We start from the raw sequence: 130,303 nt of genomic DNA, 5'->3' as shown, positions 1-130,303 counted from the left end.
GTGCGAGCTTTATAAATCGCCCCCACTGTGTGTTATGTTTAAAGGGAAACTGGCACCAGAATTGTTTTTTACATCTATCATAACATTGTATTTGCATGCTATTTATAATTTTGCCATAAAAGTATCATGCCGATGCTTTTACATTACCTATCTGATTCCCCTCTATGAGGGGCTGCCATATTTGTGCAGCAGTAGTCCATTAGAATTAGAAATTCTAACTTAGAGGTTGAGAAGGGACAGCCAGGTTTGCAGGTTTAAGAACATCAAGTAACAATTATTTACAGACCTATAAGTAACTTAATACCTTTGAATTTTGAAGAGTAGTCTTTTAAGTGTCAGTATCACTTTAAGATTGTGTTAAGACATATGGCAAAATTCAAATATTTAAAGGGCCCATGCTCACTAACTCATTGCCGAACGTAGGTCTATTCATATAGTTCCTGGGTGTGATTTCTATTTAGTTCTTGACCCTGCCTGACACTGACCAAGCCTGTCTGCTGCCCATCCTGACTTTTGCCTGTACCTTGACCATTCTTTCAGATCATTTCTATTTCTGCGTTATTGTGTACTTTGTACTGCACTTCCTGATACCTAATGTCCCACTCTCATGTGATTTTGTATTAAAAATTAAATAACAAACATTAAAATTGTAATTTATTTTGATTAATGACTGTTTTATATTGAGACACTATAAGAAAAACTGCAAATCAATAGGCAAAATCAATGGAAAGCCAGACCCAAAACATAACAGACTTTAGGACAGATTCAGTTCAATGAAAGAAATATCTAATTCACTTCCAGAATTTCCTCATAGAATTCTATGGAATTTTTATGCCATAAACCACAATATTTTTTGGACCAAACTGAAACTGGGCCCTTATGGGAAATGATATACAAACAATAAAACGTACCTTCATATAACAGAATAAATACAGAGAAGCTGAAAATACTTTGTGGATTCCCTTAGTGTAGCAGCCACAGAAATTGATGTCCTCACGTATTGCTCTGCAGTGATGCATGCTCACACAGTCGCACATATACCTTCAATCAAACTTTATCTTTTCCAAATGCAGAAACAAACCGATCCAGCCCATCAGACTCACACTAAGAAAAACCTTTCCTAACACTTGGTTTCTCACACACACTGCTGGGCTGTGGCTTAGTCTCAGATGAAAGTGAAACAAAGAAACATGTATCAGGCTGCAGCAGCAAGAGCAGTGTTTCTACCACTATCAACCATTGTCCTACCCAAAACTTTTTTAACATCCTGCGCTGTCCCTTGTCAGGACCAACCCCTAAACAGCAGATACAACAAGGCCTGTCTGCTGTTTGGGATGCACCATTCAGCCCCCTGTATCCATCCACTCCATTCCTGCTGGAAAGACTCTGTGATCACCCAGGGCTGGATTTGCTCTGAGGTTGCCCAGCGGCATGTGTTTCTCCTTCGCCCATCCATTGCCCCCTCCTTCCCAAAGGATAGCATGCATGCGCATCCTTACTTCTTACCAGAGCACTAGCACCTAGTGGTTAGTGCTCTGGAATCAAATAATTGACTGTGCAGCTGGGTGGCATGCTGCCCCTTAATTTATGCTGACCTAGGCCTGGGCCTTTTGCTGCCAAGCCGCAAATCTGAGCCTGGACTCACCATGGTTGACATCAGCTCTCCACAGAACTTTGCTATAGCTTTTTAGTTATTAAAACTTGTGTAATGCCATTCCTTGTCCACAAATGAATAGCCTTTTGTATTTGCAACTGGAGTTGACTCTCTTAAAGCATTAACTTTTCATTTTGGAGCAAAACAATGGGGATTATCAGTAGTGTAAATTGTATATCCACAAAGCCATGAGCAGATTTATTGTGCTTTGTATATTTTTGTAACTACTGTCATCCAAGTCATATTTACCAATTTTCTTTGGCCTAAAAGATATTAAGAATTCAGAGAAATGCAGGAGAAACAGTTGACTGAGCAGATTTGTACCTATCTCTAAGAACGATTTATAAAGCATCTACTACACTGTAGTTTTTTTTTCAAATGGTGACAGGTACTAAGGGGGTAAAGTTATAAATTGTCAGGTTTTGCTATTTGTCTACTAACCTATAGTAGCCAATCAGCTGGCAGCATTTATTGGGGAGGTGTTATATCATATATATAACAAATATCTAAACAGTTGATATTGGTTGCTAGATGTAGGCCAATGCAAGACTTGACAGTGTACATTGTATTTGTCAGAATGCTGTAACCTGTTTACCATTAGCACAGTTATTGCAGTAAATTAAAAGGAAATCCTTGAAAGGGAACGCAAAATAAAAATTTAATATACATTTAAAAATTCTGCACTGTTTCATAACTAAGAAAGTTATCCTTCACTATCTCTCTGTGGAGCATCTGTCTCAATTCATTCTCTCTTCATGCAGGAGTTGAGAGTCTGATTTTTAATACAGTTTTTTAGGGAGGCTCCCTAAGTTGTTATGTCCCTTATGTCCCTTGCTTCCTGACATTAAATAGAGGTTCCTGGCAGTTTTGTGGAAGTTCAGGAAATAACATTGTTCACATTTAGGAAGTTATAAAAAGCTCTACTCTGAATTGCTTTTTCATTGTGGGTAAAATTTCTTTCTAACCACACCTAATAAGAATAACAAAAAAAGAACCTCAGAGAAGCTAAAGACATTCTTATTAAATAAATAAATATGTATATAGAAATATGTATGACACTACTTGTATTATGCTGTACTCTTTTACAATATTAGAAAACAAACATAGGAAGACTAAATTATTCTAAATGAATGTTGCCACATTGTAGGAGACAAAGGAAGAAGGAGGACCCCACATTAGCTAAAAGGAACAAAAAGTTGTGGCCAACAAAACATAAAAACATGACACTATATTATTGGAAAATATTTAATTAAAAATATATAAATCACACAGAACATATATGCAGAGTGCCATGTCAGTCACTGTCATACATATGTATGTGCCTGGTTTTATTTGTTCATGGGTGCATTTACATGTTTTGCAGCTGAATTCTAGATTAAACAGGGGAAGGAAAGCACTTAACAGATTCAGCATGAGTGAAGCCCAGCTACTATTACAATTGGAGGTGGCTTCATATCATAAGTAGGTCCAGTTGTTATGGTTGACTTCAATTATCCAGTCACTGAGGTAATGGGGTTCCGAAGTCTGAAAAAGCTAGCAGGTTTGTAAATATGCTAAATAACAACTTTTTATTTCAGGTATTCAATCACCTACTTTAAATGATTCTTTTTATAGACCTGATAATAACTAATGCCAAACTAATCTCTAGCGTTTGCATCAGTGAGCATTTAGGGAATTGCATCATAACATGATCTCCTTTGAGTTTATGTTGCAGAGACAACTCTATAAGGGAGTAACTAAAAAACTAAATTTGAGACGTGCAAACTGTGTCACTGGAAGAGTATATCTGCAATATATTAACTGGGAAAGGCTTTTAGTGGGTTTAAATGTCTTTAAAATATTGCTTAATAAATATTCAATTCCGTATATTCCCATTGTAAGCAGGGAACATCATCACAAAGCATATCCTTTATGGTTTAATAGAAGTGTTGGTGGATAGAAAGAAAAATGTACTTTTAAGGCATTGAAGTTAGCTGGGTAAGATGAAACTTTTATCAGGTACAAAAAGGCCAAAAAAAAGCTAAAATAGAGATGAAAATGGTATTGCAGCAAGCAGTCAACAAAATCCAGAATTATTTTTTAAATATGTAAATAGTAAAAAAAAATAAAGCAGGAAATGGTGGGACGCTTATCATCAGAGAGAGGTTGGGTGGTCAGTGAGAACAGGGAAGAGATTCTGCACTGATATTTTTCATCTGTCTACACAAATGAGAAATCAGTTAAAGAAGGTTTAATTTTTAAATATAAAATGAGGTTCAAAGTTCATAAATACAAGGTTATGCACTTTGGTAAAAATAATATGTGAGGTATGCACTAAATGGCAGTGTGTTGGGGTATCCTTAATTGAGAGGGATCTGTGGATTTTTGTAGATAACAAATTGTCTAATTTCAGGCAATATCTTGACAAGGGGACTCCGTTCACCTTGAGCCATACCACTGAACGCCAGGGTTACATAACTTAAACAGATTGTAAGACACGCCAGGAGATTTTGGCAGTCTTACCTCCCGGGGCATCTCGTCTAGGAAGTTTGTGCGCAGGCGCCACTTCCTGGTCTTGCGTCTGCTTTGAAGCCGAGCGTCATGACACAAGCGTTACAGCGCCAAGCATCGTGACATCACGAATAGGTGCCGGATTCTAATTTGGTGCCAAAACAGCTTTAAAGGTCCAGTCTTCCATTTTGTGAGTGCCCAAGCTAGGCTTCAGTTTACTGTTCCTGCTCAAGCGTATTATCTTCTCTGATTATCGGGTTTTTTTACTCCTGCCTGACTCTCGTTTACGATTGCTGCCGCCAGCTTCCCCTGTTTGACTACGTCTTTTCTAAATCCATGACGGTACCTCGTTTACGGACTTATTTTTCAACCCTGCACTTCCTTGTTGGTTTTCTGCAGCAGAAAGCCCGGGGACCGTAGACCGCCGGGTTAAACTGTGCAACCGAGTGTACCTTTCACTGCAAGGTTCTGATAGATCATTACACAGATACTGACAGCAGAAATTAAACCCTTTTTACATCTATCATAACATTGTCATAACATGCTATTTATAAGTTTGCCATAAAAGTATTACCCAATGCTTTTACATTACCTGTCTGATCCCCCATGTTTCTCTATGAGGGGGCTGCCATTTTTGTGTGGCAGTAGTCTATTAATATTCGAATCTCTAACTGACAGGTAAAAGGAAAACTTTATCCCCAAATTGAATATTTAAGCAACAGATGGTTTATATCATATTAAGTGGCATATTAAAGAATTTTACCAAACTGGTATATATATTTAAGTGAATATTGCTCTTTTCCATCTCTTGCCTTGAACCATTTTGTGATGGTCTCTGTGTTGCCTCAGAGATCACCTGACCGGAAATACTGCAGCTCTAACTATAACCGGAAGAAGTGTGGAAGCAAAAGACATAACGCTATCTTTTAATTAGCTTATGTTACCTAACATGAAGGGTTTGTTTTGTTTGTTTGTGTGTACTGTGAATCCTAAGATCCCAGATTGTTTTTTAAAATGGTAATTTTCTATTTATGATTACCCAATGGCACATACTACTAAAAATGTATATTATTATGAAAATGGTTTATTTACATGAATCAGGGCTTTACATATGAGCTGTTGTATGCAATATCTTTTTACCTACATTGTTCGGGAGGTATAGTTATATATATTAATTTTAATTAAAAAAAACATGACTAAATTTCCATACACGATTTTACCTTGTTTATTATTTAAAAAGCTCAAATTAATCGGTTGAGGGAAAAGTCTTACAAAAAATTGTATTGTACGATTTTTTTGGGATTTTTTTCTGAAAAGTAAGATTTGTTTTTGATTTTTGCATGAAAAGCCCAAAATGATAACATTTTCATGATAAACCCATTGCAGACCACAATAATTTCCAATTAGGATAGGGACATCTGCCGTTGACTTATACACAACCTCAGCAGGTCTGAGATGGTGGGTTTCAGATTCAGGCTTTTTGCAGCATCTGGATTTATTGATCTTGAAAAATTCAAGTTTTTTAAAAAAATAAAAATCAAAATTTAGAGTTTTGTCTCAGATAAATTTTAGGCTTAGTAATTAACCCCCTCAATGTACATTAGTATATTTAAAAGTCACCAGGAGACAGAAATGGGATAAAATGGCCACAGCATTTCTTCACACTTTATCAAATAAATAGAAACTTTCCAGCCTAATCCAAGGCAATATTCTAAAGGCAGAATTCCATAGGAGATCGCTACTGTGCTCAGCTGTTCCAAATATAAACTTTTAGTTGGGCTTGTCCCCACCATATCTTTATAACTATTGCTTATTAGTTAATAAAACATAAATATTCACAAAATATACAAAACATTTTCTTTGCATCACACACTATACCACAGCCTTATAATGTTTTTAACATTTTTGGGCAGATTTAATATTATGTGAATTTTCGAGTTCTGTGAAATGTGTTTAAACTTTTGTCTGTGGGTAAAAAAACTCAACAATGACCATATTTATGAAAAATCTCTAATTGGGTAAACTGAAATGATAACTACAGTATTTCCCGAGAATTGCTCAAATACTTGAATGGATCAAGTTTTTGGCCACAAAGCTTATCGGGTGTTTTCGAATTTCCTGATGCCTCACTTTAACTCGAATAGATTGAATCGAGTTTTAACAATGAACTTCCTTTTCCAGCCATATTTTCACACAGGAAGTCCTCTAGTGGCCATTTTTGGTGCATTGTCACACTGATTCATCACTTGCTATTTGAATAGGCTAGGTGGTTGCAATGGCCAAGCACAGGAGTAAAGAGGAGGAGGAAGTAGGAGAGTGCCTCCCTAGTCTCAAAGAGGTGGTGGGAGAAAGGGACAGTTGGTTCCGCAGCATCTGGGATCTCAGTGCCTGCAAGAGTGGGACAGAGAGGGAGTTGGAGGGAAGTTGGGAAATCAGAAGCAGGGGGGAATGAGGGGAGGAGGCAGCAAGGAGGGCCCACAGGAGGGATGAGGAGGAGGGCAGCGCAGCAAGGGTGGCTGACAGGAGGGAGGAGGAGAGCAGGGCAGCAAGGGGCCTGCAGGAGGGATGAGGAGGAGAAGGAAGTCAGGGCAACTTGGGGGCATGCAGGAGGAGGATAGAGGCTCTGGGGGCCCAAAGAGAAGAGGAGGAGAATAATGGGGATGAGGGCCCCAGCTCTAAACTGGGCCCCCAATTTATCAATGATAAAATTCAGCACTGGTGCATGAAGTGCTGGTGTGATGGGACGTGTCTTTGGGGGCTCAGTCTCATCACAGTAATACTGCCAGGCAAAAACAACTCTGGCAGCAGGTAGCAGACAAAGTGAACTTTGTAAGTGAAATATACAGGGCATACCTCCCAACATTTTGAAAATAGAAAGAAGGACAAAAACATGTGGTGAATGGCGAAATATTTTGACCCTGTCCATTTTTGTGGCCACACCCCCTAATTACTATCTCCATTTTACAACATTTGGCAGGTTATGAAAGTTTGAACACATTTCTGGGGTTTTATGTGCTAATGAAGGTGAATTGCCCTTTAAGATGCAAGTCACAGTTTCCCAAAGAGACCTGCTTATCTTAAATTGTTACAACTGCTTCTTTGTTTATCTTAAACTGTTACAAAAGTATCTAAGTATCTATTCTGGGCTCTCTGCCAAAAGCCAGAGATGTTAGAAACATTATATCTTTTCTGGCTGTTCAGTGCTGGAAATCAAAGAGAAAGTTGGGACATTTCAGTAACAATCAGGGACTGCAGAAAGAGCTGTCAAAATCAGGACTGTCCCATGGGACAGTTGAGAGGTATGGAGAAGGCCCAACTGCATATAAACGCTTTAGTGACATGAAGCGTTCTATTAGGGCCAATTTTTGTGGCAAATAGGACAAAAGCCCATAAGTGTGAAGGAGGACCTCTTCCTCCACTCAATTTCAAGCCCTATGGGCACAATGTCTAAAGAGGTGTGTCAAGTGTTGGAAGTTGAATACCACAACACAGATTAGAAAACTAAGTACACTTTGTAAAAACTCCCGATCATTTGGCCAAATCTGAAATTTTGCTCTTTTTAAAAACTTACTACTGTGTTGCACTTGGGGAGTTCCTCTCCCTTTTTTATTCAAAATTGCTGTTTCTTTATCTACTAGTTTTTAACATGCAGCTGTAACATTTAATGATGAATGAATCTGTCCTGTTTCGATTTGCCGAAAAATTTGCAAAATGGTGAAAAACACATGAAAGTCAAAGGGTGTAAATTTTTTTGCGAGTGACAATTTTTTTCGCTCCAAATGCATTAAAGACAATGGCCGTTTTTTTCTTATTAGTTAAGTTTTCCATTTAACTAAAAACCTATTCCTTTCTTTATGTCTGTGACCAAGAGGACAAAGATGAAACCACATTTACTTACTGGCTTATGCAGGCTTATCTTTTATTGGGAGGGTGGTATGTATTCAATATTAATCAGAAGCTGTGGCTTTTGAAAGACTTCTTAGAATTGTTCCTTATTTTAATTTCATTTATGCCCTTAAAACAATGAACAGTCCATGTTTCTTTCTAAATAGACCAGATTTTTGCAAGCTACAAATTCAGTGTCGGACTGGGACACCAGGGGCCCACCCAAAATTCTTAGACCAGGGGCCCACCAAGAAAATTTAGGCAAGGGGCCCAGTACTGTTATTCATCCTCTCCTCACTCAACCTCTATTCTCCAAGTCTCTTAGTTGTACATCCTATAACCTATTATTCCATCTATTAAGCCTCTTTGCTCTCATGGAAATAGGGAATGACGCCAAATGTTTAGCAGCATGAGGGCCACGGACACCTGGGCCCACCAGGAGTTTTCCTGGTATCCCGGTGGGCCAGTCTGACACTGTACAAATTGATGGTAATTTTCCACTCTGGTGTGGTCATGTTATCGGCTACCCCGATAAACACACACACCCCAATCTAACTTTCAATCTTAGCTTTCACATATCATTCACAACCATTTGTTTATTATAGGTTATACATATCTCTAAAGAGCTACATCTATATCTAGTTGTTTTTTTCTAGGTTGTGTTGCTGCACCCGCTGCTGCAGTTCCTGCTATTAGGGGAGAGGCACAGGATCCAGGATGTAGACAATATCGCCACCAGGATCTTTGAATGAGACGATGGATGGCTCAAATGGATGCTCACTTGCATGACATCAATTTGATGTGGATTCCAAAACCTGGTGGTGGCAGTGTTGGCAGGCCAGCCTCACTAACCAGGAGATAAGGGCTCTGCTGAGGGTGGCCTTTGGGTGCCCCTCCTCCACCCCCTGATGTTGCTCAACAGTGTAGGGGAAGGGGGTATGGAAGGGAACAAGGTTCTGTCCGGGGGGACAAGCAAAAGGGCCACTAGCTCCAGTCTGTGTCCCTGTTGTCACATTCCAACCCCTCTTTGCTTATTTTTTTCCTGGACACAAACTTTGCCCTAATCAGTGCTTCAGGAACTATTTTATCTGCTACCCAGCAATGGGACTGAGCCCCAAACAACATGTCCCGTTTTTTCTTTTCATCTATCATGCTGCATTTTCATCACTGAGGGGTGCCATTATTATTATATCCATTGGCACCCTTTCTAATAACACCTGGAAAAGCACTTAAAAATATATAAAATTTGCATTTGCTCTAACGTATATACTGTACTTATGCTGTAGTCTTGCCTAAATCTATGACCTAGCATTGAGACTACTGACACCCTAACATGTCCCATTGTTTGGCTTCATCTAATAAACTGATTTTTCAGCACCCAGATGTGCATATCTAACATCCATTGGGACCCTTCTCAATAACAACTGGAAAAGCCCTTACGAGCATCTAAAAGTTTCTCTAATATATTTTTATGGTCATGCTGCAGTGTTTGCCAACTCTCACATGCACTTGGCAAAGAATTTTTACTTATACAGGTAAACAAATTCTTATTATTGTAATCATATGAATAACATTTTCACTGTGTATTTATCATTAGTACAGTATTACTTCAAAGCAAACATGCTAATCCAGCTCGGTTTGTATGTGTTCATGTAACAATAGCCTATGTTCATCCAACTGTCAACACTTTCAAGTGAAAAACTATACCTTGTGCTTTCACTATAACAAATGTTGGCTGTCCATGGCCTACATTGCCGGCCCAGCACTGATAATATGGGCAACTCTCTTCATCCTCCTCCACCAGCCTGAACTATTAAAGAGCAAGTCAGGCTTCTATGTTTTGCTTTAAAGGTACACTTGCATTAGAACTATTGTTAGCTGTCAAACACTTAATCTGGCCACTACTAACCTGTAGGAATGGGCGAATTTTTTCCCTTGTTTCACTGCGGAAATGACGCCCATAGACTTGTATGGCCAAATTTTTGGCAAATTGAAATGGGTCAAATCGCCCATCCCCACTAACCTTATATCTGTTGATATTTGCAAACAGGCCAGATTGTCTTACATTGACAAGTGGCATTTTTTTGTCATATTGATTGTTTGATGCTTATTTTGTATACAACGCTTCTCCTTGCCAAGCATTTTTGTGCCCTTTAATTTAGCTTAATTTGCCCAGCATGGCCATAGGAGTGCATTAGGATTATGATACAAGAAGTACTTTCCAGCAACCTAATAAATCCTTTGTAAAGGTCTGCCCTTTAGGGTACAGCTACATGAGCGTCTTCAATGCGATTCCAGTGCGTCCGACATGACAGTTGTGTCATGTCAGATTAACGCGGCGACAAAATCCAACATTTGTATTTCTTACCTTATTTTTCGTCACATGCGACTTGATGCCTGCATTTGGTGCACCACGCTGGATCCGTCGGAATCTCGTTGAAGAAGCTCATGTAGTTGTTCCTTTAGTGGTCAATGGGGGCTACTACATATTGAAAAGCATGTTGAGACAGCATTCCTCCTGTGTCTTACGTCTAAGGTACATATTTATATTGGTTGTACAAATGTTTACGTGGAGTTCAACAAACAAACACACTTTTGTCATGAATACATCTTTTTTTTATTGTTACCAAATGTGTGATATTTTGCCAAACATTCTTTTAGTAAACCCACAAAAACTAAAAATGTTTCTATTTTTTGCCAAGGTGCTTTACAAAAAGTCAATAAACATGGGTAATGTTATTTGAAACATACAGTGCAGATACATCATTTTTCAGGGTATATACAAAACCCCCATTTTAGCAGAGTTACCACTCCAGTTCCAAGTTGGGACAAGAGAAGAAGGGAATCTTGTTTATCCTACAAGGAAAAAGAGAACACAAATATTACTTTTGAACTAGCTATGAAAAAGCCTGTTATTGCTAAACAAGTAAGACCTTTACACACGTCAAGGCTGCAGAGTAATAAAAAGTTTATTGTATTTTCAACATTTTTTTTTTATTAGCAGAGTAAGTGGTAAATACCTGAATGTTTGAGTGGAAGCTGTAATGGCATGGGCAAAAAGTGTCACTGTTCATGTCCATGTCTGTATCCTCTGTGGGTGAGCACCAATATTACAAAGTAGCATCTGATGTTTGTGTTACAGGAGCATAACACAGTAAAATCACAAGCAGGGATAACAGTTTTGTTTTAATATATTTAACATATGTTAAATGTGTTATTATTCTTTCTAACAATGTATCTGCTTACATTATAAAGAAAAACTAAAGAAGTAGCTAAAAACGTTGTATATTATGTTTTGCTTCTGTACCAGCCCAAGGCAACCACAGCCCTTTAGCAGTAGAGATCTGTGTCTCCAAAGATACCCCAGTAGCTCTCCATAAGCTCTGTCCTGCACAAAGTTTACTATTCTCAATGCTTTATTTAAAATACCATGCTATTAGTCAAAAACGAGACGCCGGCGCCGTTTCGCGAATTTTTCGCCGTTTAGCGAATTTCGCGCGAAATCCGGAATTTTTCGGCGAAGCGAAACGGCGCAAATTCACCCATCACTACATGCTATAACTCTACTAAATAAGGCAACGGGGTGACAGTCACTCAATCAATCATGTGGTACTCTCCTCCTAGACTGGACTCTGCTCAAACCGCAAGTCAATTGTTACAGCTAGCTGTATGGAGGATTTTTCAGTTGCCCTATTTCCTGCATCGGATTGATTTATCTCTAAGTACACAGGTCAGCATGGCCTTTACTGGTCTTAGAAAATTACCAAAGGAGAAAGACTGCCCACATGCACCCACATGCACCCTCTCCAAGTATCTAAATTGAATGAAGATGGAGATATATAAGGCAGCTGAAAAAAGACTCAGTACAGCAGTAACTATGAACTTCCGGTTTTGGCATAAGTCAGCTAGGTGGGGGATGTTGAGTGCCGCATGTTGGATCTTGCAGTGGGAATGTTGCCCCATCGCCTTATGTCAGTAGACCGGAAGCTCAGTTATAATGAGGTATTTTTAATAAAGCATTATAAATAGTGAACTTTGTGCAGGTGACAGCCTTTATTAGTGCAGGGTAGAATTGATTTTTACTTAATATTTTTTAGTATTACAGTTCCTTTAAGATGTTCCAGGCAAATATTTACTGCTAGGGGCAAGCCAGCACATCACCATCAGCAATCTCTTTATATGCAAGATAACAAAAAGTGTGTTATTTTTTCATATATACATTACCAACAATGTCATTTCACATCAATCATCTAACACATGTTAATGGTGAAGGATAACAGTATATATGAGCAAAAACCTCATTAACACGTATAACCCCAATGACTATCCCTACATATTAAGGTCAAACAACACACCTAAGTATTAGAATTTTACATTCATTGTTGAGTTCATATAGATGAAGGCTCCTACAAAGACACCTTATATACTTGGATTATGACAAAGTATTATAGGAATGGGGACTAATTGCTTTAAAGGGTGAGTGGCAACAGTCCCAGCAGAGTAACATGCTTTCAAGAACTGAAAAGATTGTGAAGCTTCACAAATATAACATTTTGACTTAGCAACAGGGTTCTTGAAAATATGTGACATTTTTTTAGTTGGCCTCACAAACCCTTCAAGATAGAAATTTACAATGTGTGTGCTTTGTTAAACTTACAAATACAGTGCGCATTGATGAGCCTCTCACATACTCTTCTTGTTATCCTTGTGTCTCCCAACATAACCAGTGTATAACGCAGCACAGTTTCAAGGAATATTTAAATAAAAAGCCTTTATTGCAGCATTTGGCTTCTGATCCGGTACATGCAATGTTTCTGGCCAAACCTTGGCCCTTTATCAAGCATACTGTTTAAAACACATTGTTACAATTTATAAGGTTCTTACACAGTGCCATCTAGTGGCTGTCTTTTAACATTGTATCAACAGATCCTCAATAAAAACATACATTGTTACAAAACAAATTGTCACTTATCTATTTCTTGCATAACTATTCTTCTTCTCATGTGTCTAACTGGATCAGTTTTTTTCACAAAAAACGGTCTTGACCAATTCTCTAGACTCATCCATAATCTGCAAGAAATAATGTAACATTATAATTAAAAATGAAATTTACAAGGGTCGTAAACCAAGGCAGAACCCCATATCCTGCATCTCCTATAAAGTTACAAGAAAAACATATTTATTAGTTATGTGTAAAGGTTGTTTGTTTTGACAACTACATAAAAACCTATGCCACCAAAAACTGAACATCTCAGACCATTTCAGAACAATGACATGGAGAGAAATAGGCTGCCAATGAACTGTCTGTAATACTAAAGCAGGGATACCTAACCATATTTACCCAAGAGCCACATTAAATTGTAAAAATAGTCCAGGAGCCAAATAAGCATGAAAAGTTGAAAACAGGTTTTGGGGGGGAGGACAGGCAGTCTAAAGGAGAACCTGTATGGCAGTACATCTAGTTTAATGCAAACAACACATGCGTCCAAGTCAGCAATTCAGAGCAGAATGGCTGCTTTAACAGCCACTGGAGCATTAGCCAAGGGATTGCTGAACAACATGTTGGTCAGGAGCCACTGGTTGGGGATCAATGCACTAAACTAAAGAAGATATCTCGCCATTTGAAAAAAAGAATAAGGAAGAAAATTAATCAACACCAAACAATTTGTGGTTATGAAGATAAAACTGTCCAAAAGGAAACAAGTGGAGCAAAGGAGCTTATATTCTAAAGAACAAACAGCAGGATGTGTGCAGCAAATCAGCAGAAAACACATGGCATTTTGGAGGTATGCTAAAGTACTTGCCAGCATTCATGAATATTACTTGCTATAAATTATGAGCTAGTACTCCTTAATTGCTTCCAGTTACCGAATGTGTTCATTTTACAGTGTCCATAAAATCCAAGTGTAACAAATCCTAAAAGGAAACAAAAGACAAAAAACTAAACAGTAACTATTTCTAAAAATCTTAATGAATACACTGTAACAACTACTGAGGTAAAACGGAACAAATTGTCTGCTAAATCTAATCTGCTTAGATCCGAATAGGATGAAAAATAGAAGTAAAACTGTTGGGAAACAGGATATAGCTCAGCAGCCGTTGGCTAAGCATTGGGCCGAGGCCAAACATGATGCCTCTTCTTTCAAATGTATGTCCATTGAGCATGTTAGAGCTCACCCAAGGGGTGGCAACATAGAAAAAATGCTATTGAAGAGGGAGGCGTTTTGGGTTTATGAGTTGAATTGTATGATGCCTTATGGTATGAATGGACAAGGTAACTTAAGTTGCTTTTTAAATTGAATGTCTCCTGGAAGCAGATTAAAGTTCGCAGACAATTTGTTCCATTTTACAGTTTTTCCGTAGTTGTTACAGTGTATTAATTAAGATTTTTAGTAATAGTTACTGTTTCGTTTTTTGTCTTTTGTTTCCTTTTAGGATTTGTTACACTTGGATTTTATGGACGCTGTAACGTGAACCTTTTTGAAACACACTGGTGACATCTTGTGGATGTTTTTAAGTATTATAAGTTGATATTTTAAATTATAACACAGACACGGTTGTATTCAAGAATATTAAATATTTATTCACGTATTTATATTTTTTATGAAAATACATAGATGTATATCTATGCACTGTTGATATGTACATGATGGACACAAAATTGTTAATTTTAACATATATGGATATTCGATATATGTGATAGGCACTTAATTGAAACACTTGATTCACACTGAAATGCTAATTGAATGAGGGCACTGATTGGTCTGAGATGAAGCACTTTATTTAATGTGAGTTTTTTGAGTTTTGTATCATCCTTGAAAAAGGTCCAAATGTGGACCGAAACGTTGGGTATTTGATACTATGCAACAATAAAATTACCAAGTATTTTAAAGGGAGTGCTGGTCTGAAGATAATTGTGATATATATATATATATATATAAGCACGTATTGACAAAAAGTGATTAATGGTCATACCTATAGCCATTAACGTAATTTGTAGCTGGAGCTTTACAAGTCAGCCTGCAGCCATCCAACATCGCACTACATTCAGCACATAACTCCTTCCAAATCCAGCCTGCTGCAACTGCAGAAATATGGAAATATTTGTTATAATATTCAAAACTATATAGGGACATAACTAGTTTGTTGTTTATAGTTATGAATACACACAGTTCTATTTAAAATGTTTTACACCAGGGTGCTTCATAATCTTAAACACACAAATATGAATTTTCTTATGTAGGTTTCTACTGCCCTAAAATGTGTACACAATGTTTCTTCTATTTTTTTGGGTTGTGCGCACAATAATTATCTTTTGTGAGCACATTTTAAAACCATGTGCAAACTGTGTATTGGGGAGCATGGCCTGACTGGGAGCTGGATGGATGCATAATCCATGAGCTCCGTGCATACTGACCCGAACCAGCCTGTTAGCAAGATTAAAAGATGGGGAAACGCACAAAAGTAAAGTGGACAGAGAGAGAACGTCACATGCAGTAGCTAGTGACATAGTGCCACTATTTTTAAAGAAAAAAATGAGCCACATGGAACCCAAGATGACACCTGTGCAAGAGGCGAGAAAGGAGGAGGCAGGCCTTCTCCAGTTTCCACCACCCAACAAAAACAAAATAAAACAAAACACCACACTTTCTTTTAAATTCAGCCCTGAATTGATTCTCCCAGGCTACAGAAAGCTGCACCTCCAGCCTAGACCAGGAGAATAGGAGTAGGAGAAATAATATTATAATGAGGGGAATTTCATAGACTGTTCAATCTGAAGAAATACATACAGTACTGCTGCAGAAACCAAAGGCAGCCCCCTAAATGCACATAGGGACATTCTGTGCTGTTTACACAGCTTTTCCCTAAAATAAGAGATCTTCATTAAGGTCAAAGAGGTTAGTCACCGGTCATATGAAGACAGCAACATCAAACTCTTTCAAAACGTATCAAGGACAACTCGCATTAAGCAAAAACTGTAGAAACCACTGGCTGATAAACTAAGATAACAAAATATCCAATATAGATGGGGGTATCCCTTCTCTCCATCTGCCAAAAAGAAGGCATTGCCACTACTATACCGCTACTTTACAAGTGCTATTCCTACAGATATGGAGAACTTTTTGAAAAAAAAATACTTACCTGAGATAAACCTACCAGGATGGATCCCGGAATTGGGAAAGATCCCAGAACTGTTCTTTGATCTGCAAGGGGAATGGGCACAAACAGAACACTGAACACTGTTCCAAAAGAACACTGAGGACCCCAAGGACCCCAAGAGAGAGGATGAGAACCACTCAGATCTGACCTCACATTCCAAACATAAAGTAAAGTGTTGTACCTAGACAATGAGTTTCAATACAACAAAACAACCAAAAGACTTAGAGGTAAAGCACCAGATGACCTCAAAGGACTACGGTATTTTCTCTGACTTGATGGAATAAAACTGACATGAACATTCCATACCACTGAACTGGTATGTAAAAGTCAGGTAAAAGATTGCAGAACTACTATAAGTTTGAAGAATTGATAGTACAACCCTAAGGGGCAGATTTATCAAGGGTCGAAGTGAATTAGAGGGAATTTTCGAAGTAAAAAAATTCAAAATTCAAAGTAATTTTTTGGATACTTCGACCATTGAATAGGATACTGCGACTTCGATTTCGATTTTTTTATGTAAAATAGTTTTAAATATTTGACCATTCGATAATTAAAGTACTGTCTCTTTAAAAAAAACCTTCGATTTCAATACTTCGCCAAAATAAACCTGCCAAAGTGCTATGTTAGCCTATGGGGACCTTCTAGAGTATTTTTCTAAGTTTTTGGAAGTCGAAGCAAAATCATTCGATCGATCGCTGAAATCCTTTGAATCATTAGATCGAACGATTTTACTTCGACCGCAGGATACCCAAATTCGATGAAAAAAACTTCGATATCGAAGTCGAAGTATTCCAATTCGATGGTCGAATTTCGAAGTATTTTTAACTTTGAAATTCGACCCTTGATAAATCTGCCCCTAAATGTTTGGTCACTTTATGTTACAATTTAACACTGTTTGTGTGCTTGGTAATCAATGGTTCATATGGTAGTTAATGGTAGTTCTAAGATTAATATGGTTATTCTAACTTGCCCCATCTTAACGTTTACAGTTTAATGATTTATATATGGCACAGGTTAGCTGGTTGGAGTCAGTGGAGGTTTAACCATCATAAATCATGCCAATGTATCCCCTACTCTCCACTCAACCACCCCCTATTACATACAGATAGTAGGAAACAGCAAAAACAATTTTGGATAGAATTCATAGTACAAACAAATAACTCGCTGACGTAACAGCGGCAACACTCTAGGAAACCTCAAAATGTGTCCTGAGAAGTAGACTGATCACCCTGGATAGTAACCTAAAAAAATAAAAGGATAAATAAATATAGCAATAAAGGAGATAACAGTTCTACAGCAATCTCACAAACAGAACTGAGCCCAAAAAATACTGGTAACTCTGGAGAGTAAGAGGATACAATTAAGAGCTTTGCTTAATCAAAAGGTGCAAAAAGCATACATGAGAGTCAAGCAAAGATATTACAAGCTAAGTGATACGTGTAACAAGCACTTTGCCAGAATCATTTAAAAAATCCATACCCCAAACACAAATTATGTCAATTAAAGACAGGTGAAACAAAACAAATCATGATACAAAAGGTACTGCAGGAGCATTCTAGGAATACTACCAAACACTTTACAAACTAAAAAACACCCCCCAATGCTGAAACAATAACAAAATAGAGAATTTTATTCTAGAAGCAGGCATAAACAAATTGACTGCTGACATGACATTCAGACCAAGCAGGACTTGTGCCTAAAAGAGAGGGAAAAGATACCTCCAAAGTTATATCATTAATAAAACTTGCACAAAACAAGATATACCTTCTATCATAGTTACCACAGATGCCGAGAATGCATTTAACAGTGTATCCTAGGTCTTTCTGGAAAAGACACCGGGTGGCTTTGGATTTGGCCCTGAATACGAAAAAGCACACCGGCACACAGGATTTGAAGCTGCAGGGCAAGCCCTTGCAATTTTTTAATGCAGTGCAGGTGCAACGTTTCGGGGTCACGCCCCTTTGTCAAGCATGACAAAGGGGCGTGACCCCGAAACGTTGCACCTGCACTGCATTAAAAAATTGCAAGGGCTTGCCCTGCAGCTTCAAATCCTGTGTGCCGGTGTGCTTTTTCGTATCCATTTGAGAGGTTTGCCGATTCCTTTATCACCGGGCACCAGGTACCACTATATTGGACGTCTGTCGTGGGTGTGCGATTTTCTCTACAGCTACCATTTGGATTTGGCCCTGTAATAATTCAAAGAATAATGGCCCTATATGAAAAACCCACAGCAAGAATGAGATAATGATATACTATTGTCAAAAGTAAAAAAGCTGATGGGACAAGACTGGGATGCCCCCTCTCACCAATTCTCTTTGTTCTAGTTATTATGGAGACACTGTTGGCACAAATCAGGCAAGACCCTGACATATCAGGTATTATAGCAGTGGGTCAAGAATTTAAATGTGTACCCTTTGCAGACGATGTACTTATGTGTATAACAAAGCCTACAATTTCCCTCCCATAAGTAATTTCTCTTTGGAGCTCTCCAACTTTAAGGTCAACTACTCTAAATCTGAGATTCTAAACATTAACAGAATCAAGAGACAAAGCATTAAGACAAAACTTCATATTTAAATGGGCAAACCCGAATATCAAATATCTAGGCATCAAAATATGGGCTGACCTATGGAAATTATTCCAAGACAATTAATTACCTCTTTTAACATTTTTCCAGAAACTAATAGTTAACTGGGTGAAATAACAACTATCATGGCTTGGGAGAATACAAACTATTAAGATGGTCCTTATACTGAAACTCCTATACCTTTTACAAGTTCTCCCAATAATGGTACCCCACACGTTTGCTATGATATGTAGATTTGTATGGGGTGGGAAAAATCCCAGATTAAAACACAACCTTCTAATTTTACCAAAAGATAAAGGAGGTTCAGGTCTACCCAACTCCCACCTTTACTACATCTCAACACATCTAGTCCGTATTTTTGATTGGGCTCTGGAAATAAAAAAGCCTGGTGTACATTAGAACAATTATCAGCAGAATATCTGCTGGTCAACAACATGTGGTTTGAGAAGGAACACCGCTCTAAAGAAATATTACAGCACCCTCTGGTAGAGGTGACATGGAAGGTGTGGCACAAAAATAAAAGAGAGTACAAGCTAACTGATACCCCTTATATATTACAACCTTTAATGTAGAATCCAGAGTTTCAACCAAGTATGGAGAAAGGGTCTTACACCAGATAGGAGAAATAGGGAAGCAGAGAAACCAAACTGAGAGACTTTATAAGAAACAACAAAGTGATTTTGCTTGCAGAAATAGGAAAAGATGGGGTCACCATCCTACAGATTCTTGGGGCTATAACCAACTTCATTCTTACATACAATCAAGGGGCACCAATGACTGGAACAGAAACACAATAGGAAAAATTAATATCTACACAAATCTACTACTTGAAGAAATTCCCTAAAATTTATCTGCTGAAACTGGGAACGAAGTTAAAGATAGTTACAGTTAGGCCCATAAATCTTTAGACAGAGACAACTTTTTTTAATTTTGGTTCTGTACATTACCACAATGAATTTTAAATGAAACTACTCAGATGCACTTGAACTGCAGACTTTCAGCTTTCATTCAGTGAGTTGAACAAAAAGATTGCATAATTTTTTTTTAACACAATCACTTCATTTCAGGGAATCAAAAGTAATTAGAAAAATTAAAAAACTGAAAATAAAATGTTAATTTTTAATACTTGGTTGAAACCCCTTTGCTGGCAATGACAGCCTGAAGAACTCATGGACATCACCAGATTCTGGGTTTCCTCATTTTTAATTCCCTGCCAGGCCTTTACTATAGTGGCTTTCAGTTGCTGTTTGTTTGTGGGTCTTTCTGTCCGAAGTTAAGTCTTCAACAAGTGAAATACATGCTCAATTAGGTTCAGATCAGGTGACTGACTTGGCCATTCAAGAATATTTTTTCTTTAATTAACTCCTGGGTTGCTTTGGATGTATGTTTTGGGTCATTATGAAATGCTTTCCAATCAATTTGACTGCATTTAGCTGGATTTGAGCAGACAGTATGTCTCTGAACATCTCAGAATTCATTTGGCTGCTTCCGTCGTGTGTCACATCATGGATAAACACTAGTGTCCCAGTGCCACTGGCAGCCATGCACGCCCAAGCCATCACACTGCCTCCACCATGTTTTATAGATGATGTGGTATGCTTTGGATCATGAGCTGTACAACGCCTTCTCCATTCTTTTTTCTTGCCATCATTCTGGTAGAGGTTGATCTTGGTTTCATCTGTCCAAATAATGTTTTTCCAGAACTGTGCTGGCTTTTTTAGATGTTTTTTTTTTTTTAAGCAAAGTACGATCTAGCCTTTCTATTCTTGATGCTTATGAGTGGCTTGTACCTTGCAGTGCACCCTCTGTTTACTTTCATGCAGTCTTCTCTTTATGGTAGACTTGAATATTGATATGCCTACGTCCTGGGGAGTGTTGTTCACTCACTGTTGCCTACCATGGACGTCCAGGTCTTTTTGCATTGCTGAGTTCACCAGTGCTTTCTTTCTGTCTCAGGATGTACCAAACTGTAGATTTTGCCACCTTGTTTCACCTGCATGGAGAGCTCCTTTGACCGCATGTTGTCTGTTCACACCAAAATCTTCCACATACAAGCACCCCCCCCCCTCAAATATACTACAGGGTTTTTATCTGCTTAATTGATAATGAGGAAGGAATTGCCTACACCTGCCCATGAAATAGCCTTTGAGTCAATTGTCCAATTACTTTTGAGCGTTAAAAAAAGGCTTTAATTCCTGACATTTTTATGCAATCTTTTCGTTCAACCCACTGAATTAAAGCCGAAAGTCTGCAGTTGAAATGCATCTGAGTTGTTTCATTTAAAATTCATTGTGGTAATGTACAGAACCAAAATTAGAAAAAGTTGTCTGTCCAAAGATTTATGGGCCTAACTGTATAACAGACAATATGTGGAAAAAATCAATACACAGGACATCTAGAGTGGCTAAAACAAGAGAGGCAGTATATAAATTGTATAAACTACATACCTATACCTCTTTTCACTTAGGACTGATGCATGGACACTGCCTTGGCGGGGCGCATCAGCTTATGCATACTTTGTACAAACCATGTACAAAGTATGTTTTTCCTAAAAGCTATATAATAGGAGTGCTGGGTTAATTTGTTTTGTTCAATATATGATATAAGCTACACACCCATGCACCCAACTGGTTTTATTTGCAACATGGGGATGAGCTGCCTTTGATTTTGTATATTTTATAGGGGAAAGTGGCTTTCCCTTTAATGCATGCTCTCCCATCCCTGCCCCACTAAATACAGTCCTGCAGTTAAGAAGTTGTTCACAAAAGCTCATAAAGCTGAATGGTTTCTTTGGAAGAGGTCATGCCAAATAAAGAGAGAAGCTGGTATGGTCTTTCTCCTCCCAAAAAAACTACTCTTTTCACTTAGGACTGATGCATGGACACTGCCTTGGTGGGGAGCATCAGCTTATGCATATTTTGTACAAAGTTGTGGAGATACTCTTTTTATATATTATTAGATTGTTGCTCAGTTTACTAATAGAATTTTGAATAAAAGTGTCTCTTTTGACTAAATTCAGACATTTTCCTTTCAATCTGTTTTTTCCTAAAAGCTATATAATAGGAGTGCTGGGTTAATTTGTTTTGTTCAATATACTACATACCTATAAAACTGAAAAGAATGTACCCCGTTAGTCCAGGTAAATGCTGGTTTTGTAATAGCCCAGAAGGGACACATACCCATATATGGCTAACATGCCCAAACCTCCAGCAGTATTGGAGAGAAATACTAGAGGCAGCGCCGATTCGTACCCAAGGGCGCCTGAGGCGGCTGCTGCAATGCCGCCCCCCCCCGACGACTTACCTGTCGCTAGGGGAGGCAGGAACACTAATGTGGAGAGCGCAATTGCGCGCTCTCGCATTAGTAAAGCCGAATTTCCAGTTTAAAAACTGGAAATTCGGCTCTTAAAGGTGCAGGAGCGGCTTTTTGCCGCCCCTGGAAACCTCTCCCGCGTTGCTGCCTGAGGCGAGCGGCTCAGCTCACCTCATTGGCGGCGCGCCCCTGACTAGAGGTCATAAATAAAGTGACACAAAACAACTTAAGGGCGGATAACTATGTGACAATCATGCTAAATGTTTCACAGGATACACAGGAAAGGATAAGAGACCCACTTACCTACACCTACTACAGTCAGCAAAAGCATTTATCCCAAGGAATTGGAAAATGGTAGAGGTACTCTGGTTCAAAAAAAATGGCTGGTTAAAACTGTTGAAATTAGACAGTTGGAAGAAATTACTTATTTATTTCATAGCAGAGTGCTATATATTAGAAAATATGGTCTCCTTGGTTAAATGTTCTTAAAACTACACTTTGATTAAAGAGGCAGCTACTATTCCAACTGAGTCTCAAGACAGACTCAATGGTAATACAATCTCTATTCACACCCGTGGAAACTTAGTAAATTAAATTAACAGTATTATTATATACAGATGAAGCCAGATATCCCACTTATTCCATTTAACACAGAAAATTGCATCGCAGCATCCCACCTAATTAAAGCATTCACTGTTGTGAACAATGGTGCTTTGGTATGCTAATGAAAAGTTTAAATGCATTCAATGAGTTAAGATGACTTTAGTTAAGTTTCCTCAATTAACCCTGAGTCATGAAACATTTTACTCATGAATCCAAGTGCATATTTTTTCGCAGATGGTTGTATTGCATGTTTGCATGTTTTTTCCTGAACGCTAAAAAATTGCACTGCTGTGCCCGTCTTGCCATTCTTTGCGAATTCGCATTGTGAATAAATTCTCGCAAATTGCGCACTAATGAGAGTTTCGCGAGCGCACCCAATGTGCGCGGTTGTTGTGCGCGAAAATAGCGTTGACAGTAACTTAAATTCACACTTTGCGAAACTGTTTTGCAAATATTTTCTCCGCCACCAAAGTTGTGGCGTGATTCAGTCGCAGAGTGTGCAAATAAATATTCGCAATTTGCAAATTTTGTACATATTTAAAAAGCTCTTTGACATTCGCATTGTGAAAAAAATTTGTTTGCACCACACTTATTCAGCTATATAAATATAACCATGCACAGGGCAAATATAATCACTGTGCGAACCAATCTGCCTTGCGCAAAGTTTATAAATGACCCCCAGTTTCTTCAATTAATCCCGAGTCATGACGCATTTAGCACACATATCCAAGTGGCTTCATCTGTATGTCTTACACTGAGGAATGACTTTTTGTCAACTTGCCTGAATATTGCAAATTGTATTAATATGTATATGGAAACTTATTTTATGCCCCCCTCCTTTTTTGTCTTCTGTACCCCTCCCAGTTTATAAAATGATAAAAATAAAGATTTTAAAAAAAAAAACTGTGAAGAAGTGAGTGGGTCAGAAAAAATACAGAATTATAGGAGTCATAAACATGCATCAGATGCAAACCAGCGCTTGTCCTTATCACCTGCCATAGTGGCTGTATGACATGCAAGTTAGACAAAGGGTCACTTATGTATTTCTCCCTTGCCACTCCTAATGAATACAGTGATGTTAAATGCAGACAGAGGTGTATCCAGGGTCAGACATTGCCGGCGGGGCACCGGGAAAAAACCCGGTGGGCCCCCGGCTCTTGTGGGCCTGTTGGGCCCAGGTCCGCACCCACATGTGGCTCTTGATGCCGTGACCCCCTTTGTCTGAGGTCGCGGAAAAAAATGTGTGTGTGTGCATGCACATAACTATGGTGCCATGCGCATGTGCACAGACGCAGCGCTGCACCACACACAGCGGCACTGCAGGGGGGGTCCAGGGGGGCCCTGGGGCAGCAGTCCCGGTGGGCCCCGGGCCCCCCAGTCCGACACTGGGTGTATCCATGAAGGTGACTGCACTTCATTTCAAAGCAATTCAAGGGAGAAAGACAGCTTGCAAAATGCAAAACAAATGTAATGTGCATGCAGCATAAAGGAAACTTTGCTTGTGACGCAACTTACAGGTATATGAACTGAAAGCAGACAAGGAAGACCTGTCCCCCATCAATTCAGTTGCTGTAGATTAGTATGTGTTCCTAAAATTGTCTTTTAGTATGATGCAGGGAGTGATATTCTGAGACAATTTGCAATTAGTTTTTATTATTGGTAGTTTTTGATGTATAGAGCTTTTCATTCAGCAGCTCTTCAGTTTGCAATTTCAGCAATCTGGGTCCAAATTACCCTTGCAACCATACATTGATTTGAATAAGAGACTGGAATATGAATAAGAGAGCGCCTGAATAGAAAGATGAGTGATAAAATGTAGCAATGCCAATACATTTGTAGCCTTACAGAGCATTTGTTTTTAGATAGGGTCAGTGACTCCCATTTGAAAGCTGGGAAAAGTCAGCTGAAAAGAGCAAATAATTCAGAAACTGTGGCCACAAGTAGAGATACCTGGACTAAACATTGGTTTGGCACTAAAAGGTGATCACGTTGTTGTGGAGCATTTTGAAACACTGTAGCCATTAGGAGAAGCACCTGACTAACCGGGAAAGAACAGTGACTGCCACCAGAGGCTCCCAATTTGCTCTACATTAGAGGGAGGATCCCCCTAAGTGAAATCCCTGGGGCTGTGGGCACCCAGGCCCACCATAGCAACTGTGAGCTATCTCATAAATGTAGTTTATGGTTAAAAAGTCTTAAAAGTTCCAATATGAATGGTATTGGGGTCCCCCATAAAGTTCAAACTCCTCGAGTGAACGTTTCACTGCCTCAATCTCGGCCTCATGGGGAATACATGTGTATAGGCTGACCACATCCAGACTGGCCAACCAACATCTCTGTCCCTTAGGAATCACAAGAGATTTTAAACACTCGAGCAAGTGTGGGGTATCCATTAAGTAAGTAGGGGTGTTTTGTACCACCGGCTGTAGAATAGTATCCAGATAAATACATATAGGGTGTAATAAAGACCCCCTGCTCGATACTATAGGGCGTCCAGGAGGACGATAACAGGATGATCATATTGATTATACATTGCTTCGCAAAAAGACCGATAACAATGTCCTTCTCCACTATAACAGTTGTCACCCTGGGCCGATGAAAAAATCACTGCCTATCTCACAGTTCTGTCGAGTGTTACGGAACAATTCAAATTTGACATTGGCAGAGCAACAGGTAAAGGAGATGTGGACTAGATTTAGAGAACAGGGGTATCCTGATATGGTGTTACAGCAAGCACTAGAAACAGCTAGAAGCCGTTTACCGCTTTTCGTGATGGCCATCCAAATAAACTAGTTGCTAATCATTTCTTTAGAGTAGGCCATAGATTACCCACACTACGCTACATTGCGATTGATCATATACCACCTCTATACCAGCTCCATGTTGTAGCTGCCACCCTTTCCAGCTATAGTCAGGTGATCCCACTGGTGTCTAATAAAAGGGCAGCCAAGTTTGGGAGTTTTACTTTGAAAGCAGCAAGTGAGTTGCAGGTAAAACTTAGTACCTTTGTAATATGTAAAATGAAGCAATAGAATTCTTAATGAATCAGATGAAAATTGAGCATAGGACTGGCCAGATATGGGATGACTTTGACGTAGTTGGCCAGCTTAAATATATTGCAATATATGGACAAACAATCCCTGTTTTGTTTAAAGGGTAAGGCATTTTTTAGTAGCTGTATGCACAAAATGTCTCTGTCTTAAATATATTGATAATGGGTTGAGTGCAGAGGACTCTTGTATTTGTATATATATATATATATATGTATATATATATATATACATACACAAGTATTGAGTAAGGGTTTATCTTTTTCTCCTAGTACAAATTTGTGGCGAATTTCCACGTTTTGCCACAAAAAAAAAAAAATCCAGTGAAACAAAAAAAAAAGAATGCCAAGAATAGTCACGCACATAAAACTGTCATGCGTCAACATTATTCAGATGCCCATTGCCTTTAATGCATTTCGACAAAATAATTGTGCGTATAAAAAATGTTGTTCTCGACAAAATTGTTCCGTGGCAAAATTATTGCATTTTGCTAATTTTTTTGTGCAATGATAATGAGAGAAATGATAACTTGTAGGGCCTGAATGGAGATAAGATAGTGATTCCTAAAGGTATGATATTCACTGTTAAATAGAGATCCTACAAAATGTCCTTGGTGAACTGGTGACATTGGTTGATGTAGCTTCAGAAAAAGGTCTGGTCAGTGACTTAGAAAGAGATTTTGTTTTACTCAAGTTTCTGGTATTCCTACTTTCTACCATTTGCCCAAGGTGCATAAAGAACAGAAACCACCTATAGGGAGACCTATTCTATCTGGTATAGGCTCACTTAATGAAAATCTTTCTGAATGGGTTGATGCCCATTTACAACCTTTGGTATTAAGAATGAGTATTTATGTGAGAGAGACTACAGATGCAATTTTGAAACTTAGGGATTTTGACTGGCAAAGGGAGTACAGCTGGGCCACATTAGATGTGACCTCACTTTATTCAATACCACATCAAAAAGACCATCTCAATAAATAGTAAAGTATTTCTCCTGTTGACCATAGGGTATTTATTGGAACATAACTACTTTATATTTACATTCTATGATATATTGTAAACCATGTAGCAGAAATAAATTGCTACATGCCCATTCATGCCATGCTAAGAATTTGATGGGTGGAATGCTGGTGGGCCAGTTCCTTGGGTTGAGGAGGAACTGTTATACTGATGAGGGATTCCATAACTTAGCAGTAGATATGAGTACCCGTTTTAAGGAGAAAAGCTACGATAAAATGAACATCAAAAGAGCTTTTTATAAAACAGACAATATGTATAGGGACACCCTGCTAGTTTCGAAACATAAGAAACAAATACACAGTTTAATAATAATAATAAGGTATCTTTTATTAAGAGATATAGCAGACAGTATAATAAAAATAGTTTCTGTGGTTAATACGTTCTTACCTATTCTGTATACAGATGAGGACTTCTTTGGAACACTAAACCAGGGGGTGATGAATGCAGCTAGGCGGGTACACACCTTGGGAGACTTAGGGCACATTTACTATGGGTCAAATATCGAGGATTAATTAACCCTCGATATTCAAAGTTAAATCCTTCGACTTTGAATATCGAAGTCGAAGGATTTACCGCAATTCGTTTGAACGTTCAAAGGAAAAATCGTTCGATCGGACAATTAAATCCTTCGAATGGAACGAAGGATTTAATCCTTTAGGTGGACGAAGAGACAGTACTTCGACTATCGAATGGTCGAATAGTTGAACGATTTTTAGTTCGAATCGTTCGAATCGTAGTCAAAGTCATAGTTGAAGGTCGAAGTAGCCAATTCGATGGACGAAGTAGCCAAAAAAAATACTTCGAAATTCGAAGTATTTTTCATTCTAATCCTTCACTTGAGCTAAGTAAATGTGCCCCCTATTGTTACCTATCCTCTACACAAGTAAGACAACTAAACAGACACATTTCTTGAAATTTAAAGGCTGTTACAGATGTGGGAATAGCCAATGTATCACATGTAAATTTCTTCAGATTCCTCAGGAATCTGAATCTACAGTTGAGAAAAAAAAAACATATAGTATTAAACAATTTGTAAATTGCAAATGTACAGGAGTCATTTATCTGATCACTTTCAGAAAATGCAATAAACATTATGTAGGTACCATAGGGTCCCTTAAAGAACTGATCAGGGAGCACATAAATCAGATTAGTAATATTAAGTATTGCAACTAAACCAATCTCACCAGACACTTTATAGAATGTAATAATATGAATTTAGAATATTTTTCAGTACAACTGATTGAACAGGTTAAGACAGGTATACGAGGCGGTGATAATTTAACCAGGTTACGTAAACAAGAAGTTTATTGGATGTTTTATAGACACTGTTACCATTAGAAATTAATTTTACATTTGATGTGACATGCTTTGTATAATTTATAAGAATTGGTTTATATAATTTATAATGTAATATTAATATTGACTTTAAATTATTTTAGTTTTACCCCGAGCATGGATTTTGTAATACATGATAGTTGAATCACTTTTAGTTGAGTGGGCTGGTCTGGAATATCTGGAGCAATTTATGCAACAAGGGCCCTTCTCAATCATGAATTTTCTATTTTATCATGCATAGAACTGCAGGTGGAGAGTAAGTTGATGCAAGCAGATCTAAGCCCATCCTTACAGGCATTGGCATGTATGGACACACATGGGGGATATTTACTAAAGGGTGAAAGTGAAAATATAGGAGTTGTTTAATCACCAATTTATTTAACGGAGAATACACCAAGAGGGTTGTTTACAAAAGCTCGATTTTATCTAATATTTTTTATTAAATTAAGCTTGACCAAACTCCCATACACAATTTTATCTTATTTATCAATAAAATGACTAAAAAAAATTGGGAAAAAACTCAATAAAATAGAGAGATGACTCAAATTTATATGAATTTTTGGGATTTGACTACCGAATCTCTAGATATTTTTTCAGAAAACACAAAGGGGTAAATTTATCAAAGAGTGAAGTTAGAGATCACCATCACTATACACGTGTGTGCACACAGGCCAACTCCCTGCCAGTCAGTGCACTTCACTTACAGAGATGAGTGAATTGACTTGGATCAGCTTTTTCTGAGCCTACTTTTCTATGTAGCTAAGCAGCCTGGCATGTCATTAGCCTTAAAAAACACAGGGTTGAAACCTTACACTTGTGAAGGCAAAGCGAGTGTGGGAGCTGCTTAGCGAGTGTTGCATGTGATCGAAGTGTTGCATGTGAATTAAGTGTTAAGCAGCGTTAAAAACCTTAAGGCGTTGGTGTTTGCTGTGCATGCTGGGAGTGCTGGGTGCAAGGAGGGAGTAAGTGCAAATAACTGACTGCTGTGTGTTATGTGAGTTATCTGACTGAGACAAACAGCTATTTCTTTTCTCTCTTTGGGGTAAACTAGTTGATACATTAAGTGCATTTACTTTCTTTTTGTGTTTTAGCTTTAGAGGTCTAAGGGGAACATAAAAAAAAAAGTTAATAAGGGTTTTTATTTACTGCTGGTAGCAAATAGCATTTTTTTTTCTCCTTTCCCTCTTTCTTCTAATTAAGGGGGAGGGGTTAATCAGGTAAATTTGAAAACTTACACTTGTGAAGGCAAAGCGAGTATGGGAGCTGCTTAGCGAGTGTTGCATGTGAATTAAGTGTTAAGCAGCGTTAAAAACCTTAAGGCGTTTAAAACTGAAAAGGTGTTGGTGAGGAATTACATTTGGGAGACTGTAAGTACCCAGTGTAAATATGAGTGGGTTTGCTGGTATTACTCAGTGTGTGTCTTGTCACATGTATGTGGTGTTGGAGCAGCAGTTCCATGCAGTATTTTTTTTTCCAAAATAATTTTTATTGTTTTCGCACAAACAATCACATACATCAACAGTGAAATTGTACTTAAAATTACAGCACACTATGAAATAACAATCACATAGGAGACAAAACATAGGGGGGGGTACCGTTTCCCATTACTCTTCCCTAATTCTCTAGATGAGATTAGTTTTATGTCCAATCCTTGGTTCCATGCAGTATTTACATGTGAGAGATGTCGGTGGGTTTTCATCTTGGAATCTGAGCTGCAGACTCTAAGGGGTGAACTTGCAGCACTGAGAGCATCGGCAAACGAGGGGAATGACAGGAGGCTCGCAGAGCAACCACTGGCAGGGGCTAGTGGAGTGGGGGGAGGAGAAGGAGCAGTGGAGGCTAATGAGGGAGGAAGGTTTGTGACAGTCAAGAGGGGAAGTAGGGGACAGAAGAGTAGGGGGGCTGGTCCACAGTTTGTCCAAAACAGCAAATTCGCCGTTTTGGCTGAAGATGCTGGGGAGGAAAACTCCGAACTGGCGTGTATGGAGCAGGCTGACTCTCGGAGCACCCCGGGAGGCAGTGGCTCTAATACGGGTGGTGGGGGGAGTGCAAGGAAGGAAAGGCAGGTTCTAGTCATAGGGGATTCAATTATTAGAAAGGTGGATAGGGTAATCTGTCGCAAGGCCCCTACATGCCGAACAGTCTGCTGCTTGCCTGGTGCTAGGGTTCGGCATGTGGTGGAACGAGTTGAAAGATTATTGGGAGGGGCTGGGGAAGACCCAGCGGTCTTGGTACACATAGGTACCAATGACAAAGTTAGAGGAGGTGGTGAAGTCCTCAAAAATGATTTTAAAAAACTAGGTTCAAAGCTGAGGGCAAGGACTTCCGAGGTAATTTTCTCAGAGATATTACCTGAGCCACGAGCAACGCTAAGGAGACAGCGGGAGCGTAGGGAGATTAATGCGTGGCTGAAAGATTGGTGTAGGGAGGAGGGTTTTGGGTTTTTGGAGAACTGGGCTGATTTTTCAGTCGGCTACAGGCTCTTTGCTAGGGATGGGCTGCACCTCAATGATGATGGGGCAGCTGTTTTGGGAGAGAAGATGGCTAGAGGGTTGGAGGAGATTTTAAACTAGGTGTGGGGGGGGGAGGGTTCAGTAAAAGATCCAGTGGTAGACAGGTTAGATGAGATAGTGGGCAAAGAAAGGGAAAATGGGGGAGGAGATTTGGCTGGGGATACTGTTAAGGATAAGGAGGACCACATGTCATATGTTCAATATGGTGCCAGTATTAAATGTATGTTTACAAATGCAAGAAGTCTGACTGGTAAAATGGGAGAGCTGGAGCTGCTGGTGATGGAAGGAAAATATGATGTGATTGGTGTGGCCGAAACATGGCTGAATGAGTCGCATGACTGGGCAGTAAATATCAGTGGCTATACTTTGTTTCGGAGGGACAGAGGCAATAGAAAAGGAGGAGGGGTATGTCTGTATGTTAGGCAGGATTTAAAAGCTCATATAAAGGAGGAGGTTATGTTAGAAAATGAGGGGCCAGAAGTCGTATGGGTGGAGTTCTTCACCAATTGTAAAGAATCCAGCAAATTAATTGTAGGAGTATGCTATAGACCCCCTAATGTAAGTGAGGAGGAAGAGACAAAGCTCCTAATGCAAATAGAGATTTTAATTACCCAGATATTGACTGGAGCAACGGTACTGCTAGATCAGTTAATGGGAACAAGTTTATAAACTTATTGCACGACAATTTTTTAGCACAGGTTGTTGAGGAGCCTACCAGAAAAAATGCTATTCTTGATTTAGTGATCTCAAATGACCCAGAACTTATAGCAAATGTGCAAGTCATTGAACCCCTGGGTAATAGTGACCATAATGTTATATCTTTTAATGTCTGGTGCAAAAAACAAAAATATACTGGGGCAACAAAAACCATGAATTTTGCAAAAGCTAATTTTAGTGCCTTGAGGGCTGCCCTACAGAGCATTGATTGGGGCATTAGGTTTTCAGCTAAAAACACAGAACAGAAATGGTTGTCCTTTAAAATGATATTAAATCATTACTGTTCTCAATTTATTCCCTTAAGGACTAAACGTAGAAGCTCTAAGAATCATCCTGTGTGGCTTAATACAGAGGTAAAGATGTTAATAGGAAAGAAGAGAAAGGCATTTAAAAACTACAAATCTATAGGGACAGAAGCTGCATTTAATGAATATAAACACTGTAATAAATGTTGTAAATCAGCAATCCGGAAGGCTAAGAAAAGAAATGAAGAGTTAATTGCGGTGGAGGTGAAAACTAACCCTAAAAAGTTTTTTAAATATATTAATAGTAAAAAGATGCAGGTTGAGAGTGTTGCTCCATTAAATAATGGTACCAGTATGGTTGTAACAGATACAGATAAGGCAAATGTGTTAAATCAGTTCTTTTCTTCAGTGTATACAATAGAGGAGTCTGGGTTCACAGGCTCACTTAATAACTGCACGAATGGTTCAGCTCAATCTAGTCAGTGGCTGACTCAGGATATGATTCAAAATGCTTTAATACAAACTAATGTAAACAAGGCTCCAGGGCCTGATGGCATACACCCCCGGGTTCTAAGAGAGCTTAGTTCAGTTTTAGACCAGCCCTTATTTCTGATTTTCTCAGATTCACTGTCATCTGGTATGGTGCCTCTGGATTGGAGAAAAGCTGATGTTATTCCAATATTTAAAAAGGGATTACGATCTCAGCCTGGCAATTATAGGCCAGTAAGCTTGACATCTGTGGTGGGCAAATTATTTGAAGGCTTGTTAAGGGATCACATTCAAAATTTTGTCCTAATGAATGGCATTATGAGCAACAATCAGCATGGCTTTATGAAGGATAGGTCATGTCAGACGAATTTGATTGCATTTTATGATGTGGTAAGTAAGATTCTGGATAGTGGGGGGGCAGTAGATGTGATCTATTTGGATTTTGCCAAAGCGTTTGATACTGTGCCCCACAAACGACTGCTTTCTAAACTAAGGTCTGTTGGGCTTAATGAAGTCGTTTGCACGTGGATAGGAAACTGGCTACAGGATCGGGTACAGAAGGTGGTTGTTAATGGGATATTCTCTACTTGGAGTAAAGTTCTTAGTGGGGTCCCCCAGGGCTCAGTATTAGGTCCACTTTTATTTAACTTGTTCATTAATGACTTAGGGGAGGGTGTTGTAAGTAATGCATCAGTGTTTGCAGATGACACAAAATTATCCAGCCCAATTAATTACATCCAGGATGTGGCATCCTTGCAACAGGATCTTGACAAACTGGCAATCTGGGCAGCTAAGTGGCAAATGAGATTAAATGTTGATAAATGTAAAGTCATGCACCTGGGATGTAAAAATATCCAAGCCACTTATACCCTTAATGGGACTGCACTAGGCAAATCCATTATGGAAAAGTACCTTGGAGTCCTTGTAGATGATAAACTTGGCTGTAGCAAGCAATGCCAGTCAGCAGCATCAAGGACAAATAAGGTCTTGAGCTGTATTAAAAGGGGCATAGAGTCAAGGGAGGAGGGGGTCATTCTTCCACTGTATAGAGCACTTGTAAGGCCCCATCTAGAATATGCCGTACAGTTTTGGTCTCCATCACTCAAACAGGACATTATTGTATTAGAGAGGGTACAGAGAAGGGCAACTAAGCTGGTAAAAGGTATTGAAAATCTTAGCTATGAGGAAAGACTGGCCAAATTGGAGATGTTCACGCTGGAGAAGAGGCGGTTAAGGGGTGATATGATGACTATGTATAAATATATAAGGGGATCATATAACAATCTCTCTAATGCTTTATTTACCAGTAGGTCTTTCCAGCTGACACGAGGTCACCCATTCCGATTAGAAGAAAAGAGGTTCCGCCTAAATATTCGGAAGGGGTTTTTTACAGTGAGAGCTGTGAAGATGTGGAATTCTCTCCCTGAATCAGTTGTACAGGCTGATACATTAGATAGCTTTAAGAAGGGGTTGGATGGCTTTTTAGCAAGTAAGGGAATACAGGGTTATGGGAAATAGCTCATAGTCCAAGTTGATCCAGGGACTAGTCCGATTGCCATTTTGGAGTCAGGAAGGAATTTTTCCCCCTCTAAGGCAAATTGGAGAGGCTTCAGATGGGTTTTTTGCCTTCCTCTGGATCAACTGGCAGATAGGTAGTTAATAAAAAAAAAAAAAAAGGTTGAACTCGATGGAAATGTCTTTTTTCAACCTTACTTACTATGTTACTATGTTACAGAAAGCAGGAGAGAGACAACTGATGCAAATTATAATTTTTATGAAAACTATTATCAACATGTCCACCATGTATTGCATAATACAATATGCACACAGCATCTCCTATGATGGGGGTGTCCACTGTGCAGTTCTATTGTGACATGTGCTGACATCATTTTTTATTTAATCATTTAAAAGGCATCTATAACATACAAAGCCTGTGTTACAACTCAAAATCACCCCTTTGAGTGCCACAGCTTGCTCTTTGTGCACATGAGTGCAGAAAAGTATTTATTGCTTATTATGTACGTAAGGATCCCAGATCCTCTCCTAAGTCTGCAATTCTGGCGAGGGAAACTGGTATGTATTAGGTTCCATATAACTTGTCTAAATGGAACAAAAACAATACAGTTCAGCAAGGAGGAGAAGACTGTTTAATCTGGGAGGCATGATCCCAAATGACACTGTTGATCACAACCTCTCAGGTCATCTGGTGTATGGCCTACATGTCTATGTAATTAAATAATTTTTGTACTTAAATTAATTGTCCTGAGTGGATTCCATGAGTGTATAATATTCACAACCTATGTCACTGTCTTATTACTATGTACATCTCTACTCTCTACTGAAATGCACATATCTGAAACCTCACAGAATAACTCCCAATTTACATCCCCAGATTTGACATTTTCCTGCATTTTACGTTTTTTTCCTGTGGTCCCATCATTTTCAGTGCATTTCTATGGGGTCTATTCCCAGGTTTTATGGATTGTTTTCCCAGATTTTACACATGTAAATCAGCCCTGTCTTTTGCCAACCGCTCGAATGTATTAGCAAAAACCTTTTATATGCAGCATTCACACACTTGTACAATTTCTAGATAGATGTGGTGCATGTGTGTCATGAGAGGCTGATTGGGGAGCTGCTGTGCTGAAGGGACAGGGGCACAAGAACATTATGAGGAAAGGGAAGCGGCTTCTATATTGAAGAAGGAGGGGGCGGGAGAAAGACAGAAGGCTGTAAGAAACAGTTTAGGAAGAAAGGCTACATTTGGAGAAAGAGACCTGGGGCACAAGATTGTGAGTAGAAAATAGAAGCACTGCTGTTCTGGAGAAGGAGGGGCTGGGGGGAAAGAGTTAGAAGAGAGGCAGGCTGAAGGGACCGGGGAACAAGACCATGACAAATTAAGAGAAGTGGCTGCTGTGTAGGAGAAGGCAGTGAAGAAGCAGTCGGGGGCACAAGACTGGAGAAGGGGAAAGTCACAAGAATGGTGAAATATCTTTACTTTGCTGCTGAAGCATGTTAAAAATCATAGCTAGTAATTCTGTTTCAAATAAAAAAAGACTCCTACACAATACACAATAATTCACTCTACCATATAAAATGTATTCCTGAACCAGCAAGTGTGTTTTTTTTTTGAGTTGTAATATTGGTGTGTAGGCAGCCATCTCGGGTCATTTTGCCTGGCCATGTGCTTTCAGAAAGAGCCAGCACTTTAGGATGGAACTACTTTCTGGCAGACTGTTGTTTCTCCTAATCAATGTAACTGAATATGTTGCAGTGGGACCGGGATTTTACTATTGAGTGTTGTTCTTCGATCTACCTGGCAGCTGTTATCTTGTGTTAGGGAGCTGCTATCTGGTTACCTTCTCATTGTTCTGTTGTTAGGCTGCTGAGAGGGAAAGGGAGGAGGTGATATCACAACAACTTGCAGTAAAGAGTGACTTAAGTTTATCAGAGCACAAGTCACATGACTGGGGCAGCTGGGAAACTGACAATACAGGTATGTCTAGTCCCATGTCAGATTTCAGAATTAAATATAAAAAAAATCTGCTTTGAGAAATGATTTTCAGTGCAGAATTCAGCTGGAGCTATTAAATATTTTTTGCCATGACAGTATCCCTTTAAAGGAGAACGAAAGTCAAAATCTATGTAGTGTCCCTGATAGTAGTCCTCATAGAGCACTGCCCAATTGCTATTTTTTTTTAAAGAAGTAACTCGTTTTACAAAAGATTTCCACTGGGTAAAGTCTCTGCATTTTGACTGAAACACAGCTGCTGTTGGATCTGCTTTGTGTAAGTTATTGTTTGTAGTGGCATTTTTCCAAATACAGATGCAGCCACTTTTTTTGGTACATTTAACGCGCTGTGACGCTAGCTAAGCAGCAGCAAGCGCGATACCTAGAGATGTCTCGTCGCATTTAACGCAGTTTCAGTTTTTAAATTGGCTGCAATACCAGCTTTGGCCACTAGATGTCTCCAAGCGCTATGTATTGCTTCAGATAGGAATCTACGTGAGCTGCCGTGAGAGGTGAGAGGAGACAGATCGTTCCAGCCACAATCTCCTCATAAAATGAAGAGCTGGAGAAACGATCTCTTTGTATTCAGCTAGAAGATTAAGGCAGTGTGATTTATATAAAAGTGTGGAGATATGTTTTTGATGGAGAGTAACACTAATTATAAATTGTATTTGTGGATGACATTGCATTGGGTTATTATAGGGGATCTGCACTCAGAACTTTAAAACAAATCCATGATCTGCCCTTATGTTTTTTTTAATTATGCTGAAGTTTTTTTAAATTAGCAGATTGCAATGTAATTAAACAAAAAATAATCAGAAATGACTGTCAAATCATTTATAACATCAATTGTGTAGCGCATGTAACTGCTCAGGCTTTATAGCTTAGTGGGCTTGTTGCAGGATTATGATGCTGAAGGTCATGAGTTCAATTCCTGAAAGTTTTTTGCATAATTTTTTTTTCCTCTAGTTTTAACTATTTATTATTTTTAACTATTTACTAAATAAACTTTGTTTTACTTGATATACCACAGAAAGAGCACTTGCTGCTTGTTGAATTTTATGCTCATCCTAAAACCTTAGTACATGTATTGGCACTGGACCAGAGTTTATAGAAGGCTGTTTCTTGAGCCCTCATACAGCACCAGGTCAGTTCTATCAACTGTGGATAAAATATGGGTAAACTATTTTATATGCCACCTCCCTATAATGCCATTGATTTTTCAAAACGATAGCCAATCCATAGAGAATTTCACCTAAATATCTAAATACTGTATATCATAATTTTGGTAATAAATGTTGTCATTAGTGACCAAAACAAGCATATGTATGCATTGGTACATCTACAATCTAACTATCTGAATCTCCAGATAAACCAAAGTATTGATTCTGTTGGCTGGGCTGCTAACCTCTAAAGTTGTCTGTATATATCTCTTGTACATAAATCCTGGGGAGTAAGCTTGGAAGGCATTTTTCCAATGTAAATTTTCCCACATTTTAAATCCAAAAAAGGCAAAATATTTTCAGGGAATAAGAGCCACAGGTCTACATATTCCCAGTAGCAGGACTATCATGTGTATCCCCCGTCCCCCATGAAGTCAGGCTGCTGTCTGATTACCATGTAAAAGCTTTAAAGCTGAAACTCCAAGTGTGCCTTCAGAGCAATCCGACGCAACGCAAAGATTCGCATGTGTCATGTGAGATGCGCCGCATCTAAGGTAAGTAATAGCAATGTCAGATGTTGTCTCTGCGTGCATCTGACGTGACACAACTGTCAGATGAAGATGCAACATGCAGCACAACAACATCCGACATTGCTATTACCTATCTTAGATTTGGCGCATTCCGACGTGACGCGTCGGATCACTCTGAAGACACCCGTGGAGTTCCCCCACTGGCTCCTGCATTGTTTATATCTCAGGGTTCAGGCTGTAAAAGCCCTCCATTGTTGCTCAAACCTAAAGCTGGCCATAGATGCAAAGATCCGATCGTTCGAATCCTCGAACAATCGGACTTCTCCATCTCCTGACCTGCCACTAGGGTTGCCACCTGGCCGGTATTTTACCGGCCTAGCCGGTAAAAATTATGCCTGATCCCAATGTTATTAATATGGAAAAAAATAAATATAAGGCCAGTATTTTTTTCCAGAAAAGGTGGCAACCCTACCTGCCACTAACCATTCCAATCATGTTTGGGCCTCGGTGTACTTGAAATACCAAAGCCTATTTTGACTCCCAGTCCAGACCTAGTTCACAACTTACTGTATGTACTACAGGGCACATTATTCACCTTTTGGGCTGATCTCTATTTCCACTCGGTGTAGCTAAACGCACATATTTAATAAATATGTTTTTTACTGTATATTACAGTCTATGAGCATTTTTCATAGCAAAATATTTCACCCATCTAGGCCTGGATTTGTGGCGTATGCACGGGCCTAGGGCGGCAAAAGTTTTGGGGAAGTGTGCCATGCAGCTGCATCCTGCGCATGCGCATGCAGTCGTAGGGGTGCATGTTCCGGGGGTGGGGGGCTGGCACATACTCACAGGCCGTGCCACGCAAAAAAGCGAAATCTAGACCTGCACCCATCATTTCTCCTCACCTAGCAGGCCTGCTCTGGCAATCTGTGGGTTCTGGCAAATGGCAGAGGGGCTGCTGTAAGATGCCATAGAATGTCACTCTTTAGTGGGCTGATTAGGTACAGTTTGGGCCTCTGTGTATTTGCAATGCCAGGGCCTATTTTGACTCCCACCCAGATACTACAAAAGGCAAGGCTTGTATAGATGGTGGTTTCTCTCCCTACACATCACCATCTCCCACAACCTCTTACTAAGCACAAGGAATACAACAGCACACAACCCCCACCCCTACCCTTTGTTGTCTGTACCTTAATCACCTTAAATGTGTATTGCTGTGCACTTTAGCTAATTTGCATTTGAAAGCACAAGGGCTTGCTCATGTGAACAGCCTCAGACATAGGACTTTAGTAGGGGGATGGGGCTGTTAACAAGAGGCACTGGCACCACCTAGAGCTAAACTCTACGGGCGACTTCAGCGCGATCCAACGCAACATTCACATGTGTCACGTCGGATGCGCCGAATCTAATGTAAGTAATAGGAATGTTGGGTGTTGTTGCAGCGTGACAACATCCCACATTTCTATTAATGACATTAGATTCTGCTCATCCAACGTGACACATGCGATCTGTTGGCTCATGCTGAAGTCGCCCATGCAGTTTTACATTCAAATGTAAATAGCCGGCTGCACGATTCATTTTCCGAATTTGGTGACTAATCTCCCTGAATCTGCCTGTGTGCCCTGACCCTTAGATGTACAGAAACTTGAAAGCAAATGTTTTTTTTGAATCTCAGCCTTAAAGCAGGACAGGACTACTGCTTCCAATGAGGACCAGATAGAATCTGTGCAGCCACTGGGACAGAATGTTCTGTTATACAGATAGCTAGAATCTCAGCTGCCATAAAGCAGGACAGGACTGCTGCTTACAATGGGGATCAGATAGGATCTGTGCAGCCACTGGGACAGAATGTTCTGTTATACAGATAGCTAGAATCTCAGCTGCCATAAAGCAGGACAGGACTACTGCTTCCAATGAGGACCAGATAGAATCTGTGCAGCCACTGGGACAGAATGTTCTGTTATACAGATAGCTAGAATCTCAGCTGCCATAAAGCAGGACAGGACTACTGCTTCCAATGAGGACCAGATAGAATCTGTGCAGCCACTGGGACAGAATGTTCTGTTATACAGATAGCTAGAATCTCAGCTGCCATAAAGCAGGACAGGACTGCTGCTTACAATGGGGATCAGATAGGATCTGTGCAGCCACTGGGACAGAATGTTCTGTTATACAGATAGCTAGAATCTCAGCTGCCATAAAGCAGGACAGGACTGCTGCTTACAATGGGGATCAGATAGGATCTGTGCAGCCACTGGGACAGGATGTTCTGTTATACAGATAGCTAGAATCTCAGCTGCCATAAAGCAGGACAGGACTGCTGCTTACAATGGGGATCAGATAGGATCTGTGCAGTCACTGGGACAGAATGTTCTGTTATACAGATAGCTAGAATCTCAGCTGCCATAAAGCAGGACAGGACTGCTGCTTACAATGGGAATCAGATAGGATCTGTGCAGCCACTGGGACAGAATGTTCTGTTATACAGATAGCTAGACTCTCAGCTGCCTTAAAGCAGGACAGGAGACATCCCAGGCCCTTCATCTAGAACTTCCTAAATTTCAGATATAGGGAAGCTGTGTGTAGGCATCAAGGAGAAAGGCCCTGCTTACGTGGAATGGCAGCCCCATGTCGCTCTACTCAGACAACTGCTGATGAAATAAGCAGTGCACCACCTTCCTAGGGGTAAAGAGAAGACTATTATGTCTCTACAGAAACACTGATGCAGCCGGCCTTATACTGGCTGCACTGCTACATCACTAGTGCATGCATTCTATCCACAGGTTGCACAGAGTACGCACATCTACTGTATATGAGAAGCGTGGTTGTGCCCCAGGCAAGGACTGGCAATCTGTGGGTTCTGGCAAATGCCAGAGCAGCTGCTGCAAGTTGCTATAGATGCTCACTATTTATTGGACTGCTGGAGGCGGCTGTTTGGGCCTCTGGGTACTAGGGATGTAGCGAACCGCCGATAATGTGTTCGCGAACGCCGTTCGCGAACACCGGCAAAAAATGCGAACAGTTCGCGAACTTCGAACATCCGAAAATCGTTCGATTCGAACGATCGATTTTAGCGACCGAATGGTCGAATGGTCGAACGATTTTGACGCGAACGCCTATTGGCGAACGTCGCGCGACGTTCGCGAACTTGCGGCGGACGCGAACAGCCGATGTTCGCGCGAACAAGTTCGCCGCAGAACAGTCCGCGACATCCCTACTGGGTACTTGAAATGTCAGTTGAATCCTAGTCCAGACCTGCTGTGCCCCCTGAACTTCTCTAATTTTAATACAATGCAAAGGACAACCAATATATAAGTGACTAAATTTCCCTATGCTTCCTCGGTGTGCCAAGTCTCCACTACTATGCAATATAGCCTCTGAATGCACCCCACCAATATGACTCATGGGGGGTTGGTACCATACACTATAATGCTATAAACGTTACTGCTCCCTGACGTCTGCTGAGACACTAAAGTACAACTCCCCCCCCATATAACTGTACAATTGCTCAGATGTAATTAGTTGTGGTAATGTTTGTTAAAGGAGAAGGAAACCCCCTCGGCGCAAAACCTCTCCCCCCTCCCTCCTCCCCCTTGGCCTACCTGTCCCCCTGGGCAAATGCCCCTAACTTGTTACTTACCCTTCTGCGCAGGTCCTGTTCACGGAGTTCACAGTCGCCATCTTCTTCCACGCGCGTCTTCTTCCTGCTTTGACCGGCGTCTTCTGTCGCATGCGCAGTAGGAACATTTACTCGTACGGATCTACTGCGCATGCGCCGAATGTCACAAAGTTTTCCGATTTTACTTCGTTACATTCGGCGCATGCGCAGTAGATCGGTACCGGTAAATGTTCCTACTGCGCATGCGTCAGAAGATGCCATGGCTACACAGCAGCTTGTTTATATAAACTATAGTAGTACTTATCTGTTATCTACTGTGTATCCTGTGCTTGAATGGCTGCCCCCATGGCTACACAGCAGCTTGTTTATATAAACTATAGTAGTAGTACTTATCTGTTATCTACTGTGTATCCTGTGCTTGAATGGCTGCCCCCATGGCTACACAGCAGCTTGTTTATATAAACTATAGTAGTACTTATCTGTTATCTACTGTGTATCCTGTGCTTGAATGGCTGCCCCCATGGCTACACAGCAGCTTGTTTATATAAACTATAGTAGTACTTATCTGTTATCTACTGTGTATCCTGTGCTTGAATGGCTGCCCCCATGGCTACATAGCAGCTTGTTTATATAAACTATAGTAGTACTTATCTGTTATCTACTGTGTATCCTGTGCTTGAATGGCTGCCCCCATGGCTACACAGCAGCTTGTTTATATAAACTATAGTAGTACTTATCTGTTATCTACTGTGTATCCTGTGCTTGAATGGCTGCCCCCATGGCTACACAGCAGCTTGTTTATATAAACTATAGTAGTACTTATCTGTTATCTACTGTGTATCCTGTGCTTGAATGGTTGCCCCCATGGCTACACAGCAGCTTGTTTATATAAACTATAGTAGTACTTATCTGTTATCTACTGTGTATCCTGTGCTTGAATGGCTGCCCCCATGGCTACATAGCAGCTTGTTTATATAAACTATAGTAGTGTTCCTGAAGCAAACACATGTTTTACTAGTGCTGGGCAACGCTGTATTATATTATCATTACTTTAAAACACTTTTTTTTTTACATTACTTTTCCTTTAACCGAACATGTTATACGCCAGACTGCAACCACCACAGAAGTCCTTCTAACAATGTACATCATGTCTCCCTATTAACACACTACAACCAACTACACTAGGACCTTTGACGCTGCAAATCCATTACTAGAGTATCTACTGCAAATCCCTGAAGGCCTTTGTGAGTCTTTGGGTCTGTTTCCCATAGTTTTCCAACCCAAATTAACCTGCTTCTATAAGCGCCACGTCTCACTTTGCCACTTGTGTCTCACTACAGATGTGCACATACTGTATATGGATAACACATATCCACTGTACTATTACTAATGTTCTAAGTTACCTGGTTACCACAAAGTAGGTATATTGTGTAAAATGCTGTGTCAAACTGTCATGAAATTCTGGAGCTTTTGTATAATGTTAATATTGAACCACTGTCACATGAAAATGAACTGCTAAGTTAAAGCTATTTTTATTTCAAAACTTTTTTTTATAAAATTTTTTATACATTGCTTTTAGCACTTAAATATTGATTAAATGATTGATTTTAATACCAGAGATTAAATAGGTTTGAAACTATAAACTCCTATTTTAATACATATCTACAAAACAAGGCTACAATCAGCAATTCAAAACCTTACTCTGCATATTATGACTAATAAAAAGTTCAATACAAAAAAAAAAAAAAATGTATTAGGAGATTTGAACCCTTGACCTTCTGCACTAAAATCCCATGCCTAAACCACTACACTATAGCAGCTGGCTTTAAAGACATTGAGAAAAACTTTCTCTTATTGTTAAATATAGTCAGTAGCATCAAATATTTTTCACAGAATATCTCATTAATTTATTCAGGATAAAGTTTTGTTTTGTTTTTTTTACAGAAAATGGCAAACGTGCTGTTTATTGTTTTTAGTTTTTTTCTAGGTACAGAGCTCAATCTTTTGAGGGAAATAGTTGCATGTTACTATAACTTAGACTTAAGAATGTAAAGCACATACATTGTAAAGCACATACATTGGCTGTGTGTCCCATAGTGTTACAATTAAATGAGTTTTTTTGCAGCAATAATTTATTATTTAGTTTAGCCTGCTCTTTAGCCTGCTCTCTGTCACGGAAGATCTACTGGAGTTGGGTCAGGAATGAAAAGTAGGTCAGGCGCCACCTGGTGTCCATTAGTGGAATTGCGCCTATTTTAATTTAAATGCCTATCTTTTGTACACGTCGGGACAGCCCGATTCCCTGCAGTTAACGCGACTAGCGCATTTAACTTGATATGTTACAGCGCGCCAAACGTACCATCCCTTCTGGCTTCATCTGTATATGTAAACAAATATGCCTTTGCTGATAACCGTTCATGTGCAGAGTCTTTGACACATCAGTTTAAAAGTCTACTGAAATAAGATGTAAGAAATGCACACTCAGTCTTAAATAAAGATACAAAAAAATATATTTTATTATTAAACACTTACATAATAGCAGGTCACCCGATGTGTTTCATCCACCGAGGTGGTCTTCATCAGGGGCCAAATATTTTACAAATATTTTTCGTATTTGTAAAATATTTGGCCGCTGATGAAGACCACCTCGGTGGTTGAAACGCATAGGGTGACCTGCTATTATGTAAGTGTTTAATAATAAAATATATTTTTTTGTATCTTTATAAAGACTGAGTGTGCAATCCTTAAATTGTTTTGGGGTTTGCAAATGATAGGAGGCTTCTTTTGGGTGGCCCCCTTAGGTATTAGCACCTCAGCATTTTTCTTTGGGTGTGCGCTCTCCAAATTGTAAAAGTCTACTAACACAGTGTCAAAGTTACAAGAGTAAAATGTAATCAGCTTGCAAAAATGGTAAAGAAGATTGAAATGGCTAATGAAATATTAGTATTATTAAAGATGAAAGATATTGCTGAAAATAAAGCAAAACAGTGGAAAAATGAGAAGGCCCAGTTTAGAGAAGACTTGGAAAAGTTTGGTGTGTCACTTATTGTAGCAGCTAGCACTTCAGAAGAGCATGTTTCAGAATGAGAAGAACTGAGGGAGAAGGTGGAAATGTTAGCTAAACATAATGATTTGTTAGAAGAAAAGTTGAAGGATTGTGAAGAAAGATGCAGGCTCAGAGAACAACAGGTGATAGCTTTAGAAAGCAAGGCTGGATGTGAAGAAAATGTCCCAGTAAGTGTCTGCCCTGTTACTGAACAAGAGATAAAATATGGAGAGCAAACATTATCTAGTTCATCTCTCTTTAGCCCCCAATCAGAATGTGCTAGACAACAAGTCAATAATACACCTGTGCCAACTGATAATTAGTGATGGGCTAATTTGTGGCGTTTTGCTTCGCCAAAAAAATCACCAATTTCCTGTGAAATTCGCAAAATAGAGAAAAATTTGCGAAACCGCGCCGGCGTCTCGTTTTTGATGCTGGCGTCCTTTTTGTTTTACGTCTGCAAATTTTCGCTGCCGAATTTTCACGGCAGTTTCGCCAATTTATTCACCGGTGGCGAATCGCGGGAATTCACAGCAAATTCGCCCATCATTACTGATAATCATTTTCTTTCAAACTCAGCAGCACTAAAAATACAAGATAAGTTTAACCCAGATAACTCAGATATTAGCAAAGTTTGACACTAATGTATCTCCTATAAGCCTTTTCAATAAATTAGAAGCTGTGGTCAAACAATATAACCTTGGAAATAAAGATGCATGTGCCTTGCTTAGAGCATGGCTCCCATATCAGTTGGCTGCAGAACTTAGGCGTCTGGTTGATAAGCACATTGGCACATTGTCCAATATCAATGAAAATTGGGGAGATACCACTGAAAGGTTAAGAGAGTTGCAAAGGATTTTGGGTGGGCATGATACAAAATGTACAAATGCATTGGAGAATGCAAGGTATAGGAAAGGAGATGATCCAATGTTATTTTGCACTGATTAATTCTCCCTATATAAAGTTGTATTCAACTGCCCTGATATGTTGCCAGATGAGCCCAATTTCCTCTACTCAATGGCAAATAAATGTAACGTTGATTACAACACAAGAACTGCCCTTAGGTATGCCACCTCATACAACAACTTCATAAATACACTTAGGGATTGGTCTCAAGATTCTTTTGAGTTCCAGAGACATATTTATGTTGCTTCTAAGAACCACCAACACAGAAGATTTCCACAGAAATGTTATGGTTGTGGTAAATATGGTCACATTGCTCGATTTTGCAGAACTTCTGCCAAACAGCATGGTTCTAGTACTTACCCCATCCATTCAATACAGAGACAAGAGGGGAATGCGCAGGAAAATCTAAATGATTATCTCCTTGACCATAGCCCTCCCCCAGAGCCTGAAATTGTTGTCTCCTCTGATAACATAGACACAGATTCCAATAGTGCAGGAAATCAAAAGGTGACCCAAACTGAGCCTAACAGGGAATTTCACATACCTCTCTTTAAAACAGGAAAAGGGACAGCTGTCCCACCCTTTATGCCTTGGGTAGCAAACAAATGTCTGTATTATATAAAGTTCAATTTGACCTTATGCTACATGGAGTGCACAGTATGTGTATATGTAATGTGCAATGTTTGGTGGCATTGACAACCTATGTTATCACCTTGTATCATATTATGTGTGAATGAGAGTGAATGGTGTAATATTATCTGTTCCCTGCCCAAGGATGTTACACCGATATAGCCACAAGTCTGAAGAGGATCTTCTAATGCTTTCATGGTGTGTCCTTCAGACACAAATGGGGGAATGTAATATCTCATATCCCATAACTAGGGTTGCCACCTTTTTTAAAATGATTTACCGGCTGGTGGGGTGCAGGGACACAAAGGGGCGGGCCGTGATGGCAAAATGGGCGGGGCCGCGCCACGGATGCTAGAAGAAGCAAAAGAAAAGGTAAGGGGATTGGGGGCAGGCCAAGGGCTCCTTTTAATAGTATTACAAATTTACCGGCAGCTACATTGCCGGTAAATTTGTAATACCGGCTCCGGCCTTGGCAGGTATTTTACCGGCTAGGCTGGTAAAATACCGGCCGGGTGGCAACCCTACCCATAACTGAGGGAGTTAAAGAATTAACAGTGACCCTGGGCTCAGGGCAGTGTACACTATAAACACAGATGGCACAGTGCACCGACCAAACAAGGGCTATCCTGTCATAAAATGTGATTGATTTTATGTCTATCTCCTAACACTGTTGTGTAAATGAGGAACACCTATTAGGGTCAGGCCACACAGGGCGTTTTGGGGAAATTTGGTCGCCTGGCGACTAATCAGCTCATTTTTGCGGCGACCAATCTCCCAAAACGCCTTCCCTGACTCTGCGCCGGCTAAAATGAAAAACCGCTGGCGCTAATCACACGCGGCAGTTCGTTTTCCAAAGTCGCCCGAAGTTGCCTCAGGAAACCATTATGGACAAAAAGAGGAGTCCATAGACCAGCATTGGGCGAGGAAACAACAAAGGCAATGAATGGCAACAACAAGGATAAAAGGATATGTTGTTTACACCCTCAGGGTGCCCGAAGCAGTGGGGTAGGAACATGAAGATATTTTGCTGACGTCACCCAGCTCCATGGCTCGGATTCTGCTGGCAGTTCATTTATATATGAATGAAAGCACGGACACAGAATTCACTGTGCACAGTAAGGGTAAATCCACAGAAACAGATTTGGGGAGATTAGTCGCCCTGGCAACAAATTGCCTCTTCTTCGGTACAACAATATCCCCGAACTGCCTTCCCCCTGCCCTCCGCCGGCTAAAATGAAAATCGCCTGCGGCAATGCACACGTGGCGCTTTGTTTTCCAAAGTTGCCTGAAGTTGCCTCACGAGGTATATAAGAATGTCTGATTTCTTGGGTGGAAGAGGATTGATACAATATTTGTATATTGATCTTCTCATAGCTGCAAATAGAATTTGAAGAAATTTGAAGAAATTTAATTTAATTGTATTTGTTTTTCTTTTTTTTCTAGATAATTTACAAGATTTCCTAATATCAGTTGCCATAGCCCCACACTGAACCACCGTGTAGGATGAGGTTTGTTGCATCCCACTTGCATTTGAACATTTAGTGCAGTGTAGTGGGTACAGACACAATAGAAATCCATGGGCTCTGTTAACCCGTGCTTTTTCAGGCAGTAGAACATAAGAAAAGCCACTGCACCTGATTTATTGGCATTGTATAAGATCCCATAGCCAAACTTGCATGAAGAAACAAACAATTTTTATATAATAATTATTTCCCTTTAATGATGGCTTAGAGGTTCTGCTACATTTCATAATATTCATAATGAACTTTAGAATTGCAGCAGATAAATAAAAGTGGTTATTCTTGTTTACATTTGTAACTAGGAGACAACCCTTCTTGCTGAACAAGTCTGATCACTTCTAGTCAGAGGATCCAGAGTTTCTCCTGGACTTCATTTGAGGACAGCACGCCTAAAAAGAGAAAGAAAAGAACTGCAAGTATTGTGAGTAAAAATATGTAGTGAATATCATTTTGTATCTTTGCGTTACTACTATGTATAATCTTCCAAAAAGTGTTACCGATCGTACCTCAAAAGGAAATGGGGAAACAAGAAAATATATAGTTTAGCGTTCTTTTCATACACTTGTTTTGGGACTTTGATATAATTGATTTTGTATTTTTTACCACTATGTATATATACTGTAAAAGCACCTAATTTGTTTTTGTGTAACCAGTTTCCCCCATACATTTTATAACATATGAAACATTATATATTATTACAATGGGCTCATTTGTACGGCATTAAAACAACTCTATTGAATTTATTAAGGTTCCCTGGACATGTCTAGTTATCAGTGTCAATGTAATGTATTAGATGCAACATGTAACAGAAAGAGGTATATTCAGCTTTAAATTTTCCGCCGTAAATAAATAAGCCTGAGTGCAAGACGAATTTGCACTAGGTAGAATTGAACGCTAGCTCATCTTTACTATGATTTGCTCACATTGACGAAGTAATGCTAGTGAATTCACCAGCATCCGTCGAGCAGCACGAAACTTTGCATTTTAGTAAATTAGTGTTGTCCCAGTGAATTTTCACCTGGCAAAGTGTTTAGATGGGTGCGAAGCCGTCGCTGGTGAATTTTCACCCAAGTTTTTACTTGGGCCCATATATACATGCTATCAAATATAAACAGAGGTCAATTTTAAAAAAAATACAAACACCCCTAAAAAAAGAGAGTTTTTCAAGTATGGAATTTGATGATTTTTCAGAAGGCTCTCTTGCTGGCTCTTCTCTTCTTTCTACATAGGCAAATAGAACAGAAAAGTCAGAGAAAGTTTTTTTCAGGAGAAGAAAATACTCTCTTTTTCTCCTAGTAGAAATTTTGATTAGTGATGGACGAATAAATTCACCAGGCACGAATTTGTAGCAAATTTTCACGTTTCACCACCAAAAAAAAAAATCCAGTGAAACAAAAAAAAATTGTCGCACAATCAGAATAGTCACGCACATAAAACTGTCACGCGTCAACATTATTCAGATGTCCATTGACTTTAATGCATTTAGACAAAATAGTTGTGAGTATAAAAAATGTTGTTCACGACAAAATTGTTCCATGGCAAAATTATTGCATTTCGCTAATAATTGTTGTGCAATGATAATGAGAGAAATTATAACTTGAAGGGCCTGAATGGAGATAAGATAGTAATTCTTAAAGGTATGATATTCACTGTTAAATAGAGATCCTATAAAATGTCCTTGGTGAACTGGTGACATTGGTTGATGTAGCTTCAGAAAAAGGTCTGGTCAGTGACTTAGAAAGAGATTTTGTTTTACCCAAGTTTCTGGTATTCCTACTTTCTACCATTTGCCCAAGGTGCATAAAGAACAGAAACCACCTATAGGGAGACCTATTATATCTGGTATAGGCTCACTTAATGAAAATCTTTCTGAATGGGTTGATGCCCATTTACAACCTTTGGTATTAAGAATGAGTATTTATGTGAGAGAGACTACAGATGCAATTTTGAAACTTAGGGATTTTGACTGGCAAAGAGAGTACAGCTGGGCCACACTAGATGTGACCTCACTGTATTCAAAACCACATCAAAAAGGCCTAGAGGCGATCAATTACCATCTCAATAAATAGTGAAGTATTCAGAATACCTAAAAGGATTTCTCCTGTTGACCATAGGGTATTTATTGGAACATGACTACTTTATATTTACATTCTACGATGTATTGTAAACCATGTAGCAGAAATAAATTGCTACATGCCCATTCATGCCATCCTAAGAATTTGATGGGTGGAATGCTGGTGGGCCAGTTCCTTGGGTTGAGGAGGAACTGTTATACTGATGGAGGATTCCATAACTTAGTAGAAGATACGAGTAACCGGTTTAAGGAGAAAAGCTACAATAAAATGAACATCAAAAGAGCTTTTTATAAAACAGACAATATGTATAGGGACACCCTGCTGGTTTTGAAACATAAGAAACAAATACACAGTTTAATAATAATAAGTTATATTTTATTAAGAGATATAGCAGACAGTATAATAAAGTAGTTTGTGTGGTTAATACGTTCTTACCTATTCTGTATACAGATGAGGACTTCTTTGGAACACTAAACCAGGGGGTGATGAATGCACACACCTTGGGAGATTTAGGACACATTTACTATGGGTCGAATATCGAGGGTTAATTAACCCTCAATATTCGACCATCAAAGTTAAATCCTTCGACTTCGAATATTGAAGTCGAAGGATTTACCGCAATTCGTTCGATCGAACGATAGAAGGAAAAATTGTTCGTTAGAAAAATTAAATCCTTCGAATCGAACGATTCAAAGGATTTTAATCCATCGACCGAAAGATTTTCCTTCGATCAGAAATTGTTAGCAAAGTCTATAGGGACCTTCCCCATAGGCTAACATTGGTGCTCGGTAGGTTTTAGGTGGCGAAGTAGGTGGTCTAAGTTTTTTTTAAAGAGACAGTACTTCGACTATTGAATGGTCGAATAGTCGAACGATTTTTTGTTCGAATCGTTCAAATCGAAGTCGTAGTTGAAGGTCGAAGTAGCCAATTTGATGGTCGAAATAGCCAAAAAAAATACTTTGAAATTCGAAGTATTTTTCATTCTAATCCTTCACTCGAGCTAAGTAAATGTGCCCCCTATTGTTACCTATCCTCTACACAAGTAAGACAACTAAACAGACACATTTCTTTAAATTTAAAGGCTGTTACAAATGTGGGAATAGCCAATGTATCACATGTAAATTTCTTTGGATTTCTCAGTAATCTGAATCGACAGTTGAAAAAAAACAACATATAGTATTAAACAATTTGTAAATTGCAAATGTACAGGAGTCATTTATCTGATCACTTGCAGAAAATGCAATAAACATACCATAGGTACCATAGGGTCCCTTAAAGAACTGATCAGGGAGCACATAAATCAGATTAGTAATATTAAGTATTGCAACTAACCCAATCTCACCAGACACTTTATGGAATGTAATAATATGAATTTAGAATATTTTTCAGTACAAGTGATTGAACAGGTTAAGACAGGTATACGAGGTGGTGATATTCTAACCAGGTTACGTAAACAAGAAGTTTATTGGATGTTTTATAGACACTGTTACCTTTAGATATTAATTTTACATTTGATGTGGCATGCTTTGTATAATTTTCAAGAATTTGTTTACATAATTTATAATGTAATATTAATATTGACTTTAAATTATTTTAGTGTTACCCCGAGCATGGATTTTGTAATACCTGATAGTTGAATCACTTTTAGTTGAGTGGGCTGGTCTGGAATATCTTAATGAGCTATTTATGCAACAAGGGCCCTTTCTGAATCATAATTGGTTTTAATTGTGGGGTGGGTCTAATTGAAAATGTATGAGTATACGTATATGGAGAAATGTGACTTATATGGGATTGCTTATGATTAAGAGCATGAAACGCTTTGGGCTCCATGTGGTTTGATTGATGTTTTTAATTTGTTATAGTAAATGTTATTTTTAATGGCATGAGTATAGAGAATTTTCTTAACATAATTTGAAAGGGCCAGAGAAAGGGGAATGAATATAAAAAGAGAAAAATTGCTACATGCATAATTTTATTTCCAGACCAGAATTTTCTATTTTATCATGCATAGAACTGCAGGTGGAGAATAAGTTGATGCAAGCAGATCTAAACCCATCCTGACAGGCATTGGCATGTATGGACACACATGGGGTGAAAGTGAAAATATAGGAGTTGTTTAATCACCCACCAATTTATTTAACTGAGAATACACCAAGAGGGTTATTTACAAAAGCTCAAATTTATCTCATATTTTTATTAAACTAAGCTTGACCAAACTCCCATACACAATTTTATCTTATTTATCAATAAAATGACTTAAAAAAATGGGGAAAAACCTCAATAAAATAGAGAGACGACTCAAATTTATATGAATTTTTGGGATTTGACTACCGAATCTCTAGATTTTTTTCAGAAAGCACCAAGGGGTATATTTATCAAAGAGTGAAGTTAGAGATCACATTCATTATACATGTATGTGCACACAGGCCAACTCCCTGCCAGTCAGTGCACTTCACTTACAGAGATGAGTGAATTGACTTGGATCAGCTTTTTCTTAGCCTACCTTTCTATGTAGCTGAGAAAGCAGCCTGGCATGTCATTAGCCTTAAAAAACACAGAAAGCAGGAGAGAGACAACTTATGCAAATTATAATTTTTATGAAAACTATTATCAACATGTCCACCATGTATTGCATAGTAAAATATGCACACAGCATCTACTATGATGGGGGTCTACTGTGCAGTTCTTTTGTGACATGTGCTGACATCATTTTTTATTTTATCATTTAAACGGCATCTATAACATACAAAGCCTGTGTTACAACTCAAAATCACCCCTTTGAGTGCCACAGCTTGCTCTTTGTGCACATGAGTGCAGAAAAGTATTTATTGCTTATTATGTACGTAAGTATTGATTCCCGGATCCTCTCCTAGTCTGCAATTCTGGCGAGGGAAACTTGTATGTATTAGGTTCCATATAACTTGTCTAAATGGAACAAAAACAATACAGTTCAGAGAGGAGGAGAAGACTGTTTAATCTGGGAGGCATGTTGGTGGCAAAGAGCCCAGATGACACTGTTGATCACAACCTCTCAGGTCATCCGGCGTATGGCCTACGTGTCTATGTAATTAAATAATTTTTTTAAATTTTAATTAAATTAATTGACCTGAGTGGATTCCATGAGTGTATAATATCCACAACCTATGTCACTGTCTTATTACTATGTACATCTCTACTCCAAAATAGTAAAAAATAATGCAATGAAATGCACATATCTGAAACCTGACAGAATAACTGTGTAACTCCCAATTTACATCCCCAGATTTGACATTTTCCTGCATTTTATGTTTTTTTCCCGTGGTCCCTTTATTTTCAGTGCATTTCTATGGGGTCTATTCCCAGGTTTTACGGATTGTTTTCCCAGATTTTACACATGTAAATCAGCTCTGTCTTTTGCCAACCGCTCAATTGTATTAGCAAAAACCTTTTATATGCAGCGTTCACACACTTACTTGTACAATTTCTAGATAGATGTGGTGCATGTGTGTCATGAGAGGCTGATGGGGAGGTGCTGTGCTGAAGGGACAGGGCCACAAGAACATTATGAGGAAAGGGAAGTGGCTTCTGTATTGAAGAAGGAGGGTACGGGAGAAAGACAGAAGGCTGTAAGAATTAGTTTAGGAAGAAAGGCTACATTTGGAGAAAGAGACCTGGGGCACAAGATTGTGAGTAGAAAATAGAAGCACTGTTGTTCTGGAGAAGGAGGGGTTGGGGGGAAAGAGTTAGAAGCAGTCTGGAGAGTCAAGCTGAAGGGACCGGAGAACAAGACCGTGACAAATCAAGAGAAGTGGCTGCTGTGTAGGAGAAGGCAGTGAAAGAAGCAGTCCGGGGCACAAGGGGAAAGTCACAAGAATGGTGAAATATCTTTACTTTGCTGCTGAAACATGTTAAATAACATAGCTAGTAATTCTGTTTAAAATAAAAAAGACTCCTACACAATAATTCACTCTAACATATAAAATGTATTCCTGAACCCGCGAGTGTATATTTTTAGTTGTAATATTGGTGTGTAGGCAGCCATCTCAGGTCATTTTGCCTGGTCATGTGCTTTCAGAAAGAGCCAGCACTTTAGGATGGAACTACTTTCTGGCAGACTGTTGTTTCTCCTAATCAATGTAAATGTTGCAGTGGGACCTGGATTTTACTATTGAGTGCTGTTCTTAGATCTACCTGCCAGCTGATATCCTGTGTCAGGGAGCTGCTATCTGGTTACCTTCCCATTGTTCTGTTGTTAGGCTGCTGAGAGGGAAAGGGAGGTGGTGATATCACTCCAACTTGCAGTACAGCAGTTAAGAGTGACTTAGGTTTATCAGAGCACAAGTCACATGACTGGGGCAGCTGGGAAACTGACAATACAGGTATATCTAGTCCCATGTCAGATTTCAGAATTAAATATAAAAAATCTGTTTTGAGAATGGATTTCAGTGCAGAATTCAGCTGGAGCAGCACTATTAACTATTTTTTACCATGACAGTATCCCTTTAAAGGAGAACAAAAGTCAAAATCTATGTAGTGTCCCTGATAGTAGTCCTCATAGAGCACTGCCCAATTTTTTAAGAAGTAACTAATTTTACTAAAGATTTCCACTGGGTAAAGTCTCTGCTTTTTGATTGAAACGCAGCTGCTGTTGGATCTGCTTTGTAAGTTATTGTTTGTAGTGGCATTTTTAGAAATATATGTAAACATATTTGCCTTTGCTGATTACCATTCATGTGCAGATGAGTCTTGGACACATCAGTTTAAAAGTCTACTAAAAAAAGATTTAAGGATTGCACACTCAGTCTTAAATAAAGATACAAAAAAAATTATTTTATTATTAAAAACTTACATAATAGCAGGTCGCCCTACGCGTTTCAACCACCGATGTGGTCTTCATCAGGGGCCAAATATTTTACAAATATTTTTTGTATTTGTAAAATATTTGGCCCCTCATGAAGACCTCCTCGGTGGTCGAAATGCGTAGGGCGACCTGCTATTATGTAAGTTTTTAATAATAAAATAAGTTTTTTTGTATCTTTATTTAAGACTGAGTGTGCAATCCTTACATTTTTTTGGGTTTGCAAATGATAGGAGGCTTGTTTTGGGTGGCCCCCTTAAGTATTAGCACCTCAGCATTTTTCTTTGGGTGTGCGCTCTCCAAATTGTAAAAGTCTACTAATACAGTGTCAAAGTTACAACAATAGAGTAAAATGTAATCAGCTTGCAAAAATGGTAAAGAAGATTAAAATGGCTAATGAAATAGCATTATTAAAGATGAAAGATATTGCTGAGAATAAGGCAAAACAGTGGAAAAATGAGAAGGCCCAGTTTAGAGAAGACTTGGAAAAGTTTGGTGAGTAACTTATTGTAGCAGCTAGCACTTCAGAAGAGCATGTTTCAGAATTAGAAGAACTGAGGGAGAAGGTGTAAATGTTAGCTAAACATAATGATTTGTTAGAAGAAAAGTTGAAGGATTGTGAAGAAAGATGCAGGCTCAGAGAACAACAGGTGATAGCTTTAGAAAGCAAGGCTGGATATGAAGAAAATGTCCCAGTAAGTGTCTGCCCTGTTACTGAGCAAGAGATAAAATATGGAGAACAAACATTATCTAGTCCATCTCTCTTTAGCCCCCAATCAGAATGTGCTAGACAACAAGTCAATAATACACCTGCGCTAACTGATAATCATATTCATTCAAACTCAGCAGCACTAAAAATACAAGATGTTATAAGTTTAACCCAGATATTAGGAAAGTTTGACACTAATGTATCTCTATAAGCCTTGGGGGAATGTAATGGGGGAATGTAATATCTCATATCCCATAACTGAGGGAGTTAAAGAATTAACAGTGACCCTGGGCTCAGGGCAGTGTACACTATACACACAGATGGCACAGTGCACCGACGAAACAAGGGCTATCCTGTCATAAAATGTGATTGCTTTTATGTCTATCTCCTAACACTGTTGTGTAAATGAGGAACACCTATTAGGGTCAGGCCACACAGGGCGTTTTGGGGAGATTTGGTTGCCTGGCGACTAATCAGCTCATTTTTGCAGCGACCAATCTCCCCAAATGCCTTCCCTGACTCTGTGCTTGCTAAAATTAAAAAACGCTGGAACTAATCACACGCGGCGGTTCGTTTTCTGAAGTCGCCCGAAGTTGCCTCAGGAAACCCGAGGAGTCCATAGACCAGCATTGGGTGAGGAAACAACAAAGGCAATGAATGGCATGGGAGGATCCCAACAGCAAAGGATAAAAGGATTGTTTACACCCTCAGGGTGCCCGAGGCAGTGGGGTAGGAACATGGAGATATTTTGCTGACGTCACCCAGCTCTGTGGCTCGGATTCTGCTGGCAGTTCATTTACATATGAATGAAAGCACGGACACAGAATTCACTGTGCACAGTAAGGGGCCGATTCACTATGGGTCGAATATCGAGGGTTAATTAACCCTCGATATTCGACTAGGAATTAAAATCCTTCAACTTCGAATATCGAAGTCGAAGGATTTAGCGCAGATAGTTTGATCCTTCACTCGAAGTTAGTGAATCGGCCCCCTAGTGTCAGTCCGCACAAGCAGATTTGGGGAGATTAGTCGCCCTGGCGACAAATTGTCTCTTCTTCGGGGCAACAATAACCCGAACTGCCTTCCCCCTGCCCTCTGCCGGCTAAAATGAAAATCGCCTGCGGCAATGCACACGTGACGCTTTATTTTCCGAAGTCGCCCGAAGTTGCCTCACGAGGTATATAAGAATGTCTGATTTCTTGGGTGGAAGAGGATTGATACAATATTTGTATATTGATCCTCTCATAGCCGCAAATAGAATTTGAAGAAATTTGAAGAAATGTAATTGTATTTGGTTTTTCTTTTTTTTCCAGATAATTTACATGATTTCGTAATATCAGTTGCGATAGCCCCACACTGAAACACTGTGTAGGATGAGGTTTGTTGCATCCCACTTGCATTTGAACATTTAGTGCAGTGTAGTGGGTACAGACACAATAGAAATCCACGGGCTCTGTTAACCCGTGCTTTTTCAGGCAGTAGAACATAAGAAAAGCCACTGCACCTGTATTATTGGCCGTGTATAAGATCCCACAGCCAAACCTGCATGAAGAAACAAACAATATTTATGTAATAATTATTTCCCTTTAATTATGGCTTAGAGGTTCTGCTACATTCATCATATTTATTATGCACTTTAGAACTGCAACAGATAAAGAAAAGTGGTTATTCTTGTTTACATTTGTAACTAGAGGGAGACAACCCTTCTTGCCGAACAAGTCTGATCACTTCTAGTGAGAGGATCCAGAGTTTCTCCTGGACGTGGTTTGAGGACAGCACGCCTAAAAAGAGAAAGAAAAGAACTGCAAGTATTGTGAGTAAAAATATGTAGTGAATATCATTTTGAGTATGTATAATGTTCCAAAAAGTGTTACCGATCGTACCTCAAAAGGAAATGGGGAAACAAGAAAATATATAGTGTAGGGTTCTTTTTATACACTTGGTTTGGGACTTTGATAGAATTGTATATTTTACCACTGTGTATATACTGTTAAAGCACCTACAGTAGCATTAGAAAGAATTTTCCAAAGTAGTCACAATGAACAGAGAAAAATATAAAACTTTGTAAACTATTAACTTTTTGTTTTAGCCTCTATAATCTCTTCCACCCTTTCACTGTCAATAGGTTTTCACACTTTAATTGTGCTTTACAGCAGCTCATTTTTTTAAAACAAACTTTTTAGGCATTTCCTGGGGATAGTTTTGCTAGGAAAACTATATTTTTCCTAAATTGGCCCATACCATTTATGCACAGTTTTATGAATACAGTTATGGGATCCATTATCAGGAAACTTGTTATCCAAAAAATTTTTTTAAAGATTTTTAACAACAATTTCCTTTTTCTCTGTAATTTAACAGTAGTTCGCACTTGATCCCATCTAAGAAATAATCAATCCTTACTGGAAGCAAAACTATCCTATTAGGTTTAATTAATGTTTAAACAATTTGTTTGTAGACTTAAGGTATGAAGATCCAAATTACAGAAAGACTCATTATCTGTAAAACCCTGGGTTCCAAACATTTTGTATAACAGCTTCCATACCTGTTATGTAGCTCAAAACAGAAGTACATTTACACATAATTTTTAGTCCCATCCGATCGACATCTGCCCGACTTTCGGCCAGATATCGATCGGGGAAGCCCATCGGAGGGCCCCATACATGGGCCAATAAGCTGCCAACTCGGTCTGTCGGCAGCTTTTATTGGCCCATGTATGGCAACCTTTACATTGGTTAAAATATTACCTGCACGCTAGAATGATCAACATTATCACAGAACATTCACTAAGTCAATGGAGATTTATCAAAAGTTTGTGGGTATCTATATTTGATCAAAGGGTTCCAGACCTCCATGAACTGTTTTTGTTGAGCTATGAGAATGCTAGTGAGTTATTCCATAAGTAAAGCTACCATTTCGACATTTCAGTTGTAAAAAATAATTGAGGTGTTAGCCGGGCCTTTGCAATACTTTAAAGGAGAACTAAAGCCTAAAAATAAATATGGCTAAAAATGCTATATTTTATATAATGGACTTATTGTACCAACTTAAAGTTTCAGCTTCTCAATAGCAGCAATGATCCAGGACTTCAAACTTGTCATAGGAGGTCACCACCTTGGAAAGTGTCTGCGACACTCATATGCTCAGTGAGCAGCTGTTGAGAAGCTAAGCTTAGGAGTTTTTGCAAATTATCAAGCAGAAAATAAATTAATTTACAGCATTATGGATAGTCATATTGAAGTTGAAATATATATAAATATGCACAAAGACATACTACAATATGAAAAAATACTAATAGTAAATTAAATAAGAAAGGATATATTAAGAGACCCTATCCCATAACAGTTGGGAAGTGACATCTGTCTCCTGCGACAAAGTGAAAACCAGTCATATGATCAAACCAATCTCAGATGTAATTTTATGAGATCAACTTTTCTTCTAATTCAATTCCAGATTCCCCAACAGACATCAATGGAATTCAATTCCATGACAAAAACTTGTCTCATGGCTTATCTTATGGAAACTCAACAGAAGTCTATGGGGAAATTTGGAATTTCAATTACAAGATATGCTTTTTTAATTACGATCAGTCTGACCCAAAAAAAAGTGGAGACTCAAATGTATGACATATATTTTGATGGCCCATTTCACACTATTTGCCCCTGCCCCAAAATCTACCTATACAGGAGGCAACAGTACACAGGTAATTGTAAATGAGTATTGTTTTATGGCCGGCAGCTTCTGTATGAGATTTTCTGTTATAGAAAAACAATTTCTCATATAAACTCTATTGCTGCTAGTGTAGAGTATACGCTGCATAAATGTAGGAAATCCACATATTTTTATACTGTGATGGTTTTTTGCCCTTTCCTCACTACAATACCAAAGGTGGTGTATTCAATTAATTCAAGTTACTTTGAAACTAACTGCAGCCTTGTCTCAATAAAATTAACAGAAAGGCAGTGGGGAAACATACGTATGAATATGATAGATTTCTGACAATTTATACATTGTGTTAGACTTGCATAAGTAATGGAGGCAAAATAGAAAAGTGAAGTGCAGTTAGGTCTTTATAGTTTTGACTACATTTACAAAACCTTTAACCCACAGAAAATCATTGCATAACATACAGAAAGTTTAACTGAACCACTAAAACACCCAAAACAAAAACAGGTTAGTGATCCACTAAAGCCAGTTCCAGCTCTTTTAAACCAAAAAGTCCCCTCCCCTTACCTTGTTTCCCCCACCTCATCTGATACCTATTGCTCCAGGTAAAAATCCAGCAACCCCCCTTCTGAATTCCCTGTTTTTTTCTGCTTTACCACACAAAGATCTTTATAGGGGTTGACATCTATAGTCAGCTGCTCAGCCTATATACCGTATACCAAAACTTAAAATCAGGAGATGTAAAATTGAGGTTTTACTGTATTTATTTTTTGTTTAACCATACAGATAAACATGGAACTTTATAAACTGAAGAGAGGAGGAGCCTTGGCTGTGACACTTATAATTATCCTTTGTTTAAGCTTCTGGTATCACTCAGCTCCTAACAAGGTATGTATAACTTGTTTGTCTTAGATGTATTTTGCTATGGGGCATATTTATCAAAGAGTGAAGTCCTCTAGAGTGATATTCCGCCACTCATTTCTATGGGATTTTTACAGGCATATTTATCAAAGGGTGAACTTTCACTTTCACCCATTGATAAATACTCTTTTAAAAATCCCATAAAAATGAATGGGGAGAGGTGGACTTTCAGTCTAAAGGACTGTGGGGATCTGTAACTTCACTCTTTTATAAATATGCAACTATTGTGTATTAAAGAGCTAATAAAAAACATTCATTTAAAAAGACTCTATTTTATCATATACTTTATTAATCCATACAGTGTCACATGATCAAAATAAGTTAAAAGATAAGTAAAGCATTTCTTGTTCTATTAAGAGAAAAAAATACATTTGTAGTCAACCTGTAATATGCAATCTCAGAAAAGTAAATGCAAAACACACCCTAATAAGGTTTGTGGGCTGAATTATCAAGTATCCTAAAGGATCCCAAGCAGTTCTATATGTTTCCCATTTAACGTTCCTGAATATAGTAAACATTTTAAAATGTTAAATATTTATCAAACCTTATATCTGTGTAAACAGTCCAACACCATTCTGATTTATGGATAGGTAGTGCTCAGTACAGCTGAAGTCTAACTACTGATTGCATAAACACATAATGGGAGAAAGAATTCAGAATTTTACTTTCTGTGCCTGCATTAACTGTTCCAGAGTGGAAAATAATTTGTTAAATCCAAACAGGTTGATTGTTCTAGCACAGAAAATACATTATTTAACTCAAAGAGGTCTGAAATGTTACTTAGCCCTGTTTGGCACATATCTGTATAAAAACAAATTTCCCTTTCCATAATGATTACCATCTTACAGACACAGATAGAATGGAAATACATGCTTCACAATGATTGGAGCATAGGTTACATTCTAAATATATAACCATATACCTAAACTATACCACCTACAATAGACTACTTCCTCTTACAGAGGAAACTCAAACTAACTAAGTTGCAGGTTAAAGTCCCTGTAAAAATGTAAATTAAGTAATATAATTCTTATTGAATCAGATGAAAGTGTAGAATTGACCAGTAGTGATGAGCGAATCTGTCCTGATTTGCTTCTCCGAAAAATTAGCGAAATGGCAAAAAATTTGCTAAATGGCGACACATTTGCATACATTTTATAGCGCATATTTTGTCTTGTGTCATTTTTGTAGAAAACTACATTAGAATCTATGGTAGTGTTTGTCATGGCACCTTGTTTCTGCTTTGGGAGGGCAAAATCACATGAATTTCTCCGTCAGTGTACTGCTACACACATGCCCTACATTGTTAGAGGACCTCCTATCCACTGGGCTACAACTGCTTTTTCAAAAGAAAAAAAGGCTGCCGTGTTGGCAGTTTCTTAAAAACATGTCTGTGATTTTTGACATATTGTCAACTGGTAATGGTTAAAATGAAAAATGGTCCCTTATGTCACACTCTTGTAAATTTCTTCTTAATGAAATATAATACTCATTAATTAATTAAATGATTACTGGAGTAAATTGATTTAAATTAATTGAGGTTTTTTATTTCATCACACAATTTATATAAAATCATGTACAAAATTCATTTATCAAATTTCATATGTAGCAATCAATTTATAGCATTAAATTCATATTATCAGTTCATATATGAATAGTTATTTCATCTTGATTATTGTAGCAGCAACTTGAAGCATAAAAAGTTCGATACTAAAAATAGACTGAGAGGTGTAGTTGCTCTGGATATTTTAGTATTTCTTAGTTGTGCAGAAATATTCATGTTTCCCTGTCCGTATATATAAATCAGAGGTAGGTATTATCTGCTGTTTGGCAGCAAAGAGAAACAAAGTAACAAGTGCGTTAATTATTACCTGCTACTATTCTTGCTGAAAGGATGCACTATGGCAACAGTTATGTGATGAGATTAACTGCTTCATCCGCTCCTGCAAACAGCGGACTCCTTACCTAAGTTCAGCGTAAGGACAGGCAAATGACTCCAGTGTATGCTAGTTAATGATTTATATTTATTAATTATATTTGCCAGATTATGTCCTCCGTACGATGTTTGTTTCACCACCACGCCGTCACTTAGAGGTTGTTCTCATAGCGTCTCATAGACAAAGCACCTGTCTGTCTTTACCCTAACAACACTATAGAACAAACAGACAATATTACATATTGATCAACACATTTAATAATAGATGCAGGAACTTCCACAATAAGAATCATCTCTAATTATGAAACATCACTGATCTTTTTGCTATGTAACATAGTGAGATCACTGAGGATATTTTTCCAAAATCATACTGTAAACACAATTTAGAAGGGCAGATATACTGTGTAGAAAATAATTCATTCAGAGCTAAAAATGTCATGTTATAAAACCTAGACTAGAATAGACAGTCATCAAAAAGAAGTTTATTATACAGTGTAGTTTTGAGTTGATCTCTAATATTGCTGCGCTGAAGTAAAGTATTTTGACTACAGTAACATGGTTTGAGCAACTTTACCATAGAAAGCTTTTGTGTCCCAGAAGCTGCATTAGCTGCATAACACTAGGGAGTAGATTCACTAAAGGACTAACAATTCGCAGGCGCCAATTCGGTAGCAAAAGAGAATGTCGCTAGCATTCGTTCGCGCTCTATTGCCAGGTGACTTTTCGCTCTAGCCAAAGGTCATTACTCAGCAAATTCAGTAAAGTGCGGATTTTACTGAATGTTACCTCTTTCGCCAGAGTTGACTTGAGCTGAAGTGCTAAAAAGAAGCTAGATCTTTCTCAATCTTCTTACATCATATCCTGTGTGCCGAAAATTCATTCAAGTTCCAAGAAACAACACTGTTATTGAAGGTTTACAGATATCAGTTTTTTGGTAGTTGCATAGTTTTGGTGCACTCTCCTAGGGGCAAATTCACTAAGCGACGAATCGCCGAACGCTAGCGTCAATTCGCTAGCGTTGGGCATTTTCGTTACTTCGCAAATTCACTAACAAACGCTGGCGTAGATTCGCTAGTGTTACTTCGCACCCTTACGCCTGGCGAATTTTCGCTACGGACGTAACTACGCAAATTCACTAACGCGTGCAGTGTACTGAACGCTACCTTTTACGCTAGACTTCCTTCGCCACCTCAGACCAGGCGAAGCGCAATAGAGTAGATAGGGATTGCTTCAAAAAAAGTTACAATTCTTTCTAAGTCCCAAAAAATGCTGGTGTTTTTTCTATATTATGGGTGATAGGCTGAAAACGATCAAAAAAATTTTTGGGGCTCCCCTCCTTCCCTCCTACATTTCCTAACTAATGGCAACTTAACTACACAGTGGGCATATGTGTAGGGCAAAATAAAAATTTTATTTGCTGTTTTGAAGCTTTCCCAGGCTTGTGTAGTTCTGCTACGAATGCTTCCATTGGAAATTGAATTTGGCGCCATATGCAAATTAACCATCGCTAGCGTAACTTCGCTTAGCTTGGCAAATTAACGCTAGCGCAACTTCGCAACCTTACGCTACCCCTGAGCCAACTTCGGATTTTAGTGAATTTGCGGAGCGCTAGCGAAAATACGCCTGGTGAAGTGCGGCGAAGCGGACGCAAGCGCAACTACGAATCTTAGTTAATGTCCCACTGGGTGAGAGAGAAATGCTGTGGGGGAGAGAGACTGCTGGGGGAGAGACTGCTGTGGGAATAGGGAGACTTTTGGGAGAGAGACTGCGTGAGAGAGAAATGCTGTGGGGGGGAGAGACTGTTGGGAGAGAGAAATGCTAGGGGGGGGGAGAGAGGCTGCTGTGGGAGGAGAGAGAATGCTGTGGGGGGAGAGAGACTGTTGTGGGGGGGAGAGAGGCTGTTGTAGAGGGAGAGAGGCTGCTGGGAGAGAGACTGGGGTGAGAGGGAGACTGCTGTGGGGGGAGAGAGACTGCTGTGGGGGGAGAGAGACTGCTGTGGGGGGGAGAGACTGCTTGGAGAGAGAAATGCTGGGGGAAGAGAGGCTCTTGTTCTCTGTCTTGTTGTTCATATTATATACTCTTTCAATTTTTTAGATTATGGCACCAAAGAAACTAATTATGTTGAGTGAAAAGGAACCTGAAGCACAAAGAACTAACATGGTTAGTATATAATATATAATTGGAAACAGATTCCTCCCTTTTCATACATTTGAAATAGGGATTGCTTCAAAAAAAGTCAAAACATTTTCTAAGTCCCAAAAAACGCTGGCGTGTTTTCTACATTATGGGTGATAGGCTGAAAAAGATCGACATTTTTTTTAGGGCTCCCCTCCTTCCCCCCTACATTTCCTGACTCATGGCAACTCATCTATACAGTGGGCACATGTGTAGGGCAAAATAAAATTTTTATTTGATGTTTTGAAGGTTTTCTAGGCATTTGTAGTGCTGATACGTATTCCTCCATTGAAATTTGAATTTGGCGCCGTATGCAAATTAACCTTCGCTAGCGTAACTTCGCTTCACTTAGCGAATCAACGCTAGCGCAACTTCGCAACCTTACGCTACCCCTGTGCGCAACTTCGGATTTTAGTGAATTTGCGGAGCGCTGGCGAAACTACGCCTGGCGAAGTGCTGCGAAGCGCAGCGAAGTTGCGCCTGGCGCAACTACGAATCTTAGTGAATTTGCCCCCTAGTCTCTCACAATAACCATTTTCTGATAGTTTGCAACCAAATAAATTTTAAACCCTGTCCCCCATGAGGTGATGATGGCCTGAGCTATTAGTGTGGTTCTTTGTGGACCAAAGCAAGATGGGTTGTGGCATTTGCATATGGCACCTAGCTGGCGGCAGGAATATGTTGAATTTGAGAGACACTCAGTGCATTGATATTTGGGGGGGGAGGGAATAAAGAGACATAGGAGAATAAGCTGGATACAATATCAAGGCAAATAATTGATTTTAAGAAATTTCTTGATTTTTAAGCCTTGCTTCTAATTGTTAAGGTGTTAAGGTGTTACATAGACACCAATCAGTTGAAAATCAAGAAAACCCGGAAAATCAATTATTCGATTTCATATTTTATTCAACTTATTCATCATCAACATCACTGATTTATACCTTACCCTGGCATCAATTTGATGTCAGGGTAAAGTATAAATTAGTGATCTTGATTTAATATAATATTTAAGTTGGTTTCATATAAACACTCAAAACAATGACAATTCTACTTTCTTTCTGAAAGACAATGAACTTCAAGATCCCAACAGAAAATCCAAAAATTGCTTCGCAAATCCAGAGGGAGGTTGATGAAATCGTAAACCAAATAGAGAGCATGATAACAAAGGTTGAATTATTGCATAAGGACAACACCACCTGTGCCGAAAAAAGCAAAGCCACCATTGTAAATCCTAAAACCAGTTACTGTGTTGGAGACAATTTGGTTGTACAAGTCGACGTGTTTGACTATTTGGGTAACAGAAAAACATACGGAGGAGACTACCTAAGAGCAAGAATCTCTACAAAAGAACTTAATGCAGGAGCAAGTGGGAAGATTGAAGATTTTCACAATGGAACTTACCATGTTCATTTCACACTCTATTGGGAAGGTAAAATTGATTTGTCTATTCTTCTCAAACACCCAAGTGAAGCAGTTTCAGTACTTTGGAATACACGAAACTCGTGGTATGGTTATGTAGATTACAGTGGCAAATTTACAAATCAAAATCAGCAAACTGAAACCAAGTGTGGATTTGACCTCAATAAATCTGAGGAATTGTGTGAATATAATGATGAGAGAGATGAAGAATATTTTTACTGTATGAAGCCTCCGAGCTATGAATGTGACATGCTTACAGAGACAAAAAGCTGGACCTCTGGTCGTTCAAAACTGACAGAGCTTGAAGCTACCCTGTTTGACAAGTAAGTCAACAACTTCTTGATCATTTTTTGTCTTTAGTATTAAACCAAAATGTATTATCATTTCCTAAAGTTCCATAAGGAGTAGCTAAATCAGCCAGGGAGGGCCTATTCTCTTGACTGGTGGTTTCTCTTTTCATAAAACTGTGTATATGATGTTGCATTTCTTTTACCTTAGTGCTTGTGATATTATGGATAGTTAAGAGCAAATCTGTCCCGTTTCGCTTTTTTTTTTTCTGAAGAATTTGCAAAGATTTGGAAAAATTCATGAAACAGCGAAACATTTGAAGATTATTGAAGTCAATATGGCGTCAAAATATGTTTTACTTGCGACAATTTCTTTTATGCGCACAAAAAAAATTTCTCACTCCAAATTCAATGCAAAAGTCAGTGGACGTTGTGGTGACTTTTTTGTCTTAGCGACTTTTTTGTCCAAATGCATTAAAGACAACGGGGGATTTTTCTTATGGTGACTTTTTTGTCTCAGTGACAATTTTGTCTTTGCAAATTTTCTGTCGCTGCAAATTTTTGCTGCACTTTAGCAAAAAGAATCACAGATGTCGAAGTGCGAATTTCACAGAGTTTAGGTGTAATTTTTTACATGTATTGAACACAAGGCTAGAATTTGTATATCTATCATATTCAATTCAGACTTTGTAGGGGTGGTTCCCCTCCCCTTAGAACTTAACTTTTAGAATGCCATAGACAGTTGTATTCCAAGAAAATGTATAATTTTCTTTGTTGTGCTTGTTTTAAATTATTTGAGGTATTTTGTTGTGTAGCTCCTCAGTGTTGGAATTTAAATTGCTGTCAAGTCATACCAGGTAGCAGCTAGGAATATGTAATGTAAAATTAATAGGAGAAGTTCTGGATAGAAAGACGTACAAATTAAAATATAAATATCACAACTGAAGTCTCGTTCAAAAGAAAGCCAGCAGCACACTGAGTCAGGTTGCAGTTGTGTTCAAAAAGAATTATTTTATTAAGCCCATATGCAAAAGGCAACGTTTCGAGCCTACTAGGCCCTTTCTCAAGCCCTGTGTTACACCATACAATGCTCTTTTAAAGTGAGGAAGGGGGTGTGACTACATGTCCAGCCCCCTTTCCAGTGACATCACCATTATTGTATACAAAAACATTAAGTCTTATCCAGTCTGAAATCCGGTTGTGAAATAGTGATTAGTTCAAAAAGTGTCTCCAAACAAAAAAAAAGTAAATAGGATAAGTAAAAGTCTCAAAAGGGAGAAGAAAAAGTCTCAAAAAGAGTCCAAGAATAAAAACCGTTGTAGAAAAGAATCCGTTGTGTCTCAAATCTTGTCCTTTGTATCAAACAATTGCAACATAATTGGCAAAGAAAAGTTTCCAAGGTCAACAAAACCCGTTCATAATGAGAACTGCCACATAATTTGTTATTTTGCTATTTCTGCAATATCATTAGGATTTAACATGTTCATTTAACACATTGTGATCTAACATACCTGAGACGCCAATGTGACTCACTCTGCATATCGTACTCAGCACTTTTTCTGAGACACCTTATGATATGCAAGATATGTTGTCAGCACTCAGGGTGTTCTATGTAGATCCTTAATAGCCTAAAATGAAAAGAAGCAATGTTAATTTAAATACAAAACATCGAGGTATGTAACATCTATGCATATATACACACACACAGGATAATAGTATTCACCTCAAAAAATAAAATTGGCTGGGGTGTATTCCCTATTCAAACCACGGGGCCAGATAGTGTCCAATCTGTGAATCCACATCATTTCAAGTTTTTTCAACATCAGTAATCTATTACCACCTCTCCTGGGTGTCTCTACAGTGTCAATAACCTGGAATTTGAGCTGACTGATAGAGTGTCGTGCAGAGTGAAAATGCGCCGGGACTGGTAGTGCAGTTAATCCCCATGTATTGTGGACTTGTGTTTCGAGATACGATCCCGTACTTTCTGTGTGGTTTCGCCCACATAAAGCAGACCGCAGGGGCATTTCAACAGATAAATCACAAATGATGATTCGCATGTGAAGTATTTCTTAATCTCGTATTTGTTGCCTCTATGTGGGTGATAAAAGATATTCCCCTTGGTCACTGAATTACATTGAGTGCAATGTAGGCAAGGGAAAGTCCCAAACTTAGGGTTTTGTAAAAATAGCTGTTTCGAGGGGCCTCTACCACCGATGTCGGCCTTAACCAATTGGTCCCTAAGATTTCTCCCCCGTCTATATGCTAGCATGGGTGGTTGTTGAAAAGAGGGTATGTCCTGGTGACATGACTGCAGTATATGCCAATGTCGGCGAATAATATTGCCCACATGCCTGCTGGCAGTAGTATATTTGCTTACAAACATCAGCCTGTCACTTTTCTGTGTATCCCTTTTTACAGGGCAGAGTAAATCCTCTCTGCTCCTGTTCTGTACCTTTTGTTCATTCATATCTAGTATATCACAGGGGTAACCCCTCTCCATGAACCGGGAAGTCATTTCACTTTTTTCTTTTTGTAGCTCGCTGTCACCACTGACTATGCGTTTCAGCCTTGTATACTGGCTCAGGGGTAACGAATCTCTTAGGGGTTTAGGGTGAAAACTGGTATAATGGAGTAGGCTGTTCTTGTCAGTCGTTTTCCTAAACAGGTCTGTCTTCAGCCCTATACCAACCCTTGTAAGCTGGACATCAAGAAAATTGATGGTAACCCTATCACAGACATTAGTGAATTTCAGTGTCTCTTCCATGCCATTCAGTAATGTGTGAAATTCAACTAGGCTGTCCATTGTGCCATCCCAGAGAACCAGTAGGTCGTCTATGTAGCGTATGTATAAAATACAATGCTCACGAAAAAGGGGGTTATCGTATATCATGGTCTCTTCCAAAAAGGCCATATAGAGATTCACATATGTTGGCGCTACATTACTACCCATGGCGGTACCCCTCTGTTGTATGTAGTAACAATCACGAAACAGAAAATAGTTCTGATGTAGTACAATCTCAAGCAGGTCTAATAAGAAGTTCTTGTGTATTTGGGTATATCCCGTTTTGTCCAAATGATGTCGTGTAGCTCGTATGCCTGATTCATGTGATATGGATGTATATAGGCTGATAACATCAAAACTTGTTAGCCATATATCACGCTTAGGGAGTCGTATCGTCTTAAGGATATTTAATAGGTGTGTGGTATCCTTAACAAAAGATCTGGTGCTTTGTACCAGGGGTTGTAACACCTTATCCAAAAAAATGGCAAGTGGACTTAGCACAGAATCTGTGCCCGCCACTATTGGTCTGCCTGGGGGTTTCTCAAGATTCTTGTGTATCTTGGGTTCTCAAGATTCTTGTGTATCTTGGGTTCTCAAGATTCTTGTGTATCTTATTTTTTGAGGTGAATACTATTATCCTGTGTGTGTGTGTATATATGCATAGATGTTACATACCTCGATGTTTTGTATTTAAATTAACATTGCTTCTTTTCATTTTAGGCTATTAAGGATCTACATAGAACACCCTGAGTGCTGACAACATATCTTGCATATCATAAGGTGTCTCAGAAAAAGTGCTGAGTACGATATGCAGAGTGAGTCATATTGGCGTCTCAGGTATGTTAGATCACAATGTGTTAAATTAACATGTTAAATCCTAATGATATTGCAGAAATAGCAAAATAACAAATTATGTGGCAGTTCTCATTATGAATGGGTTTTGTTGACCTTGGAAACTTTTCTTTGCCAATTATGTTGCAATTGTTTGATACAAAGGACAAGATTTGAGACACAACGGATTCTTTTCTACAACGGTTTTTATTCTTGGACTCTTTTTGAGACTTTTTCTTCTCCCTTTTGAGACTTTTACTTATCCTATTTACTTTTTTTTGTTTGGAGACACTTTTTGAACTAATCACTATTTCACAACCGGATTTCAGACTGGATAAGACTTAATGTTTTGTATACAATAATGGTGATGTCACTGGAAAGGGGGCTGGACATGTAGTCACACCCCCTTCCTCACTTTAAAAGAGCATTGTATGGTGTAACACAGGGCTTGAGAAAGGGCCTAGTAGGCTCGAAACGTTGCCTTTTGCATATGGGCTTAATAAAATAATTCTTTTTGAACACAACTGCAACCTGACTCAGTGTGCTGCTGGCTTTCTTTTGGATATCGATTTGACCCAGCGACAGGAGTGGGTCTCACAGTACAGCACCTGGCACTACAAAAAGTGTGTATTAGGGAGGTGAGCGCTCCACTTGATTGACTTTAACTGAAGTCTCGTTGTGACAAATATATGTATAATTTTCATTTCGAGCGATTCGTTTTCCGAAGTCGCCTGAAGTTTGCTCGTGAGGCATCTTCGGGGTACCTTTGGAAAACGAATCGCTCCATGTGCCATCCCGCCGGTGATTTTCATTTTAGCTGGTGGGAAGGCAGAGGAGGCAGTTTAGTCCTAGATTAGAGATTAGTTGCCCCGAAGAAGAGGAGATATAATCTCGCCAAATCTGCCTGTGTGCCCTTAAATGATCTTTAAGTATGATGTGATATTCTAAGACAACTCGTTTTTTATTATTTGTGGTTTATGAGTTATTTAGCTTTTTATCCAGCAGCTCTCCAGTTTGCAAGTTCACCAATCTGGTTGCTAGTGTCCAAATTACCCTAGCAAACATGCACTTATTTATGAATAGGAGAGGCCCGAATAAAAAGATAAGTAATAAAAAGTATCAATAAAATAACAATAAATATGTTGCCTTACAGAGTATTTGTTTTAGATGGGGTCACTGACCCCCATTTCAAACCAGGAAAGAGTCAGAAGAAAGTGGAAATAATTAAAAAACTATACAAAATAAATGAAGACCAATTGAAAAGTTGCTTATAATTGACAGCTCTATGACATACTAAAAGTTAACTTAAAAGGTGAACCACCCCTTTAAGAAATGCCTTCCCAGACGAGTACCAGTAGAAAATTGGCTTACACTGCACTTTCTTACCCAGAATGAGCCTTTGCTATGTGGAAGAGGAAGGTGAGGGTGTTCAGCAACTACAGCTCTCTCACTACTATACCAAATATGTATCAGCCGCAGCACAGCAATTCAGAGCCAGTATCATGTGACATCTCTGTGGCAATAGCTTACAGGTTTCTAAATGTACCCTCAGGATATTGGGACATTGACTATAACCTAAATTCTTATTAGTTTGCCTTACTTTCCTAGAAGGTTCTATTACAGAAAACTACCATCCAGACTACATCTCATTCACAGGGTCATTGCTCCCCCACTTCACCACCCTCAAGGCCTCTACTTTACTTTACCCCTTGCCAAACACTATAATATACTGTAGTATGTCATAAAGTGGTCATCAATCTGTTATCCAATAATATACTTTGTGCATTATGCTTATAAGGCACACTAGATACATTTCCTTCTGCCTAAGGGAATCAGGAAGCCTATGGATTTGAAGCCATAGGGGAGCATTAACCCTACATGACTCTATGGGACAAATTTACTAAAGGGCGAAGTGACTAACGCGGGCAAAAATTCACCAGCATGACGTCATTTCGGTCGCTGACATAACTTCACTAGCGAAGGAGATAGACTCTAGTGGTACTTTGCTCCCTCACACCTGGCGAATTTGCTCTCTGGCGAATGGACAGAACGACGCAAATTCACTAAGATGCGGATTTTACTGAACGTTACCTCTTGTGCCAGACTTGCCTTTGCCACCTCAGACCAGGCTAAGTGCAATAGAGTAGACAGGAGTTCTTTTCTAAGTCCCAAAAAACACTAGTGTCTTTTCCTTTTTCAGGGTGATGGGCTGAAAAATAGTGTAAAATGTTTTTGGGGTAACCGGCTTCCCCCCTAAATTTTCTAACATATGGCACATAAACTATATACTCAGCTCATGTGTAGGGCAAAATAACAACTTTATTTTATTTCATTAAGGTTCCCTGGGCTTGTGTAGTGTAATGTATTTGCTGCAACATATACGTCCATTCAACTTTAACTTCCCGCCGTATGCAAATTAGCCAATGCTAGTGCAACTTCATTTCGCTTGGCGCAGTAATGGAGTAATGGAGAAGTGTTGCACTGTGAGCAAAGCCTTCACTGGCGAATATTCGGAGGTTAGTGAATTTGCCCCTATGGGGCTGATTTACTAAAACTCAAATTTATCTCCATTTTTTATGAAAACAACATTGATCTAAGACCCTTCTATGAATATAACGCATTTATCTGCAATTTGTCTCAATAAAAATCGGAGTAACTAACTCGAGAGGGAATTCATATCTTATGTTTGACTCTCCAAAACTTGGTTTTATCGAATTTTCGCTGCAAAAAATTAACTTTTCTGGATTATCGGATGAAAACCCTGACTTTTTCTGATTATCAAGGGCAGTTTACAATGTCAAGAAACAACTTCAGGTACATCTTCAATTGACTTCTACATGACCTTGACAGGTTTTGTGATGGCGTCTTTTCGGATTCGTATTATAGCAGCTGTGGGGTATGATAAATCTCTAAAGTTTCTTTCGTTTTTATTTTTCAGTGAAAAAACCTAAAATTCTTTACAAAAAAAATTGTGGTTTAAAAACTGGGCCCTTAAGTAATTTTACCAAAAGATATATATTTTCCCCCATTTAATGCTACCAGTGGTAATTTGGGCCAGATTTAATTCCAAATTCATTCCAAAGTTTATTTTATGGTTTATCACGTAAAAACTTTTTGGCAAGATTCAATATGAGGAGAATAACATTTTCTTACTATCTTTGTTTCAGTTGTGTCCCCATAGACTCAAATATATATATATATATATATATATATATATATATATATATATATATATATATATATATATATATATATATATATATATATATATATATATATATATCTATATATATATATATATATATCTATATCTATATATATATATATATATCTATATCTATATATATATATATATATATATATATATATATATATATATATATATATATATATATATATATATATATATATATTGTTTCTTATTGAAATGCATCTGGCTTTATGGGAAATCTGAAATTGAATTAGGCGGTATGCTTTTCTCATCTAATTGAATATGGCCATTTATGTGAGTTTTTAAGATTTGAGTTTTTTTTTTAAATAATCTCACATTTGAGTTTAACTAAAATGCTCTAATTACATTTTTGATAAATATGCCTCCCAAACATATCTATATTTTTTATAGCTACAATTATTAAGAAACAATCTACATGTATCTAGGTATGGTATCTACAGGAAAAAATAGCCATACTGCTTCAAAGTAAATCTTCAGAAATAACTAGTGATGGGCAAATTTGCGCCGTTTCGCTTCGCTGAAAAATTTGCGAAACGGCGAAAAATTCACAAAACGGCGCCAGCATCTCGTTTTTGATGATGAAAACAATTTTTTGACAGCGAAAAATTTTTTTTGACGCCGGCGAATTTTTGCCGCAAATTTTTGCCGCGAATTTTCGCGGGTGGCGAATCACGCAAATTTGCCGCGAATTCGCGCCTGGCGAATAAATTCGCCCATCACTAGAAATCACCTGACACTAACATATTTTACATATGTGGGAAGAAGAAGAAACCTAGGATGCTAGAAGTTTGACTTCACATCCTGCCTGCCACTATGACAACCACATTAACCTCTAAATTTTTTTAAATAATTAAAATCATTTTCCATGCCTAAATTGTGCATATAGAGGGAGCTCATATGTGGCCACAACCAGTGGTGGAGGGCCCCAGCACGCTGCCACTTAGCCACTGCCCCAACCACTCATACGTGCCTGCTGTTGATAGTTTACAGTGGGTGTGCAAATTATTTGTTACAAAAATGTGGCTAAGGAGTAAGTGGACCCTGCGGCCTGAGCCCCCCTGTCTTCCAGGCCCCCTGTGACTGCTGGGTCTGCATCCTCTATAGGTAAACCAATGGCCACAACCTGTTTTGGTAGCGATAATCAGAAAAACAAACATTGAACCGCATAAACACCTCTCTAAACCTATATTCCTCAAATAATATAAATATTGTAGAATAAAGTATATATCATTTATCATTTAAACATGTATGCTTGCAGATGGGCAGAAGAAATGAAAAAAAAAGCAAAAGAAGAAGGTTTGATCTTTTTAGATTGATCAGTAGCTAGATATAAGTGAATAGAATATGTGTTTCTTTCTACATTCTACCTCTGGTTATAACTTTTTGATTCAAGTAACATTTTATATGATATTTAGCACTGATATGTTCCTTTATTGCATTGTAAAGATTAAACAATCAGACTGTTTTGCAACAGGTTAAGATGAAATACCACCATCCACTTTTCTGCACTGAACGAGATAAAATCCAATATGTAGTAAGCATTTGTAAAAAATTAGCGGAAAAAAAATGTTTACTGTGAAAAATGTTTCCTCTGCACAAATACTTTTTTTCTTTTGTGCATAGTTAAGATAAGCTTTGCAAACACATTGCAACTCAACTGCCAAAAGATCGTGCTCTTTGTCGCTTACACTAGTGTGAAGTGAATGTAATAAATATCCTACTGAAAAAGCAGTTACTTTGTGCCCAAAAAATTACACAGCTTTTTAGCAATGTGAAATGCTCAATTAAAGTTCACAATGAAATAAACTGTGTAGGGACATTAATACAATGTGAAATGTGCATTTCATAAATATGTTTGCTTGCTCCTAATTCGTCTTTTTCATATTGTTATTTGGATTTGGAGGACACATCTAGTTTGGCAATATTACAAGGCCCTGTCCAACTAGCAGCCATAACAATTCATATTGTTAGTTAAGTTTATCACAGTGTCCAATGGTGAGGAGCAGCAATATAAATATCTCTTATTATAGTTTATTCATCTTCAAAGGTTCACAAGATGGAAAACTTTCGCCTGGGGCTAGAGGCTATATTGGTAAAAAGATTTGTTTCAATGAAATATTAGTAAAGAATATATAATATCAATATGTGTAAGACATTAGTGGCTATTTAAATGAATAGAGTATCAAAGAAGCATGTGTAGGGACTCATAGGGTTAATGTGCCCCTATGGCTTTAAATCCCTACACGTCTTGATCTCCCTAGTTGCTGGGCAGATGCCCATGTAGCTAGTTGTAATTTGCATAGTTGTGGTATTGGCCAATAGGTGCTGTGACCACTTCCTGTCATACTTTGGTATAGTGAGTGAGAAAGGGTGGATCTTCCTCTTTGGCTTCTGGTGTCTGACCCATCTGGATGTTTCCAGGGAGCCTGGGTACAACAAGGCCCAGTAAAGCCATTCTACTCTAGAGGGACCAGTTCCTCTAGAGAGTCAGGAAGCAGGCCAGCTAGAGATAGGTTTCTACCTGTAAAAGTACTCTCTAGGAGAGGAACATACATAGGCAAAGTTAGCAAGAGCAGCCTGGCTCCAACTAGGTGGTAGCTCTCTCCTCAGACAAGACTGGCCTCTACTTTAAGGACACAGCCTAATACAGAATTAGGGCTAGTGAGTTCCCTGATCCACTGTCCGGGTCATTGTGCTGAGATCCTGAGGTTGTATCTAATGCCTCGCCACTGTGCTGTCTCTGAGGGACATGTAATCATGTCATGATTATCAGCTGGGGCCTCTGTGGATTGTTAGTAGTAAACCTTATATTTTGTCTTTTATGCACAGTAGCATTTGGGAGTTGTAGTTGCACTACATCCTTACTTCACTACTTCCACATAGTGAAGGCCAGGCCTGGTGTGTAAGAGTCCAGTGTAACACATCTTTTCTTGTTTAAAGGTCCAGCCTCAGAGTGGAAATACCAAAAGACTTCCAGCCTGTTATTGTAACCAGTTGTAATAGTAAGTATATGATGTTTGAAAACACATGCCTAAAAGTATTTTCATAAAAAATAAACTAGTTTGAAAAAATGCTATTTTTATAAAAACTTTATGAAACTCTTAACACATGGGCAGGAAACAAAAATTGGGATTGCTTGCTGTTTATTGTGGGTGCCTATGATCCCTTTATTAATGTAACATTCTTCCTACAATAGTAATTACAGGTGACTCATTCTGAAACAAAATTCCCTCAAAATAGGTTTATAGCAGCTAACAAAGCACTGGCCTATTGTCAGAGAAGAACAGTAAATTTCAGAAGAATAATTAACTGATGATTTAAGCAACACACTTTTTAAAATGGCGTCATTCATATCATTTTGAATAACGGGTTTCCAGGTATTAGAATCAGTATTTATATAATAAACATAATAACAATTAGTTTAATTTATATAATTAGATTAATCTAGTTAGAGCTGTCAAATTCAATTAGAGGTAATTGCTTGCTTTTTTATATTACCACAGAACTGCATTGAAGGTTATTAGAGATGTCGCGAACTGTTCGCCGGCGAACTTGTTCGCGCGAACATCGGGTGTTCGCGCTCGCCGGAAGTTCGCGAACGTCGCGCGACGTTCGCCATTTTGGGTTCGCCATTGTTGGCGCTTTTTTTTGCCCTCTCACCCCAGACCAGCAGGTACATGGCAGCCAATCAGGAAGCTCTCCCCTGGACCACTCCCCTTCCCTATAAAAACCGAAGCCCTGCAGCGTTTTTTCACTCTGCCTGTGTGTGCTGAAGAGATAGTGTAGGGAGAGAGCTGCTGCCTGTTAGTGATTTCAGGGACAGTTGAAAGTTTGCTGGCTAGTAATCGTTTTGATACTGCTCTGTTATTGGAGGGACAGAAGTCTGCAGGGGTTTGAGGGACATTTAAGCTTAGGTAGCTTTGCTGGCTAGTAATCTACCTTCTACTGCAGTGCTCTGTATGTAGCTGCTGTGGGCAGCTGTCCTGCTTCTGATCTCATCTGCTGACTGCTGCAATAACAGTAGTCCTTGTAAGGACTGCTTTTATTTATTTTTTTGTTGTTTTACTACTACTACTACTACTACTATAAGAGCCCAGTGCTATTAGTCTAGCAGTGTTGGGGAGTGGGACTGGTGTGCTAATCTGCTGCTCCTAGTAGTTCAGCAGCACCAACTTTAATTTTTTTTTTTAATATTCATTTTTTTTTTATTTTACTTTTTTTTATTTTACTACCGCTGTAGTAGTGTATAAGTTGACCTTTTAGGCATTATTTGCCCTGTAGGCATTTTTTGCCCAGTGTGTTATTCAACCAACTGCCATCTAGCTGTGTGACCTTGTTCACATTCTGTCTAAATATCCATAATATTACCGTCTCCAGAAAAAACACCGGAGTGACTTTTTTCAAGCAGCCATAATATATTTTACGTAATCCGTATCCACCGCTGTAGTAGTGTATACGTTGACCTTGTAGGCATTGTTTGCCCAGTTTTTTTGGCCGCAGCCACTGAAGCACAGAGGCCAGAAAAAATATGCCATATAAATGCTGAAAATAGTCATTTTTTGCCATACGTTGACTCAACGTATATGGCAAAAAATGACTATTTTCAGCATTTATATGGCATATTTTTTCTGGCAACTGTGCTTCAGTGGCTGCGACCAAAAAAAACTGGGCAAACAATGCCTACAAGGTTAACGTATGGCAAAAAATGACTATTTTCAGCATTTATATGGCATATTTTTTCTGGCAACTGTGCTTCAGTGGCTGCAACCAAAAAAAACTGGGCAAACAATGTCTACAAGGTCAACGTATGGCGAAAAATTACTATTTTCAGCATTTATATGGCATATTTTTTCTGGCAACTGTGCTTCAGTGGCTGCGTCCAAAAAAACTGGGCAAACAATGCCTACAAGGTCAACGTATGGCAGTTGTTTAAAGAGAACAGTAGATTACTAGCCAGCAAAGCTACCTAAGCTAAAATGTCCCTCAAATCCCTGCAGACTTCTGTCCCTCCAATACAGAGCAGTATCAAGCAGATTACTAGCCAGCAAACTTACTATCATCTGTCCCTGAAATCACTAACAGCTCTCCCCCTACACTATCTCTTCCAAGCACACACAGGCAGATTTTTCAGATACATTTTTGCCCTTGATCCCCCTCTGGCATGCCACTGTCCAGGTCGTTGCACCCTTTAAACAACTTTAAAATCATTTTTCTGGCCAGAAATTTTTTTTTTAGATGTTAAAGTTCGCCTTCCCATTGAAGTCTATGGGGTTCGCGAACCGTTCGCGAACCGCTCACATTTTTGCGCAAGTTCGCGAATATGTTCGCGAACTTTTTTTCCGACGTTCGCTACATCCCTAAAGGTTATAATATGTCCTCATCTAGCACAGGAAGCAGACGGCAGCAACAGGAGGCACAGGCCAGTTCTGTCCTTACTGGAGAATAAATCACATAACATTTTTACAGTCCGTTTGTACCCATCATTCTGAATAAAGTACACAGCAAAGACAGAGGGCTGCAATGCTACCCTATTAACAGGGCTTGATTTAGTTTGGTGTTATAGTGTAGCAAGTGGTACACTATATTTTGCAAATAAGGGCAAAGGTAACAAATCAGTAGCTCTCATTGTATATATAAGAACAATGGCATTTTTCATCTAAAAAGTTTATATTGCATACAACCACCCTTCTGATCCATTTATGAACAGTACTGTACATAATCATAAAATTGTTATTACATATGGGTAAAAACATTCAGTTTGGACAAGCATAAAAGGTTGTGTAAAGACCCTTCACTAAAGTTTAGGGAAATACAAATTCCCTTTTGCACATTGGAAATTCCAAAACTAAGGGTGAGGACTCCCACAGCCTGAGAATCAATGCCTGAATTTGCACATGTACCTCCCTCCCACATGCACTGTCCCTCGGTAAACTATAATATAAAGGCAGAATAGAGTAGGGAGCACCAAACATCACTTAGAGAAACAGTGGATGGTGCGCAGGGTCTGATGTGTAAGTCATAGGTGAGAGAACAGAAAGAACTGATCCATAATGTTGCACCACCATAAAATTATGTTTTATTTTTGTATTCTCTGGGGCTCATTTATTAACACTGGGCAAATTTGCCCATGGGCTGTTACCTATAGCAACCAATCAGATTGCTGCATTCATTGTTCTTCTTGCAGCTGGCTTTATAAAGCTAATCACTGATTGGTTGCTATAGGTAACAGCCCATGGGCAAATTTGCCCAGTGTTGATAATTCAGCCACACTGAGTTATTGGATTGTGGGATGGGGTGGTGCAACATTATGGGTCAGTTCTTTCTGTTCTCTCACCCATCGGTAAACTAGAAACAGAAATTGTCTGTTACCATATGCAGGTTCCAACCTACTGGCACTGCTCTAAAAGGACTTTTAACAGGGGTTAAAATAAATGGATCAAAGGTCCCAAATAAGTAATAACTCACCACACTGAGGAAGGTGCACCACCCTGAGCCCTCAGCAAAGGGAGTGGATCAAACCAAAAAACTTGTGGAGCAGGCACTCAAAATAAAGGCATTCCTCCTCCAAATGAATAAAAGCAAGTAGAAAAGTTTATTATGACTGAATATAGCCTGTCTTTTAAAAGGGTTCTTCATGTTGGATGCCAACCTGATGTATTCGTCTTCCTAGCACCTGTTCCTCTTTTCTTTTCCTTATCATCTTTTGAATCTATTTATATCTATATATCTATTCACTATTTAATTCCCTCTTGTTTTAAATTGGTAATCCAATTGTATTTTATGATAGAAATTCAAATTTAGAGAACTTTAAAAAAAAATGTCGAGTAGTCAATGCTAGTCAAGGTTGATGTTTTTACAAACTCACCTGTCAAGCATAACGCTCATACAAAATGTTATGTACAGTATTTTATTTCTCTCTTTTACTTTAATAAATATATAAACTTTTTAATATTTACTTTAATATCTTTTTTTCTCCAAGATAATACAGACAGAAAAAAACATGAAAAATGTGGAATTGGAATGAAACTAGAATATCCCAGTGGACATTTTATGAATAATGTTTGGATACCTCATGCTTGCAGCATGAAATCTAACCACAACTTGGAAGAACTTAATGCATGCATGCAAGGAAAGGTTATATACATACTGGGAGACTCAACCCTGCGTCAGTGGATGTTGTATTTTCAAAGTAAACTGAATGGTGAGTGCTGCATTTACAATTACAGGTATGGGATCTGTTATCCATGTTTAGTACATGGGGTTTTTACGAAAAAGTGTTTTTCCCATAATTCAGATCTTTATATCATAAGTCTACTAAAAAACATTTAAATGTTAAATAAACCACATGGGATTGTTTTAAAACCAATATAGTTGCATGCAGCTTTGTTGGGATCAAATACAAGGGACTGTTTTATTACTACAAGGAAAAAGGAAATACTCAAAGTAATTATGAAAGATTTAAATATTTGACAATCGATATAATGCACTCATTTTTGGGAATATAAATTATAATGGCGTTATTGTCTACTGCTTTCCTTGGCGTAGTAGAGTTCATAATATAGCAAGCATTATATCTAAATTAACCCAGATTAACTGAATATTAGCTATTTCTTCTATAGTTAAAACATACAACATACAGCCCCCACCTGTGACTTGATGTGGTCCACATAAGCAAAAAGAACAGCAAAGTCCATTTGCATTAACAGGTGCATACATGTTTGTTAGCACAAAGGTTAGTAACTAAATTTAGGCAAATGGTCGCAAAGTTGAAATTGTAACTTTGATATTTCAGATTTCTCAAATAAATATCATCAGGATCAGACTGGGGAGCCCGGGGCTTACCGGGACTGCTGTCCAGAGCCCTCCTCCGGCCCCCCTACTGTGACGTGAAGGCTCCAATCGGCACGCTTGCCCAGGCAAAGCATGGCGCACATGCGCAAACGGCGCTGCAATGCGCCAGAAAAAATTTTTTTTTTTTTTGGAAAAACTGTCAGGAGAGGGGGTCTGGCTCACAAGGGTTTGGGCCCACCGGGTTTTTTCCCAGTGTCCCACCGGGCCAGTCCGACACTGAATATCATGGACCCTATTCATAAAATGTTTAAACTGAATTTTGGCAGACTTCAGGGGTTGAGGGGATAGAATATATTTATTCTTTAAATAGGAAAATGTTAAAGATTTTTTCAAATACAAACTCATTAGCTTTTGATATGATTTTTTTTGTTACATCTGATAGAAAGAACTTTAAAATGCTTATGAACATTTTCATAAAACATTTGTTTTTTTTTTAAATGTGAGTTTATTCAAAGCAGAAGAAAATTACGCAAATTCGAATTTTGATAAATAAGCTTCCCCAAATGGTTATGTTTACTGGTTGATGCACACAAGAACTTTTTATTTGTTTTGTGTCCCTTTAAAATACTGCCCATATAAGATCCCCCCCATAGACAATTTGCAGTTTAGAGGGTGTGTAGCATGCACCTACATGCATTGCTGATAAGCCATGTGTGAATAAACTGTATTTCCTTTAAAAGTGTAGTGATGTTGTATATAAGCATATACTGATTATCTGATGTTATCTCAGAGACAGGAAGTAGTTTTTTTGCCATTTGTATACACAGTCAATATCTGTTATTTTACCCTTTTTTCTTTAGATATGACGATTTTAAACCTTTATGAAAGTGGCTGGGCACAAAAGATTTGGGGCATTGACCTAAAGAGGAATATGAGAGTAAGCTGGAAAAGACATGCCAATCCCTTCATAAGCAGTTCATACCAATCTTTCAGAGAGGAGCGCACCATTCCACGAGAAATAGATTTGATTGGGGGACATGACAAAACAGTGATTGTCCTTAATATAGGTTGCCATTTTAGGTCTTATCCAGTTCACCACTACATCAGAAGACTCGTCAACATACGAAGGGCATTAGTGCGCCTTTTCCGACGAAGCCCTGAAACTAAGGTTATATTAAAAACAGAGAACCTCTCGGCTATAAGTAATAGTTATGAAATAAATTCAGATTTCCATGGTTTTGTTCACTACTTTGTATTTAAACTTATATTTAAAGATCTAAATGTTGGATTTGTAAATGGATGGGACATGACAAATGCATTTGATGCAAAAGAAGTTCACCCCCCTCCAGAATACATCCAGAATGAAATTGATTTATTTATGACTTACATCTGTTAATTAACCCGTCAAAACTCTTCTCATAATGCAAACAAGTTTGGACTATGACAGCACTGTTAGAAGTGATCAAAACACCTCCAACAACCCAGTGGTTTGTTTAAATAGTTGCCAGAGTAATTAGTAGACGTGCAGTTTTACTAACTCTACTCACTTATATGACTTTGTTTCCATACATCACTAATGAGTTTGCCATGTGAATTAAAGTGTAAATCCCTGTCTAATTCTGGTGTATGCACCTTTAGAAACAACACACCCACAGCTTTTATTTGTGGAATGTATTCCTACAGAAAATGTGATGTCTAGCTTTATAAAAATGTGCTAAAACATTCTGCCAAATTTTACACTATTTTGGTGTAAAATTAAATATACATTTATGCTACTCTGTTTGATTTTCTTGAGAAGAAACTATATCTATCCTATGAGAGCAGTACTAGAAACATTTCAATGCAATTAATACGTAAGGGTTCATTTACCAGTAGTACAGGTGCAAGGCTGTAAATTGTGCCTCTTTAAGTCCCATATACAGTGCACTTGTACCTTTAACATCAGAGGGTGCAAGATCAATACTCTTATGGACACTAGGAGGCAAATTTACTAAAGGGCGAAGTCACTAGCAAAAATTCGCCAGAAATACAATCCGCAGGGACATCGCTAATTCACTAACAGGCATAGAGGACAAGAACAAGAGTTCATCGCTAACAAATTTTTGCTCAGGTCGACAATCGTTAGCCCTCAAATTCACTAAGTTTCGCCAAGTTTCCTTCACCAGGTTATACCTGAAGCTACATCCTCCTCAATCTTATGTCAGTAACATTGTATCCTGTATGCTGAAAAGTTATTAAAATTTAAAAAAAGTTGGCATTTTTTCATATTTTCAATGCGACATGTAAAATTATGTAGAATAGAAGAAATAGTTTTTATTTGAAACCCTTTTGGGTCAAAAATGTCTGTATTAGCTTGAAAACTGTGCACAGCCCACCCCCTTTACAAACTTCCTGTCCAAGAGTTTCCTTTGCAAGCTTCCTGTCCAGGAGTTAACTTTGCAAGCTTCCTGTCCAGGAGTTTCCAGTCACAGGCTCTGGAACCACCAGCACCTTCTGCCTAAGTCACAGAACAGCAGCCACTGAGGGAGTGGGCGTTTTTGTGATGTCACACTCAGTCCTTCCATGCAGACATGGGATCAACCTTACTGCTTGTTTTCCCTTCCCTGAACCGCTCCTTTCTGTCCCTCTCTGCCCTGTTCATTTTCCTCCCCCCCAACCCTTTCATATGTACATTTGTGAATAATGCCTATTTGCTGTAGAACACAGGAGCATATTGTTACAGTTTAAATAAAGCAACATTAATATTACATTTTTTACGGTTTGTATTAAACGTCACATCTATTGCTTTATGTTGAGCATTTAAGGTATATTGTTATAAGTGAATGATCAGGCAGCAGCATAAGACAGCTATGTGCAGGCTGGGAACACACAGGACAGAGGGTGGGAGGGGAGGGGTTTGCTGCTACAACTGCAATTCAGCCTGCCAGTCAGTGCTTTGACCACTTCCTGTGAGACAATGAACGGACACGCCCACTCTTTATTTCAGCCCAGACTCAGAGCAGAAATGATCTCTGTTTGAAGCTCTGATATAAGGACATTTTTAGGAGGTAAATTGTTTTTAAAATGCTTTTCTTTCTGCATCATTACATGTTTTGAGGAAGGATGAGTAATATATCTGAATATGAAGGTTAAATAAAATGTCTCCTTTAAAATGGGACTGTGTTTAAAAGTTGTAACTGTTAAATATTTTTGCTTTAATATTTTTTTAACCATTTGAGGGGCATGCCACATTTGTTTTAGGGAAGGCTCCTGTCTAGGACATTAGAGGATCTCTTTTGTCTTTATTTTTCTTTCTTGGACATGTGTAATAATAAGTGGCCACTTCAAGCATTTGCACCAACATCACTAATAATAACATATGTATGACCTATATGTACTCGGCCTATTCAAATTGACCTAAGCATAAGTGTACTAACGAAGTTTCACTAGGCAGAAATGAACGCTAGCGAAAGTTCACCTTTTACTGAATTTCCCCCATGGAATCTTTTACTATACCTTCCATAAGCTCCCTGCAAACTCACACATTATGAAAGTCTCTCAACCAAGGGACATTTAGGAGATACTTGAGTGCTGTCCACCTCATGCCCTTGCATGGATGGATGAACAACATGTACATTGGACCTATGCAAGTTGCAGAGTTCACCTGTTTTACCTGTCACAGTTGCACCTTGCCCAATTTTTTAATATTTAAAAACATAATTATATGTCAGCAAATGTGGATGTTTAAAGTTTAGTTGTGAATTACTGCCAATAATTCAGAACACATAGGTCTCTGTAGCTCTCAGTTGTAGCAGTTTTTTCATCAGAAGAAGTAAGAAAAGCAATTATTTGAAAATCACATTTAGCAGAATAAAGAGCTACAAACTGACCAGCTGGGCATGACAAGCTTTGGCAGGCTAAACAAGAGGCTTGAAAACCCTGGCTGGTCAGTTTGATTAGAGACTCTGAGACAATGGGACAGATTTACTAGGATTAGGATAGCAATTGTCTTTATTTTGCTATCTTTATTTTGTCTTTATTTTTTATACCCACTGAATTTAAATTGGCATACGTGTAAGTTAACGAAGTTTGGCTAGAAAGAAAGCAACTCTAGAGAAAATTTGCAAAGAACTGTTTGCAGGAATCATTGCTGACAAAAGACGTAACTGCGCATTTTGATGAATATGCATATTCGTCGTGAAATGACGTCTGATGTAGTTGCGCAAAGTTTGGTGGAGGCTTCCAAAGCAAAGATTTGCACGTAAGTAAATGTGCCCCATAGAGAGGTGTCTGTCAACTAAACCTATTAAACTTTATGTACAAAATTCTATAGTACTGCTTGAAATAACTGGCTGAAATAAAAGCCATCTTCCTTGTGGAAAGGATTCCTGCTTGTTAACCCTTTAAGTGCCAGCAGAATTTCACATTTTGGTTACGCGAAATGCCAGCCGTTTTTAAGCATTTTGTACTTGTTCAGATTAACAAGGTTTAATTGTAGGAAAACCTCCACGAAACTAGGAAAATTATATATTGTTTTTTTCGTTACAAATTGGGCTTCGACATGCAAGTGGAATTTTGTGACTTTTCAGGAGATTTAATGTATATTTTGGGTGAAATATGTAAAAAAAAAAAAATTTGTTAAAAAATTGTGTATATCTTGAGTTTTTTTTCCACAGAAAAGTTAATTTTACATGAATTTTTTTTCTGTTTCTAAAAGCCCAGATCCTGCCAAGTCCAACGATACCAAATATGTATCAGTAACCCACTTTCTTTGTCCAGGAGTAACCCCAAAACTAAAACAGCAGTTTGTATAATTTTACACCAGAACAAAGTAGATAAGCACACGTGACAGTTGATGCTGCATAACTTATATGTAAATCTAACTTATCCCTTCATGTTTGGTATTTTTAAAAACTACAGACCTTCAGGTTTCTAGGGGTGGTGTAGTTTTCACTCAAAATTCAAACACATTTTACCAGTGCATCATGATATTTAGAGCTTTTTTGTTGCATTTTTAGTTTTTTTCTAAAATGCAAACTAAGACGCAGGAACAAATGTAAATCTGACAAAATAACACCGTTCTAAATGCTATAACTACAGACAATTTGAAAGACAAACTTCTCTTGAATAAAACGATACCCCATATGTATGGATACACATAGAGACGCAGCCCCCAAATACCCCAAAACAGGAGCAACGCATAAGGGCAATTGCAGTTGAAAATCTGGGGGCTGCGCTCTATGTGTACTACTTGCAGTTCTTCAGTCTAAACACCCCCAAACTGTGAAATAACCCCCACAAACCATATATGTCCGAAAAGTGCACTTCTTCAGCTATTCAAAGATGCGATTGTTGCTTTTCTACACGAAAAATTGTGGGCGCAGTCATTCGGAGAAGTCAGCGATTTGGTCTGAAATAAATGAAAAAAGAGTTCCAAAGTTAGATTTCTCCCTAAGTTTCCATGGCAACTAACAAAAACCTGCTCAATAACAATCTGCAGGTTCCCCTGAATAGAACGATACCCCATATGTATGGATAAACATAGAGAGGCAGCCCCCAAACACCCTAAAACAGGAGCAACACATAAGGGTAATTGCAGTTGAAAATCTGGGGGCTGCGCTCTATGTGTACTACTTGTAGTTTTTCAGTCTAAACACCCCCCAAACTGTAAAATAACCCCTACAAACCATATATGTCCAAAAAGTACACTTCTTCACCTATTCAAAGATGCCATTCTTGCTTTTCTACATGGAGGATTGGGTCCGCAGTCGTTCGTAGAAGTCAGCGATTTGGTCTGAAATAAAGGAAAAAAGAGTTACAAAGTTCAATTTCTCCCTAAGTTTCCATGGCAACTAAAAAAAACCTGCTCAATGACAATCTGCAAGTTCTCCTGAATAGAACAATACCCCATATGTTTGGATAAACATAGAGACGCAGCCGCCAAACACCCCAAAACAGGAGCAACGCATAAGGGCAATTGCAGTTGAAAATCTGGGGGCTGCGCTCTATGTGTACTACTTGTAGTTTTTCAGTCTAAACACCCCCCAAACTGTAAAATAACCCCTGCAAACCATATATGTCCGAAAAGTACACTTCTTCACCTATTCAAAGATGCCATTCTTGCTTTTCTACATGGAGGATTGGGTCCGCAGTCGTTCGTAGAAGTCAGCGATATGGTCTGAAATAAAGGAAAAAAGAGTTACAAAGTTCGATTTCTCCCTAAGTTTCCATGGCAACTAAAAAAAACCTGCTCAATGACAATCTGCAAGTTCTCCTGAATAGAACAATACCCCATATGTATGGATAAACATAGAGACGCAGCCCCCAAACACCCCAAAACCGGAGCAACGCATAAGGCCAATTGCAGTTGAAAATCTGGGGGCTGCTCTCTATGTGTACTATTTGTAGTTTTTCAGTCTAAACACCCCCAAACTGTAAAATAACCCCTACAAACCATATATGTCCGAAAAGTACACTTCTTCACCTATTCAAAGATGCCATTCTTGCTTTTCTACATGGAGGATTGGGTCCGCAGTCGTTCGTAGAAGTCAGCGATTTTGTCTGAAATAAAGGAAAAAAGAGTTACAAAGTTCGATTTCTCCCTAAGTTTCCATGGCAACTAAAAAAAACCTGCTCAATGACAATCTGCAAGTTCTCCTGAATAGAACAATACCCCATATGTATGGATAAACATAGAGACGCAGCACCCAAACACCCCAAAACAGGAGCAACGCATAAGGGCAATTGCAGTTGAAAATCTGGGGGCTGCACTCTATGTGTACTACTTGTAGTTTTTCAGTCTAAACACCCCCCAAACTGTAAAATAACCCCTACAAACCATATATGTCCGAAAAGTACACTTCTTCACCTATTCAAAGAAGCCAGTCTTGCTTTTCTACATGGAGGATTGGGTCCACAGTCGTTCGTAGAAGTCAGCGATTTGGTCTGAAATAAAGGAAAAAAGAGTTACAAAGTTCAATTTCTCCCTAAGTTTCCATGGCAACTAAAAAAAACCTGCTCAATGACAATCTGCAAGTTCTCCTGAATAGAACAATACCCCATATGTATGGATAAACATAGAGACGCAGCCCCCAAACACCCCAAAACAGGAGCAACGCATAAGGCCAATTGCAGTTGAAAATCTGGGGGCTGCTCTCTATGTGTACTACTTGCAGTTTTTCAGTCTAAACACCCCCCAAACTGTGAAATAACCCCCACAAACCATATATGTCCGAAAAGTACACTTCTTCACCTATTCAAAGATGCCAGTCTTGATTTTCTACATGGAGGATTGTGTCTGCAGTCGTTCGTAGAAGTCAGCGATTTGGTCTGAAATAAAGGAAAAGAGAGTTACAAAGTTCGATTTCTCCCTAAGTTTCCATGGCAACTAAAAAAAACCTGCTCAATGACAATCTGCAAGTTCCCCTGAATAGAACAATACCCCATATGTATGGATAAACATAGAGACGTAGCCCCCAAACACCCCAAAACAGGAGCAACGCATAAGGGCAATTGCAGTTGAAAATCTGGGGGCTGCTCTCTATGTGTACTACTTGTAGTTTTTCAGTCTAAACACCCCCCAAACTGTGAAATAACCCCCACAAACCATATATGTCCGAAAAGTACACTTCTTCACCTATTCAAAGATGCCAGTCTTGCTTTTCTACATGGAGGATTGTGTCTGCAGTCGTTCGTAGAAGTCAGCGATTTGGTCTGAAATAAAGGAAAAGAGAGTTAAAAAGTTCGATTTCTCCCTAAGTTTCCATGGCAACTAAAAAAAACCTGCTCAATGACAATCTGCAAGTTCCCCTGAATAGAACGATACTCCATACGTATGGATACACATAGAGACGCAGCCACCGAACACCTCAAAACAGGCACAATGCATAATATTGGGGCTGTGAATTTATGTGCAGTTCTCAACTCTTTTCATTCTAAACTGCCCCTTACCTGTGAAATAACCCCCACAAGCCATCTATTTCCTAAAAGTACACTTCTTCAGCTTTTCAAAGATGCCATTCTTTCTTTTCTACACAGAGAATTGTGGCCGCAGTTCTTTGTAGAAGACAGCGATTTGGTCTGAAATAAAGGAAAAGAGAGTTACAAAGTTCGATTTCTCCCTAAGTTTCCATGACAACTAATAAAAACCTGCTCAATGGCAATCTGCAAGTTCCCCTGAATAAAACGATACCCCATATGTATGGATACACATAGAGACGCAGCCACCCAACACCCCAACACAGGCACAATGCATAATATTCGGGCTGTGAAGTTATGTGAATGCATCCATATTTTATCCTAAACTGTCCCTAACCAATAAAATAACCCCCACAAACTATAGATTTCTTGAAAATAAACACCTTCAACTATTCAGAGATGCCATTCCTGCTTTACTACGTGGATAATTGTGGCCACAATCCTTTGTAGAACTCAGTGCTTTGGTCTGAAATAAAGGAAAAGACAATTTACAAAGTTAGATTTATACCCAATAATTTTGGGACTACTCTGATGGATCTGCATCTGGGCCCCACTACCCCAAAAATATATTTCACTCACCCTTTTCGATTTAGTGGAGCGTCTGAGTTTCATCTGTCCTGTTGTGCAACGACTTCATCTGTCCTGTTGTGCTTCTTCCTACACTTCACCAATGACAAAATCTGTACCACATTTGCAAATATATTTACCAACAGAATCCATAGTACTCATGCAAAAAATGTAGGATAGGAAGGAGCATTACAATCCGCAGACTTGGCTGCAAAATACCTTTATTGTCACAACATGTTTCGGATCATCATGGATCCTCACTTGAAAAAGGATCCATGATGATCCGAAACATGCTGTGACAATAAAGGTATTTTGCAGCCAAGTCTGCGGATTGTAATGCTCCTTCCTATCCTACATTTTTTGCATGAGTAAAAGTTTGGCCTGGCTGGTGTGGCCTGAGTAGGAAAGTGAGCTACACAGGTGGAGATCGTTTGGACAAAACTTAATTTTTGCAAGAATCCATAGTACATTTGACCCATAAATTATGCAAGTGTCCTAAGAAGTGCACACCAGAAGTTTGTAAAAAAGCTGGTGCCCTACTGGTGGCAGACATGGCACGTGATCAAAGTACTATTCCTATTCAGAGAGCCACTGCAACTTGTCCAACCTAATTACTGCATAAATATTCAATGTGCGCTACAAGTACAAAAAAAATGGATTGTTCCAACCACAACTTTTCGGGAAAAAGATTCTGAATGCCTACACTATAAACAATTCTAAATGGAAGACCATAGTGTTCCGCCACCCTGTGCTCAAAAACCGAAAACTGAAGACATGCTACCCACAAATCCAGAGATGCCTAAATCTACAAAAACAAATGCAAATGTTGCCCAGAAATACAGACAAAACTATAGATAAATGCGCTGATAGAGGAGCTTTTGAGGTGCCAGTAAAAAAAAAAACTTGTGGCATCAGCATTAGAGATGCACATCATCCCATGTATTCATCACACACCACAAGTTCTATCGTGCGCCCTCTCGACCAACCAGCACCTCAGTTTGCTATAGCACCAGCGCAATACAAATGCTATCCATAAAACTACAACTGGCCTAAAGCACCATAGCTCAACACAAAAGCTGAATGCATAGACTAAGAACAAACCTACATACAATTGTTTTTACTGCTACACTGCACAAAAAAATTGCTCACCCTGTGCCAAATTCTACACCATAAATCACTACCAAGATCACTACTATACAGAAAAAAAAATGCCAACTTTTGCATCGTCAAACTTTTTTTATCAATATCTATAGATTACCAATATCTATAACCTAGTTATAAGCCAAGTAGGTACCTGCCAAAATGTTAAATCTCAAGGGGGGCTTGAATCTGAAAAACCACTGCACAAAACAAAAGAAATGCACATCATTTTGCCAGCACATATAACCAGTTATTGCTAGTTCATGCATAAAAACCTAGAGCGTGAAATGTTAGAACTCGATGGGGGGCTTGAATCCAAAAAACCACTGCACAAAACACAAAAAAGCGCATCATTCTGCCAGCACACCTAACCAGTTATCGCTAGCGTGTGCATAAAAACCTAGAGCGTAAAATGTTAGATCTCAATAAGGGGCTTGAACCTGAAAATAAAGAACAAAGAAGGACCGCTACTGCTCACCGCTCTTGCCTATATCCAGGTGCTCAGTCAAACAGTGTCCCCACTGTGGACGCTACAAAACTTGACAGACAGGCGGCACTTCTGGAATAGGTTTATTGGGGTTGCTGCTGTAAAAACCTAACGCGTTTCGGGAGTAGATCCCTTAGTCATAGGACCTATGACTAAGGGATCTACTCCCGAAACACGTTAGGTTTTTACAGCAGCAACCCCAATAAACCTATTCCAGAAGTGCCGTCTGTCTGCCGAGTCTTGAACCTGAAAAACCACTGCACAAAATACAAAAGAAAAAGCACATCGTTTTGCCAGCACACCTAACCAGTTATTGCTAGCGTGTGCATAGACCCCTAGCGTGTGAAATGTTATATCTCAAAAGGGGCTTGAACCTGAAAAACCACTGCACAATCACAACTTCAAAAAAACACGAAATAAAAAGCATCACTTTGCCAGCATGTGCATAAAAACAGAGCATGCCAAGTTTACTACATCATTTTACCACCAACAAACCCAGAGAACCCTAACCTACCAACACAACTCATGGCCTCTCGTAGTGTACCACAGTGTGGTACACCTCAAAACAGGGTTGGAAACACAAAGCAGGCTTGCTAGGACACTTGGGACAAAAATATCGCACATCTTTTCGAACACCCCTGGAACGGCAAACCTTACAAGTTCTCTGGGCATATCTTTTATTAGGAGTTGGTGGAATTTGTGCAATGAAATGCTTACCCACCATTCGGGCAACATTGTCATTGCCAGGCATTTCTGGAACCTCCTGTACATCACCAAACAAAAGGGCAGGGAGCAGTTGCAGCAGATAATTGTATAAAGACAATTTTGGGCCTGGTACTGCCGCCTTGTAAACGACATAGGAATTATAAAGGGCCATTTGAATCATGTAAATTGCTGCTTTTTTGTACCAGGCCCTGGTTTTTCTGGTGGCGTCATAGTAAGTTTGAATTTGGTCTGTTTTATCAACGCCACCCATATGCTTACTATATTCTTTACAACAGAGTGGCTTTGATTTTGCGGGCCTGCCACGTCTGTGTTGGACAACTACACTCTCATTGTGGATAGTAGTAAGCATACAAACATTTTTTGTGTCTGCAAATTTTAGTGCCAGGAGCTCATCACTTCTAAGAGCATAAACTTCTCCACGTTTTAATTTCTTTTGCACCAGTTCCTTAGGCAGTCCTTTGCGGTTTTGCCTAACGGTGCCACAGGCTGGGGTGTCCAACCAGTAAAGCGTTCTAAATAAGGGGATGCTAGTGTAGAAGTTATCCACGTATAAGTGGTAACCTCGGCCCAACAGTGGAGATATGAGCTCCCAGACAATTTTACCACTGGCAGTCAAATCAAGGGGACAACCGGGGGGGTCCAAATTAGTGTCCTTTCCCTCATAGAACATGAAAGAATTAGTATAGCCCGTGCTGCTTTCGCAGAGTTTGTAAAATTTCATCCCATAGCGAGAACGCTTACTAGGGATGTATTGGCGGAATCTTAGGCGCCCTTTGAAGAGCAAAAGGGACTCGTCCACACATATATTTTGGGAGGGGGTGTAGACCTCTGCGAAGCGCTGAGACAGGCTATCTATAAGGGGCCTCAATTTGTAAAGCCTGTCGTGACCGGGCTCATTAGGGGGAACAGCCGCTGCATTGTTGCTAAAATGAAGAAACCGCAGTAAAATTTGGTAGCGGTTTCTTGGCATAACGGCTGAAAAAAGAGGGATGGAAAGGACTGTAGTGGTATCCCAGTATGAAGCTAAGGTATTGCGTTCTACGAGTCCCATTGCCAATGTGAGCGCCAGGAATCTTTTGATTTCATTTACAGTAGTGGGATACCACGCCTGGGCTCTTGAATACCCTGGTAAAGGGTGGCTGGCAAGATACTGCTCAGCGTATAAATTTGTGTACTGGACCATGTCCTGTAGGATGGCCTCTGTGATAAAAAGATTGAAGAAATCTATGATTTGAAAGTTAGTGGTGTCCACCTTGACGCCCGCGACTGCAGTGAATGGGGGAATTTCGGGGGCATAATTACAGGGAGGCCCCCACATAGGCGCTCCAACTGCTGCATCATCACTACCCTCACCCTCTTCAACCTCCATGGGTGCATCTGGCACACTGCCACCAGCCTCTGCCTCTTCCTCTGCTTCTTCAGCAGTAAGCGTGCCGCCACTACTAGCCTCTGCGCTAATAGTGCTGCTATCACCAATCTCTGATTCCTCACTAGAGTCATCAGATGGGACATACTCAGAATCGGAATTGCTAAATTCCTCTGAGCTGGAGTCCTCACAATACCTAGCCGCTTCCTCAGCGGTATAAAACCGTTTGGCCATTGTGCCAGAAATTTACAGACAACTACAAAGCTAAGAATCAATAGGCAAGTCAAACAAATAAAAAAAAAAGCTAATACAATCAACCACAAGAAAAAAAAAAAAAAGCAAGCCAGCAAGATGACTGAGACCCCTGCTAATATAAACAACCAGAAGAAAAAAAAAAAGCAAGGCTGCAAGATATGACCAACAGTTAACCCCTGCTAACAGAAACAACCAGAATAAAAAAAAAAAAAAAAAGCAAGACAGCAAGATGACTGAGACCCCTGCTAATATAAACAACCAGAAGAAAAAAAAAAAGCAAGGCTGCAAGATATGACCAACAGTTAACCCCTGCTAATATAAACAACCAGAAGAAAAAAAAAAGCAAGGCTGCAAGATATGACCAACAGTTAACCCCTGCTAACAGAAACAACCAGAAGAAAAAAAAAAGCAAGGCTGCAAGATATGACCAACAGTTAACCCCTGCTAATATAAACAACCAGAAGAAAAAAAAAAAGCAAGGCTGCAAGATATGACCAACAGTTAACCCCTGCTAATATAAACAACCAGAAGAAAAAAAAAAGCAAGGCTGCAAGATATGACCAACAGTTAACCCCTGCTAATATAAACAACCAGAAGAAAAAAAAAGCAAGGCTGCAAGATATGACCAACAGTTAACCCCTGCTAACAGAAACAACCAGAAGAAAAAAAAAAAGCAAGGCAGCAAGATATGACCAACAGTTAACCCCTGCTAATATAAACAACCAGAAGAAAAATAAAAAGCAAGGCTGCAAGATATGACCAACAGTTAACCCCTGCTAACAGAAACAACCAGAAGAAGAAAAAAAAGCAAGGCAGCAAGATATGACCAATACAAACAAGCAGAAGGAAAAAACCTTGAGCTTGAACAAATGAACCTTATGGAATGCTATGGAATAAAGATATGGCACAGTTTACAATCCACGTAATCCCTGACTTTCTGGAACAATCACCTAAAATCAGAAAACAGAATAAGACCACTAAAAGGTGTCACAGCAAAGGGAACTATCTTTTGGGGCACTAAACAAGCAATAAAGTGTGCAATAAACAGTGCAAAGAAAACTCCTGAAAAAATCACTAAAATGCAACACTACTCAAAGCAATAAAAGAACAGCGAATACACTAAAATCAGCGGTCAAGGGTCCTAGATTCACTAGTGACCTACAAAGGGAACTTTTTCGGGGGAACTAAGCAAGCAGTAAAAACAGCTAAAGCAATAAAAAAACTGTTATTGGAGTGAAATTGGTGGTCAGAACTATAGATCCACCAGCGTCACTGCAAATGGAAAGTTTTTTGGGGAACTAAACTAGCAGCAAAGAACAATGCAAAGGGTAAACGTAATAAAACCACCAAAAGCAATACAGTGAACAGTTATTTGGGTAGGGGAAAACTTTTCTAGAAAACTAAACCAGCAGTAAAGAAAAATATAAAGAATAAACGTAATAAAATCACTAAAAGCAATAAAATGAAGTTATTGGAGTGAAATCGGTGGTCAGAAATCTAGATCCACCAGCGTCACTGCAAACAGAAACGGATGAGAACAAAACAAGTAATAGCGCAATAAAAGTGCAATAAAATCACAAACCAATGATGAAAATGGCCAAAAAACAGTAAAACGCAATCAAATCAGAGCAGAAATAAAGTTTGAGCAACAAATAAAGACAAATGACTAAAGAAAGCAAAGTAAAAAATAAGTAGAGATAAAAAGTAAGAAAGTAAGTGTGTAAGTGTGAGTGTGTGAGTGTGTGTGTGTGAGTGTGGGAGTGTGAGTGTGAGCTTGGCAAAGTTGCCTGTAAGTGTGCTAAGGCCAAAGACAGAAGAAAAAAAAAGAAAAAAAAAAGATTTTTTTTTTTTAGAGAGAATATGTAAAGTAAAGGGTGTAGAGAGGTGCAGTTCAGCTCACAATGTTGAATCCAGGCAATCCAGGCGACCAATCCAGCGATCAAAGCTCAGACAGGCAGCAGGGGGAACTCCAGCAACCATAAGTGCGCAGCAGGAGGGAAGGTGTGACAGTTGGGGGGAGTTATTTATAGGGGGAGCAGTGGAGACGTCATCAGTGTGCTCCTCGTGGTCTCCACTGCTCCCATTGGCTGCCTGGGACGATCGAGGAAGCGATCGGGTAAGTGAACCGCCTCTGCTCGTTGCCTAGGGGGATCTGTGCCTGTTAGAAGCGATGCGCCGGTTTTTTGTGCGCATCGCTTCCTGGCCTGGGGGAAATTCTGCAGAACGTAGAATCTACGTTCTGTGGCATTTCAAGTTACTTTGCCTCAGAACGTAGATTCTACGTTCTGTGGCACTTAAAGGGTTAAAGTGACAAAGCCAATGACATGGCAAGCCTAAACTACAACGGTAAGGTATGGTACTGCCTGAAGAGATTACTGTACCTCCTCTTGACAGCTTTTCTGTTTCACTTTTATTTAATGGCTCCACCATCAACTTCAAACAAATGTTTGCTTGTAGGGAGTTAATAAGAGCCGTGTTTAACTTGCCATTTGCAGTTTCCTGCAGTGGACATTTTTACAAGGTTTATCTTGCCAAGTATTTACAAGGATTTTTTTTTGTTGTGTGCGCAGACTGCCAGTTAACAATCCAAATAAGTCCCAAACCAGCCCCTTAAATACATTTGCCTTTCATAGATATTCTTTTTCAGAGAATGGGTGTGAATCTTAGCCATTTGGAACCTTCTGCAAAGGTCACAAGTTCATCTTAGTTGTACTAGACAAAGTTACTTGGTACCGACAGGTATTTCCTTTAAAGTGATACTGACACATTCCTCTGAAACGCCACAGGAAAATATCAGTATTACTACAGAGTTTAAACCCCTAAATATTTGTGGCCAAAAGTCCTCTAAAGCCTCCCCCAGATGAGAGAAACTTACCTGACTTAGGTTGTAGAAGAGGAATCTTCCACCCTCCCATACCAATTCCCTAACTGCAGTTGCAGTGTGCAATACATTTGTATTAAAATAAATATTTCTTTGATTTAGATTGCAAACTTTGCAATTTGTTTTAATTTGTTTTAATTTTTTACAATATGTGTTGTTTAAGTCATTTAGCATTTTTAGTAGGCAGCTTTCCAGTTTTTGAGCAATCTGGTTGTTAGGGTCCAAATTACCATAGCAACCATTGCATTATCTTTTATGTCAGACAACTCAAAAGGGCTTATTGTACTGTTATACCTTAGAAACACAGAGGGGGTCCATTTCTAAAAAATGATATACTGGATATCTACATTTACTTTATGTTGTGTTTGTTTTTATATACATGTATATATAGTGGATAATGCACCCCCTACCGTAATTTATAAAGATATTACAAGTCACCGAGGAGTTAGGTGACCATATAAAAGCACGAGGCCGCAGGCCGAGTGCTTTTATACAGGTCACGTAACTCCGAGGTGACTATAAATATCTTTATAAATTTCGGTAGTGGGTGCATTATTCATTATAATCTACACATAATCTATGCACACCAGTTTATTTCCATTCCATTCCCCTATGCTTTACACAGTCCCTTTGTACCTAGTTGTTGTAAGCTGCCTTTTTGTCCTCCTTTGATATGAGTGACTGTGGCATGCTGACCATATATGCCATATTTCTGCAGGCTGTTGCAGTGGAGGAAAGGGAAAAGAGATACAGAGGGTGGAAAGTGCACAGGCATAGAAGAACAAAGGGTTAAAGCAGCAATGTGAGCAATACAGACAGGAGAGTAGGAGAGGCAGAGGGACTTGGGCTGGCAGGACAGAGTGAGCAAGACACATAGTTGACTGGAGATTTACAGATGGAGAGTGACCGTGGAATAAAACCAGAGTGAAGGAAGGCTGGAGGGACAGAGGGAGCATGATGGGAGATGGAGGGGGGAGTGGAAGAGAGATCGAGAGGTGAGACCGCAGATGAAATGGGGGGTTGAATGAGGGAGAGAGACTCTGTCAGTGTAACCGGAGTTTAAGGAGGGCGGAAGAGGGAGAGAGACAAAGAGGGAGCGTGCTGCGTGACAGGAAATGGGGGGGGGCGGAAGAGAATGACTGAGGAAGCATCGTAGAGGGCGTAATACCTGGGAAGTTGTGAGAGGGAAGGTTAGACAGCCAGAGTGAAGAATGAGGAGCGACCGTTTGAAGTAAGGAAGTGAAATGCTAAGCTGGAGGAGAAGCTTCAGGGAGAGAATGGCAGTAACAATTGCTGTCTCTTTAAGATATAAATGGCGCGTTCTGACACAAGAACGCGCCATTTATAAGGATATAATTTACAGTCTGGCCCATAGAGAATTAGCTGGTCTGTAGATTTTATGTTTATTAAGATCAACATGTTTATTTATAGCTTTGTATATGTTTTAATGTTAATTCACTGAACTGTACTGTAGGTGGCTCTCTTTTCCTTATCAATACTCAGCTGAAGTACACATCAAAATGATAGGGTTTATTCAGGGTTGGACTGGGCCAGCAGGACTCCGGGAAAAAACCTGAGGAAGCAGCCCCGGTGGGCCCTGGGCCCCCCAGTCCGACCCTGGCCTTATTTGTAATTTTCATGCTTATACATGATTTCAAATTGAATTGTACTTAGTGGTCATTAAAAGCTTGTTGGACTGCCATCCAAATATGATAGGTTAACCTACCATATATAAACGAGTATAAGCTGAGTTTTTCAGCACCCAAAATGTGCTGAAAAAGTCTACCTCGGCTTATACTTGAGTCAGCATGTGAAACATTAAAGATCGGTGCGCTCACGATTGAAAAAGTTAATTGCCGGTACCTAAAAAAAGATAACGAAATACTGTACAGTGTAGCATACTTCTTTCCAGGGGTTAATGAAACATAAAATCTACTCACAAAACAGATTCTTGAATGGCGGCTTATCACAGCAGTTGGTATCGTAATGGTGCAGGGGAGAACCGGTTTTCTTAAATGTCTGGAAAAGAAGCTCGTGAATTGTCCTCCTGGAAGTGCCGCTTTTCCTCCTCGAGAGGGACAGAGCAGCGGCGTCTCCACTTTTCGCCAGGGTCTGACAGGCACGTGACCGGATCCTCTCACGTCCGTGCCGGTCCCTTTAAGCGAAAGAGAAATCCCCCGGCCTCCATCTTGGTGTTTCTTATTGTGCATTCAGCTCTGATATTGAGCTCCAGCAATATTACACTATTAGAGCTTCTTTTCCAGACATTTAAGAAAACCGGTTCTCCCTTGCACCATTACAATACCAACTGCTGTGATAAGCCGCCATTCAAGAATCTATTTTGTGAGTAGATCCGATGTTTCATTAACCCCTGGAAAGAAGCACGCTACACTATATTTCATTATCTTTTATTTAGGTACCGGCAATTAACTTTTTCAAACGTGAGCACACCGATCTTTGATAACTTTCTGTTTCACTTATATATCAAGTATATAGTATAGGCTTATACTCGAGTCAATACAGTTTCCCAGTTTTCCTAGGTGAACTTAGGTCACCTAGGCTTATACTCGAGTATACAGTATACCCTTCACACTTAGGGGGATGTTTTTGTTGCTTTGATTTACATTTCGCATCATTTGTAAACCACACCAGACCAACAGCTGCTTGGTCTGCTGTCTTTTTTAGTTACTCTCTTAGCTTGTACCCTTATACCTGTCATTTAACCTAAAGAGATCAAATTTAAACCCCTACAATAAAAATCATAATCACTAGTCTCATTCAGATATTGGTGTGCACACATCCATTCTTTTGTAATTTACTGAATGTATATTATTCTTATAACATCACTATGTATTCATTAATAATGTTATTCAATAGCACACCTGTATTTACTATAGGCCACAATTATTTTTCAGTTATGTAATATTCTCTACAATGTTATTTGTTTATTCTGGAAATTTTGTTTGGAAATATTAATTGCTGGAGTGTTACATATCTGCCAAAAAGGTATAAACTGCTTAAACAACATGGAGTCCCCAACTTTGCGTCCCAACTCATAAGTTAAAGGGGTTGTTCAACTTTTAAATAACTTCTAGTATGATGTAGAGAGTGATATTCTTAGACAATTTGAAATTACTTTTCATTTTTTTTTTTTTTTTTTTAATTTAGTTAATTGGCTTTTTATTCAGCAGTTATCCAGTTTGCAATCAGCAATCTGGTTGCTATGGTCTAAATTGCTAACAAGAGACTAGAAGAGGGTCTGAATAGAACAATAAATAATAAAAAGTAGCAATAACAATAAATGTGTGCCCTTATAGAGCATTTGTTTTTTAGATGGGGTAAGTGAACTCCAGTTGACTAATGGAAAGTGTCTGAAAAAGAAGGCAAATACTTTTTTCTTAGACATTGCCATTCAGTAATATACCAGTTTACCCAAAGGTGAACCACCCCTTTAAGAATTCCTGTTTAATTGGCCCCTAGGATGTCTGCCATAGATTTTCTGCAGAAACAAATGCTACTCAGACATGCATGTTTGGTATTTTAAACAGTGTGAGCAGGTATTGCTTTAGTTAATATTGATAAATGCTAACACTACCCAGAAATTACACATACACAAGGTTTGTTATATTTACATTTACCTCTATTTAATAACTTAAGAATTTGAGATTTCATTATCAGGTGGTAAAACAATAGTTGCAATCCATCTAGTTGGTTAATAGAATAATGTTTTATGTATTGGATATATACAATACACTGTACAACATATACAGTAGTTATGCGATCTTTATCAGGAATCCCATTATTCAAAAAGCTTTAAACTATAGGAGGCCATCTCCCATAGAATCTATTTTAAGCAAACAATTCTACATGTTTTAAGCTGGGACTCACATCTGTAGGTTGAATGTTGAATGTTGAATGTTATCAATGTTCATAAGTTGTTCTCAATATGTATGTAACTCAAGGACTCCCTGTATATCATATTAACATGTATTTCTGCATATGGTAATTTATTTTTATAAGAGGGAGCTGCCTCTCCCCTGGGCCATCGATTGTCAGAATATACCTTTTCATCATGAATGTAAATCTCCTTTTGTAAGACACATCAATTACATCATGACCTTTATAATTGATGTGTTTCATAAGTGGAGATTTACATTCATCCTGGTGAAAAGGTAATTTCAGAAGCTTTGTCACCAATGGGAGAGGAGATTTCCTACAGTCAACAAAGTACCTCATGTGCAGTCACCCTTAGACGTATTCCCAAAAAGACCTCCAAACACCATGTCCTCACCTCTATTAGGCAGGGAACATCAGTCAACCATCTCTCACATTGTTTCATGTTGAAATAATGGATTCTGGAACTTGAAATCCCTCTGCTCTCGATGGTGGGCCATGCACAGGTTGTTTGGAGAGTAGTGGGATTTAAAGTCCCAGAGTCCATCACTTCAACATGGATCAACATTATGGAGGGCTTGAATCAATTTGATGACAAACATGTTTCTCATGGTTATAATATAAAAACCTCCATCAACATCTAAGAGAAATTGAATTATGGCACACAAAGGACCTCTTAGAGAGCCTGAATATAAAGTATCTGCACTGTAATCCTATATTATCTGTGGGTGGTCAAACTCCTTGGTTTTACCCCCATGGTGAGTTACAATCCATTTATACTATCAGACTATTACATTTAATGGAGCATTATGGTACTGAAACCACATGGTATTGAATAACACAAATTATGAAGGGCCCCATTGAATTCAAATTGTCTGTACAGAAATTATTTTAAATTTGAATGACTATTGCATCCAGCACAAAGGGACAGCGATAGGATACAGGGTTGCACTGGCTTATGCAAATGTGCTGCGCAGGGAATTATCCCCTGAGCAAGCATGGGCGTGTTGATGTCTATGAAGGGTTAACCCTCACCTGCTGAGCGTATACTTGATTGAATTCATGCCAGGCAGGTGAGATGAGCTGAGTGCCGTTGTGGTGGACTGGTCAGTTTATTCTGTGTGCTCTCATTTAAAAAGTCTATTTTACTGTTATACTGTGTGTCTGCTATATTTCCTTACTCAGCTATTTGCAAAACATATATCAATACTAGCTAGGATGAAACCAAAGATAAACCTCTTCACAGGAAACAGACTCGTGTTGGTCATGCTACTCTGCACCTATTCTGGGAAGACAACTGCGCTTCACAAGAAACAGATTCGGTCTCAAAGGTCACGACAACTTGTGGTCATGCCCCTATGCACCTGTTCCTGGAAGATGACTGCTCAATTAAAACCGCATAAGAACTTTGTACTTTATATTTCGTTGTATTGCAAGATATATATCTACGAAGCTTGATATCTATTTTTATATCCATAAAGTTTGTACTTTTCCATTTGAAGCCACATAGCTTTAACCGCAAGCTTACAGGGGCGACATAACCCCCTCTTTGCCTATATAACCTTTTTTTGTATCTTACAATAAAGACAGAGAGAAGCATTTTGCATACTGAACAGTCGTGTCAGTGTCATTTCTTCTTATCAGCTAGCTGAACTTACTCATCACAATTTGGAAGGGACAAAATACTCTCCGGACATACTTCTGTCCATAACAGTTGGCACCCAACGTGGGGCATCAGGTTCTGGCTGACCACTAGCCGATACCACGGACAGCAGTCGCCCAGCAGAGGGAAGGACGGAGACTGATCACCTCCGGGACACAGGTAAGACCTATGTTATTAGTTTCTTGCCTGTGTCATACCCATACCAACTGTTGGCGTCTGTTGTCCATATCGACTGATAGCAGCCAGCAAAGACAGGTAACATCTTGCCTGATGCCATTTACCTAACCTGTATAAGAGTATCTTGTCGCCTGTTTATTTATGGTTCATGTTTAGTGTCTGTCAACTCCTTACTGGTGGAGGGAAATATAGAAAGGGGGGGGTATAGACAGGGCTCTGCATTTCGTGGGGGGTACGAACCGAGTCGATCCCAGCCCAGCGTCCCGAGCGAAGGACGCAGCGAAGTAGACACAGGGCCAGCAAAGTCAGTGAATATTTCGTGGGGGGTACGAACCGAGTCGATCCCAGCCCAGCGTCCCGAGCGTAGGACGCAGCGAAGTGTTGAATAGACACTGGCCCAGCAAAGTCAGTGAATTTTAGGCAGATACGGGATATACATCGATTCTGGCATTTTGTGGGGGAAGTACAAACGTGTCGCCCCCGGAGTCCCGAGCGTAGGACCAAGCAAAGTGTTCTGGAGACACTGGCCCAGCAAAGTCAGTAGCGTCTCCTACGGAGGGGAAGGACAGAAATGTCCAGGACAAACGTGTCGACCCCGAGAAGTGTATATTACATATCTCTAGAAAACGTGTGATTGTGGCAAACGGTTAGAGAGACAAACGTGTCCACTCCGTGGCGGGTTGTCCCTGGTGTCCCTGTTGTCCCTAGTTGAGGCAGTCAGAAGACCCACCAGTATCGAGGTCGTTGTTGCCCCGTTGTGTACGTCACCGTATGTAATTTGTGTCTAAATGTCATGTCCTAATTGTGTGTGGGGATTGTTGTTTGCAATCACCCCCTTAGGGTGGAGACTAGCAAAAATCAAGCCAGTAGGTTACCCCGCTAGTGACCTAGGTTTAGGACCAATCTTCCCAGGGTTTTCAGACCTTTTACTGTATCGCCTCAATGTCCATTTTCCTGTGAATCCCAGTAACCTTGGGGATAGTTTACTCGAGATAAGAGTACACTTCGCTTACACGGGCCCATACCCAGAGGTGTGTAACATTCACTCAGAAAGCGGTTTGGACCAGTCCGAAGCTGAAGCAGTTCAAAGGCTGGTGGACCTTTTGTCATTTCTTTAGATCCATCGCGTATTCTCCTACTATTCCTCATAATAAATCCTAACTATTGCTGAAAGAGACCTCATGTCCTGTCCAGAGTGTGTGTGTGGTCTTGTATTTGCCAATTGCCATAGGGGAGAGAGGTTATCGCTTAACTAGCGTTGCAACCAAGGGTTTTCCACTTGAAAGACTAGGCAGACAGTCTATCGTTCCTACACCTGGCCCAAGTCCTCTTGATTCTTCAGAAAGCCACGTGTATCGACTTAATGTTCATTTCCCTGTTGATTTAGACGACAATTGGGGACAAGGTCTATTTGAAATAAGGAAATCTGCTTTTGATCACGGTTGCAGTCCCTTAGTCTGCGATTATCGTCCAGCTACCGATTATTTAGAATCTGAGATATTAGACCTGATACGCATACAAGCCTGTAAAGCCAAACGCCTACTGGCCAGTGCTAACACATTCTTTGAAAGCGTGAATCATGGGAAGTGAACAATCAAAAATGAAGGAAGGGGACCAAAAGGGGATCTCGGCGTTTGAAATAGTCAGACGTCGGGAGGGGAAACAACCGGTCAATGATTACATTAAATTGGCTAAATTATGTAGCTTTAACTTTAAGGGACCCCGGCTACAGCCGGACTCCTGGCATAACGTAGTTAAAGAACAAAAGGGTGTTCTCCAGGATAAGGGTCTGTTATCCAGTGCCCAATCATGGCTTAGGGTCGCAAAGGGATTGCAGAAGGAGGGGTGGTCAGAACAAAGAGTGATCCAATCTGATGGTAATATCAAATATTTATACCATAGAGAACCCCCTTTCCATTGTATGGTCAATACTGTTAGTCCACTCCCAGCATGTAACGACAGTACACAAAAATCGCCCCAAGGTCAATCCTATGCCACTACTGACAAACAGACAAATATTTATGAAAATTCAAATGTTGTTCCTGATGAAGACCCCCCCACAAACACACTTGCAAAAGGTGGGGTAACGCCACTATATCCAGTTTTGACACCTGAAGGCGCTTACTATGTACCCGTACCGAGTTTAACTCACATAATGTTGTCAGGTGATGAGACTGAAGGGGCTACAGGGGGGGGGTTCAGATGAAGAGGGGTGTAGGGTTACTTCCACCACTCCAAGGGTACTGGGAGCCATTCCTAAGGACCATCAGTCAAAAACGAGGGTCGCCCAGTTACAAAGGGAAGCCCGAAAGGACCAGGGGGACCATTGGCAGGTTTTGAATGAGTTAGGTGAGACCTTAACACGTATGAGCACCCCTTTCCAATCCGGTCAAAAACAAACACAGTCCCTCCGGGATGCATCCCCCTACGTCCTGCCTGCATTTGATCCCGGTGATGAGGACTCTTTCTCCCCTAGTAAGGGACGCGGGGGTGGGATGCAAGCAATGAGTGGGAATGGACCCCCATTATATGTTACCTTTACGCCTTCTCAGGCGTCTACACTCCTGGCGCAACTGCCTGACCCTGATCACCAACCCATGCAATTTTATCGCCGACTGTCCCAGATTCAGAAAAACTATTCAGCCACTTGGAAAGATTTAGAGAGTCTATGTGAAATAAAGGCGGGGGATGCCTATTGGCCTGTTATGCACACTGAACTTGAACCCCGTCAAGTCAGGGACCTCACCAGTTACGAGTCAGGGGTGGGATTCTGTGAACAAATTAAATCCTGGGCGCAGAATAGGCTGGCTGATCAGGCCGTCAGCATCCACGATATGGTCCAGGACAAATCCGAATCTGTCGAGAAGTACCAAGTCCGACTGCTACAAGTATTCATAGACTTAGGATTCAGTCGCCACAACAAGACTCATACCCAAATGTTGTCCTCTGCCTTCGTTACTGGCCTGCAGGAAAACTTACGTAAGGGTCTGATTACAGCCAGACCAGAATACCGTACCTTGCCCATTGAGACACTTGCCCTTGTAGCCAAGGGTCTCGAAGCCTCCCAGCAGCTGACCCACAGGGCTACTCCCTTGATGTTAACTGATAGTAGTCCTAGTGAACACAACAAGGACGAGTCTGTAACATGTAATTATTGTAAGAAGACAGGACACGATATCAGAGACTGCAAGATTAGAAAAAGATGTTTTAACTGTGACCGACCCGGCCACATAAGTCGGCACTGCAGGGCCCCCAAACGACAAAATCAGACAAACTACAATGCCGACCATTGGCCACCTCCACCCCCTCCTGATAATCCGGTCCCGTCAGCTCCCCCGGCCCATCCATAGGATGTTGGCACCCCTGTGTCTCCCAGCCCTGTACTGTCCAATATAGACACTATCGAGGATGCCGGACCTTTAGCTAAATTAACCTTGTCCGTACAAGGTACCCCTACCACCTTCCTGATAGACACAGGGGCAGCCAGAAGCGTTATCAGGAGCCAGGACCTTCCAAGACAAGCGACAGTGTCTAACACCACTGTTTCTTGTGTAGGAGTGGATGGACGGCCACGGGACAACCCATTAACCTGTCCTTTACAAATCGGACCTTATTCTGGATTATTAGCTCGGTTTGTTGTCTCACCTACTTGTCCTTTAAATCTGTTAGGAACGGATCTACTTTACCGGTTGCAAGCGAAACTAGCGTTCCTACCAGACGGCTCCATCGCTGTTTCCTCCCCGTTGGATCAAGTGGAGGCTACTTCTCTTTGTTCTGTTCCTCTTCTTCTTTCCATAGATTTACCAACAACTTCCAACAACATCCCGGCTCGTGTATTATCCCGCATTCCTTCGTCCCTATGGTCACAGGGTCCAGAAGACATCGGTCGTCTACGCGTCCCTCCAGTTGTGGTCAACCTTAAGGAAGGCGCTGCATTACCTAGGAGACCACAATACCCTCTCAAACCGGACCAGTCCGCAGCCATCACCAAACAGCTCCAGAGCCTTCTGGACAATGGGGCTATCAAACGGCAGTCGTCCCCTTGCAATACTCCTCTTTTCCCTGTCAAAAAAAAAAAGCAAGGCGGGTGAACCAGATAAGTATCGTCTAGTGCAAGATCTACGCGCTGTTAATGAAGCCACGGTCATGGAGACCCCTTTGGTGTCCAACCCACACACCATATTGTCCGGCATTCCTCCGGCGGCCACTTATTTCACAGCGATAGATTTGACGAATGCATTTTATAGCATACCATTGCGTGAGGACTGCCAATATCTTTTTGCATTCACCCATGAACGTCAGCAGTATGTTTGGACTGTCCTCCCCCAGGGAGCACAAAACTCTCCTACTCATTTCTCACGTGCACTTACTTCCATTCTAGATTCCTGGATATCTACACATCCTGAAATCACACTCCTGCAGTACGTGGACGACCTACTACTCTGTGCCCCTGATCTATCAACCTGCGAAGAATTGTCTGCCGACCTACTCTGCTTTCTGGCCGACCAAGGGTGTAAGGCATCTAAAGAGAAACTGCAATGGTGTCAAACCACTGTGGTCTTTTTGGGACAATGCATCTCCCAAGGCACAAGACACATCACAGACAGCCGAATTAGAATGCTCCAGGACATCCCTCTCCCACAAGGACACAAACCATTACACGCCTTTCTAGGCCTCATCTCCTACTGTCGGTCATGGATTCCTGAAGCTTCTCTCCTCATGCAGCCTCTGTATGATGCATTGACCTCAGACCAGGGCCGGACTGGGAGTAAAAAGCAGCCCTGGCAAAAAAATCAAAGCAGCCCACACATAACTGCGTGCTGGTCTTTTACTTACATACACGCATATTTCATTTTTATATATACCTATATATATATTATATAGTGGATAATATACCCCCTACTGTAATTTATAAAGATATTATAAGTCTCAGATGAGTTATGTGACCATATAAAAGCATAAGGCCGCATAACTCTGAGGTGATCACATATCTTTATAAATTAGGGGGTACATTATGAATTATATTTTACAGCAGGGGTGTCCAACCTTTTGGCTTCCCTGGGCCACATTCGAAGAAGAAAAATTTTCTGGGGCCGCACATGAAATACATAACACTTTTTATTTCTAAAAATAAAGGAAATACACAGAAATGAACTACAATACCTGTGCAGTAAAAAAAAAGTCTAAAAAATAAATGAATATATTTGAAAATATGCCTTTTTCAAATTTTGCAAATTTTTCCACGATGCAAAATGGGACAGATTTAACCATCACCAGGGGTGAAACTGCTGTACATAGGGGCCCAATAAGGCCCTAATAACTGTCTCTACTGCTATTTCCCTAGGAATGACTCAGTTCATCAAGCAGCTGGCACAGGTGGAACGCACCTTTCTGCTTTAAATATCCAACACTGAGGCATAAGGGCCAGTGGCGGAACTACCGGGGGTGCGCAGGCCCGGATTTGTGGAAAGACCACCTAGGCCCGGGCCGGATTTTAGGGGGCGGCATGCTGCCCAAGCACACCCACATTGGTTCAAAAGCACTGGGGATGTGCAGGAGATACAATAATTTTTTAAATTTCCCCATTGCTCCAGTCCCAATGATGAAAATGGGCATGAATAAAGGGGGGACAGGGGTGACAAAAGGCAGTGTGCCTAGGGGCGCCCACTATGTATATCCGGCCCTGGGGGTGCGAGCGGGCCAGGGCCGGCACCCCCTCAGGGCCCCCCGGCAGCGCCACATGCCACTGAAATCCCCACTAAAATTTGGCCGTACGGACGGGGGCGGGGCCCAGCTGCGCGTCACCCACCCTCTAGGAACGCTACTGATAAGGGCCCCATAAAACAAATAGCAAGAAGTGAACTTATAATGGGACAGGATGTCAGGATTTGGGGGTGTTGTACTTCAAAAACAACAGATTTCCATTACAGATACACTTTACCCGTGGGCAATACAATGTTCTCTAAGCAGGCAGTAATTGTAATACATATTGTAGGAGACACTGAAGGAACTAACTAATGACCCTAACCCCCCCCCCCACCACCACCACTCCCAACATTCCAGATGGGAGATTTTCCCCGGGACCTCACATGCTGACCTGACAGATTTATGATGCAGAGCGCAGGGGCAGGCAGTCTCTCTCTCTTCAAAGGAGACGAGTCACGTGGCTGTGACGAGAGCCTTGACATCTCCACAAAGTTGCAGGGGGAGGGGGGTGTGCCGTCACTGCTGTGGAGCAGCAAAGCTCCGCAGCAGAGTCTCTCTCTCTCTCCATATCATTCGTTAAGTCTCCACCAGCGACGTGAGCAGCACCAGCTGGGCCGCATGGATCCCCATCCCGGGCCGTGGGTTGGACACCCCTGCCCTAAACGGAGCAGTCAGAGGCAGGGAAAGAGATGTGCAACACTTATCAGTAAAGCCGACTTCTCCTCACTCGCTCTCTCTCCCCCCTCCCTCTGGAAATAACTTCTGCGTGCGCACATAAACTAAGTGAACTGTGCGCTCCTTGCTGCTAAAATATAGTTTCCTTTTAATAGCAGATAAGTGCAGCGCCCGGCCCACTTCATCACAGGATAGAGCGGCCGTTCGGGCAAATGCCCGAACGGACAGATTATCAGTCCGGGCCTGCCTCAGACCCTTTTACGTTGACTCCGGCGGCGGAAGAAAGCTTCCATACGCTCAAGTCTGTTCTGTCTACGGCTCCTGCGCTGGGCCTCCCGGACTATGAAAAACCTTTTAAACTGTTTGTCTCCGAACGTCAAGGGCATGCCCTCGGAGTACTGGCCCAATCATACGGTCAACGTATCCGGCCTATTGGATATTTCTCCGGACAACTCGACAATGTGGCAAAGGGCAGCCCTTCATGCATGCGTGCAGTATACGCCGCTCAACTTTTACTGGACAAGACTGCAGACTTAATTTTGGGACATGATTGTACCCTTCTAGCACCTCATGACATCACCGCTATATTGAACCAAACTCAACCAAAACATATGTCTGCTGCCAGACATCTGCGATTACAATGTGCTATTCTTCTTCCGGACAATGTCACTTTACAGCGGTGCACCATTCTGAACCCAATCGACACTTTTACCAATACCCAGCCCGGGGGGGGGTTGAGGAACACACCGTGGACACCCACGACTGTTTCGAACTGATGCAACAAGAAACTGCTCACCTCCCTACCGTTAGTGCCACTGCCTTGGACAACCCGGACATCACATTATTTGTGGACGGCTCACGGTTCTCAGATGATTCTGGGAAGTTTCATACTGGATATGCCGTCACCACCACTGACTCTGTCCTTGAAGCACGACCTCTTCCAGCCTCGTGTTCAGCTCAGGAAGCGGAACTAAAAGCCCTAACAGCCGCGTGTAAACTTGCCGCAGGGAAAAAAGCAAATATTTTCTCTGATTCCAGATATGCTCAGGGCGTGGTTTTAGACTTTGGGACTATTTGGAAGATTCGAGGGTTCTTAACTGCAACAGGGTCGCCCATCAAGAATAGCCAATCCGTCGCTGATCTTATGGACGCATTGACTCTCCCTAAACAAGTTGCAGTGTTGAAAGTAAAAGCTCGCGGCAGGCTCACTTCACCCGAGGCTATTGGAAACCATCTAGCTGATACAACTGCTAAGGAAATTGCTGTCACCCCTTTGGCCGATCCACCGGCTATTGCTATGTCCGCACCTTTACTTCAAGTCACATTCTTGGACAGTATTGACAAACTCAAACTCTGCCAAACTTCGGCTCCCACTGACGAGATCAACGGCTGGCTCAGCAAAGGCGCGACTTTCAAGGACGGCTTATATTCCTGCAACAAAAAAACATGCATTCCCAGAAACCTTTATCCATCTCTAGTTCAATGGGCTCATGGCCCTACACATGTTTCTAAGAATCTGATGAATAACCTGATCTCTAAGCTTTATTTTGCTCCAGGAATCACTTCCCTCACCCGGAATTACACCGCAGCCTGCGCCATCTGTGCCAAGTGTAACCCAGGACGTCTGGAAAAACCCCCTGTTTTGCATCTAGCTAAACCCCAGTATCCTTTTCAGCGCATACAAATAGATCATATACAGATGCCCAGATGCGGGAGATTCGATTATGTCTTAGTCATCGTCGATATGTTCTCAGGGTGGCCAGAAGCTCTCCCGGTGGCTAATATGACTGCAAAAACCACCGCAAAAAAATTACTCTCTGAGATTGTTTGCCGATATGGGGTTCCTGAAGTGATCGAAAGCGATCAGGGTCCAGCGTTCACGGCATCTGTCACTAAGGACATATGGACAGCACTAGGAGTCACCCTTCATTTCCACACACCTTATCACCCCCAAAGTAGTGGCAAGGTCGAACGTATGAATGGTACTCTCAAAACTAAAATGTTAAAAATGTCCCAGGACTCGGGTATGTTGTGGACTGACAGCCTGCCTATTGCCCTTTTCAGTGTTAGGTACACACCGAGGGGGGATACCAATCTTTCTCCTTTTGAAATCCTGTTTGGATCTGCCCCTAGGCTAGGATGTTATTTCCCTCAGTCTTTACAGTTACAGTTTGATGTTCTTAATGAATATGTATGTCAATTGTCAACTGAATTATCTAAAGTGCATGGTCAGGTGTTCTCCTCTATTCCAGATCCTACTTCTGTGGAAGGTTCGCACTCATTAGTTCCAGGTGATTGGGTTCTTGTCAAGAAATTTCTGCATAAATCCTCACTCGAGCCACGATTTGACGGTCCGTTCCAAGTCCTGCTGACTACAGCCACCTCTGTGAAATTGGACGGAAAAAACACCTGGATCCACGCATCCCATTGCAAATAATCTGTTCCACCTGCCTCCACTCCAGCTCAGGACCTTCAGTCTACTCCTCCAGACTCCATCTCACCTGTACCACCATGAATTTTTTATATATCCTTTTCTTGGTCTGTGGGGGGGGAGGGCATTTGTTCAGGTCTCCTGGCCATGTGGCCATAACTAAAGATGCTTTGGGTGTTAGTACTTTTTGGTTTAACTCCTCCAGCACAAACATTGCAACTTTCACTTTCTCGCCTTTTAATCTCGGTGATCAGTTCGAGAACTTTTACATGCCCAGCCTGACCCCCCACCTTATAAGAACTGCTTATGGTTATATTTGTGTTACCGACACTCACTTTGGAGACGATTGCAAATATTGGGGTTCTGTTGGTTGGAATTCTGGGGATCACGATTGGGGCTACTACCCAGATAGTGCTCAGCAAAAAATTGCCAATGGTCGCTCCCTCCTCATACGAATGACATTACGCCCTGGTCCGAGTAGAATACAATTTACTCTTACTCTTTTAGACCCAAATCCTGTAGATTCCGGTTCCTATGTATTTGGTCTATATTGGTATAACTATCCTACCTTCCTTATAAGATTTAAGTTACAAGACATGTCTACCTACATGGGACCCGATTCATCAGTTGCTAACCCCATATCACGTGTGTCTTCTCCCAAGCTGCAGGGTATGCTTGCCATTTCCAACCCTACCTTTACCGACTCCCTAGCTGTCGAAACTGGTTTCAGTGACTCTAACGTTTGGTTGGAGTGGATCCATTTTACGGCTGCCCAACATAATAAAACTAACTGTTTTGTTTGTGGCGCAGCCAGACCCCATCTCGGTTCTGTCCCGTTACATATCCCTACGGATGAACTGAATTGTTTCACTAGCCTATTCTCTAACCACTCCACTAATCATTCAGATTGTGAATTCTGGAAACTTCATTATCCCATTATCCCTTCAGCTTCCCCACCACCACCAGGTATCACTATATATCCTGGCAATTATACCTGTTTTACTGCTCCTTACTCTGCATCTGCCCTCCCCCAAGGTAATTTCTCAGCTGGCTACTGTTCCGATTATATTAATGGTACCTCCCCTGACTTGCAAAACCAGACCCAGGCACTAAGTGATATTTTTTGGATCTGCGGGGATATGAAAATCCGTAACCTCCTGCCCACCAATTGGTATGGTGAATGTGCTTTAAGCAAAGCCATCCTTCCCCTTCACATAATCCCATGGACCAAACTCACCCCCACCACCTCTTCTGTACTCAATCATCATTCCCGTTCTATTTCCAAACGTGATGTCACCCCATTCGGCAGTCTGGACCCACATATATACATAGACTCTATTGGTGTCCCTAGAGGAGTCCCCAATGAATTCAAAGCCAGGGATCAGGTCGCTGCTGGGTTTGAGTCTCTATTCCTTTTTGTTACAGTCAATAAGAATGTTGATTGGATTAACTATATTTACTATAACCAACAGCGTTTTGTTAATTACACCAGAGATGCCGTGCGCGGCATTGCAGAACAGTTAAATGCTACCTCCCACATGACCTTCCAAAACCGCCTGGCCCTAGATATGTTGTTAGCCGAAAAGGGTGGGGTGTGCAAGATACTTGATAAATCTTCAACCTGCTGTACATATATCCCTGATAATACTGGCCCCGATGGCTCTGTTTCCATCGCTATTAAAAAATTAGAGGAACTGTCTGCCGAACTAAAAAGGAACTCAGGTATCACTGATCCCTGGGACCAGTTCTTCAAGTGGATACCTGGTTGGAAGAAAGTGCTTGCTGAAATAAGTATCGTTCTACTCATATTTTTTGCTTTCTGTACTATGATATTTTGCTGTTTCATTCCCTGTATTCGCAAACTTTGTCTTGCCTCTCAATATACTCCTACATTTGTCCTATCTTCTCCCACTTTCTATGTGGGCTCTGATGCACATGCCTATTCCAATGATACACCCGAGGATGATGATAATGAATCTACTCGTGTCCTCGGTGATCCCCGCTCTCTCCCTTATATTCCAACAACAGTACTCTCCCAATACATTCCCCTGGCCCCAGCACCCACTCATGTACGACCACCCACTTCCACCCCCCTACTTCGCTCAGGTTAAGGACAGTGCTGTTAGTTCTGTTGGCAGGGTTGGTCACTGATTTTGTGCAGGTCTCTCCAGGCCTGGCTGAAACATCATACCCACCACTAGGGTGTACCCCCTCTGGAGCAACTTACTAACTTCTATCTAGGTATGGAGGGATTGTGGTGGACTGGTCAGTTAATTCTGTGTGCTCTCATTTAAAAAGTCTATTTTACTGTTATACTGTGTGTCTGCTATATTTCCTTACTCAGCTATTTGCAAAACATATATCAATACTAGCTAGGATGAAACCAAAGATAAACCTCTTCACAGGAAACAGACTCGTGTTGGTCATGCTACTCTGCACCTATTCTGGGAAGACAACTGCGCTTCACAAGAAACAGATTCGGTCTCAAAGGTCACGACAACTTGTGGTCATGCCCCTATGCACCTGTTCCTGGAAGATGACTGCTCAATTAAAACCGCATAAGAACTTTGTACTTTATATTTCGTTGTATTGCAAGATATATATCTACGAAGCTTGATATCTATTTTTATATCCATAAAGTTTGTACTTTTCCATTTGAAGCCACATAGCTTTAACCGCAAGCTTACAGGGGCGACATAACCCCCTCTTTGCCTATATAACCTTTTTTTGTATCTTACAATAAAGACAGAGAGAAGCATTTTGCATACTGAACAGTCGTGTCAGTGTCATTTCTTCTTATCAGCTAGCTGAACTTACTCATCACAATTTGGAAGGGACAAAATACTCTCCGGACATACTTCTGTCCATAACACCGTGATATTGGGAAATTACAGTCAGGTGGTAGGCCTGTGAGGGTATAAAATACCAGTGATGGCAAGGGAACAGGTTCTTCGACAAGAGTCAGCAGAAGTGAAGGACTGCGTGGTGAACAGGAGAATGAGTGCCAACAGTGGATGCGGAGCTCCGCCAGCAACGAAGAGTTACGCCGTGACATCAGAGGAGGCAGCCAGCATGACTGAACATGAGGCGGAGCCAAGTCAGCAGAGAACAGCTCAGAGGCGGATTCTTCATGGGAAGAGGAGAGCTGCCGCAACAAAGAAGATTCCAGCAAAGAAACCAGCAAAGAGGAGCACTGCAGCATCAGCACTACTCAGCAGGAGCGTGGCCATCAATATCACCCCCAAGACAGGACTCAAGCACAGCGGTTCCAGTGAGGTCAGGCACATCAAAGGGAGAGGCAGCGGTTTCTGGAGCAGTTAATCAGGCCGCTGCTGCAAGTGGGCCTAACTACATAAGAGCTGTACACACTGATTTCTTCCCATCAACATCGGCAGCAGGACCAGCGCCACCAGCACAAGTAGCCACTTCATCACAAGGAAAGGTAATGTACACCTACTAACTGTTAGAGTGGCGATTAACTTGCTTTCATCACTATTTAACAATATAGCTCCTTCAGCTAATGTATGTTCTAACGTACCTGAAGTCTGCTTAAAAGATGCTGATTTCAAAATGGAGAGAGGGGGTCTGGCCCGGCAGGGGCCCATGAGGGTCGGGGCCCACTGAGTTTTTTCCCGTTGTCCCGCCGGGCCAGTCTGACACTGAAAACAGGTATTAAAAGGTTTAGCTAGAGAAAACAAATCTCTGGGTCTGCATCTGTCTTCTAGCGTTAAGGAAAAAATTGTTAGAGGACAATACATGGACATTTTGTCGCTAATTCCCTCTGCTAAAGATTTTAAAGTTAATAAGGTAGATAACGAAGAAGACCTATGGGGCGGACTTTCACATATTGATTGCAAGCTTTTTGTATCTATGCAAATGTGATGACTGAAAAGAAAGCACAATTAGGACCGCAATTGTTTAAAGATGTTGATATTATCCTTGAAGTTTACAAAAGTTATGGAGGATTAGCATGGTACTTCTATGACGATAGATTTAGACAAAAAATGTCAGTCCATCCAGAAGTCACTTTTGTAGATCTTTGGTTAGGAATGTTAGATCCTAGACCCCCTGCAACTCGGAATGTTGCGAATAAGAATCCAGCTGCCAAACCCAATTGTTGCTGGGCTTATCATGAGTCAGTGTGTAAATGGAAGGCTAATTGTAGATACAAACACGTATGTACCATTTGCAATGGTAATTATCCTTCCTTTTGTTGCACAAGAAAATATGCAGTTAACGTCAAAACAACAAAAGAGCAGCCAGGCAAAATTGACAACCACAGTGAATTGGTTAAAAATGTTGCCTTGGCTAGAGCTCTATCCAAACCAACAGATGGCCATGCTAAGTAGGCAAAGTTTTAGTGAAGGATTTTAGATTCCAACTGAGAAAATTAAGCCTTCAGTATGCGTTTATGATAATTTAAAATCAGCTCATTTACATGATGATGTGGTCAGGAATAAGATACAGAAAGAGTTGGATTTGGACAGGATTTAAGGTCCATTTAATTAATTTCCCTTCCAAACGTTAAAGGTGTCACCACGTGGGGTGGTTCCTAAAAAGAAGTTGGCACATTTAGGTTAATTCACCACCTATCATACCCTTGCGGCGATTCTGTGAACAATGGAACTGATGATAATTTATGTTCTGTTTCATACACAGCTTTTGACCAAGCCTTAGCTATTGCAGGCTTGTCCAAAGTCAGGCTCGGGGGCCAATTGCGAGCCGTTTTCAAATTTACAGCGGCCCTCAGCCTCCATCATGAAATTAATAATAATGTGGCCTCGTAGCACAGTGCGATTAGGAATCACGTAGCTGTAGCAGTAATATTTGGGCACATTATTGAAATGATCTGCCACTTGGTCTATAATGCTGCCTGTGTGCTGACAATGTACTGGCACGTAGTGATGCACCGCTGGGTCTTAGTGATGCCTTACTGGGTCTTAGGTTTTTACTTTGATGGAAACTATTAAAATGAGAAAAGGCTACCTATGGGCTGTGCACTATTGTGTTTTTAGTTTTTTTTTTGCCAAATTTATTGAATGGGCTGTAAAATTTTAATCCGGGTCTTCTTTTGTTATCCATTACTTAGATAATTTTTTGTTTACTGGCCCAAAGGAAACAGAAACTTGCTGTCATTTGTTAAGAGTATCTATGTGGATAACAAATGAGTTTGGTGTGCCATTATCTGGGGAAAAAACTGTAGCACCTACAACATCGATACAATTCCTTGGTATTGAGATTGATACGGTTAATATGGAGTTGAGGTTACCAGCGGAAAAATTGGAGAAGTTAAAAAAGTTAATTTCTCAGGCATTACTTGCTAAGAAATTAAAACTAAAGAACTCCAATCTTTAATTGGTAATCTGAACTTTGCCACTCGCATATTACCCATAGGAAGGGTCTTTAATAGAATATTCGCAAGTTTGACTGCAGGAGTTAAAAATCCCGATTTTCATATTAGAATCGCAGCGGATACAAAAGAGGATTTAAAGGTCTGGCAGCAATTTCTGATATATTTCAATGGCAAGTCATGTTGGCAAAGGGACTTTGCTGATAGTTTACAATTATTTACAGATGCAGCTTCATCAGTTGGTTACGGTGCATTTTTTGAAGGTCAGTGGAGTGTAGGAACGTGGCCTCAAAATTGGATAGACACGGGACTTACTAAAAACCTTGTGCTATTAGAGCATTTTCCTATAATGGTAGCAGTTGAAATTTGGGGTAATATTTTAGTGAATAAAAGAATACTGTTTAGAATGGACAATTTAGGGGTAGTCCAAGTTATTAATAACTTGTCCTCAAAGTCCTTGCCAGTCCTCAAACTCCTGAGGCATTTAGTGTTAAGATCACTGCAACATAATATTTGGTGTAAGGCTAAGCACATAAAGGGTACACTCAATACAACTGCTGATTCTCTGTCTCGTTTACAGTTTGGGATATTCTGGGGACTAGAGAAAGGAGCTGAGGTGCAAGGAACTGCATGTCCAGATTATCTATGAGAGTTGGTTTGGTGAAGCTAAAAGTAGCTGTAATTAACTCATTATCAGAAAGAATACATATCTGACTGGATGACTTGGGATAGTTTTAGGTCCCAGAGTCAGGTTACAGATTATAAATCAGAATTATTTTTGTATTTCTTGCTAAAACACTTGGAATATCAGCATCGTGTCGCCACTTTAAAAAGAAGAGTGGCGGGAATTTCATTCTTCCTAAAACTGATGGGTAAAACTGACTTTACTAAAACACATTTGGTAAAACAGCCAGGGTCAGACTGGGGGGGCTGGGGCCCACCAGGACCGCTGTCCAGAGACCCCCCTCTGGTCTCCGGCACAGGCGGTGCTGCGCAGCGCCAATTTTTTTTTGAGGATTTCAAAATGGAGAGAGGGGGTCTGGCTCGGCGGGGGCCCACGAGGGTCGGGGCCCACTGGGTTTTTTCCCTGTGTCCCGGCGGGCCAGTCCGACACTGAAAACAGATATTAAAAGTTTTAGCTAGAGAAAACAAATCTGTTGATACAAGGAAACCCATTATGATGGAGTTGGTAAATATTTTTCTGTAGTTGCTCTGAATGGTTATGAATGTATATTGTTTAGAGCATTATTTATAATTGCCTTTTTTTGCAGCATTGAGGGTAAGTGAGGTGGTTTCCCCATCTAGAATAAAACCGGGAGGATTGCAGGTGGATGATTTAACCATTGTTGAAGGGAAATTAAAAGTAGTGGTAAACAACTCGAAGACAGACAGGAAGAGGTTTAATTTCATGGTTAGGTCCTCCAATAACACATTATGCCCAATCAAATCTTTTCTGGAATTTGTAGTTATTTGACCGAAGCTCCCAGGTCCATTTTTTCTTCACCAGGATGGTAAATTTGTTTCGAGATTTCAATTTGCCAGTATGCAAAAAATGTGCTTGCAAAGACTGGGCATTTCTACTGAAGGCTTCAAGACACATTGGTTTTGAATTGTGGCAGCAACCCAGGCAAGTATTCTGGGGCTCAAGGAGGACACCATTAAAACAATAGGTCGTTGGGAATCTGCTAAGTACAAATTGTATGTTCAACCAAGCATGGTTTAAAATGTTTATATTTTATTTATAGGCCCTACGATCAAGATCTGGATGTTGGGACACTTGTTTATTTTTTGGGCGAAAAGGAGAGCAGGCATCAGATCTTATGGAACCAAATTAAGCTTGGACAGTCAGAAATGCAAGATATTAAGGATGGGTTTTAGAGGTTTGAGGTGGAATGATTTGATTTCAGTTTTTCCTGATATCAAAAATGATAACTTATGTTTTCAACTACACTGTTGTGTTTAAAATGCTAATAAAACAGTGCTGCGGCTTACCCTCCAACCAAAAAAGGATTTCCTGTTGTCGTGTGCAATTATTTTCTATAGATAGATTGTTATACTGTTTAGTATTGTTGTTATATTTAAAAGTACATGCATGATTATGAAAAGAAATGGGACATACCCTGATTGGGCAATATGGATCATTCTACAGGCCCTTAATAGAGGACCTGTTATTGAGCCATCACCCAAAACATTTGTTGAACTTAATGCCTAAATTCCAAATGTGACCGGTTGTCTGGATAGACAGAGATATAAAATAGAAAGTGACAATCACAATGTGTAAACAATTTTCATTAAAGAGTATCTATTCAAACTGATAAATTAATCATTTTAATGGGCAAAACAGCTTAACTGGGAGCAAGTGCTTAAAGACTCAGTAAAATCCACAAGTAAAGATTTGGTGAATAATTATATGTACTATGTAAGCAGCTATAGTCCCTGCAGTGTTTTGAAACACTGGCCATTAGTTGCCCAACAAGCTACTGTAGCTAAGCATTGGGCTGAGGCTAAATATGACCCAGCAGCATTCAGATATATGCCTATAGCATAAGATCAAACATTTATGGGGTGGTGATTTAGATAAAGTAGTATTCGTGTCCCTCCACTCAGACTGAAGCCCTACGAGCGCCGGCTTCTGGACATTTTGGGCAAAGAGGGCTGTGAAGGACTGGACACAGACTGGAGAAGTAAGTCGACTTTTATAGAAACAAATATCTGACTCCTTTTTTCCACATTCACATCATTTAGATAAATGTCTAATTTCCCCTTTAGCATTTCACTTCTTTGCTAAAATATTGCTCCTGTTTTGCTTTAGAGGAGTTTCTTGTGCTTTTCTTTACAACTTTGCTGTTTGTTCATTACTAGTTATTAAGTGCAGCTGTAACATAGACAAAATGGCAGCCATTTCTTTATTAACCATTTCTCCACTATACCAGGTGGTTCACCTTTAAGTTAACGTTTAAGTATGTTATAGAATGGCCAAGTCTAAGCAACTTTTCAGTTGTCCTTCATTATTTATTTAGTATATTTTTAAAATTAAATGACTCTTTCCAGCTTTAAAATGTGGGTCTAGAAATGCTCTGTAATATTACACATGTGATGTTATTGTGAGTTTTTATTACTCGTATTACTAATTAGACCATCCCCTAATTATATTCCAGTCTATTATTCAGATGAATGCATGGTTGCTATGCTAATTTGGACCCTAGCAACCAGATTGCTGAGATTGCAAAGTGTAGATCTGCTGATTAAAAAGCTAAATAACTTAAAAATCACAAGTATTGTCATATATTACATTCTCTCCTGCTCGCACCATTGCAAATGTATTTAAAGGAACAGTAACACCAAAAAATTTAAGTGTTTTAAAGTAATAAAAATTTCATGTACTGTTGCCCTGCACTGGTAAAACTGATGTGTTTGCTTCAGAAACACTACTATAGTTCATATAAACAAGCTGCTGTGTAGCAGGAATTGAAAAAAGTCTATATGGCACAGGTTAAATAGTGGCTAACAGATAACACCATTATGTTCTACAGAGCTTATCTGCTGTGTAACCTGAGCCTTTTCTCCTTTGAATGGCTGCCACCATTGCTACACAGCAGCTTATTTATATAAACTATAGTAGTGTTTCTGAACCAAACACATCAGTTTTACCAGTGCAGGGCAACATTGCATTATATTTTCATTACTTTAAAACACTTTTATTTTTTGATGTTACTGTTCCTTTAAGTTTTAACCATTCCATCTCCCTTGCTGTACCATTCCATTGGAGTTAGTATTTGGAATGAGAAATAATAGATTTGTAGCATGTGGGAGGTCTCTTGCAATTCCATATGATTTTGTCTTTTAATACCTTTTTGTTTTCTTTATTGACAATTGCAGTACCGCCACAAACATCGCGGCCTGACTCGGACAGTGACCAGGACCAGGATGACGCCACTCAGCAACCCCAGGAAGAGGGTGAGGCTGAAGATCCTGATAGAGCCCCGGAAGCTCAAGGTACAGACATGTTCAATGTTGTGACCAATGTAGTTGCTCCCTCAACTTGTTTACAGCATTACTAATATCCTATTTCACATTACAGAACACCGAGCTGAAAGCCGCACCCAGTCACCAGCCGTGATTCCTGTAGTGCCCCCCAGACGTAAGAGCGATTTTATAACTAATAACCTCTTCCTTTATTTGTCTGTGTGTCACCAAAGATGCCATGTATTGGTTAAGCTGCCTGAGCTCAGGAGAGGTGGTTAGGAGAATAAAATAGGATCAGACAGCTAGAACAGAGTTTCTATGAGAACCAGTAATGATATCTCCTCAGTGGCTGTTAGACTGGAGGGTGTGTTTAGTAATCTGAGCTGGGAAGAACTGAGCATGCTCATTAGCCAACAGCCAAAGTGAATTCCCGAGGGAGGGCCAGAGTGAGTTAGAAGAGGAGAAAGAATTCTAAGTGATTAAGGGGATACCGCAGACTTTACTGTTAACCTTTTAAAAACCAGTGGCAGGTATCTGAAGCTCCTCCTCACTGGAAGCGAGGGTTTACATGTCCTTTAAAACATTTTTTTTTTGTCTAAAAAAACCCATGTTTTCAAAGCTACAGATTGGTGTGAAATTTCCACTCTAATGTTGTGTTTATGCCACCCCCCCAAAGGAAAACACCATCCCCAATCTAAAGGTGGCCATACACGGGCCGATAAAAGCTGCCGACAGACCGAGTTGGCAGCTTATTGGCCCGTGTATGGGGGCCCCTGACGGGCTTCCCCGATCGAGATCTGGCCGTAAGTCGGCCAGATCTCGATCGGATGGGGCTTTAAAATCCCGTCCACGATCAGATCAGCCTGATATTGCCCACCTCAAGGTGGGCATATCGGAGAGAGATCCGCTCATTTGGCAACATCGCTAAACGAGCGGATCTCTCCGTTTATGGCCACCTTAACTTGGAACCTTTTCTAACCTTTTGTTTGTTGTGGGTTATGCACATGTCCAATATATATACTTATATTTGATTTTTCTTGTAGGTCGTGCTGCTGCCGCTGCAGCAATTGGGGGACCACCACAGGAGGAAGGACAGCGACTGGGTGATCAACCGGCACAACCGGGGCTCGTTGACGCGATGGTGGCTGCCATGCAGCCTATGCTCCACCAGCAGTGCCGCCAGGAACTCTGGATGAGGCGGTGGATGGCCCAAATCCATGCTGATATTCGGGAGACCCAGATGACCATCCATCGTGGATTCCAGGACCTGGTGGCAGCCAAGGCAGCCCAGCCTCAGCGACCAGGGGGCTCTGCTGAGGGTGAAGTCCCTGGTCCACCTGCTGCTCCCTCTCCACCCCCTGAAGCTCCTCAACATCAGAAGGAAAGGGGGCATGGAAGGGGAGACGGTCCTGTCCGAGGGGACAAACCTAGCTCCAGTCTGTGTCATTTTCCAACTGACACTGGCCTCTTTGCCAAAACTTTGCCCTATTAATGCTTCAGGTATCACTTTGTCCGTTACCCAGCAATGGGACTGACTCCCAAACAACACATCCCATTGTTTACACTGTGCTCCATTCTCATTACTGAGGGGTGCCATTTTAACATCTATTGGCACCCTTTCCTATAACATCTGGAAAAGCACTTCAAAACATCTAAGTGCATTCGCTCTAACATATGTATGTACGTATGGTTTTATCAGCACCAAGGTGTGCCATATCTAACATCCATTGGCACTCTTTCCAATAACATCTGTAAAAGCACTTACAAACATCAAAAAGTGCATTTGCTCTAACATATTTCTATGGCGATGCTGCAGTGTTGCCTAACACATTCACTTGGCCAAAAAATGTTATATGTAAGGGTCAATAAATTCCATTGCAAGCATATGACTACACTTTTTTATTGTGTATTTATCACTAGTGCAGTGTTGCTTCAAAGGTTCCATATGCTAATCAAGCTCTGTATTTATGTGGTTTACATGTTATGTGCATTCATGTAACAATGGCCTATGTTCTGCAACTGTCAAAGTGAAAACAGTGTACCCTGTGCTTTGCATTATGAAGTATTGTTGGCTACCTCTGGCCTACGTTGGCTACCCAGCACTCATAATATGTGCTATTGCCTACTACTACTACTACCATCTCCTCCACCACCACCACAACCTCCTCTACCTGCGGTACTTAAATAGCAAGTCAAAAAGCCTTAAAGGCACAAAGCGTTGGTTGTTACTTTTCACTATAAAGTATTGTTGGCTACCTATGGCCTACTTTGGCTACCCAGCACTCATAATATGTGCTAACGCCTACTACCTCCTCCTCCTCCTCCACCTGTGCTCATTAAATAGCTAGTCCAATGTGTATGATATGCCTTAAAGGCACAAATGGTTGTTACTTTGCACAAGTAATTCAATTGTTTGTCGGGTGGTCCCTCACTCCAAAGGCATCAGGGCTCTATCAAACAGAGTCAGTGGCACCGTCCAAGCCACGCAATATCCAAGGTATAAGCAAAGTTCACTCTGGAGAGCCAAATTAGATTCAGTGTACTTTATTCAAACACAACATGTTTCGGACAGACATGTCCTTCATCAGGTGCTAATTACAAAGTGTATTCACTCAGACTATTTATTAACCCTATACACCAACAAGTTCATCAGCTCACCCAATTAGGCCAGACAAACATATTTAATTAAAAACAATACCAAGCAGAATACTGCCATCTTGTGGCCTACTCCAAAAAGGCATAAAAAAGGTTGCACCAATAATATACAATGTATCAATGAGGACGTAATTCGCATAAATAGTTACAATAAATAGTACAAAAGTTATCATATGAAATAGTTACAATAAATAGTACAAAAATATCATATGAAAAAGATAGTATCAAAATAGTTTCAAAGTCCTACCCTTAAGTTATATTCGATCCAGTTTCATGTCGATCATTTTTCAGTAAGTGGAGATAACAGTCTAAAAGAAAAGCAACAGTATGACAGAAAGCACTTTAAGCTGAATGCATCATTTATCCCCCATGGTTAGTGATGGGTGAATTTGCGCCGTTTCGCTTTGCCGAAAAATTCGCGAATGTCGTGCGAAATTCGCAAAACGGCGAAAAATTCGCGAAATTGCGCCAGCGTCTAGTTTTTGATGCCGGCGCCCGTTTTTGACGCCGGCACCCGTTTTTCCGGCGCCCGTTTTTGGCACCGGCGTCCGTTTTTTCGGAAAAAAAAAATTGACGCCGGCGAATTTTTGACGCGAATTTTCGCAGGCGTTTCGCGAATTTATTCGCTGGCGGCGAATCGCGCAAATTCGCCGCGAATTCGCGCCTGCCGAATAAATTCGCCCATCACTACCCATGGTTCTAATGTATTTAAAATATCGATCCATTTTGCTTCACATTGAAGGAGCATTCTTTTTCTATCACCACCACGTGAAGGCAGATTAATTTCCTCCAACACTAGCCATCTTAAACTCGCACTGTTGTGTTTATGTTCAAAAAAATATTTACCTACAGGGGTGTGGGTTTTAATATTCAATGGATCATAATTTGAAATCGATCGCTTATGTTCCCCTATCCTTATACGTACTTTTCTTGTTTGACCCACGTACATCTTCCCACATGGGCATTTCAGACCATATACCACATATTCAGAATTGCAAGTACAATAATGTTTAATCGGTAATCTGTTTCCCCTTAACCTAACGGATGTATCACATATGCTCCCTTAATTATAGAGTTGCAATTACTACAATTCAAGCAGGGGAAGGTTCCCATCTTCAATCATGTCATGTGGAATAGATGTATATAAAGATTGTACATCTATACTACATAAAATCCATTCTGGTTCGATGTATGTCAGTTCCATTAGTTTACACAAAAAATCAGTTGTATCTTTTAAACATTCAGGAATAGTTTTAACTATATCTTGTAAAAATGCATCCACAAATTTGGAAAGGGGTTGTAAAATGGATCCCATACCTGACACGATGGGTCTCCCCGGGGACATACATCGAACCAGAATGGATTTTATGTAGTATAGATGTACAATCTTTATATACATCTATTCCACATGATGAGGGGATCCATTATATAGAACAAGCTCTTCTTGCTACCAATACACCTCATAATATGGTTTATTTTTTGATTGATTTACTGACTATTGTATTACGGAAAAATTATTTTCGTTTTGATAAAGAGTTCTATATACAAACACAAGGGAACGCCATGGGGAGTAATCTTGCTCCCAGTTATGCAAATATTTTCATGCACTTTATTGAACAGACAATCATTTTGGGTGATATGGATTTTCGGCATTTTATAAAATGCTACTACAGATATGTGGATGACATCTTCCTGATCTGGAGTGGCGATGAAAGCAGCCTCAAAACTTTTCTTGAGCTCATTAATTTGAAACATAATACTATCAAATTTACGGCTGATTTCAATACTGATTATGTGCATTATTTAGACGTAAAAGTTTCGAAACGGGGTAATCAATTAGAAACTGATCTATATTCTAAACCCATGGAATGTAATAATATGTTACACAAAAGCAGTTTTCATACCCCAAGCACACTGAAAGGTATACCTAAGGGCCAATTTCTTAGGATTAGGCGAATTACTTCAGATGACCACAAATATATAGTGATTAGTAATAATCTGATTGATAAATTTGTGGAAAGAGGGTACAATGGAGAACTTCTCAGACGAATGCGTGATGATGTACTAAAAATTGACAGAATTTCTCTTTTACAGGGTAATAGAAAACAGCATAACACCACTAAAAATGAACGTATACCATTTGTATCCACGTTTGGCCCCAAGAGTAAAGAAATTCAGAAAATTGTATATAGATACAGGCCAATGTTGCAGACGGATCCAATTTTAAACAGATATTTTAACATACAAGAGAGGACGTAATTTGGCTGATAAATTGGTTAAATCTGATATTACATATACCCAGAATACTACTCGATTTATTGGTCCCCCTAAGATGGGAACCTTCCCCTGCTTGAATTGTAGTAATTGCAACTCTATAATTAAGGGAGCATATGTGATACATCCGATAAGGGGAAACAGATTACCGATTAAACATTATTGTACTTGCAATTCTGAATATGTGGTATATGGTCTGAAATGCCCATGTGGGAAGATGTACGTGGGTCAAACAAAAAGAAAAGTACGTATAAGGATAGGGGAACATAAGCGATCGATTTCAAATTATGATCCATTGAATATTAAAACCCACACCCCTGTAGGTAAACATTTTTTTGAACATAAACACAACAGTGCGAGTTTAAGATGGCTAGTGTTGGAGGAAATTAATCTGCCTTCACGTGGTGGTGATAGAAAAAGAATGCTCCTTCAATGTGAAGCAAAATGGATCGATATTTTAAATACATTAGAACCATGGGGAATAAATGATGCATTTAGCTTAAAGTGCTTTCTATAACTGTCATACTGTTATCTCCACTTACTGAAAAATGATTGACATGAAACTGGATCGAATATAACTTAAGGGTAGGACTTTGAAACTATTTTGATACTATCTTTTTCATATGATACTTTTTGTACTATTTATTGTAACTATTTCATATGATAACTTTTGTACTATTTATTGTAACTATTTATGCGAATTATGTCCTCATTGATACATTGTATATTATTGGTGCAACCTTTTTTATGCCTTTTTGGAGTAGGCCACAAGATGGCAGTATTCTGCTTGGTATTGTTTTTAATTAAATATGTTTGTCTGGCCTAATTGGGTGAGCTGATGAACTTGTTGGTGTATAGGGTTAATAAATAGTCTGAGTGAATACACTTTGTAATTAGTACCTGATGAAGGACATGTCTGTCCGAAACATGTTGTGTTTGAATAAAGTACACTGAATCTAATTTGGCTCTCAAGAGTGAACTTTGCTTGTTACTTTGCACAAGAAGTTATGTTGGCTACCTCTGGCCTACTTTGGCTACCCAGCACTCATAATAGGTGCTAACGCCTACCTTCTCCTCCTCCACCTGTACTCATTAAATAGCAAGTCCAAGGTGTATGATATGCCTTAAAGGCACAAATGGTTGTTACTTTGCACAAGAAGTTGTGTTGGCTACCTCTGGCCTACTTTGGCTACCCCGCACTCATAATAGGTGCTAACGCCTACTACCTCCTCCTCCTCCTCCTCCACCTGTGCTCAATAAATAGCAAGTCCAAGGTGTATGATATGCCTTAAAAGCACAAAGCCTTGGTTGTTACTTTGCATCAAGCATTGTTGGGTGTCCAACACTCTACTTGGCCAGCACTAATCTCATATTGTTGATACTTTTAAACTGGCCAAATTGTCATATATTGACAAGTGTCATTTGTAGATCATATTGATTGTTATATTATTGTTTTGGACACAAGCTTATCAAGGGCCAAATTTTTGGATACTGTTTAATGTAAAGTTGGCCATGATGAATCCTGGGGTGCATTATCAATGTCATGCAACAAATGCTTTGTAAAACCTTTGTAAAGCTTTTGCCCTTTAGTGGTCTATAGGGGCCAGGGCTGCCATCAGAAATCACGGGGCCCCTCACAACAAAATTTTCTGGGGCCCCCTTGCCCCGCCCCCCCCATCCATCAGTACAAAGGCCACACAGACAAGCACTAAAACGGTAAATAAAATCGTTTTGGCCAAAGGGTTATTAAGCCTGCCACCACATCAAGGTAGACTCTTTAAGCAGCTACCTAATCTAACCTAAATTGCACTCAGAATTTCTGCATTTCTGTATAAATAAGAGTAATTTGGTTTAACCCCTTGGTCAAAAAATAACCATTCCTAATAAGGGCAATGATAGATGGAAATGTGTCTCTTTCTGAAAATATGCACCACTGGTGAGCAAAAAGCTAAAAACAAATTACAAAATTGCCTGGTGGCCAGGGCCCCTTTAGGAAGGAGTAACATTGGTGGCCAGCTCAGGGCAGGGTGGGTGACATTGGTGGCCAGGGCAGGGCCCCTTTACAAATACAAAATTGCCTGCTGGCCAGGGCCCATTTACAAATTACAAAGTTGCCTGGTGGCCAGGGGCAGGGCCCTTTACAAATCACCAAAAAAATCATTGGTGGCCAGGGCAGGGGTTACGTTGGTGGCCAGGGCATGGGGGGTTATATTGGTGGCCAGGGCAGTAACATTGGTGGCCAGGGCAGTAACATTGGTGGCCAGAGCAGTAACATTGGTGGCCAGGGCAGGGGGGTTTACATTGGTGGCCAGGGCAGTAACATTGGTGGCTAGGGCAGGGGGGTTACATTGGTGGCCAGGGCAGTAACATTGGTGGCCAGGGCAGGGGGTTATATTGGTGGCCAGGGCAGTAACATTGGTGGCCAGGGGGGTTACATTGGTGGCCAGGGCAGGGGGATAACATACCTGTAAAGTTCACCGGGGCCCTGGTTTCTCCTTAGGGAAGTTTTCTTCCTCGGTTCTCTCCTCCTCAGGTGGCGGTGGCTTCTTCTCCTCAGGCGGCGGATCATCTCTTCAAGTGACTGCGGATCCTCTCTTCGGTCGGCAGCAGGTCCTCTCTTCAGTCGGCGGCAGCGGCAGCAGGTCCTCTCTTCAAGCAAGTTGTTCCACGATGCAGCACCCTCTTCTTTCTTCCGGCAACAAGCGACGGTACCTTATATAGGGCTGGGCCCGTGCGTACTGACGTCACACGTACGCACGGGCCGCAGCCAACCGGATTAGGCCCAATTAGCCGCTGACCACCAATGTAAGGGCCCTATTGAATTGGGTAAAGGGGGCCCGGCTAATCAGAAAAGTGTCACGGCCGGGCCCCCCTTAAACCAGCAACTGCTCCAGGCCCGGGACGACTGTCCCCCCTGTGCCCCCCTGATGGCGGCCCTGATAGGGGCTGCTATATTTTGAAATATATGTTGAGACAAATTCCTCCTGTGGCTTCCAGCAAAGGTACATATTTAATGGTTTTAAATAAATATTGTGTGTTCCAAAAACAAACAAACTTTATACAGATATAGATTGTCTTTTTATTGTTGTTCAACTGTTTTGGATTTTGACAAAGATTGTGTCAGTAAAGCCACTAAAACAGTACTGGGTGTGTTTGTTTTTTCTTTTTTGCCAAGGCGCTTGTCCAAAATAGTAACATGGGTAATGTCATTTCAAACAAGAAAACAGAAGAAGCCATACCTGTGGATCAAACAAGAAAAATGCATTAACACAAATCAAAATAAATTTAAGTAGCCACACAAAAGCCTGTCATTGCTAAACAAACACTGCCACTTACTGATATGTTTTCGAAAGGTGACTCCACCCAGGTTCAAATGAGCATTGGTGGCACAATAAAATAAGTAATCCCCCCCATGCAAAAAATTGTGTGTGTGCAGATCCATTAAGAAATCCTCCCCTTAACACATCACACCTGTAAACTGAATCAGGTGCCAAGAAATAAAAGCCCTAACAAAGTTAGCTGATTGAACTAAACTACAGGTCCCAAGATGCATAGTGCATCTATTGTAGCCAGACTGCAAATAGGGAAACATTTCTTGAAAATACATACATATAACCTTTAAAATAATATTTGAAGTGTCTTTGTATGAAATTGAAAATAGAACTTACCCACAAGCCAGCCGTCCGGCATTTCTCCTCGGGTGAAGAGGCCATGGAGAGCTGACTGACGCAGGATAGTGGCATAATGGACACTTCCAGGAAAGCCAGATCTCACACTCATGATTGCGCATGTTGGAATCACACGCCACCTGCACATTGATGGAATGGGAGCGCTTACGATTTCGGTAGCGCTCCTGGTGATGGCGAGGTGCTGTGAGCGCAACATGAGTGCAATCAATGGCTCCTAGGAAATTTGGAAATTGGCCAATTAGGAAAAAATCCTGTTTCAATCTTATCCACTCTGCCTGAGTTGAGGGGAAGGAAATGAGCCTTCGTGAGTGCTGCAGTAGTGCCCTCAGCACTTGTGCTAGTATCCTGCTAAAGGTGAGCTGGCTCATGCCAATGAGGCGTGAAGAAATTTGCTGGAAACTGCCAGTGCCCAGGAAATGCAAAATTGCAAGCAGCTTGCACATCCCAGGCACTGCCTGAGACCGTGCCGTCATAGGTTCAATGGCCTCACTGATGAGGCCATAAACCTGCACTATGGCGGCACGACTCAGGCGGAACATCCTCACAACCTCATCATCAGGCAGCTCGTCCAAACAAAGTACAGGTCTCCTGAAGTGACGAGGCTGCCTGATCCTAGCAGGGACAGGATGTTCTTGCTCCTCAGACTACTCTTGGGCCTCAAAAATGGCGGCTGGCAAAATGTCCATTTGGAAATAATTAAAAGTCAAATGGCATCTGGTGGGGGTTTTTATGAGTAAGCCAGTGTTTCCCAGCATTCCATGCAGCTATTAAACATTTAACCATTTAGTGAAGCATAAGGATAGATAGGGCCAATTAATATTTGAAGTGATGTTGAAAAAAAAATATAAATAAAAAATAATGTTGGACTTTTGTAAGCCATTGTTTCTTGAAAATCAAGGTTATATTCTGATAGATGCAAAAACAAGCATGTTTCTGGTGTCAGCATTTCTTTAATGTAATTCACCAAAACCTCTAGTGCAGCCAAAACTAAAGAAGCAGTTTATAAAGTGATCCCTAGGTGTCACTATACACCCACAACAGTGGAGAGCACCAGCAAATATAATCGAAGATAATCGAATAGTCGAATGATTTTTTGCTTCGACTATTCGATTAATTTCCCTCGACTATTCGATCATCTTCGAATATCAAAGTCCAAAATGGACTTCGGCAAGTCAAAGATGGGGTACAAATAAAACTTCGGTTGAAGATTTCATAAATAAGGTATCCTTCGAGTCGAGTCAAATAGTCAAACTAATACATCCTTCGATAATCGTACTTGTCCACTTCAATTATTGAATTTGACTATTCACCTGATCGGAGGATCGTTCGATCGTTCAAATCGAAGGTCGAAGTTGAAGTAAAAAAACAGTCGAGGCTTAGTGCATCTGCCCCAAGGTATGCAGACAAGGGGAAAACACGGTCTTGTGGTATAATATGACAGTTTTTTCCTTTAACTTATTGATCAAAGGAAAGGGCTGGGAAACCAAGGGATGCAAGGAGGTCAGTTATGAGAAATATATGGGTTTCAGAAAGGGATCCATATACCCTCTTGAAGTTCACACCCTCCTTTATTACATATTTTATATGAGGCTATCACAGGCTTCCTAAATATACCAAAAAGGGGCATCCTATACCCAACAATTAGAAGGGATTGTTTCTGTTGCAATGGAACATCAGATATCTGTCATGTTTGGTATAATTTTAAACACCCATCTATAAAACACAGCATGCCTATATTTTTATAAAAATATTTGTTACTATTGCAGAAACTGGCTGGGACCAACACTCATTTACAAGGGATAGTAAATGACATGTCCCGCCTCACTCCTATCTCAAGCATATTCCAAACAGAGAATAAAAAATGGAGTGATCTAGAACTCTAAGCTCTTGCTTGAAGCCTTTGAATGCCTTTGTGAGTATGAGCCCAGTTTTCCCACCTTTCCTCAAAGGACACCAAAGAAATTTCCTAAGATAGTGGTTGTTATTGTTTTATTTCTTTTTATTTTATTTACTGTTTTGCTCTTATATATTTTGAATGTATGCCCTTTTGTATTATTTTTTTTATATATGCATTATCTTTTGTAATATTAAATATAACCTGTAATATGTTTGTTTGCAGCTCTAAAAGAACCCATAGCATATATTTGCCTATTTGAGGGCAGTGAAGTTGTAGAATGTGATGGTAACTATGCTGCATGAACCCATATTGGTGGCAAAATAACCCTACTGATTTTATTTAATGTTTAAATGATTTGTAGTAGCCTTATAAAGATCCCTTATCCTGAAAATCACAGGTCCAGGACATTCTGGATAACAGATCTCATACCTGTATAGATATTGGTACATTATATACAGTATAGTAAATATATGTGAGTGTATAGGTAGGTGTTTGTGTTTATTTTAACTATGTAGCCCATTTGACTGCTGGTAGGAACAGTGTATGTTTGTATAAATTACATATGAGAGGAAGGCACACTGGTTTATAAATACAGGGAGAGGTTAAAAATAACATATCTTCTGTACATAGCGAAACCAGTTGATACATTTTTCTTTTTTATAAATGCGTGGTTTATTTTTACAGCTTTTATTCTTTAGGCGCCACCAGAATTTCTCATTTTTTATCTACCAGCACTTTTTTGAACATTTTGTGCTCTCTCATTTTAGGGGCATCTCCTGGAAGGGATTTTTAGTTTACCTAGGAAAATGATACATTTTTCCCCCATAAAAACAATAGCTTTCTAAACCTGTGGAAAAGTATTTCCACCTCTAGAACAAGATTTAGAACTCCAAATAT

General features: G+C 39.9%; 2 protein-coding genes, 1 long non-coding RNA gene and 1 pseudogene across 8 annotated transcripts; 3 read left to right on the top strand and 1 right to left on the bottom strand.

The window, feature by feature from the left end:
- The first annotated feature begins 10,422 nt into the window (after positions 1-10,422).
- Positions 10,423-46,934, top strand: LOC108695829 (annotated as a pseudogene).
- Positions 46,935-47,276: 342 nt separating this feature from the next.
- On the top strand, positions 47,277-82,398 carry LOC108696409 (NXPE family member 4). 6 transcript variants are annotated; one of them, XM_018225737.2, is made up of 8 exons: positions 47,277-47,411; positions 56,303-56,424; positions 59,061-59,162; positions 63,226-63,291; positions 64,372-65,048; positions 74,801-74,862; positions 78,840-79,061; positions 80,512-82,398. In XM_018225737.2, the coding sequence occupies exons 3-8, from the start codon at positions 59,067-59,069 to the stop codon at positions 81,045-81,047; spliced, it is 1,659 nt and encodes a 552-aa protein (XP_018081226.1). In that variant the 5' UTR covers positions 47,277-47,411; positions 56,303-56,424; positions 59,061-59,066; the 3' UTR covers positions 81,048-82,398. The 6 variants fall into 6 exon arrangements, with proteins under 6 accessions (XP_018081226.1, XP_018081230.1, XP_018081228.1 ...); XM_018225739.2 differs by lacking the exon at positions 47,277-47,411 and adding an exon at positions 52,114-52,920; XM_041569209.1 differs by lacking the exon at positions 47,277-47,411 and adding an exon at positions 55,911-55,989.
- Positions 82,399-87,669: 5,271 nt separating this feature from the next.
- Positions 87,670-88,325, bottom strand: LOC121395753. The gene is made up of 3 exons (XR_005962657.1): positions 88,187-88,325; positions 87,991-88,073; positions 87,670-87,709 (listed from the first exon to the last, which is right to left on the bottom strand). It is a non-coding gene; the product is annotated as an uncharacterized LOC121395753 (long non-coding RNA).
- Positions 88,326-107,784: 19,459 nt separating this feature from the next.
- On the top strand, positions 107,785-109,813 carry LOC121395470 (protein NYNRIN-like). Its single transcript, XM_041569036.1, has 2 exons — positions 107,785-109,168; positions 109,397-109,813. The coding sequence occupies exons 1-2, from the start codon at positions 107,785-107,787 to the stop codon at positions 109,579-109,581; spliced, it is 1,569 nt and encodes a 522-aa protein (XP_041424970.1). The 3' UTR covers positions 109,582-109,813.
- The last annotated feature ends 20,490 nt before the right edge of the window (positions 109,814-130,303 follow it).

Source organism: Xenopus laevis, chromosome 7L (assembly GCF_017654675.1).
Source record: "Xenopus laevis strain J_2021 chromosome 7L, Xenopus_laevis_v10.1, whole genome shotgun sequence".
NCBI classification, from domain to species: domain Eukaryota; kingdom Metazoa; phylum Chordata; class Amphibia; order Anura; family Pipidae; genus Xenopus; species Xenopus laevis.
This window is presented reverse-complemented; position numbering and strand designations above follow the sequence as displayed.

Bases quoted from the DNA above. Each gene is read 5' to 3' on its own strand.
- LOC121395470 (XM_041569036.1), top strand. From the start codon at position 107,785: ATGTGCTATTCTTCTTCCGGACAATGTCACTTTACAGCGGTGCACCAT. The intron at 109,169-109,396 runs GTATGTTGTGGA...CCTCTATTCCAG, and splicing joins AAAAATGTCCCAGGACTCGG to ATCCTACTTCTGTGGAAGGT.
- LOC108696409 (XM_018225737.2), top strand. From the start codon at position 59,067: ATGGAACTTTATAAACTGAAGAGAGGAGGAGCCTTGGCTGTGACACTT. The intron at 65,049-74,800 runs GTAAGTCAACAA...TCTTGTTTAAAG, and splicing joins GAAGCTACCCTGTTTGACAA to GTCCAGCCTCAGAGTGGAAA. The intron at 74,863-78,839 runs GTAAGTATATGA...TTTTTCTCCAAG, and splicing joins TATTGTAACCAGTTGTAATA to ATAATACAGACAGAAAAAAA.